Source organism: Oncorhynchus tshawytscha, linkage group LG07, assembly GCF_018296145.1.
Source record: "Oncorhynchus tshawytscha isolate Ot180627B linkage group LG07, Otsh_v2.0, whole genome shotgun sequence".
Classification (NCBI taxonomy): Eukaryota; Metazoa; Chordata; class Actinopteri; order Salmoniformes; family Salmonidae; genus Oncorhynchus; species Oncorhynchus tshawytscha.
The window spans coordinates 13262943-13407121 of record NC_056435.1 but is presented as its reverse complement, the minus strand read 5'-3'; the positions used below and the strand labels follow the sequence as shown (position 1 = coordinate 13407121).

Below are 144179 nucleotides of genomic sequence, written 5' to 3'. Positions count from 1 at the left end.
AAGATAAATATATCTCTTACATCAGTCACAGTCAATTCATTAATTCTAATTTACCTCATCAGTCTCATTCTGAATGTCACAAATTCTTGAATATCTGCACGAAACCTAGCATAATTGATGAATCAAAGATATACAAATTGGCTTAATAATGTATTTACTAACTAACAAAATAATCACACAGAAATACATAAGCACACACAGGATAGGTTACACATTGATTACTACATAATGCAATGAAAATTCCCTTGTGGACTAACCCGATATGACGGCTTGTTACACAATGAAAAAGGAGGGGCATTTAAGAAAGAGCAGGAGAAGAAGAGACAAAGGACTTCACCTATCGTACATACAGTTGATTAATATGCTCATCATAAATATGGACATTTAGCACCCCAACAACCACTCATTCGGATTTAGAAATACAATGTACATATTTACGATTGTATGACTTTGTCGTCTCGCTCTGTTGAAATCACTCGATGAGTCTGGAGAGTAATTCATCAGAATCAATCATTTCCTCATTTTTTAGCCATTTTAGATATAAAACTTCATTTGTTCATTGAAAATTCTGAAAAACTCACCACAGGTTAATGAGAAGGGTGTGCTTGAAAGTATGCACATAACTCTGCAATGTAGGGTTGTATTGGAGAGAGTCTCAGTCTTAAATCATTTTCCACACACAGTCTGTGCCTGTATTTAGTTTTCATGTTCGTGAGGGCCGAGAATCCACTCTCACATACTTGGTACGTGGTTGCAAAGGGCATCAGCGCGATTTGCCAAGGCAAGAAACTCTGAGCGCAGCCCTATCCAGAAATGGCTTCTGATTAAATTACATTTTCACAGAATCGCTTGTTGCAATTTCGATGAGTGTCACGACTTCCGCCGAAGTTGGCTCTCCTGCCTATTCGGGCGGTGCTCGGCGGTCGTCGTCACCGTCCTACTAGCCACTACCGATCCCTTTTTCGTTTGTCTGTTGGTTTTGTCTTATTAGTTTCACCTGTGTGTATTTTAGTTTAATTAACGTCCTTATATGTAGTGGGTTGTCCCGCCCTTGTTTTGTGCGGGATTGTTTTTGTATTCATGTCATTTGGTGTAGTACTTGTGTTTTATTCTCCGGTCTATTTTGATCCTGTGTTGGATTATTCACCCTGTGTGTTGGGTTGACCGTGTTTTTGTGCGCCGGAGAATAAACTGTTCAATCACTGAAACCTGCTCTCTGCGCCTGATTCCACCCACCTTGATAAAACGTGACAGAATCCCGCACCCTCATGGAATCAGCAGGAGCAGCCGAGTCTCCTCTCCCATCAATGGAAGAGAGGGTCCTCCATCACACCAGCGTGCTTCACTGGATTGGTTCTGCCATGGACCAAATGATGGAGAGGATGGATCGATGGGAGAGGAGTGGCCTTCCCACCTCATCTCTAGCACTCCCTTCTCCAGCACCTCCTGTTCCTGCGACCACATCTGGCTCCGGGGCTCTTCGGCTGACACTCCCACGGGAGTATGACGGAACGGCGGCTGGGTGCCAGGGTTTCCTCCTTCAACTGGAACTATACCTGGCTACCGTGCGTCCTGCTCCCTCCGGAGAGGAGAGCGTGAGCGCCCTCGTCTCCTGCTTGACTGGGCGAGCCCTTGAGTGGGCCAACGCAGTGTGGAAATGGTCCGGACTCGGCGAGGATAATTACCCAGAGTTCACCCGCCGATTCCGAGCTGTTTTTGACCATCCACCAGAGGGTCGGGCGGCGGGTGAACGGCTGTTCCACCTGCGTCAGGAGACGAGGAGCGTACAGGACTTTGCTCTGGAGTTCAGGACCTTGGCCGCAGGAGCAGGATGGAACAACAGGGCCTTGATCGATCATTTCAGATGCAGTCTCAGGGAGGACATCCGCAGGGAGCTGGCATGTCGGGACACCACATTCACACTGGATGAACTCATTGACTTGGCTATCCGTCTCGACAACCTGCTGGCTGCCCGCGGGTGTTCGGATCAGGCCCTGTCGTTTCCACTTCCCAGCCCTCCTGCCCCTATCCCTATGGAATTAGGAGGGGCGGCTTCGAGGGGGACCGGAGGACAAGTGTCCTCCAGCACCAGTTGTGGTCGACGAGGGCACAAGTCCGACCGGTGCTGGAGAAACTCGTCTGGGAGTCGGGAGGGAACTCGGAGCACTGCTCGATCACCCCAGGTGAGTAAGCACCAGACTCACCCAGAGCTTCCTGTCGGTCATGTGTATGTGTTGACTTCTTTCCCTGGGTTTTTCCCCTCTCTACAGCATAAGGCGCTAGTCGATTCAGGCGCAGCTGGGAATTTCATGGATCATGGGCTTGCGTTAAGGCTTGCGTTAAGGGATTCCCCTGATGCCGTTAGACCTACCTTTCCCCGTGCACTCCTTAGATAGCCGACCATTAGGGTCAGGAGTAATTAGGGAGGCTACGGTGCCGCTGGACATGGTAACGCAGGGGGATCATAAGGAGCAGATTAGTCTGTTCCTTATAGATTCACCTGCGTTTCCAGTGGTGTTGGGGGTTCCCTGGTTAGCTCAACACAACCCGGTGATTTCCTGGCGACAGGGGGCTCTTAAGGGGTGGTCAGAGGAGTGTTCAGGTAGGTGTATAGGAGTTGCCGTTGGTGCGACTACGGTGGAGAGTCCAGACCAAGTTTCCACCGTGCGCATTCCCTCTGAATATGCCGATTTGGCTGTCGCCTTCAGTAAAAAGAGGGCGACCCAATTACCACCTCATCATCGAGAGGACTGCGCGATAAACCTTCTGGAGAACGCTGCACTTCCTAGGAGTCACGTGTATCCATTGTCCCAGGAGGAGACGGTAGCGATCCGCATCACCCGTCTCCTCGAGCTTCTTTTTTGTGAAGAAGAAGGATGGAGGTCTGCGTCCGTGCATTGATTATAGAGGTCTAAATTCCATCACAGTGGGGTTTAGTTACCCACTACCTCTCATCGCTACGGCGGTGGAATCATTTCACGGGGCGCGCTTCTTCACAAAGCTGGACCTGAGGAGCGCGTATAATCTGGTGCGTATCCGGGGAGGAGATGAGTGGAAAACCGCATTTAGTACTACATCTGGTCATTATGAGTACCGCGTCATGCCATACGGGTTGAAGAATGCTCCAGCCGTCTTCCAATCCTTCGTAGATGAGATTCTCCGAGACCTGCTCGGGCAGGGAGTGGTAGTGTACATCGATGACATCTTGATCTATTCTCCCACACGCGCGGCGCATGTGTCTCTGGTGCGTAAGGTACTTGGGCGACTGCTGGAGCATGACCTGTATTGCAAGGCGGAGAAATGTGAGTTTTTCAAACAGTCCGTTTCCTTCCTGGGGTATCGTATTTCCACCTCCAGGGTGGTGATGGAGGATGACTGCGTTACAGCCGTGCGTAATTGGCCGACTCCGACCACGGTGAAAGAAGTGCAGCGGTTTTTAGGGTTTCCCAATTACTACCGGAGGTTTATCCGGGGTTCTGGTCAGGTGGCTGCTCCCATCACCTCACTGCTGAAGGAAGGACTGGTGCGCTTGCACTGGTCAGCAGAGGCGGGCAGAGCCTTCAGTCGTTTGAAGGAGCTGTTCACCAATGCGCCCGTGTTGGCGCATCCGGACCCCTCTTTAGCGTTCATAGTGGAGGTGGATGCGTCCGAGGCTGGGGTCAGAGCCGTGCTGTCCCAACGATCGGGCGTGCCACCCAAGCTCCGCCAGTGTGCTTTCTTTTCGAGCAAGTTCAGCCCAGCGGAGCGAAACTATGATGTGGGGGACCGGGAGTTGTTAGCTGTAGTCAAGGCTCTGAAGGTGTGGAGACATTGGCTTGAGGGGGCTAAACACCCTTTTCTCATCTGGACTGACCATCGTAATCTCGAGTATATCCGGGCAGCGAAGAGACTAAATCCACATCAGGTTAGATGGGCCATGTTTTTTACCAGGTTCCGGTTTACCCTCTCATACCGGCCAGGCTCCCAAAACACCAAAGCCGACGCGCTGTCCCGCTTCTATGATACCGAGGAGCGGTCCGTTGAGCCAACTCCCATCATTCCACCGTCATGTCTCGTGGCACCGGTGGTATGGGAGGTGGACGCGGAGATAGAGGAGGCCTCGCGGTCAGAGCTGGCCCCCTAACTGTCCAGTGGGGACTCAGTATGTGCCGAGGGGGTCCGGGACAAGCTGATCCGGTGGGCTCATACTCTCCCCTCCTCGGGTCATCCTGGCATCGAGAGGACAGTGCGGAGTCTGAGAGGGAGATACTGGTGGCCCACGCTGGCTAAAGACGTGAGATTTTATGTCTCACTTTATGTTTCACAGAAAAAAATAATACAATGATGGAAAGACCTGTGTGCTGTCCTTGTTAGTGCAGACAGAGTAGAGCTCCAACTTCTTAATCATAGCCTTAATTTTGTCCCGCACATTGAATATAGTTGAGGGAGTCCCTGTGATCCTAGATGCAGATCATTCAGGCGAGAAAAAAACATCACCCAGATCGGCCTGTCGTGTAGGAAATTCACCTTGCAAGCAGTCAGACAAGTGAAAATTATGATCAGTAAAGAAAACTTTAAGCTCGTCTCTCAATTCAAAACAATGTGTCAATACTTTGCCCCTTGAAAACCAGCACACTTCTGTATGTTGTAAAATGGTTGTTACATGGTCGCTGCCTGTCACGGTCATCATAAAGCGGAGACCAAGGCGCAGCGTGGTAAGCGAACATAACTCATTAATTAAAAAGAGAACACTGAACAGAACTAAACAAAACGAACCGTGATGCACTATGGCTAGTGCAGAACAGGCAACTAAACATAGTTTGTGGGTTGTTATTCTATCCAAGGAATATGGCTACCTAAATATGGTCCCCAATCAGAGACAACGATAAACAGCTGCCTCTGATTGAGAACCAATCTAGGCAACCATAGACATATAAACACCTAGACTAGAGAAACCCCATAAACATACCGAAAATCACTAGACAATACAAAAACTACACAAACCACCCTTGTCACACTCTGACCTAACCAAATAATAAAGAAAACAAAGATAACTAAGGTCAGGGTGGGACACTGCCCATATCATTGCATAGTGCAGAAAATACGAGAGTTCAGGGACCTTGCTTTAACAAAGTTAACCATTTTCACTGTAGTGTCCAAAACGTCTTTCAAGCTGTTAGGCATTCCTTTTAATCAAGTCCTCCACAATAGTATGGGGCCTGCCTGTCCTAGCCACTTGGTAGCTCACAATATAAGACTCTTCTAGCCCCTTCTTATTTAATGGTATCTGTTGCTTTTATACGTCTTACTACTTGAAAGTCACCTTAATTCTCGCAAAAAAACCTCCTGTGGCTTATTTTTCAAATTGGCATGTTTTATTTCTAAATGTTTGCACGTGTGTTAAGGTTTCATTGAGTTGTGAGACAGTACTTTTGCACATATAACACACTGTGGCTGAGGAAAGGCACTACTCCCAATATAAGTGAACCCCCAAATCAATGTAGTTCTCATCATATTTGCACCTCTTCGATGGTCCCTGTCTGGTGTCCGGTGATTTCCTGGGTAAGGGGGCAGTAGCTCTTCAGCTGCATCAGATTCACAACTGTCAGTGTAGAATTGCTGATGCTGGCATTGGATGTGCTCGTGGAAGCAGAACGACTTGTGTCATCAACAGGTGCTGGTAGTAGCAATACTACCAGTAGAGCTGATCAGTGTCTCTAAGGACGCGGGCCGTACTTTTTAAAAAGCATTTATCCATTTTCGAGTTAATGTGATTGGATGTTCATTATTCGACTAGGCTACCTGCATTTGCCATTGTGTTGTTATTTCGCTGAACACTAGATGGTTTCATTTTATTTTTGGCAGTGAAACGAGGCTACTCAGGTGAGACAAATACCTCACCCAAACGTTGGAAAATATAAATGGACTGTTTGAAAATGTGAACAGGTATTCCTAGTTTGGGAATACCTGTTTTAGGGGAAGTGTTTGTTAGAGTGGTTCTTTCAAAATACCACCCGGTGGTTCTCTGTCGAGTTTACTAGACTAAAGTACTTAAACAGCTGCAGACTGAATGTTTCAGAGTTTCTAACCATTTTGTCCCTTTCAGCTTTGTGCATGACACAAGTAATTTTTCCAACAATTGTTTACAGACAGATTATTTCTGATCTTAAGACATCAGTCAGGAAAAGCCGTAAGACGTTTAAGCTTGGTTGCAAATGGGCAATGACTCCAAGCATACTTCCAAAGTTGTGGCAAAATGGCTTAAGGACAACAAAGTCAAGGCATTGGAGTGGCCATCACAAAGCCCTGACCTCAATCCCAAAGAAAAGTTGTGGGCAGAACTGAAAAAGCGTGTGCGAGCAAGGAGGCCTACAAACCTGACTCAGTTACACCAGCTCTGTCAGGAGGAATGGGCCAAAATTCACTTAACTTATTGTGGGAAGCTTGTGGAAGGCAACCCAAAACATTTGACCCAAGTTAAACAATTTAAAGGCAATGCTACCAAATACTAATTGAGTGTTTGTAAACTTCTGACCCACTGGGAATGTGATGAAAGAAATAAAAGCTGAAAGAAATAATTCTCTACTATTACTCTGACAATTCATATTCTTAAAATAAAGTGGTGTTCCGAACTGACCTTTAACAATACATTTTTACTCTGATTAAATGTCAGGAATTATGAAAGACTCCGTTTAAATGTATTTGGCTAAGGTGTATGTAAACTTCTGATTTCAACTGTACTGTTCAATCTGTAAGGTCTCAGTCGAGCAGTGAATTTCCAAAACAGATTCAAGCACAAAGACCAGGGAAGTTTTCCAATGTTTCACAAAGGGCACCTATTGGTAGATGGGTAAAAAAAAAAGACGGAATATATTTAAGCATGGTGAAGTCATTAATTACACTTTGGATGTTGTATCAATACACCCAGTCACGACAAAGATACAGGCGTCCTTCCTAACTCAGTTGCCGGAGAGGAAGGAAACCACTAAGGGATTTCACCATACTAACCTAATTGACAGAGTGGTCTAAGGCACTGCATCTCAGTGCTAGAGGTGTCACTTGTGAGAACAGAAATGACAAGATTATGTTATAATACTGTGATTGCATCGAAATAGGGGGGTTTTAGAACACTCATCTGAGTGTGGACTGAAAGTGTACCTGGGAGGTTTAACACTGACAGTAGATTTACGATGGATTGGTGATAAAACAGCATTCCATTCCATGATTAATGTCTGTCTGTTGGTAACAGGGAGAACCAATCTCCAGTTTCTTGAAAGAAATGATTTAGTATTCTAGGATGCATTAGTATTTTTGTACAAGCAAGCAGTAAATGAACTCGAGACAGATATTTGGCACCATGTAAATCTTGATGTCTGTTGCATGAGAGCAAAAAGTACCTTTTGTATAAATTCTCTCATCTGTGATTTGTCATGAACATCCAGGAGGATGGACTGTGCTATAAAATGCTGTGGCTTTTAATCCTGCTGGTTGGGCTCTCAACGAATCACCTACGGGAGGGTGGTTGACAAACTCCATTATTTCAGTAATTACATAATAAAGTTAACTTGTTTTTAAGAAATGTAATTCAATTTTGATTCAAATAATTTCATGACAATTTTGGCGACGATGAATGAACTTCATTTATCTGATTTTTCCCAGTGAAATGCAGGTTAACCGTGCACGGGGAGTTGCATTAGATGCAGCTGGGGAAAGCCATACTCCACTATTCGGAGCAGATCGGATCCCCACCTGCCTGGGAGCGTCAGCTGAATGGATACATCATTTAGAACAGAATTGGATTAAGGGTGAGACTGGTTTCTTACAATGTTTGAACTTGAAAGTGCACAGAATTGATAGTACTAATTAGACATTAATTGAACATTGATGTCGGAGTGGACAATCTGTCAATAAGCGATGATAAGATAAGAAAAAATAAAGATAAGAAAAAGATAAAAGCTCCCGTTGAGGGTATGCTCAGAGCAAGGTCTTCCTTAAGAGGGCCACAGCTGGGGCAACTGAGTTGAGTTGATAAGAGTGTCCTTAAGTGAGGTATCCTTGGACATGATTGTTAATCAGCCAGTTGCGGGCAACCAAAAGTCCAGATCCGTGGTTCTGGGTTTGATCACAGTTGGACTGGTGAGGTAACTTATTGAACGAGGAACTAGAGTGCAGGAAACTCCTTGCGAGGGCATCTGGCTTGGTGAAGTTAAAATTATAACTATAATTATAATGAAATGTTTATATTTGGGTAATATTTTGATAATGTTATGGGTTTCCCTGTTCATATAGACAGGGTTTGAAATCCTGTGTGGGTAATCTTTGTAAAAGCATTCTGTGTGGGCGTGGTAGGTTGACTCTGTGAGGGTGATCTTTCAATGATGTTCTGTGTGGACATCTGACCAAGTCTGTGTGAGTGGTCTGACCATTCCTGTGTGGATGGTTATTTAGTCATGTTTTGTGTGAGCATTTGATCAATCCTGTGCGGGTGATCATTAAGGTTCTGTGCGAGCCTGAGAGAAATAATAATTAGTAGATAAGTTAATGATATGCAATGGTTTCAAATAGTTAGGCACATATGTGAAAGCTATAAACCAAATCCACCTATTGAAGTAAGAAAATATTCCTGCAGGTGATAAAAATTGATTAAGTGAAATAATGTATAGACATTTGCATAATAAGATGATTGACATTTGCATAATAAGTATTGATATAATGTTATCGTGGGGTTCCGTCCATCACTGGGCATCATAGAATATCTCGGGGGGGTATTGAGAGCGGGATGTTAGCAGCAAGTCTATAGTTTCTGGGAGGCTGGACTTTTCCGTGGTTTCTGGGAGGACAGAGCCATTTAGGATCCCATGACAGGGCAGGGCAGTGTCTGGGAAAGTTCCGTTTTTTTCCCCGGCTGGGAGAATGTTTGTGAACATGGATGGGTGGCTGTGAGTACCTAAGAATTTCTAACGTTCTATATGGATTCTGTGAAGACATGAACATCTGATAAATTGTATGTGTGTATAATAGATTACTAGAGATTTGATAAAAGTAATACTGGGAATATAATGAGATGCAACTTAAACAACCCATACATACAGTAGACATACTTTAGTTTCAGAGTTGGTCCCTTTGATAAAGATGGTTTACGCATGATTAAACTCTACAAAGTCTGGCCAATTGTTTCAGAAACGGATTGGAGTGTGTCCAGGCACAGCGCAAGGATTTTCTCTCTCCCGGGGCTAAGGGAGGGTTTGACCAATACGTGCGTGCGGGTGCTAAGAAGATAGTCGATTTTCATGACTTTAGAGCTATAAGGAAGTTCTCGCTTTTTTCAATAAAAGCAGATATGGCACACAGCACATTAGATGTAAATGTGGTTTTTAATTGAATTTGACCAAATATTAAACAAAATAGCTATACGCCTAATACAGGTGACCACAATGCAATGACAAAAACGTCAGAAATGAATAATATCCAATGTGCAGCCACAACGAGAAGTGCAATGCATTTAACCCATGCCTGTTAACTGTGCACACACTTGTAAAACGAACTGGCTATCATCACAATCTTAGTGATTATATTTCTATTGCAAAAATCATTGTAGGCCAACAATATGCTGCGTCTTCTTGTTCCATCCAGATCAGCGCGATTGAATCATGTTCCCACCACCGGACATGCGCACTCTGTCAATAAATGAAAGGCCTTTCAGTTACTCACCAAGTGTGACAGCCATGTTGTTTTCTACGTCTCCTCTCTGTGAAAGTACCTGGTATGCAGTGCAACGCAATGACTCCACACCTCCTCTCATATACTCTCTGTTCTCTCTAGTTTCGAATGTCCATCACTTAGAGCATTGCATATTTATGCTCTACACTAGAGTTGTGTCTTGAATAAACTTGTGGCCTTCTTCCAGTTCTGGTAGCCATCAAGGGTAAATGCCGCCTTCTCTCCACCATGGTTTCCTGGACGTTGAAAGTGGAGGCATGCAATGATCAATTTTTCCATTGATCATCCTTGAGACGTTTCTACAACTTGATTGGGGTCCACCTGTGGCAAACTCAATTGATTGGGCATGATTAGGAAAGGAAAACACCTGTCTGTATAAGGTCCCACAGTTGACAGTGCATGCCAGAGCAAAAACCAAGCTATAAGGTTGAAGGAATTGTCTGTAGAGTTCCAAGACAGGATTGTGTCGAGGCACAGATCTGGGGAAGGGTTCCAAAAGATGTCTGAAGCATTGAAGGTCCCTAAGAACACAGTGGCCATCATTCTTAAATTAAAAGAAGTTTGGAACCACCAAGACTCTTCCAAGTGAACTGAGCAATTGGGGGAGAAGTGCATTGGTTAGGGAGGTGACCAAGAACCCCATGGTCACTCTGACAGAGTGAGCCCGGACTTGAACCCGATTAAACATCTCTGAAAAGACCAGAAAATAGCTGTGCAGCAACGCTCCCCATCCAATTTGACAGCTTGAGAATATCTGCAGAGAAGAATGGGAGAAACACTCCAAATACCAGTGTGCTAAGCTTGTAGTGTCATACCCAAGAAGACTTGAGGCTGCAATCACTGCCAATGGTACAAAGTACTGAGTAAAGGGTATGAATACTTATGTAAATGTGATATTTCAGTCTTTTATATTTAATACATTTGCAAGCAATACAAAATAAGATGTTGCTTTGTCATTGTGGGTTATTGTGTAGATTGAGGGGGAAAAAAGAATTTAATAAATTTTAGAATAAGTCTAACGTAACAAAATGTGGAAAAAGTCAAGGGGTCTGAATATTTTCCGAATGCACTGTAAATCCGATTTTTATAGACTTGCTAAAGTGCAATTTCCACAAAAATGTTTTACTGCTGTGACTCCTAGGAAGATTTTAACCCACTTATCTCCAACATTTCTCCCGAGTTTTCACCATATTTTTTTTTTTACAAAGTTGCACTACCCAAAAGGTAGGCTATTTAATTGGTGGAACGACCCAACTAATACCCAGTGCGCGTGTGTAATGTATTTACACTCAGAATGTAAATGTCAGAGCGAGAAGGATTACAAGCTGTCATGACTTCCGCTGAAGTCGGTCCCTCTCCTTGTTCGGGCGGCGTTCGGCGGTCGACGTCACCGGTCTTCTAGCCATCGCCGCTCCACCTTTCATTTTCCATTTGTTTTGTCTTGTTTTTCCCCACACACCTGGTTCACATTCCCTTATCAGACTAAATGTACATTACCCTCTGTTTCCCCCATGTCTGTGTGTGGAATTGTTCTTTGTGTAGGGTGTTACGCTACAGGCTGGCTTGCGCTAGGTTTCAAACCTAGGTTTGTTTGTTTTGTTTAATCCGGTTCTTGTTACCGTGGTTGTGCTTTGTGCTGCCTCGCCTGTGCCTTTGGGCCAGGGTGTATATTAAAGTTCTCCTGTTATCACCCATCTCTGCTCTCCTGCGCCTGACTTCCCGGCAAACAGTCAGTCACCCCGTTACACAAGCATGGCGAAAGGAAAGCAAGTTTGCATTCCTTCTATCAAGAAAAATAAATGGATACATACTGTACATACACAGCTGACTATCAAAACCATCTTATTGACCACATTGGGAAAATGCAAAACAGGGAGATTCCACTAATGACGAGTGGATGGTGTGGCTGGGAAGAGAATAATCTGGGCTTTTGTGATGGGCTTCACTTCTCATGCACACACAAATGGTATACTCACTTCTCCTCAATAGGGTCTGGCGCCAACAGATACACTAGATGGCATCGAACATCTCATTCCAAAATCATGAGCATTAATATGGAGTTGGTACCCCCCTTTGCTGAAATAACAGCATCCACTTTTCTGGGAAGGCTTTCCACTAGATATTTTAACATTGCTACATCGACTGCAAGCCACGAGCATTAATGAGGTCGGGCACTGATGTTGGGCGATTAGGCCTGGCTCGCAGTCGACATTCCAATTCATCCCAAAGGTGTTCGATGGGGTTGAAGTCAGAGATCTGTGGAGGCCAGTCAAGTTCTTCCACACCGATCTCGACAAACCATTTCTGTATGGACCTCGCTTTGTGCACAGGGGAATTGTCATGAGGAAACAGGGAAGGGCCTTCCCCAACAAAGTTGGAAGCACAGAATTGTCTAGAATGTTATTATATGCTGTAGCGTTAATATTTCCCATCATTGGAACTAAGGGGCCCAGCCCAAACCATGAAAAGTAGTCCCAGACCATTATTTCTCCTCCATCAAACTTTACAGTTGACACTATACATTGGGGCAGGTAGTGTTCTCCTGGCATCCTCCAAGCACAGATTTGTCCAGACTGCCAGATGGTGGTGCATCACTCCAGAGAAGGCGTTTCCAGAGTCCAATGGCGGTGAGCTTTACACCACTCCAGCTGATGCTTGGCTTTGTGCATAGTTATTTTGCCTGTGCTTAGCTTTATTATGTTTATTTTCATCCTACAAAACTCCCTAGTCCTTGCCGATGACAAGCATACCCATAACATGGTTCAGCCACCACCATGCTTGAAAATGTGAAGAGTGGTACTCAGTGATGTGTTGGATTTGCCCAAACATAACACTTGTTTCTGTTTTTTATTTTGTGTTTCATTTTTTTATTTTGAATACATTTGCTAAATAAAAAAATAAAAACGTTTTTGTTTTGTCATTTTTGGGTATTGTGTGTATATTGATGAGGGGGAAAAAACGAATGAATACATTTTAGAATAACGTAACAAAATGTGAAGAAAGGGAAGGGGTCTGAATACTTTCTGAATGCACTGTATTGAATCTTCCACGTGGTCTACATTAAACAACACTTATTTAATATAACAGGCTTTTAAAATGTCAATATTTAAATTTAAAAATGTAAATATTGGTACACAATTTCTACTTAAAATACCAAAACGGTACAGAAAAGGCACTCTTCATGTAGCGACCCAGTTATAGCTCATTGCTCTCAAAAGTATTCAGACATTCAATATTCAGACATTTAAGTGGCAGACATTCTTTTTGTGACTTTATTTAGTTGTTTTTTTTGTTCATTGAAGAGCTACGGGTACAATATCAAAATGTTATATTCCGTTAAGATCATATTTCAGACTCATTATTTCACACATGTACAGTATATTCCTGTTGTACCTGTGCCACAAAACATTTTAAAAAAGGTACATAACTACAATTGATCATTTTTATCCTATTACAGATGAAGTAATAATACAATTCAGTATGTACAGGAAAAGAAAACACAAAAATAAGTGGGCCTCCACCCCCTCTGCAACTGGATCCTGGACTTCCTGAGGGGCCGCCCCCAGGTGGTAAGGGTAGGTAACAACACATCTGCCACGCTGATCCTCAAAACAGGGGCCCCTCAGGGTGCATGCTTAGTCCCTGTTCACTCATGACTGCATGGCAAAGCACGACTCCAACACCATTAAATATGCCGATGACACAACAGTGGTAAGCCTGATCACCGACAACAATGAGACAGTCTATAGGGAGGAGGTCAGAGACTGGCCGTGTGGTGCCAGGATAACAACCTTTCCCTCAATGTGATCAAGACAAAGGAGACGATTGTGGACTACAGGAAAAGGAGGACTGAGCCCGCCCCCATTCTCATCATCGGGGCTGTAGTGGAACAGGTTGAGAGCTTCAAGTTCCTTGGTATCTACATCAACAAACTGTCCTGGTCCAAACACACCAAGACAGTTGTGAAGAGGGCACGACATCGCCTATTCCCCCTCAATATATATATATATTTAGATATATATTTATAGATTTGAATTGAAGTGTTGTGTACTCACCTTTGGTCTAATCATTTTCCCATTATCTCAAAACTGTTCCCATCCCAATTGCTACCATGGTTATGCATATAATTTGCTGGTTCATTTCAATCCAAATCTAGTCGCTGAGGCGTTACAGATTGCGCCACAGAAATGTAAAAGGTAATTTACGATTGGGCCGGTTATGCAGCGTTTACCGGGAACGTAGTCTCCGCTAATGTGGAAATATTGCCTTTAACTTTCAATCACGCTGTAACATTGAACACGGATCGGATTGAATAGAGCCCCAAGTGTCAAGAAACCATCTCGTTTGGCTTTTCTTGTCAGGCGGCAATGGAAACAGTTCTACATTTAAGCATTGATGCTTTCTTGCATCAATTTTCCCTTCATCGTCGTGGCGTGGCCTGCTTGTGCTCTGTCTTACATGCTCTGTCTGCTAGCATTCTCTTTTTTGCCTTTCAAAGTTTGCATCTTTAAATGACCATATAAAATACTGGAAACAGAGGGTATGATGCTGATGAGTTTCTGTACATAACTTTTTGAATGTCAAATATCTGTAACAAAAATAGAAAATACATTTAAAAAAAATATATATATATATATTATGTGTTTCAAAACATGTGCAGGAGCTCGTGTGAAATTAACCTTTTAAAGACATTTATGTATGTATGTATGTATGTATGTATGTATGTATGTATGTATGTATGTATGTATGTATGTATGTATGTATGTATGTATGTATGTATGTATGTATGTATGTATGTATGTATGTATGTATGTATGTATGTATGTATGTATGTATGTATGCTATCAGAAAGAAATGAGGTGCGTAGCTAGGTAAGTGTGTCATTGTAGCAAAGTAATTATAAGCAACAAATCAGAACTCTTAAATGTTTTGTTCTTTTATCTATACAATAGGCAATCATTGATCTTGACATATTACATCTTTCACGGAGTCTTCCGTTTTGATATGGTTATTTTGCCTAAAAACCTTTGGGCCTGCCAATAGAAAAAAACAACTTTGCACTCCTGCCCACTGTCCTGAAGGCATAGCTGCAGGAAGATGTTTGGGGGTGCTGCTTTGAGAGAAAACAAAAGTATCCCTGTGCTGCAGTCCTAATATAGGAGTAGTAAAGGCCCAGTGCACTACTTTTGTGAAATAAATCACAATATAAAAATGTATTTGTATTATTATTGTTTGTATTGTTTTTTTTTTCTCACAAAGTAGTGCACTGTGCCTTTACCACTCCTGTATTTGTTTTTTCAGAGGGCGCTGCAGTACCCTCAGCGCCCCTATGTCCCGTGGCTATGCCCAAAGTGTGTTCAGCATCCCCAGTGGCTCTACAAGTGCATAGATAGAGGGTATACTCCACTGCTCGCCTGCTCTCTAGGTACCATCTCATGAGGAGGCTGAAGCCACAGACTCTGGCCAAACTTGTGTTTTCTAAAGTGAATTCCAAGGCATTTAATAAGGAATTTTTCATTTCAGTTGTATTTAATTATAAGTAAGTCACAGCCTATATGCGCAATTTATAGACTCAAATGATTTAATACAACAAAATGTTGTTTAAATGCTGGGCGCTTAATGTTCCTGCCAGTCTAGAGTGTTGGACTTGCAAATGCTTCATCATTTATTTATTTGTAGACTATAGCCTTGAAATAAAAGGCTAATAAAATAGCCTAAATTATTCATTTTTGTTCCTTCCACTCAACTCGCTCATATACTCTGATCTTGGCACTCCTCCACCATTCTAAAAAATATTTTGGAAGCTATCAAAAGATGTATTAATATACCACTTATTATATTACATAGCCTTTATGCCTCTATTTAGGAAGATACTGACTTTACGGTCAAAATTAATCTACTTGCGCTTTTTAGTCAATTCTGGTACTGGAAAAAAGGTTTCTGATTAATATCGATGTCACATACGCCGAGAGAAGTCAGTTCCCGAGTTCAGTTCTGCTTTAATGTTTCCCAACAATACCTCTGTAACCCACTCTACCTGTTTTTAAAGTTTCCCATCAATACCTCTGTAACCCACTCTACCTGTTTTTAAAGTTTCCCATCAATACCTCTGTAACCCACTCTACCTGTTTTTAAAGTTTCCCATCAATACCTCTGTAACCCACTCTACCTGTTTTTAAAGTTTCCCATCAATACCTCTGTAACCCACTCTGTTTTTAAAGTTTCCCATCAATACCTCTGTAACCCACTCTGTTTTTAAAGTTTCCCATCAATACCTCTGTAACCCACTCTACCTGTTTTTAAAGTTTCCCATCAATACCTCTGTAACCCACTCTACCTGTTTTTAAAGTTTCCCATCAATACCTCTGTAACCCACTCTACCTGTTTTTAAAGTTTCCCAACAATACCTCTGTAACCCACTCTGTTTTTAAAGTTTCCCATCAATACCTCTGTAACCCACTCTACCTGTTTTTAAAGTTTCCCATCAATACCTCTGTAACCCACTCTGTTTTTAAAGTTTCCCATCAATACCTCTGTAACCCACTCTACCTGTTTTTAAAGTTTCCCATCAATACCTCTGTAACCCACTCTGTTTTTAAAGTTTCCCATCAATACCTCTGTAACCCACTCTACCTGTTTTTAAAGTTTCCCAACAATACCTCTGTAACCCACTCTGTTTTTAAAGTTTCCCATCAATACCTCTGTAACCCACTCTACCTGTTTTTAAAGTTTCCCATCAATACCTCTGTAACCCACTCTGTTTTTAAAGTTTCCCATCAATACCTCTGTAACCCACTCTACCTGTTTTTAAAGTTTCCCATCAATACCTCTGTAACCCACTCTACCTGTTTTTAAAGTTTCCCATCAATACCTCTGTAACCCACTCTACCTGTTTTTAAAGTTTCCCATCAATACCTCTGTAACCCACTCTGTTTTTAAAGTTTCCCATCAATACCTCTGTAACCCACTCTACCTGTTTTTAAAGTTTCCCATCAATACCTCTGTAACCCACTCTGTTTTTAAAGTTTCCCATCAATACCTCTGTAACCCACTCTGTTTTTAAAGTTTCCCATCAATACCTCTGTAACCCACTCTACCTGTTTTTAAAGTTTCCCAACAATACCTCTGTAACCCACTCTACCTGTTTTTAAAGTTTTCCATCAATACCTCTGTAACCCACTACCTGTTTTTAAAGTTTCCCATCAATATCTCTTTTCCAACCTTATAGAATCCTAGAAACATTCTACAAACGTCCTCATCGGAAGTGTCAAATGGCACTAGATGCATCTCAGTATTCTTAAATGGATCTTACACTGTCTGTGCTGATCTGAACATAGAGGATAAGGGAAGCCAAATGTCAGAATACATTAAAATATTATTTTGGGTAAAGGAAAGTATGCAATTTTAGACCATTCATAAGGATAATTTATCTATGAAAGGAATTCTCAATTTAAGGTAGCGAGACAGATAAGCACATCATGATATACACACAATGCCAGATGTCTCACGTCCTTGATCTAAAGCATTGCAGCTTTGGGTCCTGCAGTAGAGACCACATTGTCCACATCTCTGTGGGATTCAGTTTGTGCACCACCATGAGCTCCCTGTAAATGCAGGGGTTGAAGTGTGTCACCCCCTGTTTGAGCCCAAAGGTCTTGAAGCCAGAGTGGTGCGTCAGCGTGATGTTCATCTTCTGTAGGCACAAGCCCACAAAGACATCATCAATGGGGAACAGGTCAATGCTGGACGCTGCCACTTCCAGACTCAGCACAGTCTGATTTGACATCAGGTAGCCCCCACCCCCAGCGTATAGAGGATATGGCTTGTTGGGGTACATCTCCCCTGGTATGAAATATTTACTTTGTTTGTCCTGGACTGGATAGCCAGACATGATGTTCCCAGCATACAGTTGCTCGGAGGGCTTGTTGTCCTTAACATATTCCACCAGATTGCTGGTGTGAACAAAAACATCATCGTCCCCTTTGAACACATAGTGTGCCCAGCGGCACTCCAGGCGGAACCATTTGAGGAAGTGGATCTCCTTTAGGGTCAGGTTGAAAAAACTGTCGTCAAAATCCCACTGCAGGATGTCCCCAAACTGTCTGCTCTCCCACTCCAGTACCTGCTGCAGCGGGTAACCCTGTATTGTGTCTGAAGACTTACCTACTAGGAACAATAGTTTCAACTTCTTACCCTGAACATATCCCTTCTTCCCCCATGTGTTCCGAAGTGCAGACCTGCGATCAACCTGGATGGCTGTGGACTTAACGGCCAGCAGGAGAAAGAGGTCATTCTGACAGGGTGTCGGAGACAGCAGGCGGGAGAATGTCCTGCAGTGTTTGTACACGAGGAAGTTGCGGTGGGTAGGTGGAATAGAGGATGAAATGTTGTTCATGGTGTCATTCCGGGAGCACTTGAAGACATCCACAGCGGACTGTGACTGTGGTGGTATGGCGGAGGGAGAAGTGTTCCGGCGCCCATCTGTGTGGTTCACGTGCACTAGTCTGAGGACGCCAATCAACAACGCAGTGCCAATGACAAGGGACCATCTACTGTGGCTCTGGACTCTGAAGAGGATCCTCATGGTTCTGAAAATGAATTGCAAGCACACCACTTTTTAGCCACAAGGAGACAGAATTGGAACTGGTATAGTGGGGAGAACAAGTATTTGATACACTGACTATTTTGCAGGTTTTCCTACTTACAAAGCATGTAGAGGTCTGTAATTTTTTATCATAGGTACACTTAAACTGTGAGAGACGGAATCTAAAACAAAAATCCAGAAAATCACATTGTATGATTTTTAAGTAATTCATTTGCATTTTATTGCATGACATAAGATTTTGATACATCAGAAAAGCAGAACTCAATATTTGGTACAGAAACCTGTGTTTTCAATTACAGAGATCATACGTTTCTTGTAATTCTTGACCAGGTTTGCACACACTGCAGCAGGGATTTTGGCCCACTCCTCCATACAGACCTTCTCCAGATCCTTCAGGTTTTGGGGCTGTCGCTGGGCAATACGGACGTTCAGCTCCCTCCAAAGATTTTCTATTGGGTTCAGGTCTGGACACTGGCTAGGCCACTTCAGGACCTTGAGATGCTCTTACGGAGCCACTCCTTAGTTGCCCTGGCTGTGTGTTTCGGGTCGTTGTCATGCTGGAAGACCCAGCCACGACCATCTTCAATGCTCTTACTGAGGGAAGGAGGTTGTTGGCCAAGATCTTGCAATACATGGCCCCATCCATCCTCCCCTCAATATGGTGCAGTCGTCCTGTCCCCTTTGCAGAAAAGCATCCCAAAGAATGATGTTTCCACCTCCATGCTTCACGGTTGGGATGGTGTTCTTGGGGTTGTACTCATCCTTCTTCCTCCAAACACGGCGAGTGGAGTTTAGACCAAAAAGCTCTATTTTTGTCTCATCAGACCACATGACCTTCTCCCATTCCTCCTCTGGATCATCCAGATGGTCATTGTCAAACTTCAGACGGGCCTGGACATGTGCTGGCTTGAGCAGGGGAACCTTGCGTGCGCTGCAGGATTTTAATCCATCACGGCGTAGTGTGTTACTAATGGTTTTCTTTGAGAGACTGTGGTCCCAGCTCTCTTCAGGTCATTGACCAGGTCCTGCCGTGTAGTTCTGGGCTGATCCCTCACCTTCCTCATGATCATTGATGCCCCACGAGGTGAGATCTTGCATGGAGCCCCAGACCGAGGGTGATTGACCGTCATCTTGAACTTCTTCCATTTTCTAATAATTGCGCCAACAGTTGCCTTCTCACCAAGCTGCTTGCCTATTGTCCTGTAGCCCATCCCAGCCTTGTGCAGGTCTACAATTGTATCCTTGATGTCCTTACACAGATGTCTGCTCTTTGCCATTGTGGAGAGGTTGGAGTCTGTTTGATTGAGTGTATGATTAGGTGTCTTTTATACAGGTAACAAGTTCAAACAGGTGCAGTTAATACAGGTAATGAGTGGAGAACAGGAGGGCTTCTTAAAGAAAAACTAACAGGTTTGTGAGAGCCGGAATTCTTACTGGTTGGTAGGTGATCAAATACTTATGTCATGCAATAAAATGCAAATAAATTACTTAAAAATCATACAATGTGATTTTCTGGATTTTTGTTTTAGATTCCATCTTACGCAGTGTACCTATGATAAAAATTACAGTGTACCTATGATAAAAATTACAGACCTCTACATGCTTTGTAAGTAGGAAAACCTGCAAAATCGTCAGTGTATCAAATATTTGTTCTCCCCACTGTACAGTGCCTTGCGAAAGTATTCGGCCCCCTTGAACTTTGCGACCTTTTGCCACATTTCAGGCTTCAAACATAAAGATATAAAACTGTATCTTTTTGTGAAGAATCAACAACAAGTGGGACACAATCATGAAGTGGAACGACATTTATTGGATATTTCAAAAAAATTTAACAAATCAAAAACTGAAAAATTGGGCGTGCAAAATTATTCAGCCCCCTTAAGTTAATACTTTGTAGCGCCACCTTTTGCTGCGATTACAGCTGTAAGTCGCTTGGGGTATGTCTATCAGTTTTGCACATCGAGAGACTGAAATTTTTTCCCCTTCCTCCTTGCAAAACAGCTCGAGCTCAGTGAGGTTGGATGGAGAGCATTTGTGAACAGCAGTTTTCAGTTCTTTCCACAGATTCTCAATTGGATTCAGGTCTGGACTTTGACTTTAACACCTGGATATGTTTATTTTTGAACCATTCCATTGTAGATTTTGTTTAGAGGTTGCAGTGGAGGTTGTAGAGTAGTGAGCCCTCGACTCCCCTGTTCCATAGATGGTGTCCAGACAATTGGGTAATCTGGTGTGTGTGTGTGTGTGTGTGTGTGTGTGTGTGTGTGTGTGCCAATCAGATTGCAGATTTCTCTGAACCTGTTTGAAAAAATGAATTGTTGAAATTATGTGTTAATTATTAATATGTAATTGGTCTAAGCCTGTGTGTGGGTTGTGTGTTCATGATGTGTGTGCCAATAAGGTTACAGATTTCGCCAAACCTGTTTCAATAAAGAATTGTTGAAATTATAAAAATGTGTTAATTGTTTAGATTTAATTGTGTAATCCTGCGTGGTGTGTGTGTGTGTGTGTACATCTTCTAAATAAAATGTTAAATATATTTAGTTTTATTCATGCATCCTTATGAGAAAGTTAAGAAAACCATCTATGGGAACATTTATCGAATTCCTTTCTTTGTAATCTTCAGAGAACATTCCCAGAATGTTACAAACTCAGTAACCTTCAGAGAGTGTTTCTAACTTTGTAACATTCCACGAACGTTCCCCACTACCTTGAATACAGCCAAAGGAGAACGTTCAAAGAATGTTAAGAAAGCCATCCATTTGAACCTTCAGGAAAGATTGGTGCAATGATCAGGGAACATTCCCACAACCTCCAGAACAAAACTTTTACTGTATAGAGCAAGTTTTCAAGGTGTTTGTGGAGGCTGGGCGTTGTGGTAATTCGGCCATTCTACGGCTCTGGTGGAATTTTCTATACAACATGCTGAGTGCGGGTGCGATCACGGATCTGGTGGCATTTCAGAGAAGCCCCAGATCCATGCATTCTTTGGATGGGTGAATTGTGGATTTTTGTCAATGGGAAAGTTACAACAACAAAAAATGCTTAGGATCGCTAGCTAATTTGTCCTGGGATTAGAAACATTAAGTTGTTATTTTACCTGAAATGCACAACTTTCATAAATTAGGTGCATTACCGCCACCGACCTCGTTCATCTTTCAGTCACCCACGTGGGTATAACCAATGAGGAGATGGCACTTGGGTACCTGCTTCTATAAACCAATGAGGAGATGGGAGAGGCTGGACTTGCAACGCGATCTGCATCACAAATAGAACTGACTTCTATTTTAGAGATTGGAAGCGCAGACGCTCGTTGGTGCGCACGAGCAGTGTGGATGCAATAATTGAATAACTTAGATTTCTAAATTTATTTTGCAACGCTCGCACATGCGATGCCAGCGGTGTAGTCAGGGTATTAGCCTATTTTCTGGCAATTGTGCTGTTATTATGTGCCAGATGTTAAGACTACAATTTGTTATAAATGGCCCATTTGGGAGATCGACTTGTCATTTCAATAGGCATAGACTACAAATTAAAATCTGAGTTTATGATTGTAATTGAATTTTGCCATGGTTTGCTTAGATAAAGGCAGTTAGCCTATAGCCCCTGATAGGTTTACACCTAATTTCAGATTACAGTAGCCTAGACAAGATGTAGGCTAGATGTAAACTGAATGATTTAGCAGCTTTCTTAGTTCAAATTGATAGACTAATTTATTCAACATGAATAGCGAGATGATTTCTGTGTTAAACATCCACTGAAGTAACTAGCAAGTTTGAAAGCTACAGTAGTGGTAACCAAGTAAACAGACTTGCTATTTGCTAACCAGACCATCAGTCCTAGCTTCAGTTTGCTATTATGAAAATCGAGTTTCAACAATATTAATACTGTTTTAATTTCGACTTTTGGTTTCAAAAGCAGCTCAAATAAAACCTGTAAAATGAACTATAGTCATTGAACTATACCATGCAAATATACCATGAGTAATAAGGAAATAAAAAAAGCTGTGGTAGGCTCTATCAGACATACCACAGGTATCACAAAACATTTATTCTTACTGTTCTAATTACGTTAGTAACCAGTTTATGATAGCAACAAGGCACCTCTGGAGTTTGTGGTACATGTCCAATATCTACCATGGTTAAGGGTTGTATTCAGGCACTCAGCATTGCATCAGCAACGTCTGCTTCCAACTTACTCCCAAACACGTAGATCCACTGAACGCAGCTCACTCTCCAGACCCCAATCACCTGTTCACAAACCTGTATGTCATTATCACACACTATTTAGTTCACCTCTTTGCACCCCATCATTGTGAGGTATTGTTTGTTTTGTGACACTTCTATTCAGGGTTTTCCCGTAATTTACTCCTCCCGTGTATGATCGTTTTTGCCCGCCTCTAGCCGTTTCCCCACCTGTACTGTTGCCTTTTTGGACCACCTTATGCCTGCCCCTGGACCCATCTACCGACCTCCTCCTGTGTTCCTTTCCAATGAACACCTGCTGCGCCCTGCGCTTGAAACCAGCTCTCCAGTCTTCCATCGCGTTCATTACAGCATCGTGCATAAGAACGGCCCTTGACCAATATACTGTACAATGACTATATGCCACACCACCTCGTGCCTTATTGCTTAAATATACAGCACCAACTACATACATATCTATTAGGGTCCATTATCTGCTAACTGGACAACAACTACAAAAAGTATTCTTAACCAGTTACATTTTTTAAAAATTATAATCAAAACAACATGGTTATTCACTTACTTGTTATTAAAAAAAGACGCAGTTGGACAATCAAAACGTTTGTGCGAATTGAAGTGTGTGTCAAACATCCACAGCCCAGTCCAAGAGGATGCGCAAGCAATGTTAGTACATCTGTCGCTAAAACGCTCATTTGCTTGATACCGTTATGTATGCTAGTCCTGAACTATACCCGCGTTTTTAAGGAAGTTATGCTATTCGTCTAGAGAATCGTTTGGAATTGACTTAACTATACTATATTCAATGGTTTCCAAGTTCCAGTTGCCTACAAGCCCGAAAGGGAAGGTGCATTTATAGTCACCTTTAGCAGACCAGAAGGGCGTGCCTTTCTGCTTTGCCATTAATGTGCTTGCTGTGCAATCATTAATGTGCTTGCTGAAAGCAAGGCCACTAGCACCCTTACATAATCTTTTTAGTGTGCTTGCTGAAGACAAGACACTAGATGTCTTACATTCTTATTAGTGTGCTTGCAGAAGGAAAAAAAACGATACATTTCTTACATACTGTACTCATTGTTTTTACTTATTTTCTTTGGCTCACTTTAAGATACTAACACAAAACCAACTTTCATAATTTTTTTAATTGATGTTTCAGATTATTTTGTGCCAAGTAGAAATTAATGGTTTGCTTTGCTTTATCTTGGTCAGGTCGCAGTTGTAAATGAGAACTTGTTCTCAACTGGCCTACATGGTTAAATAAATGTGAAAAAAAGGTATACAAATGTAGTTTGTAAATAATCTACTTTGAGAAACAGATGCCTCACAAGTCCTCAACCGGCAGCTTCATTAAATAGTACCTGCAAAACACCAGTCTCAACGTCAACAGCGAAGAGGCGACTCTGGGATGCTGGCCTTCTAGGCAGAGTTGAAAAGAAAAAGCTATATCTCAGACTGGCCAATAAAAGCAAAAGATTAAGATGGGCAAAAGAACACAGACATTGGACAAAGGAACTCTGCCTAGAAGGCCAGCATCCTGGAGTCGCCTCTTCACTGTTGACGTTGAGATTGGTGTTTTGCGGGTACTATTTAATGAGGCTGCCAGTTGAGGACTTGTGAGGCGTCTAATAACCTTGTCCTCTTGCTCACTCCTCTTTCTATTCTGGTTGGAGCTAATTTGCGCTGTTCTGTGAAGGGAGTAGTACACAGTGTTGCACGAGATCTTCAGTTTCTTGACAATTTCTCGCTTGGAATAGCCTTAATTTCTCAGAACAAGAATAGACTGACGAGTTTCAGAAGAAAGACAATTTGATTGGCTGGTTGAGGACTTGTGAGGCTTCTGTTTCTCAAACTAGGCACTCTAATGTACTTGTCCTCTTGCTCAGTTGTGCACTGGGGCCTCCCACTCCTCTTTCTATTCTGATTAGAGACAATTTGTGCTGTTCTATGAAGGGAGTAGTACACAGCTTTGTACGAGATCTTCAGTTTCTTGGCAATTTCTCGCATGGAATAGCCTTAATGTCTCAGAACAAGAATAGACTGACGAGTTTCAGAAGAAAGTGCTTTGTTTGAGCCTGTAATCGAACCCACAAATGCTGATGCTCCATATACTCAACTAGTCTAAAGAAGGCCAGTTTTATTGCTTCTTTAATCAGAACAACAGTTTTCAGCTGTGCTAACATAATTGCAAAATAGTTTTCTAATGATCAATTAGGCTTTTAAAATGATAAACATGGATTAGCTAACACAATGTGCCATTGGAACACAGGAGTGATGGTTGCTGATAATGGGCCTCTGTAAGCCTATGTAGAGATTCCATTAAAAAAATCTGCCGTTTCCATCTACTTTGTGCATGACACAAGTAACTTTTCCAACAATTGTTTACAGACAGATTATTTCATTTAGAATTCACTGTATCACAATTCCAGTGCGTCAGAAGTTTACATACACTAAGTTGACAGTGCCTTTAAACAGCTTGGAAAATTCCAAAAACAATGCCATGGCTTTAGAAGCTTTTGATAGGCTAATTTGCAACATTTGATTCAATTGGAGGTGTACCTGTGGATGTATTTCAAGGCCTACCTTCAAACTCAGTGCCTCTTTGCTTGACATCATGGGAAAATCAAAAGAAATCAGCCAAGACCTCAGAAAAGAAATTGTAGACCTCCACAAGTCTGGTTCATCCTTGGGAGCAATTTCCAAACGCCTGAAGGTACCACGTTTATCTGTACAAACAATAGTACGCAAGTATAAACACCATGGGACCACGCAGCCGTCATAGCGCTCAGGAAGAGAAGACGCGTTCTGTCTCCTAGAGATGAATGTACTTTGGTGCGAAAAGTGCAAATCAATCCCTGAATAACAGCAAAGGACCTTGTGAAGATGCTGGGGGAAACAGGTACAAAATGATCTATATCCACAATAAAACTAGTCCTATATCAACATAACCTGAAAGGCCACTCAGCAAGGAAGAAGCCGCTGCTCCAAAACCGCCATAAAAAAGCCAGATTACGGTTTGCAACTGCACATGGGGACAAATGTCCTTCTTTTTGGAGAAATGTCCTCTGGTCTGATGAATCAAAAACAGAACTGTTTGGCCATAATGACCATCATTATGTTTGGAGGAAAAAGGGGAAGGCTTGCAAGCCGAAGAACACCATCCCAATCGTGAAGCACGGGGGTGGCAGCATCATGTTGTGGGGGTGCTTTGCTGCAGGAGGGGCTGGGGCACTTCACAAAATAGATGGCATCATGAGGTAGGAAAATGATGTGGATATATTGAAGCAACATCTCAAGACATGAGTCAGGAAGTTTAAGCTTGGTCGCAAATGGGTCTTGGTCCAAATGGACAATGACTCTAAGCATACTTCCAAAGTTGTGACAAAATGGCTTCAGGACAACAAAGTCAAGGTATTGGAGTGGCCATCACAAAGCCCTGACCTCAATCCCATAGAACATTTGTGAGGACCTGAGCCCTAGGACCATGCCTCAGGACTACCTGGCATGATGACTCCTTGCTGTCCCCAGTCCACCTGGCTGTACTGCTGCTCCAGTTTCAACTGTTCTGCCTGCGACTATGGAACACTGACCTGTTCACCTGAAGTGCGACCTATCCCAGACCTGCTGTTTTCAAGTCTCTAGAGACAGCAGGAGTGGTAGAGATACTCTGAATGATCGGCTATGAAAAGCCAACTGACATTTACCCCTGAGGTGCTGACTTGTTGCACCCTCAACAACTACTGTGATTATTATTATTTGACCATGCTGGTCATTTATGAACATTTGAACATCTTGGCCATGTTCTGTTACAATCTCCAACTAGCACAGCCAGAAGAGGACTGGCCACCCCTCGTAGCCTGGTTCCTCTCTAGGTTTCTTCCTAGGTTTTGGCCTTTCTAGGGAGTTTTTCCTAGCCACTGTGCTTCTACACCTGCATTGCTTGCTGTTTGGGGTTTTATTCTGGGTTTCTGTACAGCACTTTGAGATATCAGCTGATAAATACATTTGATTTGGGTTTGATGATCGTGGACTTCAGGAAACAGCAGAGGGAGCACCCCCCTATCCACATCGACCGGACATTAGTGGAGAGGGTAGTAAGTTTTAAGTTCCTCGGCGTACACATCACGGACAAACTGAATTGGTGCACCCACACAGACAGCGTGGTGAAGAAGGCGCAGCAGCGCCTCCTCAACCTCACAAACGTTTACAGATGCACAATCGAAAGCATGCTGTTGGGCTGTATCACCGCCTGGTACGGCAACTTCTCCGCCTACAACTGTAAGGCTGTCCAGAGGGTAGTGAGGTCTGCACAATGCATCACCGGGGGCAAACTACCTGCCCTCCAGGACACCTACACCACCCGATGTCGCAGGAAGGCAATAAAGATCATCAAGGACAACAACCACCCGAGCCACTGCCTGTTCACCCCGCTAACATCCAGAAGGCGAGGTCAGTACAGGTGCATCAAAGCAGGGACCGAGAGACTGAAAAACAGCTTCTATTTCAAGGCCATCAGACAGTTAAACAGCCACCACTAACATTGAGTGGCTGCTGCCAACATACTGACTCAACTCCAGCCACTTTAATAATGGAAAAATGTATATAAAAAATGTATCACTAGCCACTTTAAACAATGCCACTTAATATAATGTTTACATAACCTACATTACTCACCTCATATGTATATACTGTACTCTATACCATCTACTGAATCTTGCGATCTTTATGTAATACATGTATCACTAGCCACTTTAAACAATGCCACTTTTATATGTTTACATACCCTACCTTTACTCATCTCATATGTATATACTGTACTCGATACCATCTACTGCATCTTGCCTATGCCGTTCTGTACAATCACTCATTCATATATCTTTATGTACATATTCTTCATCCCTTTACACTTGTGTATATAAGGTAGTTGTTGTGAAATTGTTACGTTAGATTACTCGTTGGTTATTACTGCATTGTCGGAATTAGAAGCACAAGCATTTCACTACACTCCCATTAACATCTGCTAACCATGTGTATGTGACAAATAAAATTTGATTTGATTTAGTTCGTAAGCAAAGTTATACAACACCCACTGCCTCTGTGTGAAAAAGTATTTGCCTCCATTCACTCAATAACTGGTTGTGCCACCTTTAGCTGCAATGACTCCAACCAAACACTTCCTGTAGTTGTTGATCAGTAACATCGCCGTGAGGGATTTTTGGCACACTCTTCAACACTGAACTGCTTTAACTCAGTGACATTTGTAGGTTTTTGAGCATGAATTGCTCTCTTTAGGTATTCCCATAACATCTCAAATCGGGTTTAGGTCTGGACTTTGACTCGGCCATTCCACAACTTTACATTTGTTGCTTTTCAGCCATTCTGATGTAGACTTGTGTGTTTTGGGTCATTGTCTTGCTGCATGAACCAGCTATGCTTCAGGTCACAGACGGATGGACTGGAATTCTCCTGTAGAAATCTGTGCCGAAAGTAGACGGATGGCCTGGAATTCTCCCGTAGAAATCTGTGCCGAAAGTAGACGGATGGCCTGGAATTCTCCTGTAGAAATCTGTGCCGAAAGTAGACGGATGGCCTGGAATTCTCCCGTAGAAATCTGTGCCGAAAGTAGACGGATGGCCTGGAATTCTCCCGTAGAAATCTGTGCCGAAAGTAGACGGATGGCCTGGAATTCTCCCGTAGAAATCTGTGCCGAAAGTAGACGGATGGCCTGGAATTCTCCTGTAGAAACCTGTGCCGAAAGTAGACGGATGGCCTGGAATTCTCCTGTAGAAATCTGTGCCGAAAGTAGACGGACGGCCTGGAATTCTCCTGTAGAAATCTGTGCCGAAAGTAGACGGATGGCCTGGAATTCTCCCGTAGAAATCTGTGCCGAAAGTAGACGGATGGCCTGGAATTCTCCCGTAGAAATCTGTGCCGAAAGTAGACGGATGGCCTGGAATTCTCCCGTAGAAATCTGTGACGAAAGTAGACGGATGGCCTGGAATTCTCCTGTAGAAATCTGTGACGAAAGTAGACGGATGGCCTGGAATTCTCCTGTAGAAATCTGTGACGAAAGTAGACGGATGGCCTGGAATTCTCCTGTAGAAATCTGTGACGAAAGTAGACGGATGGCCTGGAATTCTCCTGTAGAAATCTGTGCCGAACTGATGACCTTGAATAAAATAAAATGTTTAAGAACAGGTCATTGTCTCCTCTAGTTCATATGGCTTTTATAATGTTAGCAAAATACCAACAAGTGACTGAATGTTTGAAAATTATATATGACATTAGAATTATGCATTAATCAATTGACTTGTAGGATCATCTTCTCACATAAGCTTTTATCAACAGATTAGTGGTTTAAAATATACATCTTTATGATTCTGGTGGTCAATTTCCTTATGTCAAAATATTGTGGCTGCGCAACATTGCAATGTTGACCCATGGTTCATTTTCAGAAATTACGAACCTATAAGCAATAATTATTCAAATTGACACAAACATGAAACTATGTCTAATAGTACATTTGTTTAAAGTAACAAGCATTACAAACCAGAAACATGAAGATAAGACAGATATTGTGCACTTCTCACCAGCTGTTACTTCAATCCCAAGGCTGTGTTATTCCCATCCCGCTGGCAGGTACAAAAGTAACGTTGTGGTAGTTCTGTTCTCGGTATATTTAATAGAAATGAAATTACAGTTGTTAAATGGTAGAAGACATATGCAAGTTGTTTGCCATAACATATGGTGTCTCTAGCGATCTGAGTAATTAATAAAATAATTTTTTCTAAACTTTCTGCCCGGTTAAATATAAGTCTGCTTACACAAAATATATTTCTGTATACATGAGTTTTCATAGTAACAATATACACTGCTCAAAAAAATAAAGGGAACACTTAAACATCACAATGTAACTCCAAGTCAATCACACTTCTGTCTAATCAAACTGTCCACTTAGGAAGCAACACTGATTGACAATAAATTTCACATGCTGTTGTGCAAATGGAATAGACAACAGGTGGAAATTATAGGCAATTAGCAAGACACCCCCAATAAAGGAGTGGTTCTGCAGGTGGTGACCACAGACCACTTCTCAGTTCCTATGCTTCCTGGCTGATGTTTTGGTCACTTTTGAATGCTGGCGGTGCTTTCACTCTAGTGGTAGCATGAGACGGAGTCTATAACCCACACAAATGGCTCAGGTAATGCAGCTCATCCAGGATGGCACATCAATGCAAGAAGGTCTGTCAGCTGTGTCTGTCAGCGTAGTGTCCAGAGCATGGAGGCGCTACCAGGAGACAGGCCAGTACATCAGGAGACGTGGAGGAGGCCGTAGGAGGGCAACAACCCAGCAGCAGGACCGCTAGTTCCGCCTTTGTGCAAGGAGGAGCACTGCCAGAGCCCTGCAAAATGACCTCCAGCAGGCCACAAATGTGCATGTGTCTGCTCAAACGGTCAGAAACAGACTCCATGAGAGTGGTATGAGGGCCCGACGTCCACAGGTGGGGGTTGTGCTTACAGCCCAACACCGTGCAGGACGTTTGGCATTTGCCAGAGAACACCAAGATTGGCAAATTCGCCACTGGCGCTCTGTGCTCTTCACAGATGAAAGCAGGTTCACACTGAGCACGTGACAGACGTTACAGAGTCTGGAGACGCCGTGGAGAACGTTCTGCTGCCTGCAACATCCTCCAGCATGACCGGTTTGGCGGTGGGTCAGTCATGGTGTGGGGTGGCATTTCTTTGGGGAGCCGCACAGCCCTCCATGTGCTCGCCAGAGGTAGCCTGACTGCCATTAGGTACCGAGATGATAACCTTAGACCCCTTGTGAGACCATATGCTGGTGCGGTTGGCCCTGGGTTCCTCCTAATGCAAGACAATGCTAGACCTCATGTGGCTGGAGTGTGTCAGCAGTTCCTGCAAGAGGAAGGCATTGATGCTATGGACTGGCCCGCCCGTTCCCCAGACCTCAATCCAATTGAGCACATCTGGGACATCATGTCTCGCTCCATCCACCAACGCCACGTTGCACCACAGACTGTCCAGGAGTTGGCGGATGCTTTAGTCCAGGTCTGGGAGGAGATCCCTCAGGAGACCATCCGCCACCTCATCAGGAGCATGCCCAGGCGTTGTAGGGAGGTCATACAGGCACGTGGAGGCCACACACACTACTGAGCCTCATTTTGACTTGTTTGAAGGACATTACATCAAAGTTGGATCAGCCTGTAGTGTGGTTTTCCACTTTAATTTTGAGTGTGACTCCAAATGCAGACCTCCATGGGTTGATACATTTAATTTCCATTGATAATTTGTGTGTGATTTTGTTGTCAGCACATTCAACTATGTAAAGAAAAAAGTATTTAATAAGAATATTTCATTCATTCAGATCTAGGGTGTGTTATTTTAGTGTTCCCTTTATTTTTTTGAGCAGTGTATGTTATATTGTAACAGATACCGAGTTTTTTCATCAAAGAAAAAACTGTGTGCTCATGACGGTTGTTATAGACTGTTTGCAAAGACAAAAGATAAAGATATTGCGATATACCTTCCTCATCAAATGATATTGGTTCCTACTACAAGCTGCACAGTAATACAAACAAATGTGTCAGATTACAGTACTGTTCTTACTTGATTATCACAACGTTTTACACCAGTATAATGGATCTATTGTAAAAATTGTGAAAGTGGTTATGCGACCTCTATACCTAGACTAGAATGTTCCCTTGCCTGGAGCTGTGAAACTGGTGATGTGACATTTTACATGGTCTAGAATGTTCTCTTGCCTGGAACTGTGAGACTAGTCATATGCAATCTCCATAATTGTTCTAGATAGTTTTCTTGAGGTGAAAGAAACACACCTATTTAGGCTTGAAAAATTGTAAATAGAGCCGCACACTCTAGGAGCTCAGATGCAATAATTGAATAACCTAATATCCAACTTTCCGACAGACAAGCGGTCTTCATCAGGGTATAATGACAAACACTGCAACGTGACTGGTTTATATCGTGTCAAAGGACACACAGGTGTCTGTAATCATCAGTGTTGCCAACTAATTTTCAGGTTAAGAGGCAGGTTGATGTGTTGCTAAAAGTTGCGAAATGACGTCATGTCATTGCGTGAGACAACAATGATTTGCAAGTTGCTGATATTGCTGCTGACGTCACTCACAATGCACTTTTGCAGCCAGGCATATGTATTGTGACTGAGTGTGTGACAGAGAAAACCATTTGTGTCTTTTAGAGGGAAAATGCATACATTTGAGCATTTGGGTCACTTTTCAAAAGTTGCTAAAAGTTCCAAATCATTTTTTAAGTAGCTAAATTTGTTGCTAGGTGCTGTTTGAAAACAAAGTTGCCAGGGTAGTCTGAAAAGTGGCTAAATCTAGCAACAAAATTGCTAAATTGTCATCACTGGTAATCATGGCCGGGCGTGTCCTGATATCATTGGTTAAATCTTAGATATAAAACTTGTGTGGGTCAAACAAAGCACGAATTAAAAGTACGAATCTCGGAGCATCGTAGCACCATTAGGTACAAAAACTCAACTTATCCGGTTGCGGCCCACTTTTTGGACGCAAACAACTCGATTTTGTCCCTACATTACGTCGGCTTTGAACATGTCACCCTCCCAAGGAGAACGGGTGACCTCAACAATTTATTGTTAAAACGAGAGGCTGCCTGGATCTTTAATTTAAAAGACCCTTGCACCCTTCGGTCTCAATGTAGATTTTGATCTGAAGCCATTATTGTGATTTTGCTATTGTAAATGTTTGTAGGCCTTTGTAGCCAAATTGTATCTATGATCGTATGCTATCCATTCATGTTTTTGGTATGTTATTTTTTACATCTGAGAATTAACCAATGATCAGGCCACACCCGGCCATGATTACAGACACCTGTGTGTCCTTTGACACTATATAAACTAGTCACCCTGCAGTGTTTGTCATTATACCCTGATGAAGACCACTTGTCTGTCGAAACGTTGGATATTAGGTTATTCAATTATTGCATCTGAGCTCCTAGAGTGTGCGGTTCTCCTTACATTTTTTCTAGATGGTGTTCTTACTTGGAGCAGGTAAGGTGAAATTGTCATGTCAGAACTATACCTATCATGTAGTGAGAAGGCACTGCAAAATGGAAAAAGCAACATTTGTTTTTGTCCATACAATCTACCTCAGCTGCTCAAACAATTCTGTATCCAGAGTATCCAACTAAGCGTCATAGCATGAGTTTTTTTTTCTACCTCCAAAAACCTTCAAAACACACTAGCAAAGCGTTGTATTCCCACCAACAGACCCAAACTACCAATGCCCATACACACCTCCATGTTGGATCCTCCACTGTTCTTGAACCATTTATGCTACAAACCCCAAATCAACGTTGACATGCAGACGGACAGCCATTCATTTCAATGGCGGAAGAACTGCCACAGAACTGTCAGAATGTTCAAACTAAAGCTATTAACACAAAACCAACTTCCAAATGTACAGACTGACCCAATGGCCGGAGAAAATGTTTTTGAAAGCATGTGTACTTTTTGTACTACAACAATATTAAATGAGCTCCCAATACATTAATGGTAAAATAATACTAATAATTCTAAACCCATCTCCTCTTTCACCATTTAAGCTATCAACACCAAACCAACGCTGAGACGTTCAGACTGACCCAACTTAGATGGTTTACATTCCGATTTTGTATCACATTTATACTTTTTTGAATAATACCCATTTTTAAATAAATGAACATGGATTTGAACCACAAGGTTTGAATGAGAACCCCAGGAATACAGTGGCAGTTATTTCAAATGGTCCTGCTCCTTGGTCAATTAAGCAACAGGACAAACTTTAGAACTTTAAGTAAACTATAAATGATAAATACAATAAAATAAAAATCACCCTAGGTTCCTCGATATTTGGGAGTTTTTGCTGGCCACTGTGCCTTCGCTTCTGCTGCATTGGTTTCTCTTTGGGGTCTAGACCGTGTAACACTTGAAGCAAATTGCTGATGTAAAAAGGGCTTCATGAAATGCATTTATTTACTTGTGCTTTAGTGAGGGGACAAAAAGTTACTGTATCTTGTGCATTCTGAAATGTATTTTTTTCTGTTCCTCGTATCTATTGATCTGCAACATGCATGTTGTGGCACAGGGATCATCAACTACATTCAGCGGCGGGACAATTTTTTTCCTGAGCGAATGGTCAGGGGGCTGGAACATAATTACAAATCATTTGTAGACTGCAAATTGACCACAAGAAACCCAAACAGATATAATATTTGACGAAAACAGTCATTTCAAACCTTATATGTGTGGGGATACTTTGGAACATATTTCCAAATTGTAAATCACTTGGAGCTGATTTGTGTCATTTTTATAGTCTTATGTCCAACAATAAAACATAAATAAAATGTTTTACTTAGAAAAAGTTGGGCCACATAATATCAGCTGCGGGCCAAATTCGGCCCATGGACCGTCAGTTGCGGAACCCTGTTGTAGCATGTCTGTCATTCACCACATCCATAAGCGCATTATTCATTTTTACATTTTGGCCATTAGCATACACATTTCCAGAGCGACATACAGTCTGGGCATTCAACTAAGGTAAGTAAGACAAGCGCATATCACAGTCATTATTCACATAAATAAGGTCATTTCAACAAACATCCTTTCCATTTTTTCTTTATTTCAATAGATTTTACACTATCTTGCTGGAACCAAAACATTTGACTATAGTAACATAAAATAGCACAAACTATACGCACAAAGAAAACTGAAAAATGGTTACATCAAAACTAAAAATCCAATGAGGGTCTTTTACTCTCTATATATATATTTTTGCAAAGTAGATGGGATACTGCATTTCTGATGGCAAAGCAGTCAATTGATTACCTGGGTAATATTCAATAGTGCACACTGTAGCGAAACGTTTTGCAATGTTAAACGAAAACAAGCGTTTCTTATTGGACAAGTTCAGTTAGTCCCTTCTGTTTCGGCACGTTTGCTTCCTAGTGAATACGACCCTGGCGGCAGTCCTTTTAGGGACCATTCAGCATCGCATGTTGGCCACAGCCCTCATCATCAAGCTCTCTACAAGGACATAATAGGGCCCTGTTCCAATACTTTAACAAATGCATCGTTCCTTCCTCCTTCCTTCCTTGAAGAAATACCTAATCTGACATGGCCGGATTGGGGAAAGCTATGTGATAGAACTGTTGCTTACACCTACCAAATAATGTTAGATCCGAAAGTAAGTAAGGAAGGGTGTGTTAAAGTATTCGAACGGGGCTTAGAACACAAGACAGCTTTCTGTACAGCAGTCAATCCTTTTGGCCTCACCTTTAAAAAATGCAAAAAAGTAAAAACTTCTAACAATTTAATTTATGTATATAAATAAAAATAGTTTTAAGTTTACATTTTAGCATTATATATATAAACAAAAAAAGTCTGTTCAGCAGAGACCAGTTTACAGCCTTTAAAAGTTTATTTTTAACAGCGCTGGAACATAAAACCTTAAGCATTGATGGACTAACGACAAGGCAAAGTGTTTGGATAAGCTGTGTCTGCTCAGCTGACCCAAGTGCTTATATATTTAACTCTTATCATCAGTCAGTCAATGTCAACACATTTCATTTAAATAAATTACATTTCTCAGCACAATTCCATTCTCTTGGGCACAACCATGACCCCATTTGATGACAATTTGAATTTTTGTCTCATGTGCAGACTATTTTTTGTGTTTTTCGGTATAACTAGAAACATTCAGTACGTTATCGTTTATTAATAAAAACTTGTCTTTTTTTTTCTCATGCAAGATGTTCAAAGGTTATTTCTGTGATACGAACTGGTAGTGACTATTATACAGAATTACTGTATTACTGGTGTATAGTAACTTTGCCATACCTAATAAAATTTTCCATCGGTAATAATGAAATGTTTTATTTTACCAAAAGAAGTGCAATCCTTAACTGATGATAAACAATTTAAACTACATTCATAAATATTTTCCCATTGGTGTGCATGAAACCAGTGGTCCTTTCTCAGGGGAAAAGTTGTACATCTTAACTATTCAATTAATAGATCATTTTTTATAATTTCATCCTAAATATCATTGGTAACTTTGTCTATTACATCTTAAGTGTTAAAGTTACACCTTTATAGAGGCTGCTAAGGAAAATTGTCATAATCACGACAAATAAGAAATGTTGAAATCTGCTTTACAATCTAGTGATGTGTGCAGTGTTCTAGAAAAAAAGTAAACTTAACGATTAGATAATTTACAAAAATACAGAACTTTAGTAATTGCAACTTTATGTTGCCACAGCAACAACTTAATATTGTTATGAAATACTAGAGTGAAAAGTACATATTTTTAAAATTATTTTTTGGGTAAAATGTCACCTATACAATTAACATTCTTTTTTTCTTTTCTATTTTTTTTTGTTGAACAATATAAGCAATTCTAAAGCTTTGCTCATTACTGTAATGCGATGAACTGTGTTGATGACAAGGCAAGGGAGATCCAGTAGCATTCTATTGGTGGCTTCTTAAGACTCCACCCCCTTGCTCCTGATCTGCATCTCATTGGCTGACTAAAGAGACCAGACCCTGTTGGGACGCACAGCTCAATAAATTACATTCATTTCAAAATAGAATAGGTTACATCATTCTGACTCATTTGACAAAACAATAAAATACGATAAATTACCAAAAAATATCTTCGATCACCTTCCACACCAAAAATTACATTAAAACTGTAACTTTATAGAAGAAAATCTCAGTGAACAAAAAGAAAGAAAAAAAAATCATTCTAAGACCAGTGCCATATTATTTTTTTAACCAAAGGTGTCTCGTTGTGGATTGTCTGTGTTGATCAAGCGCCATGAAAATATGTCATGATTCTGATCTTTTTTGTTGAACACACATACAAGGTAAATAATTGGTTGTGTAGGATCAAGAAATGTGATTTAGAGTCTAAATACATACATCTCATAAAACATATTAGGTAATAACGTGGAGGTTGGTTTAAAACAATGCTAGTACACTATTAACTATATCATGGCATAAAATAACAGATTGTTCTGGTGACACACATACCTTGATGCTTAACATCATAAAACATAAACATGAATACATTGCTGCTACAACCATGAATATAAACTCTCAAAGTATGAGACACGTTACATACATTACACACACACATCACAATTTCCTGTATTCTCAATCACTTTTTCCAATGTAAACTACTAAAAACCTATGGTAAGAACAAAATATTACATCATGAAATATTTATCAAACATTCTACCAAGCTATCTTGGTTAGTTTATATACTTTCTTTTCAGAAAGTTACTTTTTGTCGTGTTAAATATATGTTTACAATAACACTAGGGTACTGCTTTAACCATGGCATCTGCATGAAAAGTGAATAGTCTTTTCTCTAAATAGGTCAACATACTTTTGGGAACTTTGCTTGAACCATCCTTTTGTATATTCCTATTTTTTCTTTGACAAAGTATGTTTCTCCAGATGCTTGTTGTTTTAAAGTTAAAGGATTTTTAGGCACTTCTACAGTTTTTCTCAAATAGAAACAGGATTCTCGGCGATAGCAGGGTGACGACTGACAGTCACAGATAGCCCTCCAGTCAAAAACTTCAAGTCATCTCACGACGATGACTAGCATCTTCGAATGCACCTTTTTTTTTCTCTTTTTTTTTTTTTTTGAGTCGTAGCACTTGTTTCACCCCTAGCCGATCTCACCCTTATCCCTCCTTCTAGCCCCACCCCTAACTCCCCCAAAGGCCTTGTCCTTGTGGTCTTGACTTTGGGGCCGCTGGTGGACTTACTCTGCCTGTTCCAGTCTGCTGGCAGATGTCTATGGCTTGGCCCATCAGGCTGAGGCTCCCTCCCGCCACATGCTCTCAGCCACCCGCAAGCTTTCGTTAAGCCCTTGGCACACAAACCGGAGCCATATAGGCTAGTAGCACTCCCTGATGCCAGTATAACTCTCCCCAACACGGACCCCTCTGAGGCTCCCACCCAACCAACCACATACACACAAATACACCCACAAGCCAATGTCAGCACCCATCCAAAAGTTAAAACTGAAAATTTAACAAAATGAGAAGAAATTGAAATTCTAGGTTATTTCCCCCCCCAGGATGTGCACAAAAACGAGGCCCGACTGCACGTTTTGGCCACAAAGCTGTTCCACGTCTGTCCCCTTGCAGATCGACTCCGATCGCTTCTGTCCGTCAAATCGGTCAGTCGCGATGACTTTCGTTTGGCAAGCCGTTGGTTTTCCAGAGATTAAATGTTGGCAAGTGGTTCATATGGAGCGCATACCACACCGTTTTAAAGGGGTGGTGGTGATGGGGGGTGGGGGAGCACATTCAAATCATTGTTAAGAGGACAGTCATTGAGTAAACATAAGCCTATAGTCTGCCCTAACATTTGTCTTTAAAAAAAGAATTAAAACAAACAAAAAGTTAAACAATCCCTTCTAGCTTGGTCTGGAGCGCCAGTTGCAACCAAGGGCTTCTCTGTGACTCTCCTGTTTAAAACAATGAAGCACTTTTGACAATAAGCACTAGTTCTCTTATAGTGCAAATAAGGTGTTTTCAAAGGGTGAACATTTGTGCAGATCGAAGTTCCGTTTTGAAAACAAAATATAAAGGACCCATATTACTTTAACAGAGAAAACAATAGTTAAAATGAACTCGTCACCATCTCTCCACTAAGTGTTTGTAGTTCAGTACATATAATTTTTTTGTCATAATTTTCATGGCAATAGTTTCCTAGCAATACATATACATCTTTTTGTTGTGTGTATCTTCTTACACCAGCACTCAAGTCTTATGGTTAATTGGTAGTATTACACTCTTAGCATGCAGGTTGCTGTAGTGGGAGGGGAAGGTAGTATGTACAGAAGGGCTGTTTTGGGCTTTGTAGTGCAGCTTCTTGACACTCCATTTCTTTCCTGACAGTTACTTCAGGATAATCTGCGGGAGAGGTGAAGAAAAATAAAAATGGAAAACAAAAACGTCAGTTCATTGTCTATACCTTTTCAAATGATTGGCTCCATCTCGTTTAATCTTTCCGTGATTCCTCACATCTGATCCCCTCGCCTTCTTCTCAACCATATTGGAGGAGAAGATCCAAGTTCCCTCTGACCTTCTCCAATGCCTTTTGAGAAGGAGGCGAGAAGAGAGGATGCAAGGAGTCCAGGAAAAGATTGCACAAGAGCCAGATTGTCGTTGTAGGGTGGCTAAAAAGCTAATCCCTAACATACTTTGTCATCTAGTGTATGTGGACACCTGCTAGTCGAACATCTCATTCCAAAAACATGGGCATTAATATGGAGTTGGTCCCTCCCTTTGACGTCAGGTCTGCGTGCAGGCCAGTCAAGTTCTTCCACACCAATCGACAAACCATTTCTGTATGGACCTCACTTTGTGCACGGGGGCATTGTCATGCTGAAACAGGACAGAGCCTTCCCCAAACTGTCACCACAAAGTTGGAAGCACAGAATCGTCTAGAATGTCATTGTATGTTGTAGCGTTAAGATCTCCCTTCACTGGAACTAAGGGGCCTAGCCCGAACCATGAAAAACAGACCCAGACCATTATTCCTCATCCTCACCAAACTTTACAGTTGGCACTATGCATTCGGAAGGTAGCATTCTCCAGGCATCCACCAAACCCAGATTCCTCCGTCAGACTGCCAGATGGTGAAGCGTGATTCATTACTCCAGAGAACGTGTTTCCTCTTCTCCACAGTCCAAATGGCGGCGAGCGTTACACCACTCCAGCTGACACTTCGCATTGTGCATGATGATCTTAGGCATGTGTGCGGCTGCTCGGCCATGGAAACCCATTTCATGAAGCTCCAGACTAACAGTTCTTGTGCTGACATTGCTTCCAGAGGCAGTTTGGAACTTGGTAGTGACGGTTGCAACCGAGGAGAGACGATTTTTACAAGCTACATGCTTGAGCACTCGGCAATGCCGTTCTGTGAGCTTGTGAAGCCAACCACCTCACGGCTGAGCCGTTGTTGCTCCAAGATGTTCCACTTCACAATAACAGCACTTACAGTTGATCGGGGCAACTCTAGCAGGGCAGAAATTTGACAAACTGACTTGTTGGAAAGGTGGCATCCTATGAAAGTCACTGAGCTCTTCAGTAAGGCCATTCTAATTCCAATGTTTGTCTATGGAGATTACATTGCTATGTGCTCGATGTTATACACTTGTCAGCAACGGGTGTGGCGGAAGTAGCCAAATCCACACATTTGAAGGGGTGTGCCCATACTTTTGTATATATAGTGTATGTGTATGCAATGTCGATCCTGCAAGCTCATAATAAGTCATTTTAATGACGCGAGTGGAGTCATTTGACTTATGAGCAAAAAAATGTATAAAACAAAACAAAAAGCTGAATGTTATATTGATGTTGTGTGAGGTCCCGTTGGCTCCTAGTCACTTACTGCTGGTTACCCAGACAGAGGCCCTATCCAAGCCCCTTGCCACTACCCCCCTAGGCACTTCCGTAGATCCAAGAATACTAGATGGGTGTAAGTAACATCAGAGAAAAAGGTTGAGCTACAACCTATCCAATTCTTAAAAATATACAAAATAGATCCACTGTTTAGGTGGTAGGGTCTAGGGGTCGTTTTTGGACAGGACCACAGAGAGCAAATTATTGGCTTATCATGGCTGTGAAAGGCCTCAGTTAGAAAGCAGACAGACAGTAGATGAGCTGGCGGATGCATAGAGGACCACAATGATGCGCTGTACCAGCTACGGAATTGAAATAACAGGAAGAAAGAAAATGACAGGTCAGGGGTGGATGCCTGGCCCACCATAAAAGAAAAGCCAACACCAGATGATGTTGTGTGTGACACTTGATTGTTTTTTGTGCCTATGATGGCACAGAACTCCTTATTGCAGACAGCAGCCCCAAAGGGGATATTGTACAATCGTCCTGCAAATTTGTGAACCAATGTCTACGCTAATTACTTTTTCTAACCAATGTGACAAAACCCACAACTGTATCTTGGTGTATTTCCCAATTCAGCCAGAAGAGGGAGCCCCCACGTCCGTGTCAGGGCAGTGAGAGGTTTGACCTGCAGGTACTTATGATCAAGACTACTGTCTGTGGGGCTGACGCCAATTAGTCGACATGTCGATTGTTTGGTAGTTAGGCTGTTGGTCGACCCAGATTGTTTTAGTCGAGCAGTAACAAATTATATATATATATATATATATATATACATACACAAACACACACACACATTTGTGCCCCCTCTGAACTATTCCATTGTGGAGGCCTAGACTTTAAAACAATTTATGCTTGATCCGAAAATGTGGTCGAAGGCTTCATATGGAGAGTGTGACGCAACTGCGGAGCCTCCAGATGCATCCAGAGGCCAAACTGGATCGCAATGCGCCTCCCAAATGTTGTAACAATGCGGGAGGGCTCTGCATAGCTCCGCATTGACATGATTGGTTGACGGTAGGTGGGGGCGGTACATCCTGCAGAAAACAAAACTCACTTCCTTGACAACAGCTCTGCACTGCTCCGTGAAGCGCAAGAAGTATGAATGCCCTGACTTCTGCTGAGGCTGTATCCACGTAAATGCTGCATGGCCAAGGCCAATGCAGATGTCGGTTTGACCATGCGCCCAGATGCACAATGCATTTCTCTCTCCAGAATGTGGACTCTCCCGCCAATTTGTGCACATTCATTATTTCATAACTTGATTGTGTGAATTGTTTGCATATGATTATTAGTGTATAACAATTCTCCATTACATACAGTACCAGTCAAAAAGTTTGGACACACCTAATTCAAGGGCTTTTCTTTATTTTGACTATTTTCTACATTGTAGAAAATTCTACATCATGTAGTAACCAAAAAAAAAGTGTTTAACAAATCAAAATATATTTTATATTTGAGATTCTTGAAAGTAGCCACCCTTTGCTTTGATTACAGCTTTGCACGCTCTTGGCATTCTCTCAACCAGGTTCATGAGGTAGTCATTCACCTGTAATGCATTTCAATTAACAGGTGTACCTTGTTAAGTCAATTTGTGGAATGTCTTTCCTTCTAAATGCTTTTGAGCCAATCAGTTGTTTTGTGACAAGGTAGGGGTGGTATACAGAAGATATCCCTATTTGGTAAAAGACCAAGTCCATACTTTGGCAAAAACAGCTCAAATAAGCAAAGAGAAACAACAGTACATCATAGCGCTTGAAGGTCAATCAATGCAGAAAATTTCAAGATCTTTGAAAGTTTCTTCAAGCGCTATGATGAAACTGGCTCCCATGAGGACCGCCAAAGGAGAGGAAGACTCAGAGTTTACCTCTGCTACAGAGGACAAGTTCATTAAAAGTTACCAGCCTCAGAAATTGCAGTTCAAATAAATGCTTTACAGAATTCAAGAAACAGACACATTTCAACATCAACTGTTCAGAGGAGACCGTGAATCAGGCCTTCGTGGTGAAATTGTTGCAAAGAAACCACTACTAAAGGACACCAATAAGTAGAAATGACTTGCTTTGGCCAAGAAATCTGTCCTTTGGTCTGATGAGTCCAAATGTGAGATTTTTGGTTCCAACTGCCATGTTTTGTGAAATGCTGAGTAGGTGAATGGATGATTTTGCATGTATGGTTCCCACCGTGAAGCACAGGGGGAGAGGTGTGATGGTGTGCAGGTGCTTTACTGGTGACACTGTCTGTGGTTTACTTTGAATTCAAGCACACTTCATGGATACCACAGCATTCTGCAGCGATACGCCATCCCATCTGGTTTGCACTTAGTAGGACTATCATTCCTTTTCAACAGGACAATGACCCAACACACCTCCAGGCTGTGTGATGGAGTGCTGCATCAGATGACCTGGCCTCCACAATCACCCGACCTCAACCCAATTGAGCTGGTTTGAGATGAGTTGGCCCGCAGAGTGGAGGAAAAGCAGTCAACAAGTGCTCAGCATATGTGGGAACTCTTTCAAGACTGTTGGAAAAGCTTTCCAGGTGAAGCTGGTTGAGAAAATGGCAAGAGTGTGCAAAGCTTTGATATGTTTAACACTTTTTTTCACTTTCATATGTGTTATTTATATAGTTTTGATAACTTCACTATTATTCGACAATATAGAAAATAGTACAAATAAAGAAAAGCCCTTGCATGAGTAGGTGTGTCCAAACTTTTGACTGGTACTGTATATCACCAGTAGTACATTTACCATTAATTCCTATAATTTCTTATCTACAAAGTTTGTTACTTTGGTTATGGTAATTTCTGTTAATGCATTCAAAATCATTATTCCAGTCTTTCCGTTTTCATTGTCAGAGTGGACACATTGTTTGCAGAGTGCACAACCTATGCTACACTTGTAAGAAACAAGTTTTGGTTTATTTGATTCCATTTACCAGTTTTTTTTCTCCAATTGAATTATTGTCTTTTGTTTGGACCGCTCCTGTGACAGAGACAGATGCACTCCGCTCAGATCTACACAAGTGCATTGGGGCTAGGGGATGATTTGTGATTCAGGTTAGTCCCCCATATGGAACACTTTTCCCAGTATAGTGCACTACATCACTGATCAGGGCCCAAACGGCTTTATGTGCACTGTAGGGAATAGGGTGCCATTTGGAATGCCCTATGGAGAGGCTACAAAATGGCGATGGGTGTGTGCTTCTAAGGTAATCATTAAAAATCCTTAAGGGCAAAGTCATATTTCTCCCTGGTCATGGTCCAAAAACAGAACAATATCAAGGAAATTGCTAGTCATGAATGATAAATAGCAAGTGAGGCTGCTTATTGAGTTTTGAGGAAAAGGGTGGAGAGACCTATCCGTAATAGTAGACCTACAATAATAAAACATCATAGGCAGCAATAATAAGTCATGTGCCAGTAATAGTATTAGCGTGGTTGGTCATACAGACTAGATGCTGGGAGGAGAATCAGTATAGAGAGAATATTTTTTAGAATATCAATTGAAATTCTAGAGTCTTGATTAAAGGCGTCTAACATGTTAAAGTTTCAGAGCCTTCAGAAAGCATTTACACCCCTGGACTTTTTCCACATTTTGTGATCACAACCTAAATTTAAAATGTATTAAATTGTGATTTTTGGTCACTGGCCTACACACAGTACACTATAATGTCAATGTGGAATTGTGTTTTTCTGTATTTTTTAAAATAAAAAATGAAACGATGAAATGTCTTGAGTCAGTAAGTATTCAACCCCTTTGTTATGGCATGCCTAAATAAGTTCAGGAGTAAAGCATGTGCCTAACAAGTCACATAATAAGTTGCACTCTGTGTGCAATAAGTGTTTAACATGATTTTTTTTATGACTTCCTTCAGTCCTTGAGTGGCCCGCCAAAGCCCAGACTTGAAGATTGCTGTTCAATGTCACTCCCCAACTAACTTAAGAGACCTTGAAAAAAATCTGCACGGAAGAATGGGAGAAAACCTCCAAATCCAGATGTGCAAGATGGGTACATACCCAAGATGACTCAAAGCTGTAATCGCCGCCAAAGGTGCTTCTACAAAGTACTGACGCAGGGGTGTGAATACTTATGTAAAGGAGATATTGGTATTACATTTTCAAAAAGCAAAAAACAAATATAAAACATTTTCATCCATTTTGAATTCAGGAATAAGTCAAGGGGTATAAAAACTTTCTGATGGCAATATATGATGTGTAAGTACATTTTCTGGTTCATTTTTTGACCAAATAAAGCCTGGGATTGAATGTATAATGATGTGAAACCAACAGAAAACAAACCATCACTTTCTATACTGAGAGTCTCTCAATATAAACCAATTTGAGGGAACAGTGTGAAATGATGAAGATTCACCGGCAACCGGAAGTCTTGATGATCATGGATCGACGTCATCCGTCCAATACATTTCTGGGAAAGCTCACTGACCACTGAGATGTAAATCAAATCTCATCAAGCCTGTAACGTGGCCACCGCTCAAGGCCTTGCTAAGTGGGGTTAATGGGAGATTGTTTGCTGCGGGCACTCCACCTGGCAGTGCACTGTAATTGTCAGGTTTAAACGGGGTTGTGTGTGTGTGTGCGTCACCCGACTTACGCACCCAATTGCAACTTCCCGGCCCCTGCTGACACAGAGCCATGCGTCTAGCTAGTAACTGTGCTTATCTGGAGCCATTTTAGGCCGGAGACATCGTCCTGTCTCCTGCAACACTAATATATAGCAGAGATGGCCACCCTGGATCGACAGTTTCCTCAAGGCTTTCGTCCTCACCCATCGCCGAAGAGGGAGTCAACATGGTGGAGCCAACATGGTGGATGGAGATGGAGTGGCTAGGCTTTTTTTAGGTGGAAAAAAAAGTGTATGTGCGTGCGTCACGAAACATACAGGTGATGTTTCTAACGCAGGTGAAGAGGGAAACTTGACATCAAAGTGGATGAAAAACAACATCCATGCAAAACAAAAACTAGGATCTAATGCAACACAAGACAACTATTATTTGCAAATGTGAGAGCTCTGAATAAGTGCTTCACTGGGTCATTGTGTGACACAGCCAATAAATGATTAAATATATACTTGTACAAAACGTACAGCAGTCCTCTGAAATAAAAGCCAACACATTCTGACACCTGTGGCAGACATTGAAATATACCACAGTAGCAGACTAGACTAGAGCAGGAATGAGTTTCCCTGTTGGGACAATAAAGTTTGAATTTAATTGAAGGATGTTGAGGTTGGGCTCAGCCATAGAGTTGGATAGAGGGCACACTTGGCCCAAAACCTGTTTTAACATAGGCAGCGCCAGTGAGGGCTTTCGCCATTTTGAAGTAGTCAACTCTTCTGCAGTCATAGAAGTAAAATAAGAAATTGACTACTTGAATTGAAATGATAGTAGATCAGCTCTATGGACTACGGTTGTCAAGCACTTATTTAGAGCTCTGGGACTGTATGAAAGAAAGCTTTAAACTGAGCAAACCTGATTGGCTGGCGCTGCTGCTGCGTAGGGGACACTTGTGGCAGGAGTTGTTGTTGCAGAGATAGTAGCAGGCGCAGCACTGTACATCATGGGTACTTTTTCAGGAAGGGGGGACCATGGAAGCAATGAACAGGTTGGCAGTGGAGGCAGTGTGGTAACCATGGCAACGCGTGTTGATTTTTTTGGGGTCGTTGTTGTTTTTGGGCATGACGCATATTACAGAGAGGGGCGAGCCATAGTTAGGTTAGCCCAGCGGAAGGCGTGCACATCACAATGCAAAAGCGAGAGAAAGCATGGGAGAAAAAAAAAAGAAGAGAAAAACCTGAATTACAATCAAGGAAATTTGTCCCGACAATTAGTTGTTCCCAGAGGACTGAGTGAGATATGATGAGTGATATTATAAGATTGAGATTAACTAGAAAACAATTAGAGCCCCATCAAGATCGAGAGCTTTACTACCAATTGTGTTCACCCTCTTTCTATTTTTCTCTGGGATCAACACAGCACAGTAAACAATACAATATCTACTTTTCAACAAACAATTCATTTGGAATGCATTTTTTTCCATATATACTAATAATGTTAAGAATAACACTTCACATTTCATAATTAGGGTATAAGACAGTAAGTAGCTATCATCTCTTACCGGGGAGCTCAAATTGCCATGTAGGACTTTGCAGCACTTTGTGGCGCTTTTCAGTAAAATCAATCAATCATGCACTCTAGCCCAATGTTCTACAACCGTGCCACTCACTGTGTCACAACATCCACAAACTTTGTGTCACCTGTAAGTGCTTACATCTCCCAGCCTGTTCCCACTCTCCCCCCAATTTAAAGGGGCTCCATGGTGAAGTTTCCCCTAGGTACAGATCTAGGATCAGCTTCTCCTCCCCCAATCCCAACCTTAAACATTAGTGGGGACCCAAGATCAAAGTCTAGGGGCAAATTCACGCTAAACCTTTAAATTAATATGTGAGAGAATGAAAAGGGGAAAGGAAGGAACCTACCAAGGCTGCTAGCAGGAGTCATGCACAAGACTGACCCTGTGTGATCATGCAGTGGAAAAGAGTGAACAGAGGGTTAATAAGGGAAGGAGAAAAACATGTTAGAGAAGAAAGACAGAGATTTTGGTGGTAGCCTGGTCCCAAATCGGTTTGTACCGTATGGCATGCCATTGACCATAGGAGCCGGCAAGAGAGCACAAGCAGATCTGGGACCAGGCTGGAGATTTTGGTAGTTGCTATATAAACAACATGCCTTTAAACAAATTTCACAAGCCTGCAATTGGTATAACTGGACTGTGCAGTTTGACTCCATTTGTAGTCTTATGCCATACTTTATGCTACACATCCAGGCTGTATCACATCCGGCCGTGATTGGGCGGCGCACAATTGGCCGTCATTTTAATTATGAATTTGTTCTTAAATGACTTGCCTAGTTAAATAAAGGTTACATTAAAAATAATGTCTGGTCTGCAAATAAATCATAAAAAAATATGTTCTGGAGGGGGTGGGAAGGTAAGGTCACACGTGTCAGAGGTTAATTAGCCTCAGATAGCAGATGTGTGTGCCATCTTGCCAACTCCTATGGTCTCTGTCACAGCAGACACATGGCGTGACAATGGCAATAGGAGCTGGCAAGACAGCACACACATTTCTGGGATCAGGCTAGGGAAGGTTAAGGGCTGGATGCTTGGACCATGCAGTGAGAACGAATCAGACCTGAGTTCAAATAGTAAGTCTTCTTTCAAATGACTTTATGCATTGGATCTGGAGTGCCAGATGGGCAGGGTTTGCACTTTTGGTTCAATAAAGCACAGCTAGAGTTTTCATAGAGAAACCGATATTAATTGAACTCATGTGTGGTGTGTACACAGCATTCTGAACAAGCTTCCTACACTAGGAAAGGAAGGGTATAAAAGCCATGGAGGATAAAAACACTTTAACCATATCTACATGTACATACTACCTCAATCAGCCTGACTAACCGGTGTCTGTATATAGCCTCGCTACTGTTATTCACTGTCTTTTTACTGTTGTTTTTATTTCTTTACTCACCTATTCACCTAATACCTTTTTTTGCACTATTGGTTAGAGCCTGTAAGTAAGCATTTCACTGTAAGGTCTACACCTGTTGTATTCGGCACACGTGACAAATACACTTTGATTTGGACACTAAAGAAAGGAGTAGTTAGGGAGGGATAGAGGGTTAGGGAAGGTAGTCTCATCCACAAGAGGCTTAGGATTTTGGCAATGAATACCTTTATCTACTTCTCCAGAGTCAGATGAACTCGTGGATACCATGTGTATGACTCTGCATCCAGTATGAAGGAAGATAGGAGGTAGTTTTGAGAGCCAATTGCAACTGGCATTAGCGCAAGCTTAGTGCAAAGACTGGAAGTCTGACGTTTTATAAGTAGGCCTTAAAATGCCTAGTGTACTTAATATAATCATACAGCAATGTATCCCATCATCAGCCACAAAAGAGTTTTACCGCTGTGATCAAAGGATATCCATGCCTTTACCTTGTCCTGGCACCTGGCTGCAATTACACATTTATATGAGACGCGAGCATACCGTGGCTGCATTCCGAATGGCATCCTATCCCCTATATAGTGCACTGCATTATTTTGAACAGGGCCCATAGCAACTTGATTTCCACTTGAGGAAAAGCGCTTGATCACTCTGTTGGTTTAAAGAGAGACTGGCCTCAAACTTTTGGAGAAAATATGGGGAATATCTTATTTCCTCACAAGCTCACCTGGTGAAACCTTTTAAGGGTTATATACTTGAATTTTGCCCTTTGATGCTTTTAATGGGGAAAAGGAAAGTTGGGGAAGCTCTATCCAGTGTGTGTCTACATGCTACATGGGTGTGTATCTGTGTACAAGAGTGTGTACAAACGTGTGTGTGTGTACATAAATTGTGTATAGGTGTGTGTGCCTACATACTAATGTGTGTGTCTGTGTGCATGAACATGTGTTGCGGGCGGGTGTACCCCCTACCTGTGGGAAAGCCACAGAAAGCCGTCTGCTGCTGCAGCTGTGCGTTGGCCAAGGCCTGCTGGTAGTGCAACATACTGGGGTGAAAGAGCGAGCTGGCCCCGTTGCTCTTCTCAAGCGCTGGTCTCTTTGGTAGGGGCTGCAGGCAGCCGTGGGGGAACGCCTGTACGGGAGGGACGAGGAGACGTGAGATACAACGAGGCGGAGGCCTCAAAAATGACTACATTCACATGACTATTCTCTACACTATAACACGAGAAATCACCCTGCTGCTCGGGGTCTTTTGTGGCGACTAGCTACAAAACAGCACAAAGTTACAACAGAGAAGTCACAATGGCAACTTAGGTTTAAATAACCACATGGGGACAATGAAGGAACTACACACAATATCTAGCAAGGCAATTATAAAACAATGATTTACAGTACAGTAACAAACAAATTGATACTTGGGAATTAACATTCTCATTGTTGTTATACGATCAATCAATGTAAAGCATACTAAAATAATAACTACACGAATCATATTGGTGGATATTAATTGCATAATACAAATACTTGGGCATTTAAAACAGCAAAAAGCCAAATTAAAATTATTGTGAGTTGCTACAGTACATTAAAGAAGCTACATGCAAAGCAAAAGGTGAAAGGTCAAAGTACCAGTTCTACAGTTGCCTCGAGGGGTCGCTTCATTGCTTTGGCAGTCGACTGAGTCTTTAAATAGCAGGCAGCGAGCACATGATGGCAGTGGGCCAATGGGAGTCAAGCGTATTAACATACAGGTAACAGCAAGCAGAGGTGCGTCATGGGGGACAGCATTGCATTGTGGATAGGTGAGAAGGAAAAACAAAACAAAATAATCTGAATGCAGTATACCACGTACAAAACAATAGGCATGCACATAAACAAAAAATTGTTTGTTTGTTTAAAGAAACGTATCGCTAAAGTTCTGAATTAGTACGAAAGCAAAAAAAGCATCTACTATACCTTTGGTTAAAAAGTTTAAGAAATACAAAGATTTACAAATGTACTTATGAAGTAAACAAATTATTTGGATAGCAGTTATTAGTTCTGTAAAGCTAGCTACTTCTTTTACAAGTAAATCAGCTATCTAATCAATCAATGTATCAAAATATCTTGGGGGGTATTATTGATATAAACACAATCGACATTCAGTTGGGCCAAATCCTAACTTGAGATCTGTGCGCATAAGTAAATATTTTTCACAAACCTCCCTTTGACATCGTGATTTACGTGAAAGTTTGAGTTATGTTCGCAGATCTAAAAAGGTAGGATTCGGCCTCTTCTGTAAACACACTATCTGCTGTATGGAATATTGTTGGCTCTGTTTTTGGTGCTTTGGTGTGACTGGCCACCATGACAGAATAGGATGTGAGCACAACATACATTTTTCACCGAAAAACCAGAGTCTTTGCTCTAGCCCTTACAATTGTGTTCATAGAGCTGAAAGGACTGGATAGGTGAAAGCAAACATATTAGAGGGCTAGGATGGAACCATCACCGTCGCTTCAACCTATCCTGTCCTTTTAGATCTGGGAAAACAAAAACAAGATAAGGGGCTAAGGGAATGGGCTACTAGGGACTAGATGTTCTCAGCAAGTGAGAGTTTTCAGCTCAATGGACAATGGAGAATCAAAAGTATTGTTGATTGGACAATGAAGGACCACATGTCTTGTCGATTGGAATTATTTGCTTTTACAATAAAAGCAGTTCAATTTGGAACCAATGCACATTTTATGGAGGCCATTATGACCAATGGTTTGATAGAAGATGCCCTATGGCAGACAATGGTAGAAAGGACAATGTTTTGGCAGCTGGTCGGTCACATCCATTTCAGTCACGGGGTAGAAAAATGCTGATTTAGGTGGTAAAAGCAAAACTATTATTTTTTTTCCATAACTGCACTAATACATGAGTGAACCCAAATGTGTAACTTGTTAGTGTGTGGTTAATGGGCAACTTTGGAGAGGTGAAAGTCAAAATGTGAATTGTAACAATATCGGTTATTAGGAAAGTCATCACAGAATGTGGAGCTCTGTTTATTCTACATTCCTCTTGGTTTCTACAGTAAAAGAAAAATAGATATTTGCTCAATGCAATAACATTTAAAGAAGATTTTAAAAAATGGCGTTTGTTTGCAAGCCTTCTGAATGAAACCAAATCGATGACATTGCACAAAGGAAACAGCAAACATCGATGGGACAACCAAGGCACTTATGATAACGAGACCATGCACAAGCCTTTCCTTTACGTGTAGGATAAAACTATGATTTTTTGTTAACACTTTACATTACAGTACCTTTTATAAAGGGTATTAGGTATTTTATAAAGTGTTACCATCATTCCAAATGAATACACCTCAGATTCGGTGTTAGATTCAGACTGAAATGTTATGGTTAATGGAAGCAAACGGAGGAGGGGGTAGAAATGTTCTGTTTTAATTAAGGGGGAGCAAAGATGGCAGCATTCAACTTGGGACACGACAGGCTATGAAGACAAAATGGAGCAAAATGAAATCAAATGACACCTCAGTGTAACTGCATAGCGTAAAACTCAACCACCTCGACCTGTTGTTTATAATCTTATGTACTATAAACTTGGTTCTGTCTGGGGCATATTTCCAGATGACCAAATCCTTGGGGAATGTACGCTCATGATACATGTATTGTTGGTACAGCTCCGGGCACTAGAAAATTACACAATGCATGAGCAACATGGCACTCTGACTCCTTTTGATAGTTTGTCACAACAAACTGTACTATGGTACAACTTTTCAGTGCCTGTAACTGTATCTAACTTAGGACAAGAGTCTGGTCAAGAGGTTAATCCTCTCGCTTCTGGAACCATATGCTTCCCCCTTCAGCAGGGATTCCGTTTTTGCTCCTGCTCCTATCCTGTCATAGAATTGATAAATATACATAAGTTCTCCTTTGTAAAAAACTAAAACAGAATGTAACTTACTGTACCTTGTGTCAATACATTGTAATGGCTTTATAGTACATGATACATTTATTGAGATAATTGCAGTGGGGGAAATGCTCCCATAGAGCTGACTAAAAAGCTCTCTGTCCTCCGGTAAACCATAAGCCCTGTCGCCCCAATATTTTATCTCAGGTCACGCCAGCTTAAGGAAACAGAGCGCGAGTTGTCAAACTCATAATCATGGCTTCAGCACTGGATGACTTGTGTTTTCCTATTGTTTAGGTCCTTTTTCTTTTCAACCATAACTGTGCTCGGGTCATCTTTTCACCCAGTATCAGTGGAGGTGTGGTTGTGTTTTTAGAGCAAGCAGCGATGGACGAGCAAGCTGATGAGACGAAAAGCATGCTGGACGATGCCATGGAATCAGACAGCAGCGCGAGAGCAGTGACAGCACAGTGTGAGTGACAGCGGGCAAGACAGAGCCATGTTCACCCATTCAACAGCCACTGACTCGGACCAATATGGACACGAAGTAGAGTGAGAGGGGAGGGAGGGTCACAGCCAAGTGAAAGTCCTATTGCCAAAACCTGCTCCTGCCTGCCTCTGCCTGCCTTAGTGAAGGGGGAGGGTCCAATAATGAGGGAGTGGAACAATGGCCTCGCATTCTCATCCATCTCTCTTGATTCAATTTGTACTAATCTGCAGAGCTCTACACTTATCATTGAGAGGAGGGTGGGCATCGTCTTTGTATGGATGATCAAGGGTGGGAAAAAAAGCTCCTAGCCTGAAGCTATACTATGGGAAAGACTATGTCCCAAATGACACTCTAATCCCTTATAGTGCACTACTTTTGAACAGAGGGCTCTGGTCAAAAGTAGTGCAGTATATAGGGAATAGAAACCATTTGGGATGGGCCCTGGTCAAAATTAGTGCACTATATAGGGAATAGAATCCATTTGGGATGGGCCCTGGTCAAAATTAGTGCACTATATAGGGAATAGGGTACCATTTGGGACGCAAGCATAGACTGTTGTGGTCGTGTTATACATTCACTTTACCTTCTCTAAAGCCTGATAACTATAAAGCCTATACAATGACCTGAGTGTGGGTTGAGTGGTCACATTTCCGTGAATTGTATAAAAGTGTCCATAATTGTATACTAGGAAGATGGTATATCAACTGTATGGAAAAATAAAGCAGTGCTCCACATTTCATGTACTTGTGTTCTTTTGTAGATGTGTAAAGTAGAATTTTGAAGATTTAAGTTTGTGTACTTTACCAAACTAATCGTCTATAGTTGATTACATATTATAAACATTAGAAATTATATTTCTTGATCTGGCCCTTTGTCAGGTGTGCTGTCTGACATTGCTGGGGCTACAAAAGTCTTGTAATTTTCCCAAAAGTCCCAGGTTTTCCAGAAATTACGGTTCAAGGATTCCCTCCTGATTTCAGGAATATTTCAACCAGGATTTCGACAAACCAGGGAATTTGGAAATGTTAGCAGATTTTTTGCCACCCTACTCTAGTGTGTGTGCTGTGAGGTGCACACTACTCTACACTACAGGCTGTGAGGGGGGTCTTACCATGGCGGCGGCTTGTGCGGCCACGGCTGTCTGGTTGGCCTGATGCTGCGCAGCCTTGATCTTGGCCTGCAGATGGGCCGGCGGGTGGAAGTACTTGCACTTCTCCCGGGAGCAGCGTGACTTGATGTAGTCCATGCACACGGTCACCGTGTTGTCGCTGGTGTCAATCATAGGGCTGTCGCTGGGGTGAGCGAAGCGGCAGTCCGTCTCGCCACGCGCGCAGTTGCCCCGCTGGAACTCCCGGCACACCTGGGAAGGAGGGTGGGGTGCACACGGACAAACACACACACACACAGACAGACACACACAAATATTGGTTTAATATATCATACAATATAATACACATGCCAATAACATAACAACTTATCATTGGGTTTATAACTATAGACTGAATAATGAACAGATTGATGTGTTTATCTATTCAGAGCCTGGGCGTAGTCAATCACAGGGGGCTTCACTCACAGCCTGGGATGTAAAACAACACCGCACACTCACTAAGTGTGGGGAGAACACGCACACACATGTACACGCAAACACACAATCAAATCCACACACACGCAAAGACACACAAAGAACACACACAGCCCCTCTACAAACACCGCAGAAGGAGGTAAACAGTCTCACTTAGCGTGGGGAGTGTCCCCATTCCTCAGTGGAACACGGCCTCTCATTAGCAACCACATGGCTCTGTTGCTAAGTGACGGCACTTTGAGATAAACACACAATACACCTACACTCCGAGGCCCGTCTTTGCTTGCCATCCTTCCAAGGCTATTCTTTGTTTTCATTACGACACAATGGCCTGGGTGCTTAGTTGTTGTATGAACAAAAACCACCCCCATTGAAATAACCTCATCTATCTTAAGTAGATTTAAACAATGGTGAGGTCTGTTGGCCAGCGCTCAAGTTCTTAAAGTCCTCTATTCTTTCAACGTCAAGGTGTGTGGAAAGGGAGAATGTAAAATATAAAATGTTCTCTCTGATGGGTGAGGTTAGGACTAGGTAAAAATAAGACAAGGGTTAAAAGGGGTAACTTCTACCTCAACCTAGGTGGGTAAGGATGATGTCGTGAGATAATAATTATGGAGAGGCTTTCCCAACACCTCGTAGGGCAAACTCTCTTGATTCCTTGTATTGTGACCGCCCAGAGGCCGGTTCTCCTAACTCCTGGTATTGTTATTGGTTAGTTGGTGATGTCTCCTAACTGCTAATATACTAGGACATCTAGTATTGTTATTGGTTAGTGGTGGTGTACCTCCAGCTTGTCCGTGCGTAGCAGCTTCTGGTTGGAAGAGGAGCTCTGCATGGAGCAGGGAGGGCTGCCGGGAACGATGATACTCTGGGTGCTGGGCTGGAGCATCTCGGTGGGCATCATGCCCATGCTGTGGGTCATGTGGGTCAGGTAGGGAGCATAGCTCAGACCCGGGCTGGAGCCCAGGCCCTGGTTAATAGGAAACGACTGCTACCGAGGAATATGGGGTGAGGTGGGGGGGAAGAGGGGAGACAGAGAGGGACAGAAATGTTAGAGGTGAGAGAGGTAGAGACATAAACAAGTAGTCCATTACTCACCATGGTAGGCTGCATGGTCGTGCCAGGGAACATGAAAGGCATCTGTTGAGCCAACATGGCTGCTGCCGTCTTCTGTTGTATGAGGTTGTTGCGGCCGTTGATCTCCAGCTGAGTCTTGAGGTGGGCCGGGGGTGGAGGTATTTGCAGTTCTCTCGCGTGCATCGGCCCTGAAAAAAATACAATAAAAAATACATTAACACAAGTTAAAGAAAGACCTTGTTAAAGACCGAGATTATGAATAAACCCTAAAGACAGGTCAGAGGTTAGGCATATGCAGACAGACTTCAATACATTGAATACAGAGGGGCAACATTGATATTCACAGCTGATGCTTTTGCAGCGGCTAATGGGGATCCTAATATCAAACATTGCGGGAGTTGTGTGTATTGGCCTCAGCAACCCGACGGGGCTGCGCGTAGCTAGCTCAGAGGTTTGAGCTCTTTAGCTAGCTAGCTAGCTGCTTCAATAAAGGATCTTTAAAACCTTACAATGTGTAACTTTGGCTTCAACGTGTGTTAGCAAGATAATGACGCCAAAGATAGAACAAGGCACCAGATATTTCACTGGATGTATAAATCTGAAGCATCCGGTATCTATCTTCTGCTGTTGAAATGCCTCACCTCCACACCACCAGGCAGTAAGGGGAGAGCAGTGACCTAATTAGCTGAGCACCAGCTCCCCAGTCATGGGTTCATGCTGAAATAGGACAACCTCCCTACCAGTCCACTGACAAACCAGCATACAGCCAGCCACTCTCCATGCACACACTGCCTAGCTAGCTCTGACCTAGAGCTGCATTTACTACTGCAGATTGGCACGTGCTCCCTCAGATTGGTCCTGTTTTAATTGCTAAACTTAATTTAAGCACACATTGTTTCATAATTTTTTATACAAATATCTATCAGCGGTATTATGAGGAAGGTGACCACTGACTGGACAAGGCAAAGAGTACCCCCCCCACACCCCATTTTCCCTAGTACTGTAAGTGGTTACTTCCAAGGTGCATGGAGTAAAAGGATGCCTTGGCAGGACGCTAGACACTCAATGGAGAAAGAGAAAGGGTGTAGGGTGTAGAGTGACACACACACACACACACAGCGTTTGTCCATTCATTCCTTTGTAAATAAAACACAAAATGTTCTGTTGTAATACTAGCCACCAAGCAATTTTATGAAGTTGGCTTTAGCTAGCTAGATATGTTCCCCAATCTCCCAACTTCATAACTAGCTACCAAGCCATTTCAAGCTATCAATCAAGTTAGAAAAGCTACTCTAACAATCTTAGCTGGCATGTCTGCTGGAAAGGTTGCTAGACCTTAGAAATGCAAGCAACTACTAAATGTACAGAATAAGACGAACATTCCTTTTAATCTTTTACCGAAATTGTAGTTTCTAAATAACCACCAGTCACGAGGATACAGACAGCCCAACAGGTATGCTTACATAACCTATACAGAAAAATATACATCTTTTTTTTATTTTTTTTTACATAGAATTAGGCATAATGATTATGGCTCTAGAATGCGGCAAAAAGCTGTTTCAGATGTTTGAAAAATTCGAAATGATCCTACTTCTGAAAGGAGTACCACCCCCCTCCATCCTCGCATACTTTCGTGCCCCTTATAAAATAATGGGAACATGATGCCTCTGCTTTTAGCCAAGGCAACATGTCAGAGAAGATGAAGTGGACCGTATTTTTGATGACCAAATATTTTTCTTCACATCACATGTCAACATCAATTCTATAAGGGTGGTTGTAAATCTGAACCACGCTTTACGGTTCCCCCGTTTCAAAATCCGGCTTATTGTTCTGGTCACGAACGTGAGCAGACCTTTAATCAAGGAGGGGTTATCAGACACCGGGGAGTTCTCAGAGCAAATAACGTGTAATCACGCTGGTCAGCCGGGTGTTGTCAGCCCGATACAAAATTAGAAACCTGATGGAAAGTGCCTGTTTTTTACCCCACTGTGATAAAAAAGCACCAGTGGGAGCATCAAACTGAGAGCTGGCATTCACACGGATGTGATTTGGGATATGAAGTTGAGCTGAGCCCAACAAAGCTATATGTGTGAAGGTAGGCCTTATTTATGTAAGAAACTAGCTGTAGCTAGATATAATATGATTAAGTACTAAACCCATCATACAATCATCTCTAAGACAAGTCTGGGGCAAAGTAGGCTACACTGTTAACAACAAACACTGTTAGTTATCTATCATGATGAGACTAATACAGAGTTTATAGGCCTGATATAAAAGGAATGCAATCATGCACCATCCTTCAAAGAACTCCTATATTTCAGGATATGATCACCATTTTCCCTAGTGGAGGGGCACAGAGGTCTTGGTTTAGTGTGGGGAAAGTCAAATCGCCAGTCAGATGGGGTGCCACAGGGCTGCACTCTACACCCCCTTCAGTTTCTACAGCTAGTTTGTGCCAGTACTGTACTGTACTCCCGCTCAGTTTCTCCACTGGCGCATAATAGTGCTATCGATATCCCTCCTCCGCTTTACTCCATCCACAGCCAAAGAGTAATGTTATCGCTGCGCCTCGTAGCTAAGAGCCTGAGAGGTGTGAAAACCAATCAAAGCCTCTCTCACTGACGCCGCTCTGGGCAGACCGACTCCATGGCGACTGCTGGGAGGGGAAGAGTGATGAGGGATGCGGTGCTGCTGAGGCTGAGCTTTGGATGCCTTCCCTGTTACTGTGAGGATGGCCTGAAGGGCATTAGATTGTCAAGGGTCAAAGCACTATCGCATGAGTAGGGCCGTGACCACCTGGACCAAATCCCAGAACCTAGTTATAGCCTATTTTCTGTGGTCAGGAAAAACTCTGAAAATCATGGTTAGAAACAAGCCACATTACAGCAATGCTTTCTTTATGACATTTTGCTGCCAGTGTCATGATTGATTCAATGCATTTGGTGCCAGTTTTGAGCATCGTTACTCACCATTTGAGGGAGGAGTTAAGCAGCCATAAAACACACTTTGGTAGAGCCTTTCATTTGACACATTAGGAACGTATCAAATGTCGGGGGTTATATTCATAAGTGTGGGGCACAGCGGTCCATATGCTCTCCTCCTAAACCACTTTACTTCTGCTTATTAGCATTGAAGGAGCGGTGTAAATTGTAATAAGCGTTATTAAATGATAATCACAGTGTCCTTTTCAGTCACGTACGTAATTAACTTCGAGCCCACCGGCTCTCGAAGTCACAGCGATGCTGGCTAGAACACTTGCAGTAGGTACACGTGAGATGACGCAAGCAGGGTCGGTCTGTTCAGAGGGAGTCGCGCCACTGACTCTGCAGATAGAGGAGCGTTTCTGTCTGGCTCCCCGAGCAGAACTGCCGGAGAGTGCTCCGGAGCATTCCTCATGTAACAATGACAGTGCTAAAAAGCTGCCTGTCTCAGATGATGAAACACTGAGCGAGAGACCGTCATTAGAGCTCGAGTCAGATGTTATCTTGCCAGGGGGGGGTTAAGAGAGGCCCAGTTGTCTTAACCACCCACACACGGAGCAAGAATCTATTCATCCTCACCATCGCCTCAGAGCACGCATTTATGAAAAGGGGCTTTTCAAACCTGAGGCACATGATTACCCTGTTAAATAAGCCTGTTTCAGACGCTACATCGTTCGGATGTAATGACACAGTGGATCCCTTCTGCTAGCTGGGTCTGTTTCAAAATGTCAGCACAAAGTCAAGGATCTGTGCATCTAGCTAATTTGTGATACCAGGCCTAATAATATAAGAGGGTTAAGAAGATAATTGTCTCTTAGGGGTTTGAAAAGCGATGACAATGAGGCAGGCAGTATAATACTATTAAATGCTTTATTTGGGTGAGGTTGACTCGCCTGAGAAGCCTCATTTCACTGCCAAAAATAAAAATTAAACCATGTAGAGTTCAGCGAAATAACAACACAATGTCAAATACAAGTAGCCTAGTCAAATAACTAACATCCAATCACATTAACCGTTACTCTCTCACGGGAATTCCACTAACGGTCTGTATGTAGCCAAACGTAACTGCAGCTCATTCCGTTTGCTCGAAAATGGATAAATGCTTAAAAGAAGTAAGGCCAGCATCCATAGATACACATACCAGCAGTACTACACCTGCACCTGTCCACGACACAAGCTGTTCTGCTTCCACGAGCACATCCAATACTAGCATCAGTAATTCTACATTTGTTGTTAGCACAGCTAGCATGAACACTGACAGTTGTGAATCTGATGCAGCTGAAGAGCTACTGCCCCCTTACCCGGGAAAGCACCTAACCATAAACATCAATACCTTTCTTAAAATCAATACACAAGTATATATTTTTAAACCTGCATATTTAATATTGCCTGCTAACATAAATTAATTTTACCTTAGGAAATTGTGTCACTTCTCTTGCAACAGAGTTAGGGTATATGCAGCAGTTTGGGCCGCCTGGCTCGTTGCGAACTGTGTGGAGACTATTTCCTCCTAACAAAGACAGCCAACTTAACCAACCGGGGGATGATTTAACAATGATTTAACAATCGTTGCACGACTGTACCTAACCATGAACATCAATGCCTTTCTTAAAATCAGTACACAGAAGTATATATTTTTAAACCTGCACATTTAGCTAAAAGAAATCCAGGTTAGCAGGCAATTATTAACCAGGTGAAATTGTGTCACTTCTCTCGCGTTCATTGCACGCAGAGTCAGGGTATATGCAACAGTTTGTACCGCCTGGCTCGTTGCGAACTAATTTGCCAGAAATGTACGTAATTATGACATAACATTGAAGGTTGTGCAATGTAACAGGAATATTTAGACTTATGGATGCCACCCGTTAGATAAAATACGGAACGGTTCCGTATTTCACTAAAAGAATAAACGTTTTGTTTTCGAGATGATAGTTTACGGATTCGACCATATTAATGACCTAAGGCTCGTATTTCTGTGTGTTATTATGTTATAATTAAGTCTATGATTTGATAGAGCAGTCTGACTGAGCGATGGTAGGCACCAGCAGGCTTGTAAGCATTCATTCAAACAGCACTTTCGTGCATTTTGCCAGCAGCTCTTCGCAATGCTTCAAGCATTGCGCTGTTTATGACTTCAAGCCTATCAACTCCCGAGATTAGGCTGGTGTAACCGATGTGAAATGGCTAGCTAGTTAGCGGGGTGCGCACTAATAGCGTTTCAAACTTGACTCGCTCTGAGACTTGGAGTAGTTGTTCCCCTTGCAGGCTTCTGTGGAGTGATGGGTAACGATGCTTCGAGGGTGGCTGTTGTCGATGTGTTCCTGGTTCGAGCCCAGGTAGGAGCGAGGAGAGGGACGGAAGCTATACTGTTACACTGGCAATACTAAAGTGCCTATAAGAACATCCAATAGTCAAAGGTACATGAAATACAAATCGTATAGAGAGAAATAGTCCTATAATAACTACAACCTAAAACGTCTTACCTTGGAATATTGAAGACTCATGTTAAAAGGAACCACCAGCTTTCATATTATCTCATATTCTGAGCAAGGAACTTAAACGTTAGCTTTCTTACATGGCACATATTGTACTTTTAATTTCTTCGCCAACACTTTGTTTTTGCATTATTTAAACCAAATTGAACATGTTTCATTATTTATTTGAGGCTAAATAGATTTTATTGATGTGTTAAAATAAGTGTTGATTCAGTATTGTTGTAATTGTCATTATTACAAATACATTTAAAAAATCATCTGATTAATCGGTATCGGCTTTTTTGGTCCTCCAATAATCAGTATCGGTATTGAAAAATCATAATCGGTCAACCTCTAGTCTCAACAGCACGATTTGCCAAGGCAGGATACTCGGAGCGCAGCCTAATCCAGAAATCTGGCAGTGGCTTCTGATTAAATAACATTTTCACAGAACCGCTTGTTGCAATTTCGATGAGGATCTCTTGTTCAGATATCGGTAAGTGGACTGGAGGCAGGGCTTGAAAGGGATAACGAATCTAGTTGTTTGTGTCAAACGTTTCAGGAAAGTACCTGCGTAATTGCGCACCCAACTCACTCAGGAACTTCGCTATATGACATTTGACATTGTCCATAAGCTTAAATGAATTTGCAGACAAAAAAAATCATACAATGATGGAAAGACCTGTGTGTTGTCCTTGTTAGTGCAGACAGAGAAGAGCTCCAACTTCTTAATCATAGCCTCAATTTTGTCCTGAACATTGAATATAGTTGAGGAGAGTCCCTGTAATCCTAGATGCAGATCATTCAGGCGAGAAAAAACATCACCCAGATAGGCCAGTCGTGTGAGAAACTCATCATGCAAGCAGTCAGACAAGTGAAAATGATGGTCAGTAAAGAAAACTTTAAGCTCGTCTCTCAATTTTAAAAAACACGTCAATACTTTGCCCCTTGATAACCAGCGCACTCATGTATGTTGTAAAAGCGTTACATGGTCGCGGCCCACATCATTGCATAGTACAGAAAATACACGAGAGTTCAGGGGCCTTGCATTAACAAAGTTAACCATTTTCACTGTAGTGTCCAAAACATCTATTAAGCTGTCAGGCATTCCCTTGGCAGCAAGAGCCTCTCGGTGGATGCTGCAATATACCCAAGTGGCGTCGGGAGCAACTGCTTGCATGCTCATTACCACTGCACTGTGTCTCCATGTCATGGCTTTTGCACCATCAGTACAGGTACCAGCACATCTTAACCACCAAAGTCCATTTGATGTCACAAAGCTGTCCAGTACTTTAAAAATATCCTCTCCTGTTGTACTGGTTTCCAGAAGAGGATGCCTTCCTTAATTGACCTCCCATAAACGTAACGGACATATCCCAGGAGCTGTGCCAGGCCCGCCACGTCTGTTGACTCGTCCAGCTGTAACGCATAGAATTCCCTGGCTTGTATGCGAAGCAGTAATGGTTTCAAAACATCTCCTGCCATGTCACTGATGCGTCGTGAAAGTGTTTTGTGAAGACATTGTCTGTATAGATTTTTTTGGCCTTTTCCCCCAGCATTGTCCCAGCCATATCCACGGCAGCAGGAAGAATGAAGTCCTCCACAATAGTATGGGGCTTACCTGTCCTAGCCACTCGGTAGCTCACCATATAAGGCACTTCTAGCCCCTTCTTATTAATGGTATCCGTTGCTTTTATACATGTCTTACTACTCGAAAGTCGTCTTAATTCTCGCTCAAAAAACTCTCGTGGCTTATTGTTCAAATTGGCATGTTCTGTTTCTAAATGTCTGCGCAAGAGTGAACATTTCATCGAGTTGTGAGATAGTACTTTTGCACATATAACACAATGCCTATAACACACTATGGCTGAGGAGACTACTCCCAATATAAGTAAACCACAAATCATCCTATTTGCGCCTCTTCGATGGTCCAACGTCCCTGTCTGTTGTTCGGTGCTTTCCTGGGTAAGGGGGCAGTAGCTCTTCGGTTGCATCAGATTCACAACTGTCAGTGTCCATGCTAGCTGGGCTAACAACAAATTTAGAATTACTGATGCTGTTAACGTGATTGGACTAGGCTACCTGTATTTGACATTGTGTTATTATTTTGCTGAACACTACATGGTTAAATTTTATTTTTGGCAGTGAAACGAGGCTACTCAGGTGAGAAAAAAACCTCACCCAAATGATTGCCAGAATAATCCCAGGAGGACAGAGATGAACGGCTGTTATTTCATGAACAGATTAGGATTATGCTCACTTAATCCATTTAGGCGTGTCCCCTTGGAGGCTAACTAATTACACCTAATAATTGCCCATGCATACCACCTTGCATCCCACTGCTGGCTTGCCTCTGAAGCTAAGCAGGGTTGGTCCTGGTCGGTCCCTAGATGGGAGACGAGATGCTGCTGGAAGTGGTGTTGGAGTGCCAGTAAGGAGGCACTCTTTCCTCAGGTCAAAATAAATATCTCAATGCCACAGGGCAGTGATTGGGGACGCTGCCCTGTGTAGGGTACTGTCTTTCGGGTTGGGATATTAAACGGGTGTCCTGACTCTCTGTGGTCACTAATCGTAAGAGTAGGGGTGTTAACCCTGGTGTCCTGTCTAAATTCCCAAGCTGTCCCTCATACCATCACGGTCACCTAATCATCACCAGCTTACAATTGGCTCATTCGTCCCCCTCCTCTCCCCTGTAACTATTCCCCAGGTCATTGCTGTAAATGAAAATGTGTTCCCAGTCAACTTACCTGGTTAAAATAAATGTGAATCCAAAGTCTTTAACACTGAGAAATCGGGTTTTTGCATGTTGTGATCGAATCATGGCACTTTTCCCTTGTCGTCATATCGGGGTAGTCAAATGGAGCCAAAGTTGTTTCCCTCAAGAATCTCAATAATAAGCTAGCCTAGTTAGTCTCTTCACACAGCTGCTGTGAGTTCGGGGCAAGCAAGACTACTACTATACTGCTGTTGCTTAAGCATTGTGCTACATTACCAGAAACAGAATGACACTGCTGTCCTCGACGAGGCCTTCGTGAGGAAGGAAAAACATGTACCTTTAAGGCAACACTGTGGCTGCCTGCTGCTGTATTGGCATGCCCCCCCCCAGCCCCCATCACTGCCTAGAAGAAAAAAAAACTCAGACCCTCCCACCTTCTCAATCAGCTGTGCCCTGAATCGAGACAGAGATGACTGCGTGTCTGTGGGTGGCACAGCACAGAGGGCCACTTTACCAGGGGCAGCAGAATGGCGCTTCAGTTGAGGCCTCCGCTAACTACTGGCCATTTGCATTTTCCTCTCAATGGGGCTCTATTCTGCCTCGCCCGAGACAGAGGTTCACCGTCTCTCCAGCCGACAGAGGTGCAAAAAATATAAGGCTGGGTGGCCTTCCTTGTGTCACTATATGTTTTATTACATTTTGTATCTTGTATTCAACTCTGCATGGTTGGAAAATGACCTATAAGTAAGCATTTCACTTTTAGTCTACACTTGTTGTCTTAGAAGCATGTGACAAATTAAATGAAATGACATTGCATCTATATGGCTTCGGGGGAGAGAGACGATGTTGGTGAATGAGAGGGGGCTTTAGTTATGGAGGGAAGTGGTGGGGTTCTGTCGCTCTCTCTGTGTGACTAGGGTCAGACACAAGCTACTCATTCACCCTCAAGAGAAAGGTGCTGCACAGGGTTCGCATAGCTGAAACCCACATGACATTATCACCATCCTGACAGCCAGGATCGATGGCCATTGGGAGAAGAGTGACAGAAGGCCATTAAGACCGAATGCCATTTCAATCAAGGAAGAAGAGTGACAGAGAAAAAAAATAAATGAGGCACTGGTGAGACATAGTGGAACGCCACGGGCTAGGAATCTCTCTGTACGTTAGTTATTGTGCTAAACATTATTTATTCATGCCTTTACGTTTCTAGAGACATCCACCACAACACCTGAGATGACTGCACCTCCGGAGAAGCTCTGACAACACAAAGTCCTTCCCCTTTATCCTTTAGTTCTTCTCCCCGGCGACGAGGGGAGGGCTTTGATCGCTGTGAGAACTGACACTAATTTCTATGACAAGAAGCCAGGAATATCTGTAATCCCCTTACACCATATCAGAGGGGCTCATGTCTCCACTGCCCTGACCGGGTGGCCTCTTCTCTTCCTCAGTTTCTCCCTCTGTCCGTCTTCCTCTCCCTAGGTCTCGCTCTCCATCTCTCGTTCTCTCTCTGGGCATTAATGGCTGCTGGCATGTCAACCTTATTCCCAGTCAAGTGTGACATTTTAGCGAAACCTTCTGCAATGAGAGAGAACCCAACAGGATGGGCACTTACAGAACACGTTAAGGCCCAGAAAAAGCAGGTCCCGACACCGCTCTGGAAGAAAGCGGAATGGTTCTCGTTGCTGGATGCACACAGACAGGAGGTCCCTTCATCCTCCTTAGGGGTAGTAGTATCCCTTTCCGGTGCCCTATTCCACTTAGGCCCACTGTAACAGGTTCACCTCAGCCATGAATACTACTCGAGGTGCCATGACATCCGTAAGCAGTGCTGGCCACCCTAGCTCAAGTTGAGGCATTCAACTCCATGCACACAGGTCTTCTAAAAGAAAATAGGCACTAGTTGAAATGCTGTACTTCCATACTGAAATCATATCCTATGGCTTTTAATCTTGACATTTGAGAAGATGAACTATACCCATTAGCGTTTCCTTTAACTTCAGAGTTTCTTACACCATAGAAATAGTGAAAAGTACAATCGAAGAAAGAACGGTAGATATATCTGTAGCAAACCTTGCCCATTTTGTGTCGGCCTACATGTCTGGCGAGTCTCATCATAAGGCTATTATGCGTCAACACAAATGAGAGTCACCATTAAGAAAAATAAATTAGGGAACAGAGGACTTTGTTCTTGCTTTTTGTCTCTCTCACACACACACACACACGCACACACGCGCACGTCTCCCGATGCATTTAGCCGCTGCCTACTAGATTCCAGTGTTGGCTCGACGGTAATTACATATGCCTTTGTTTCAACACCCGTAATCCTAGAGATGGGTAAGCGGTGCTACCGCTGACACGCCTGAGATTACCACAGGAGTGTGGCAAAGAGCCTCCTAAGCCTCCTGGCTTTCCACTGCAGAGGAGAGAAGAGCGAGAAAGAAGGAGGGAGAGTGAGTGAGAAAGATAGGTGGTGATAATTCCTCCCTCCTGTTTTCTCAGACGCAGGACACACACACTGTCATCTGTGTAGGGACGCTCCTCAGCAGGGGTCCCTCTACCACAGGCCCACACACAACACACACACACTCCCAAAAACACATCTCCATCTGGGGAGAGGGCGTTGTAGACAAATGTGGCAGGCAGTACTGTGTGTGCATCAGAAATAGAACACAAACTCATTCTAATTCTTTGACTGTAACATCAATGAGAGTGTATTCAGAGTGAGGTGCTGCCTGGAACATTGAGCACGCACACGGTTTCTGTGAAAGACGTGGAAAGAAAACAGCTTGAAAATAGCAGGGTGGCTCTTAATACAATGATGATCCTTGAGATACAGCAGAAATATACACACTTAGTCTTTCGGACAAAAAGCAAGTCTAACTTCTGCGCTTGTTGACAGAGGACTGTCTGACATATTGTTGTGGACCAGTTATGAGGGAGCGTCCTGACCTAAGAGTGAGGGCAAGTTTTTTGTGTGCATGTATGTTACAGAATTGTGTGTGTGTTCTGCTTGCCAGTCAACATAGAGAGAGTTAGGATGTGTGTGTGTGTGTGTGTGTGTGTCTTCACTGCTCTTACTGCAGGTGCCTCCCAGGTCTATGCTGTAGCCCAGTAGGCTGGGCTGGTAATCCAGTGAGCCGTGCCTGCTCCAGTTAATCTGATCATCTGTGACCTGCTGAGACATGAAACCCACCCTGTTGAGCTGCACTAATCCGACGACACACATACACACAGGCGTGCATACACGTACCATCCCAACCTCTGTGTTGACAGGCCGAGGTTCAGGACCGAGGCAATATTCCTTACAACGAAGCCTAACTGTCATGAGCACTCAGTCCATTTCAGACACTTGCATACCAGTTGTAAGATTGGCTTATTCGTCACTGACACCTTCTATGAGGAAAAGGATTGTAGAATAAGTACTGGACAACGTCAAACTGCAATTAGAGAAAAAAATTGCCATTTCAAGAGAGAAAATAAACAACAATTGCTAGCCAATCTAAAATGAATATATAATGCAGCCGGAAAGCATTTAGACCCCTTGACTTATTCCACATTTTCTTACGTTACAGCCTTATTCTAAAATTAATCTACACACAACAACCCATAATGTCAAAGCAAAAACACGTTTTTAGACAAAAAAAATCTAATAAATGAAAACCTACATTTACATAAGTATTCAGACCCTTTACTCAGTACTTTATTGAAGCACCTTTAGCAGCGATTACAAGCCTCGAGTCTTCTTGGGTATGACGCTACAAGCTTGGCACACCTGTATTTGGGGAGTTTCTCCCATTCTTCTCTGCAGTTCCTCTCAAGCTCTGCCAGGTTGGATGGGGAGACGTCGCTGCATAGCTATCTTCAGATCTCTACAGAGATGTTCGATCGGGTTCAAGTCCGGGCTCTTGCTGGGCCACTCAAGGACATTTAAAGAGACTTGTCCCGAAGCCACTCCTTCGTGGTCTTGGCTGTGTGCTTAGGGTCATTGTCCTGTTGGAAGGTGAACAAACCTGCACCACAGTCTGAGGTCCTGAGCGCCCTGGAGCAGGTTATCAAGGATCTCTGTACTTTGCTCTGTTCATCTTTCCCTCGATCCTGACTAGTCCCCCAGTGCCCCCACAGAGGAACTCTGGAGCTCTGTCAGAGTGACCATCAGGTTCTTGGTCACCTCCCTGACCAAGGCCCTTCTTCCCCGATTGCTCAGTTTTGACAGCTGGCCAGCTCTAAGAGTGTTGTTGTTCCAAATTTCCTTCATTTAAAAACGGAGGCCACTGTGTTCTTGGGGACCTTCAATGCTGCAGACATTTTTTGGTACTCTTCCCCAGAACTGCGCCTCGACACAATCCTGTCTCGGAGCTCTACGGACAATTGCTTCGACCTCATGGCTTGGTTTTTACTCTGACATGCACTGTCTGTCAACTGTGGGACCTTATACAGACAGGTGTGTGCCTTTCCAAATCATGTCCAATCAATTGAATTTACCATAGGTGGACTCCAATCAAGTTGTAGAAACATCTCAAGGATGATCAATGGAAACAGGATGCACCGGAGCTCAATTTCGAGTCTCATAGCAAAGGGATGGAATACATATATAAATAAGGTATTACTGTTTATGTTTAAAAAATAAACATTTCTAAAAACCTGTCATTATGGGGTATTGTGTAGATTAAATAAATGTTTTGCTCATCAATTTTAGAATAAGGCTGTAACATACATGTGGGAAAAGTCAAGGGATCTGAATAGTTTCTGAATGAAACACAAACACCCCACTCCCCATGGGATTCAGTTCCGATCTGTTAGCTAGATGCTAGTTATTTCTTTATGTTTAAATTTTTTTTTGACTGAAAATGGTATGGAAAACATGGGTATGAGTGTTTCCTGGCATATACCTAGCACCTCTGGGACTGAGCAGCTCCACAGAGACGTCCTCTTTAAAGGCATCCTGAAGGACCTGGCCAAGGAGGGCTGCACACGACCTCCTGTATGCCTTAGTCTCCAACCTGGATTGTACAATATTTGCACATTATTCTTTTTTAAATTCAAGCTCTGTCAAGTTGATTGTTGATCATTGCTAGACAGCCATTTTCAAGTCTTCCCATAGATTTTTAGGCATATTTAGGTCAAAATTTTAACTAGGCCACTCAGGAACATTCAATGTCGTCTTGGTGAGCAAGTCGACATTGAATGTCGTGAGGTTATTGCCCTTCTGAAAGGTGTATTCATCTCCCAGTGTTTGTTGAAAAGAAGACTGAACCAGAATTTAGTCTAGGATTTTGCTGGTGCTCTATTCTGTTTCTTATTATCCCAAAAAACTCCCGAGTCCTTGCCGATGACAAGCATACCCTTAACGGAATGCAGCAACCACCATTCTTGAAAACATGAAGAGTGGTACTCAGTGATGTGTTGTCTTGGATTTGCCCCAAACTTAACGCGTTGTATTCAGGACATAAAGTACATTTCTTTGCTACATTTTTTGTCATTTTACTTTATTACAAACAGGGTGCATGTTTTGGAATATTTGTATTCTGTACAGGCTACCTTCTATTCACTCATTTAGGTTGGCATTGTGGAGTAAATACAATGTTGTTGATCCATCCTAAGTTTCCTCCTATCACAGCCATTAAATTCTGTAACTGTTTTAAAGTCACCATTGGCCTAATGGTGAAATCCCTGAGCGGTTTCCTTCCTCTCCGGGAACTGAGTTAGGAAGGACTCCTGTATCTTTCTAGTGACTGGGTGTATTGATACACCATCCAAAGTGTAATTAATAACTTCACCATGCTCAAAGGTATATTCAATGTCTGATTTAAAAAAGATTAACCAATCTACCAATGGGTACCCTTCTTTGCGAGGCATTGGCCTTTGTGGTTGATATTTGTGTTTGAAATTCACTGCTCAACCGAGGGACCTGACAGATAATTGTGTGTGTGTGTGGGGTTCAGAGATGAGGTAGTCATTCAAAAAGCATGTTAAAAACTATTATTATAGTCCATGGAATTTATGTGACTTGTTCAGCAAATTCTCTCCTGAACTTATTTAAGCTTGCCATAACAAAGGGGTTGAATACTTATAGAATCAAGAGATTTTAGCTTTTAATTAATTTGTAAAATAAAAAATGTTTTAATCTAATTCCACTTTGACATTATGGGGAATTGTGTGTAGGCCAGTGACACAAAATCTCAATTTAATCAATTCAGGCTTCAACACAAAATGTGGAAAAAGTCAAGTGGTATGAATACTTTCTGAAGGCACTGCAACAATCACGTTAGATGCCTTTAATCAAGACTCTAGAATTTCAATTGATATTCTAGAAAACGCCAGTCACACAAAAGGGAGCCTCAGCAGGTGCTCCTCACACTCAAACCATAAAAACCACTAACTTTCCACTGACACTTTTTTTTTCATTCTTTCGAATATGGATATATATATTTTTTTAAGTATTTATTTTTGTACTCTGCCTTTGTTTGGCCTTTTTATGTTTTGAGTACATGCTTAACTCCATAGCCAGGTTATTTTTTTCATCTTACGCACCGGCCACCATTTACCCGAGCCCTCGCATTCCTTTTCAAGATTCATACATAAAACGCTACATCTTCTTTTCTCCAATCCTCTGAGGCTATTGATAGTTTGTCGGGTGTCGAGTGTTTCACAGTGATGTAAATCCATAGCCCAGACCAAGGGGGATAATGAGATGGAGGGGGTAGAGGGAGGGATGAGGTGGAGGGAGAGCAGGAGCCGATCTAGTCATCAAAGCCCCTTTCCAACACACTCAGCAAATGGATGAGCATAGATGTGTCCCAAATGGCATATCATTCCCTATTTAGTGTACTACTTACCCATAGGGCTCCGGTCAATAGTAGTGCCATAGGGTGCCATTTGGGACACAGACCAGGAAATCTGTAATATGGGAGACATGGCTGACACAGGCCAGTGTGTCCAAGGTTACTGTGTTGGGTTGTGTTATGGGCCTTTTCTATTCATTCACAATTCATTGAAGGAGAATGCTGTATTAGTGAATCACTCTCAGACTACGAAGTGGCGCTTATAAACAAGACATCAGTCATCCGTATGCGTTGAAATGGCACCATATTCCAGCCTCAGGTCAAAAGTAGTGCAGGTAGGGAATAGGGTGCCATTTGGACACAGACACCCTGATGAAGGACGTCATCCGGTAGCGTAAAGAAATATGCATTTTTCCCCCCATCAATGTCAACTGCCCTTCAAGAGTGGCTTAGTATATTCTCGCACGTTGGTTAGGCACATTTTCCTCTACCCTGTGCATTTCCGTCATCTTTCTATAATATGCCACTTTTTAGCCAAAGTGACTTGTGGTCCCTACGGAAACTGAACACACAACCTTGGCATTGCTATCATCACACTTTTACCAACTGAGCCACACAGGAGTAAGAGAGCGATTAGGGAGACACCTTGTGCAAGCATGACAACCAAGCGAGGACAGAATGTATACAAAATGTTTTCTGGTTGGGATAGCGTTTCCCCTGGTGACAGATTTCCCCCTGTACGGCTGAACTCAAAAGCCTCTGAGGGCTTAGAGACGCAGTGGCAGCTCCTCGCCAGAGCTGTGTTCATAAGGCAGCAAAAAACATGACAGACTGAAACAGGGAGGGACTACCTGGACTTGTACAATGAGACATGCTCATTTTTGTTTTCCTTTGCAAAGCATTTTAAAATGATGCATGCCCTAATGAACATGACCCAGGGGTAGGTAGCTTGCTAGGTAGGTACTCTATGTAGGCTCTCTGGTGATATGGGCCTTCTGGCTCTAAATATAAGCCCAAGGTTGCCTCGCGCTACAGGAAGTGAATTAGAGCCCAAGAGTGATGACTCACACAAGCCGCTCAAGTGAAGCTAGCTACCTTAAGCGTACACACACGCCAGAATCACCAAGCAAAACACTCCTGTATCGGGAATAGAGGGAGAGTAGGGCAGAGCAAGAGAGAGAGAGCACCACACCCTCTGTAGAACAACATAGGGGTGAATAGAGGGAGTATGGGGCAGACAGAGAGAGTTTGTGTTTCTATGAGTATTCATAAAGCCTGTCAAACAACAGAGACAATACATTTGTCTCATCTCATCATTTGTTAATGAATGTAAACGTTGAATTGCATTGGTCTTCATTAAACAATGACAAATGGAAGTACTTTAGAATCCCTGCGTCACCGGAAGAACACTCCATCCCTCCACCCTCTCACTCCTACACCTCCCTCGCTCTCACCTACTTTTTTCCTCCCGCCCTTGATCCCACATACCTCTCCCTGACTTCCTCCCTCACTCCTTACGTCTACCTCTCCCTCCCTCCTAGGATAGTTATAATGGACTATAATGGACTGCAACAATATATGCGCTGCCAATTTGTGTGTCCCCCACAACCACCAGTACTCCCATCTATCTTTCCCTCCCTCTGTACACCCCTCTCTCCCTCCATGGGGTCATCTGAGTCTGGGGAAGTGTGTAGGCGTCCCAAATGGTAACCTATTCACTATATAGAGCACTACTTTTGACTAGGATCCATGGTGCTCTGGTCAAAAGTAGTGCACTATAAAAGGAATAGGATGCCTTTGGGATACAGTCAGTTTGTAGGCTCTGGCCCTGTGTGCGCTGCCAATTAGTGTCCCCCACCTGTCGCCACGGGTCAGTGGCACAGGCATCTGCTGGGTGTGAAATTGCCCATCTCCATTTCATCCCTGAACTCTGCATGCCCCCCACACCACCCGTAGGATCTCTAGACCTTTACCACATGACAATACACTGGAGGGGGAGGGGGGCATGCTGCTAGAGTATTTGGTGCACTGGGTCATATCATTAGTACAAACCAGTGCAACATTTTGCAATGAAAACAAGTGTTTCTTATTGGACAGGTTCAGGTAGTCCCTCCCCATTTGAGTCTGTTTGGTTTTCTAGTAAATACAACCCTGGAGTGTGTAGAGCACTGGAGAACATGGAAAACACTGATGTTGACTGAAAGACTTCTCAACCTCGCATGTTGAACCAAATCACTATAATAACGACTGCTCTAATCTAGTATTTCTACTTGGCAGTTATGTAATTACGAGGTACTTTGTTCATGTCAAATCATTAGGCACCCTTTGTGCAGTTGTAATGGTAATCAATCTGGCCTCTGTAATCATTGGATCATTTTCCACAATTGAAACACATGTGCACAGTGCAGACTTTGACAGATGAACTTTATGTGACAGGATAGCAAGGCAACAGTAAACATGTCGTTCCCCACGAATGATGCAGCACCACCCCCCCTTTGGGCCAATTGAGATATCGCCTGTGACCAACACATTTCAGTTAATTACTATAGCTCCCGCCTTGGGCCAGTCAGTGTAATTTGCAAGACGCATCATTCACCCAAGTTTTGTCAAAATTGGGCCAGTGCCTTTTGAGATATTGAGTGTGACGAACGTACGGATGAAGACAGATCCTCTCCCCGATTTCATCGTGGGGGATTATGAAATGTGACCTAACGGTTTACATGTTCAGCGATTGGAACCATTATAAAGCATTCCCGGACCGATACATTTGTGTCCCCCAAAATGGCACCCTATTCCCTAAATATTGCGCACTACTTCCTATGGGTCGTGGTCAAAGGTAATGCACTACTCTGGTCAAAAGTAATGGATTACACAGGGAATAGGGTGTCATTTGGGACACATACATCGTGTGGATTATATAGGGAATAGGGTGACATTTGGGACACAGCCATTGCATGGTATGGTCGTTTGCACGTCGAGGGAGTTTAAGATAAGACTTAATGAAAAGAAAGAAAAACACCAGCACATTACTACAGAGGCCCTATTTTGGTGGCCCCCCGCTTTGTTCATAAATCTCTGGTGCACTGCAGACAAACACGATAACTGAACAGCGCATAGGGTGCCCACCACTGCAACCCATGGTCAGTATGATAACAGTAAACTGGGGTGTATTCATTAGCTCTGCAACGTAAAACATGCTTCTTATTGGACAAATTTGGGTAGGTCCCACCCCAGTTGCTTCCGTTTGATTCCAAGTGAATACACCCCTGGTCAGTCACCTTAAGGGGAAATTCATATCTATGCATTCGATAGGATATAGGCTCTGAATTGCATTCCAATTAATTTAAAAGTATAGTCAAGTTAAGCCTACAGGCTGTATGGACCTTAGAAATTGCTCCGTTGGACCTTTCAATCTCAAAATCCGTTCAGGGTAACGATTAAGTATCTCACGATGATTGTTTTCAATTAAAATGGTCAAAAAGAAACAGAAATGCTGTAGCATCTTAGCAAAGAGCAATTTCTCAAGAAATACATTTGCTAGGACTGTCGGAGAGGAAATCTGAAAACTAGCCAATATTAGCAGAGGTTTGGAACTCTTTCTTATTGGTCTATTGACTAATTTACCGCTTGGTAATGTCACTGGGTTATGGAAAGCTGTTTGGGTCTTTGCGTGTCGAAAAAATATACACGTCAAATAACACTGTTTAATTGTAGAATGTTGTGTTTGACCGCAACATGGGGTAGCTAGCTAGCTTTATCTTGGTACCTAGCTAGCACCAATACAACCAACATGAAAACAATGACCAGAAGAAACTGAAGTCATTTTCATTATTCTTAGCAATGATTTAGGATTCCTTGTGAGTAAGTATTAGCTAGGTAGCCACTTGTTGTTCACCTATTGAAATTGAACTTCAGTTCTTGAAAATAAATAGCTAGCCAGCTACTAAACCCTATTGCCCAAAGCTAACGTTATAAGCAGCCAGCTAGCTTCATGAGGCTTGACTGGACCGGGTTGTGTTGTGAAGCTAGCCACAATAAGGATTAAGCACAATCTTTTTTAGAACTAGCGGTTTGCCTTCAAAATAAATGTACCACGTTGAAAATGATGCAGGCCTTATTTAGACTAGATAATGTTAAACAAGGTTGGAATGTGAAGCAATGAAATGGGGTATCCGTCTACTCAATACCAAAGATATTTTACGCAAATATTAGCATTGTAGCTCTTATCGCGGGACTGTGAAATCGCCTCCCCAGTCAGCCATTTGTGTGTATTGACATTCATATTGCACTGTACAGCTTTACCTAAGGATTGGGGATCAATGAAATGGGGTATCAGTCTACTCAATACCAAATATCTTTTTTTCCCCAATGTCCCCCTCAGAGTTATCAGACTCCAAAACATACACGCAGTATTTTTTTCCTCTGGAATAGTGTTCAATACACATGGGTTGACAACAAATGTGTCTCAATTCAGTTGTTTCAGAGTCCCACAATAAGAGCTACGACCCTAATGTTCTCTGGGTGTCACTGAGTAGACTGATACCCCATGTCATTGATCCACAATCCACAGGTAAGGCGGAACAGTGAAATAAGCTCCCAATGCAATTCTAAAGTCTAATACATCAAGTGTGATTTCAACAGATTTTTGTCAAATTAACAAATGATTGCCTTTTGTTGATTTTATATAAACATGCCAACCTCGTTTAGCACAATCTATTCAATGATGGCATAATTCTACTATTTGTATTCATTTGCATCACTGTCAATGACAGACCTCTATTTTGAAGGCTAACTGCAAAGTCCACTACTGTGGGTAATCCTTATTGTGGCTAACTTCACATAGATGGGTCTGACCATTAATCAAATCAGAACTGTTTTATACATTAGGGTTATTTTAGATGATGACACCTAGCTAGCTACTGAAACAGATGTCGTTTTGCTATGTTTTTGGGGAAGAACATTGTCGGCATCCATGAGCTAGCTAGCTTTTTTTTATGACCAGCACAGTAGGTGGGCGAGACAAGTTTACCAGCATCATAGCATACGTATCGATGAATCGTTGTGACATATGAAATACGAGTGATTGATTACACTATGTGTAATAACTACGTAAAAGAAATGGAACAGGTTACCTTATAATGTGACGTGCAGTCATATTCAGGTCCCGACTGGTCAACAAGCTTATTTGACACGACAAATAGTGTTATTTGACATGTATATTTTTTGAGAAGCAAAGACCCAAAAGGCGTTCCAAACTGGTCAGGCCAAAACTGCATCCCACCAAAACAGGCTGAAATTTCAGGTGGTCTTTTCAAACAGCTCTTACATTAAAAGGGCATTATCATAATTTGCACAGTATTATTCCAAACTCAGAGTGTGGAAATACAGTGTATAAAACCCAGGGAAATCCATTTATTGACTGCACTGGGACTTTGAGGCTACCCCACTAAAACAAAAGAGTGCTTCACTTCAAGGCTTAAATCACTCCAAGATGACCGCCTCACTTCCCCCCCGACATTCCCAGAAAGTGAAAGAAGAAATCATTCAGTCTCTTATCCATACAGACAAGTCATTCACTGGGCTAGTGATAAGTACTCTACTTAGGTCTCTTCCCCATCTGTATCATATTAGGCTGTCTGTCAGCACAGCTTTAGTCTGCATTCCAAATAGCTGGGTTTTTCAACTCCACTATATGCACAGTTCCTTCAGAAAGTATTCACACCCCTTGACCTTTTATACATTTTTTTATACATTGTGTTACAAGGTGGGATTAAAATGTATTAATTGTATTTTTTTGTCAACGAATTACACAAAATACTATAATGTTAAAGTGGAAGAAAAATTGACATATGTAAAAAGAAATATATAGAAAATAACACTAATATATCTTCATTACGTAAATTCTCAACCCCCTGAGTAAATAAATGTTACAATCACCTTTGGCAGTGATTACAGCTGTGAGTCTTTCTGGGTAAGTCTCTAAAAGCTTTCCACACCTGGATTGTAAAATATTTGTCAATTTTTGTTATTCTTCAAGTTCATCATCGCTAGACAGCCATTTTCAAGGATTGCCATAGATTTTCAAGATGCTTTAAGTCAAAACTGTAACTAGGCCACTCAGGAACATTCAATGTCGTCTTGGTAAGCAACTCCAGTGTATATTTGGCCTTGTGTTTGAGGTGATTGTCCTATTGAAATAGTGAATTTGTCTCCCAGTGTGTTGGAAAGCAGACTGAACCAGGATTTCCTCTAGGATTTTCCCTGTGCTTAGCTCTATTCGGTTTCTTTTTATCCTAAACATCCTAGTCCTTGTTGATGACAAGTATACCCATAACATGATATAGCCACCACTATGCTTGAAAATATGGAGAGTGGTACTCAGTGATGTTTTTGCCTCAAACATAATGCATCGTATTCAGGACAAAGTGAAATTCTTTGCCAAATATTTTGTTGTTTTACTTTAGCGCCTTATTGCAAAAAGGATGCATGTTTTGGAATATTTATATTCTATACAGGAGTCATTCTTTTCACTCTCTCATTTAGGTTACGTCACCATTCCCAAAGGGATATTCAATGTCTGCTTTTACATTTTTTTTTACCCATCTAGCAATAGGTGCCCTTATTTATAAGGCATTGGAAAACCTCCCTGGTCTATGTGTTTGGATCGGTGTTTGAAAGTCCCTGCTCGACTGAGGGAACTTACAGATAATTGTATGTGTGGGGTACGGAGACGAGAGTAATTCAAAAATAACTTGAAACACTAGTATTGCACAGAGTCCATGCAACTTATGTAACTTGTTAAGCAAACATTTTTAATTCATTTGTAAAACACTCTAAAAACATAATTCCACTTTGACATTATGGGATATTGTGTGTAGGCCAGTGACACAAAAATCTAAATGTAATCCATTTTAAACTCTGGCTGTAAAACAACATTTGGAAAAAAGTCAAGGGGTGTGAATACTTTCTGCAAACACTGTACATCTCAGTGGAGTTGGGTTGCGACGACTGGGCGGAATGTACCTCCGACTACATCAAGTTCCTGTCAGTCGATACGAGGAAACAGTCAGTGGTTGTATTTGACGAAAGTTTTATTTAAAGTATGCATTTCAGCAAACAAAGAAAGGCACGCAGCAACAGAGGACAAACAGGTACAGAGTAAGGGTTTAAGAATTTACATTTTTACTTGTGTCGACAGACAGCGACTCGATGTAGTCAGAGGTTCAGTCTGCCCACAGTAGTCTCCGCTCAACTCCATTGATGTGATGTACATCGTAGAGTTGAGAAAAACTTGGCTACTTCCCAAATGGTCAAAAGTAATACACAAAATAGAGAATAGGGTACCAATTGGGATGCAACCCTAGTCTCTTTTGGTAAACCTCAAAGACCTCATAGCAGCTCTTATATCAAATGGGCTTTCAGTTGATAGCTTGGCTCCTAAAGATGAGTCATACTGGTACGTCCACTAAGTCTACATTCGTACACTAAGTCACTCAAGGACTCTTGGGATACAAGCCTGCTATATAAAGCCTGCTATATAAAGCCATGATTGAACATAGTGTTTTGTCTAGATCAAAAAGAGGCTTCGGTGGTGGGCGTGGCAGGGGGTGAGGCAATGGGTGCGGTCGACTTGTCAGCGTGGCTGAATTGTCAAGAAAATTCTACACATGAAAGAACATGTTGCCGTTTTAAAGAAATTCCTGCAATTCTATGTATTTCGCCATGGCTAATGCTGTGTTATTTTGCTCAAACATAATAAAATCCATAGTGCTAAATTAATTGTTTTTGAATAAATGAATAAATAAATAAATAAATAAATAAATAAATATATAAAATATATATATATATATATATATATATATATGTATGTGTGTGTGTGCGTCCATGACCTTTTCTACATACTTTATGTATTTAGTTTACACTAAAAGCGTTTCTCCCCCCGGGAAAGTTGTATTTTTTAAACCGAAAAAGGTGGTGAAAAATTGTGTTCTATTAGGACAGTACACATATTTTCCATTTTTGGTGGGTGACCATTAGTTAAGCACAGCTAGTTAAGCAGGAAAATTATGCTTTTGCAGCCTGAACGGAGGATACTTTACGTATGAGCCGGGCTACGGGACACACAAGTGTTTTACATCAATCCGAGACAATAGTGCAGATCTAGCGGCCACTATTGGCTGCCAAGGCTAGCTCCATCCCAATTGGCACCCATTCTGCATTGCCCTAAAGCTTACCAGTCAAATTAGTTGGTGGTGGTTGTGCCTCACATTACATTTTTTAAGGCCAATTAAAAGGAGGCCTGTGGCTCATTAAAGGGACTCGTCCCCTCTGAAGACAGCTGTGGCTGCCTGTCTCCTAGCTGCTCCCAGAGTGGTTACATTCTGTATCACCAGATCCCAAGGCTCACAAAACACAACGAGGAAAACAAAGTACCTAGGTGGAGTGTAGGTCCTTGTACAAATAAAATACTATTTATTTCACCTAATTTTAAAGTTGTGTAATAAAGAGCACATATTCAACTTCATAACTAATATGTTTTCACATCAAGAGGTTAAATAAATAAAATACTATAAAAGTGACTATAAAAAGGGACAGGGTTGACGATTATCTTAAAATCAGCCAATACTCCCCTTGTGACAGGGGGGATGGAAGCTTGTTGTGTGAAACATCAAGGGGAAATTGAATGCAAGCTTAAAGATGCACTCTCAAACTTTTGCCTAATTTCAGCCAGTAGTTTTGAAAGTGGTGCTTACGAGCCAAGTGGTCCACATTTTTTGTGTACTAAAAAAAAAAAAAAAAAGTTCCTTGGTCACGTACAAAGATTTGCAGATGATCTCACAGGTGCAGCAAAAAGCTTGTTTCTGTCCCGAAGCCACTCCCTGCGTTGTCTTGGCTGTGTGCTAAGGGTTGTTGTCCTGTTGGAAGGTGAACCTTCCTTTTCATCAAGGATCTCTCTGTACTTTGCTCCGTTCATCTTTCCCGCGATCCTGGCTAGTCTCCCAGTCCCTGCCTCAAAAAAAAAAAAAAAAAACCACCACCTTCACCGTAGGCATGGTGCTAAGGTTCCTCCAGACGTGACACTTGACGTGACACTTGACGTTCCTCCAGACGTGACACTTGACGTTCCTCCAGACGTGACACTTGACGTTCCTCCAGACGTGACACTTGACGTTCCTCCAGACGTGACACTTGACGTTCCTCCAGACGTGACACTTGACGTTCCTCCAGACGTGACACTTGACGTTCCTCCAGACGTGACACTTGACGTTCCTCCAGACGTGACACTTGACGTTCCTCCAGACGTGACACTTGACGTTCCTCCAGACGTGACACTTGACGTTCCTCCAGACGTGACACTTGACGTTCCTCCAGACGTGACACTTGACGTTCAGGCCAAAGAGTTGAATCTTGATTTCATCAGACCAGAGAATCTTCCAAGCAGGCTGTCATGTGCCCTTTACTGAAGAGTGGCTTCCATCTGGCCACTCTACCATAAAGGGCTGATTGGTGGAATGCTGCAGAGTTGGGCGAACCTTCCAGAAGGACAACCATCTCCACAGAGGAACTCTGGAGCTTTGTCTGAGCGACTATCGGGTTCTTGGTCACCTCCCTGACCAAAACCCTTCTCGCCAGCTCTAGGAGGTTCCAAACTTCTTCCATTTAAGAATGATGGAGTCCACTGTGTTCTTGGGGACCTTCAATGCTGCAGACATTCTTTGGTACCCGTCCCCAGATCTGTGCCTCGACACAATTCTGTCTCAGAGCTCTACGGACAATTGCTTCGACCTCATGGCTTTTATTTTACTCTGACATCCACTGTTAACTGTGGGACCTTACATAGACAGGTATGTGCTTTTCCAAATCATGTCCAATCTATTGAATTTACCACAGGTGGATTCCCAGGACCGGTCCTGGGAGCCATCATTAAGCACACATGACATCAATCATTACATGCACACCATTATGAGTCACCTGGACTCCATTACCTTCCTGATTGACTCCCTTTGGTTCTTTCCTCAGTCAGTATTGTTCCTGTGTTTATGCGTAGACACCACTATTATGTCTTGTTTCATGTTTGTTGTTTTATTAAACATCACACCTGCTTCTCGACTCTGTCTCTCCGTTACATATAGCTTGTGACTCTGGATGACAACATAGATTACAACATTAGGGCTATTTTCCAAAATAAGTTAAATACGCTTCGTGTTTTGTTTCAAAATCCCGTTAGCCATTGTCATTTCCCCCTTTTTCTATGTCCCAAATGGCACCCTGTTACCTATATAGTGCTTTACTTCCGACCAAAATCCAATGAGCCCTGGTCAAATGTAGTTTACTCCATAGGGAATAGGGTGCCACGTAGGAAGCGGACAATGGCACAAAGGCCAAGCGTGTAGCTAGCTTCCGGCCTGCCTGCCTGCCTTGCACTCACTGGATCTCCCCTTGGTCTGCTGCAGTGCCTGCTTACCACAGCGGATGGATGGTGCAATTAACAAGTGTGAGAGATACTGTAGAGGGATACATTCTGCAGAAGAAATTATTCAAGGAGAAAGCATTTCTCAGAGAGCATCTTGTTTAATTGAGAGAGCAAGAGAGAGAATGATTTAGAGCCAGTGAGGGAGGACTTGGTGAAGCCTCTGTCCTACAGACAGATTTTTTTTAATGCTCTCAGTCTCCCATTATTGGCTTGCTTGTAATACTGGGTCACTAACACCCTGTGCTGAATCTTTGGATGAGATCATGTGGGGGAAGAAATCAATACAAAATGGCTACGCTTCAGTTCCCAATAACAGAGTAAAGCAGCCAATGCTTCAACGGCCTAGACCAGTTCTGCAGAGGTCAGAGCTGGGGCTGTGCTATGCCAGTGGTCTGACCTATTCTCACAGCGTAATTTATGTTTAGGAAGTCCATTCCAGGACTGTGGTTTCCAGCCCACAGAGACTGTCACTGGTCCCGCACTGCGCTATACTGCACTGTGGAGACCAGCAGGCCATAGCAGGCAGGCGCAGGCGCACACGCACACACACACACATGGGTCAGAGCAGTGGCCCATTTAAGAGGGAAACACTGGCCTCCTATCCGCTGCAGCAACCATCTGCGACAGCTAGACCTTCGCCTCGTCCTATCAACTGTCTGACTGTCGGTCTGGGGTCACAAGATGGTAGCAGGAAAGAGTGACGTCACAGGGACCAAATTAAGTCTGGAGTGTTTACGGAGTGGAGGGGGAGCAGAGAGGCCGCTTTTAAGAGGGGGCTGCTGCCTGCTGGGATCATCAAAGCCTGGCCTCGTCCCTACCGGTATCGCTAGCCCTGCCGTTAAAGCTCAGGTCAGCAGCCAGCGCTTCTTTGTTGCTGTGAATGACCCCGGGGGGATCACTAGCTTTACTATGCTTTGCTGCCTGCTGCGCGGCACACATTCCCCGGTCCATGCGTGTTTGCTCTGGCGAGGGTGTGGCCCAGTTTAGGGAATTACCCTGAGGAATGCAAGTCCCCCCAACCCCCCACTCCCTAAAAAGTTTGCAAGCTTATATCCACCTGAGAAGTCAAGGTGAAGACTAAGTGAAGCATTCCTTCCTCGGACACAAACATAGCAAATAGGCGAGGTAGGATTTTGAGCTAAATTCAAGATCTAAGATCTAATTTCAAAAACGAGATTCAAAAAGTGTGTTAAGCTATATCCATGTTTCCTCTGCCCAGATCATGTACTGAAGCATGAGGGAGCCGCTGCTGCACAGAGCTCAAAGATGTCCGGGGAAGTTTTTGGTTGAATTTTAGTCAAAATCTTTGACAATTGGTTTAAATCCAGCACCAGGCTTCCTGCCTGACTATACACGCTGTGTGCACCGTAGACCTTCCAGCCAGTGCACTCTCATACCTCTTCCCTGCAAATCCATTTGTTTACAAACACTACCATTTTCACATTTCATAATGTCCTTACAGAGGAGAGAAAACAAGGGGATGTTCACACCAAGGGACTATGTCTGTGTCCCAAATGGCACCCTATATAGTGCACTATGTAGTCAATAGGGTGCCATTTGAGACTCAATCAGTGTTTATTTGACAAGAGGAAAACCCAAAACATGAAACAACAATTACTACTAGTGTAGCTAACCGTTTCTGTTTGAAAACTCTGAAATCTGATAGGCTGAGGCAGCGTTGAAAAACAGGTTGGTTGTAAACACTCAAGTCAGGCGTGGTGGTGGTCACCGAGAAGTAGCGCTGATGGTGAAGATAACAGGCATGGAGGCGAGGGAGGAATAATCCAACACCTCACAACAGCATTCTGCTGGCGCTGTAAGAATCAAGCGCAGTTTTGACCGTTAAATCCCAATGAATAAGGTTATATGGATAGGGGGGGGAGCTGATCCTAGATCAGCACCCCTACTGTGAGACACTTATTCAATTTGTCCCCTCGTTTTCATTCTGAGGAATCCCTTCTTGGTATTCATACCCCTTGACTTATTCCACATTTTGTTGTGTTACAGCCTGAATTCAAATTGGATTAAACCCCAAATTCTCACCCATCTATATACAATATCCCATAATGACAAAGTGAAAACATGGTTTTTAGAAATGTTAGCAAATGTATTGAAAATGACATACAGAAATCTAATTTACATAAGTTCACACCACTGAGTCAATACTTTGTAGAAGCATCTTTGGCAGCGATTACAACAGTCTTTCTGGGTAAGTCTTGAAGAGCTGGATTGTACAACATTGCTATGCCTACGTTGTGTTGTGTGCCTTGAGTAAATCTGAGCTGAAAAAAAAACATTTCTGCCTATTCTATTACAACAACTAGAGCCGTTGTAATCAAAATTCTTATCTTAATTGGCGCATTTCAAACTGTCCTTTTATTTTGCACAGCTGGGAACTAGTTCTGTATGATGGAGAGTGGTGGGGTCGATAAAGCAGGAGGATTCCATTAATGTTTGAATCTCCAGTTTGGGAACATTTTGGCTCTCCAGTAGATTACAACGGCGATGGATTAAAAAAAATAGTATATTGCCACTGCTCAACGAGAATGACCTACGCAGCTGCCAAAACCTCAAACATGTTGACACATTTACACTGAAATCACCCCAGTATTCCTACCACCGGAGCAAGACGGAAACTCCCACAAAAACACCACAACTTCGTTTCCACCCTGCATTCAAGCAGTGGATTCTGACCGGGACAAAGAAGTTATGAGTGTTAGGTATGTTTATAGCCACGGATAAGCACCCATTCTCTGTGGTTGAGAAGAATAGGGAATTTCAGCACCTCGTAAAAGTGCTCAAGCCACCTTACGAACTTCGCCCTCTCGCATCCATTTCAGTAAAAAGGTAGTAGCCTACCCACCACTATAAGGAAGCTAAAGCCAAAGTTGTCAATGAATTGGCCAATGCACCCTGTATTGAGCTTACTACAGATGGATGGACCTCCAGGTCTTAACAGTGAAAGTCCATCACATTACCCCAGAGTGGGAAATGTAAATTACTGCGCTTTATGAGTCACAAAAGCGCATATTATAGCATAGGCCTATACAATGTCTGAGCCATGTTAACATATTGATTTCACACACATATTGCACTTTATATTCGTGTTGTTGAGTAATCGTGTGTTTTCATTTAAGAATATCCAAAGTGTTGGTATTCCTGACGGTGCTCCCATCAGGCATTATATGACTCATGATCATAAATGGAATCAGGAATAGCAACACTTTGTATTTTCTTAAATAAACTTCTTAAATTAACTACAGTAACGGTTGGCATTTCATTTTCCCGCTGTACCGAAACATGACCCCAAAACCAAAACTGCAATATTTACCGAAAAGGTGGGTTTGGTAAACTGTTAGAGGTGGCACTCAACAACAGGCTATTCACTCACAGCCATTACGACACAATCACATGACTCTGGTGTTTATGTTGTTTTCATAGATACCTTCTGTCCTTTGAAGAGGTCGACCGATTAATCGGAATGGGCGATTAATTAAGGCCATTTCAAGTTTTCATAATCGGAAAATCGGTATTTTTGGACACCAATTTGGCCGATAAAAAAAAATAAAAAATGTAATCTTTATTTAACTGGGCAAGTCAGTTAAGAACACATTCTTATTTTCCATGACGGCCTTTGAACGGTGGGTTAACTGCCTTGTTCAGGGGCAGAACGACAGATTTTTACCTTGTCAGCTCGGGGATTCAATCTTGCAACCTTACAGTTAACTAGTCCAACGCTCTAACCACCTGCCTCTCATTGCACTCCACGAGGAGCCTGCCTGTTACGCGAATGCAGTAAGCCAAGGTAAGTTGCTAGCTAGCATTAAACTTATCTTATAAAAGTCAATCAATCATAATCACCAGTTAACTACACATGATTGATGATATTACTAGTTTATCTAGCGTGTGCTGCATTGCATATAAATCGATGCGGAGCGTATTCGCGAAAAAGGACTGTCCTTGGTCCAATGTGTACCTAACCATCATTGCCTTTCTAAAAATCAAATACACAGTACACAGAAGTATATATTTTTAAACCTGCATATTTAGCTAAAATAAATCCAGGTTAGCAGGCAATATTAAACAGGTGAAATTGTGTCACTTCTCTTGCGTTCATTGCACGCAGAGTCAGGGTATATGCAATAGTTTGGGCCGCCTAATTTGCTAGAATTTTACGTAATTATGACATAACATTGAAGGTTGTGCAATGTACAGTGAGGCAAAAAAGTATTTAGTCAGCTGCCATTTGTGCAAGTTCTCCCACTTAAAAAGATGAGGTCTGTAATTTTCATCATAGGTACACTTCAACTATGACAGACAAAATGAGGGGAAAAAAATCCAGAAAATCACATTGTAGGATTTATAATGAATTTATTTGCAAATTATGGTGGAACATAAGTATTTGGTCACCTACAAACAAGCAAGATTTCTGGCTCTCACAGACCTGTAACTTCTTCTGTAAGAGGCTCCTCTGTCCTCCACTCGTTACCTGTATTAATGGCACCTGTTTGAACTTGTTATCAGTATAAAAGGCTGTCATAGTTGAAGTGTACCTATGATGAAAATTACAGGCCTCTCATCTTTTTAAGTGGGAGAACTTGCACAATTGGTGGCTGACTAAATACTTTTTTGCTCACTGTAACAGGAATATTTAGACTTATGGATGCCACCCGTTTATATAAAATATGGAACGGTTCCGTATTTCACTGAAAGAATAAACGTCTTCTTTTCGAGATGATAGTTTCCGGATTTGACCATATTAATGACCTTAGACTCGTATTTCTGTGTGTTATTATGTTATAATAAGTCACATAATAAGTAATAATAAGTAACAAGTCATAGACTTATTATAATAATAATAAGTCTATGATTTGATAGAGCAGTCTGACTGAGCGATGGTAGGCATCAGCAGGCATTCATTCAAACAGCACTTTCATGCGTTTTGCCAGCAGCTCTTTGCTGTGCTTCAAGGATTGAGCGGTTTATGACTTCAAGTCCATCAATTCCCGAGATTAGGCCGATGTGAAATGGCTAGCTAGTTAGCTGGATGCGCGCTAATAGTGTTTCAAACGTCACTCGCTCTGAGACTTGGAGTAGTTGCTCTGCTTCGAGGGTGGCTGTTGTCGATGTGTTCCTGGTTCAAGCCCAGGTAGGGGCGAGGAGAGGGACGGAAGCAATACGGTTACACTGGCAATACTAAAGTGCCTATAAGAACATCAATAGTCAAAGGTATTTGAAATACAATTGGTATAGAGAGAAATAGTCCTATAATAACTAACTACAACCAAAAACTTCTTACCTGGGAATATTGAAGGCTCATGGTTAAAGGAACCACCAACTTTCATATTCTGAGCAAGGAACTTAAACGTTAGCTTTCTTACATGGCACATATTGCACTTTGTTTTTGCATTATTTAAACCAAATTGAACATATTTCATTATTTATTTGAGGCTAAATTGATTTTGATGTATTATATGAAGTTAAAATAAGTGTTCATTCAGTATTGTTGTAATTGTCATTATTACAAATAAATAAAACTTTTTAATTACCGTTTATATATATATATATATATATATATATTTTTCCTCAACTTTTTCACTCCGGACGCTCTATCTGGACACGATTCGTCAGGATCTCCAACATCCGAAGCTAAGTAGTAACATTAACATGTTGCCTTCTAATTGCAGTCGCTGTACTCGTCTTACGGCGAGGATAGCTGTGCTGCAAGCCCAGCTTCAGACGCAATCTTTAGGCAAGGGTAATTTCAGTGTAGGAAAGGATGAAACAGCGTCTGTGCCACCAGTAAGTACAGATAGTAGTATAAATCCCCTGGCACAGTCCCCGCAGCCGGACAACTTTCTCACGGTTTCTGGAAGGAAATGCTGTAGGAACGCTCAACCGGTGTCGCTCATTCAGCCGACAGAAACTTTCAACCGGTTTTCCCCAACAAGCAGCGAGTCGGAGTCTGAGGCCGAGTCTTCTCTGGTCTCTACTCCTCTCGTTACGGGGTCTGAGACGCCGAAGCTTCCCACAATTAGCTCTGACAAATTGAAAACTCTAGTCTTTGGCGACTCCATTACCTGCAGTATTAGACTTAAAACGAATCATCCGGCGATCATACACTGTTTACCCGGGGGCAGGGCTACCGACGTTAAGGCTAATCTGAAGATGGTGCTGGCTAAAGCTAAAACTGGCGAGTGTAGAGAGTATAGAGATATTGTTATCCACGTCGGCACCAACGATGTTAGGATGAAACAGTCAGAGATCACCAAGCGCAACATAGCTTCTGCGTGTAAATCAGCTAGAAAGATGTGTCGGCATCGAGTAATTGTCTCTGGCCCCCTCCCAGTTAGGGGAGTGATGAGCTCTACAGCAGAGTCTCACAACTCAATCGCTGGTTGAAAACTGTTTTCTGCCCCTCCCAAAAGATAGAATTTGTAGATAATTGGCCCTCTTTCTGGGACTCACCCACAAACAGGACCAAGCCTGACCTGCTGAGGAGTGACGGACTCCATCCTAGCTGGAGGGGTGCTCTCATCTTATCTACCAACATAGACAGGGCTCTAACTCCTCTAGCTCCACAATGAAATAGGGTGCAGGCCTTGCAGCAGGCTGTTAGCCAGCCTGCCAGCATAGTGGAGTCTGCCACTAGCACAGTCAGTGTAGTCAGCTCAGCTATCACCATTGAGACCGTGTCTGTGCCTCGACCTAGGTTGGGCAAAACTAAACATGGCGGTGTTCGCCTTAGCAATCTCACTAGGATAAAGACCACCTCCATTCCTGTCATTATTGAAAGAGATCATGATACCTCACATCTCAAAATAGGGCTACTTAATGTTAGATCCCTTACTTCAAAGGCAATTATAGTCAATGAACTAATCACTGATCATAATCTTGATGTGATTGGCCTGACTGAAACATGGCTTAAGCCTGATGAATTTACTGTGTTAAATGAGGCCTCACCTCCTGGCTACACTAGTGACCATATCCCCCGTGCATCCCGCAAAGGCGGAGGTGTTGCTAACATTTACGATAGCAAATTTCAATTTACCCCAAAAAAAAAAGACGTTTTCGTCTTTTGAGCTTCTAGTCATGAAAACTATGCAGCCTACTCAATCAATTTTTATAGCTACTGTTTACAGGCCTCCTGGGCCATATACAGCGTTCCTCACTGAGTTCCCTGAATTCCTATCAGACCTTGTAGTCATAGCAGATAATATTCTAATCTTTGGTGACTTTAATATTCACATGGAAAAGTCCACAGACCCACTCCAGAAGGCTTTCGGAGCAATCATCGACTCAGTGGGTTTTGTCCAACATGTCTCTGGACCCACTCACTGTCACAGTCATACGCTGGACCTAGTTTTGTCCCATGGAATAAATGTTGTGGATCTTAATGTTTTTCCTCATAATCCTGGACTATCGGACCACTATTTTATTACATTTGCAATTGCAACAAATAATCTGCTTAGACCCCAACCAAGGAACATCAAAAGTCATGCTATAAATTCACAGACAACACAAAGATTCCTTGATGTCCTTCCAGATTCCCTCTGTCTACCCAAGGACGCCAGAGGACAAAAATCAGTTAACCACCTAACTGAGGAACTCAATTTAACCTTGCGCAATACCCTAGATGCAGTTGCATCCCTAAAAACTAAAAACATTTCTCATAAGAAACTAGCTCCCTGGTACACAGAAAATACCCGAGCTCTGAAGCAAGCTTCCAGAAAATTGGAACGGAAATGGCGCCACACCAAACAGGAAGTCTTCCGACTAGCTTGGAAAGACAGTACCGTGCAGTACCGTAGAGCCCTTTACTGCTGCTCGATCATCCTATTTTTCTAACTAAATTGAGGAAAATAAGAACAATCCAAAATTCCTTTTTGATACTGTCGCAAAGCTAACTAAAAAGCAGCATTCACCAAGAGAGGATGACTTTCACTTTAGCAGTGATAAATTCATGAACTTCTTTGAGGAAAAGATTATGATGATTAGAAAGCAAATTACGGACTCCTCTTTAAATCTGCGTATTCCTTCAAAGCTCAGTTGTCCTGAGTCTGCACAACTCTCCCAGGACTTAGGATCAAAGGAGACACTCAAGTGTTTTAGTACTATATCTCTTGACACAATGATGAGAATAATCATGGCCTCTAAACCTTCAAGCTGCATACTGGACCCTATTCCAACTAAACTACTGAAAGAGCTGCTTCCTGTGCATGGCCCTCCTATGTTGAACATAATAAACGACTCTCTATCCACCGGATGTGTACCAAACACACTAAAAGTGGCAGTAATAAAGCCTCTCTTGAAAAAGCCAAACCTTGACCCAGAAAATATAAAAAACTATTGGCCTATATCAAATCTTCCATTCCTCTCAAATTTTTGAAAAGGCTGTTGCGCAGCAACTTACTGCCTTCCTGAAGACAAACAATGTATACGAAATGCTTCAGTCTGGTTTTAGACCCCATCATAGCACTGAGACGGCACTTGTGAAGGTGGTAAATGACATTTTAATGGCATCGGACCGAGGCTCTGCATCTGTCCTCGTGCTCCTAGACCTTAGTGCTGCTTTTGATACCATCGATCACCACATTCTTTTGGAGAGATTGGAAACCCAAATTGGTCTACACGGACAAGTTCTGGCCTGGTTTAGATCTTATCTGTCGGAAAGATATCAGTTTGTCTCTGTGAATGGTTTGTCCTCTGACAAATCAACTGTACATTTCGGTGTTCCTCAAGGTTCCGTTTTGGGACCACTATTGTTTTCACTATATATTTTACCTCTTGGGGATGTTATTCGAAAACATAATGTTAACTTTCACTGCTATGCGGATGACACACAGCTGTACATTTCAATGAAACATGGTGAAGCCCCAAAATTGCCCTTGCTAGAAGCATGTGTTTCAGACATAAGGAAGTGGATGGCTGCAAACTTTCTACTTTTAAACTCGGACAAAACAGAGATGCTTGTTCTAGGTCCCAAGAAACAAAAGAGATCCTCTGTTGAATCTGACAAATAATCTTAATGGTTGTACAGTCGTCTCAAATAAAACTGTGAAGGACCTCGGCGTTACTCTGGACCCTGATCTCTTTTGAAGAACATATCAAGACCATTTCAAGGACAGCTTTTTTCAATCTACGTAACATTGCAAAAATCAGAAACTTTCTGTCCAAAAATTATGCAGAAAAATTAATCCATGCTTTTGTCACTTCTAGGTTAGACTACTGCAATGCTCTACTTTCTGGCTACCCGGATAAAGCACTAAATAAACTTCAGTTGGTGCTAAATACGGCTGCTAGAATCCTGACTAGAACGAAAAAATGTGATCATATTACTCCAGTGCTAGCCTCTCTACACTGGCTTCCTGTCAAAGCAAGGGCTGATTTCAAGGTTTTACTGCTAACCTACAAAGCATTACATGGGCTTGCTCCTACCTATCTCTCTGATTTGGTCCTGCCGTACATACCTACACGTACGCTACGGTCACAAGACGCAGGCCTCCTAATTGTCCCTAGAATTTCTAAGCAAACAGCTGGAGGCAGGGCTTTCTCCTATAGAGCTCCATTTTTATGAAACGGTCTGCCTACCCATATCAGAGACGCAAACTCGGTCTCAACCTTTAAGTCTTTACTGAAGACTTATCTCTTCAGTGGGTCATATGATTGAGTGTAGTCTGGCCCAGGAGTGGGAAGGTGAACGGAAAGGCTCTGGAGCAACGAACCGCCCTTGCTGTCTCTGTCTGGCCAGTTCCCCTCTTTCCACTGGGATTCTCTGCCTCTAACCCTATTACAGGGGCTGAGTCACTGGCTTACTGGGGCGCTCTCATGCCGTCCCTGGAGGGGGTGCGTCACCTAAGTGGGTTGATTCAAGTGGGGGCTGTGCTTTGGCAGAGTGGGTGGGGTTATATCCTTCCTCTTTGGCCCTGTCCGGGGGTGTCCTCGGATGGGGCCACAGTGTCTCCTGACCCCTCCTGTCTCAGCCTCCAGTATTTATGCTGCGGTAGTTTGTGTGTCGGGGGCTAGGGTCAGTTTGTTATATCTGGAGTACCTCTCCTGTCCTATTCGGTGTCCTGTGTGAATCTAGGTGGGCGTTCTCTAATTCGCTCTTTCTCTCGGAGGATCTGAGCCCTAGGACCATGCCCCAGGACTACCTGACATGATGACTCCTTGCTGTCCCCAGTCCACCTGGCCGTGCTGCTGTTCCAGTTTCAACTGTTCTGCCTTATTATTATACGACCATGCTGGTCATTTATGAACATTTGAACATCTTGGCCATGTTCTGTTATAATCTCCACCCGGCACAGCCAGAAGAGGACTGGCCACCCCACATAGCCTGGTTCCTCTCTAGGTTTCTTCCTAGGTTTTGGCCTTTCTAGGGAGTTTTTCCTAGCCACTGTGCTTCTACACCTGCATTGCTTGCTGTTTGGGGTTTTAGGCTGGATTTCTGTACAGCACTTTGAGATATCAGCTGATGTACGAAGGGCTATATAAAATAAATTTGATTTGATAAAAATACATTTAAATTTTTTTATTTAAAAATCTGCCAATTAATTGGTATCGGCTTTTTATGGTCCTCCAATAAATCTGTATCGACTTTGAAAATTAATAAATCAGTCGACCTATAGTCCTTTGTTGCGGTCACCCAACCCCTCCTCCTTCACGGTCATGGTTCCCTTGGTTAGCATCTTAGACAGTAGTCTAACTGTTGTCAGGTTAGTTCAAAGCAAAGCAGTAGCCTGTCACAAAGTGTGATAAAAGAGTAAGTCAGCCAGCTTAGGCCAATTCTGAAGTCAAAACCAGATAACCGTTGTCATGAAGGTGGCTCACCTTTTAGCCAGGTAAATTGCTATGGCAACACATCCTTCAGCTCTAACCTTCTCTGGGGCAGGTTTACTCCAATTTATCCTGAATGTGTCTGTTAGCTCAAACCAAACCTAGTTTTAAAACCCACAGTGTCCATGCAACACAGAACTTCTGTCCATCGGGAGAGAAAAGCACCTGAAAGGACGCACGCAATCCACAAGACAGTACGAAATGCTGAAAACAGTAAGACAAAGTCATGGCGGAACAGTGAATGTAACAAACGATGCCTGTGACAGAATTAATTCATCTTGCACTTCTTGTTAATGCAAAGCACAAAGAGGGAGAATGCAAAGCCTGCTGTTCAACCTGCCTCTGCAGGTCAAACCTGCCAGTGTTTATCTGGACTCTGCTCCCAGTGGCCTGACTGGCCTCTGTCTCACTGCTCTGTCCCCGCACCATGGACCCTCTTGGTCGGGTGACTGCTGTACCTCCAGGGGCTCTGCGAGGAGGCCCGACTGTTCTGTTAAGCAGCATGGTGCCTCTACCTCACCTCTCTCTGAGGTTGCGCCTTTGAATGGATCCCTTCAGATCTCCCCGTGTCACGCCTCGCACTACAGACAGGCTAGATAACCTTGTCACAGATGGGGTGGCTGAGGAGGATCCAGGCAGGCATATATTCCAGATATAATAGGAGAGAGCTCGGACTCTTGACATTGGCCTGGCGGTGATGTCTCAAATGGCTCCCGAGGCACGTGAGGATATGCCTCGGAGGGACAGGTCAACAGAACCGGGCTCCCCAGATAACCACCAGAATAACACTGAGCTTACGAGGGTTAGGAGGACACACCATTTCAGAGCGTAGCCTTGCAGTTTGTTTCTTCATATCTGACTCTGTGGCATCTCAGTATCTGTTTTACACTTCATATGAACAATAACACCACATTTAAAATGTCAGTGACAAATCAAACGTTTCAATGTTGCTTGCATCTCGATAGAACGTAGGCGAACACCCGGAGAACGGACGTCAGGTCCTTACGCGGCACGATTACAAATCGTTCCCAATTGAAGTCAGCTGTACACCCATTAAGCTGTTGCAGGGTTTGACGGAGCCGGGCAGCTGTAATAGACCACCAGTCAATTGGCCGATTGCTCTGCAATAACTCAAAGGGGCTTTACAAATACCAAGGGGGTTGCCAAGAAAACAGCTGATGGCCCCATAAATGCAACGCCATTTTCAACAGCGAGTTGCCTCAAATGATGTAGAGCTGCCAAGACTCATGTAGTTATAGAGTGGTTACTGGGTTTGGTTCTGAACTGAAGCAGGCAGAATTCCTTACATGCCAAGGAGGTGATGATCATTACAGATGATGACATTCACAATTTGCAAATTAATCATTTATAGTATTTTGGCCCTAAATCTTGCTGGACAGATGTTGTATCATGTAGAATGCGCATTGATCGTAACTCACACTTTTATAGGGTCAGCGACAGTGGGAACAACACCAGAAAAATAGCAGACCCCCAGTGAATTCTCAGTATTGGTATCATGTAAAAAGCACATCTCACTCTTGTGTGAAACTCAAACCTTTGCCTTGGACCCAAAGCATGACCTTGAAGACCATGTTATAAACACTGCATAACCTTCTGGTTGAGGTCCCTTTAAAATTGCTGCAATAGCTCACACTTTCATCTAAAAAGCTAAGGCATTGTGACGTATGACTATTGTTCGGCAAGATACCTGCTCCAGTTTCTCTGGTCATTCATCATTGTCACTGGGTAGGTTTCCAAGGTTTAATCGCAGCTACTGCTACCACTGTCTTAAATATAAGGGAGCCTGCACTCCCCCATCCCCACTGCAGTAGTTCGCTGTGTAATGTTATGTAAGGGGACCTGCCTTTAATACGAGGGTCTTAGCAGGTTTTTGTCCGGTTCTTTCATCTTGAAAGTTCAGGGTTTTATCTGCATTTTATTTTTTTATTGATTCACTGTTGAATTACGAGGCAGCATGATTCCAGTATCGGCCTAGGTCTTTTCAATGACTGAAACAAAATGTTTACACAGTGCAGAAAAAAAAACCTGGATAAATAAATATAAAAGGATAAATCCTTGAATGTGCCGGGTAACACTATCTGGATAGTCCCAAGTAGATGTTCAATGAGTAGCAACAACATTTCAACTAACTATCCACCAACCCTAACCCTTATCCTAAACCTAACCCTTATCCTAAACCTAACCCTTATCCTAAACCTAACCCTTATCCTAAACCTAACCCTTATCCTAAACCTAACCCTTTCGTAACCGTTGCAAGCATTTGCTTATCTACAGATAGTGTGTTTATCATATGACTATCTGTACATCATCTATATGGGACTATCCAAATAAAAGTGGGACCATGCACCATACTCTTGTAGGTTTTATGCTATTGCAACAACTGCTTGCATAAGCCAAATAAAGAAAAACATTCACCTTATTCAACATGTCGTTTTATGTGTCACAGCTGACACAGTCTAGAAATAGAACCATCGGACACCTCTACACCGGTCAGACGTTGGGTCACTAGTATAAAAGGATGGACGTGGAATGGTAACAGAGCTAAACGTATTAAAAACCCACCCCACAACTGGCGGCAGAGATCACGACAGAAGACCTTTTGCTCAATAGGTCAAGCTCGTCTTGACTCTCGCATTGCGTGGAGAACTGACACACACTCTAATTCGTGTGCCTCCTACCATCGGAACGGCAAAATGTTAAAAATTCATGTGTACTTACATGATACTGTGGTATGAATGATCTACGGCGCAATGCAGTTTACACATAACCTGCTCCAGAGTCCACTCATATTACAAAATTGTTATGTAATAGGCCAAGCTAATTTTCTGCGATATGCTACCTTACCTGGCTCTGAGCCTTCTTCAACAGGCTCTTTTAAACTTATTATAACTAGGGAGTTATTTAACAATGATTAGGCCTACAGCAAGACATATCTATTCAAACCAGGGCAAAAGTGAAGCCATTATGAAACAAAACCTGGTTGTATAGCAAACTTAAAGCGTCTTCACTCTGTAGTGCCCAATTTAAATATATAGTAAATCTGTCCCAATTTAATGAGCAAAGGATTTGGAGAGCGATATCACAGAAGCCCTTAGAATAGTAGGGTCAAACTCAATCACCGTAAGGGCCATATTGAAAAAACAACAAATTCGTAGGCCAGACATAGCCCGTTTGTATTTAGATTTTTTTTGGCCATTCTTTTACTTGAAGAAGTATGCACCTTTATATAATGTCCATTAAAAACGTACATAGGATGCTGTATTGAGCGTTTCAACATTAAACAAAAGATAAATCATATTTGTCCAGCCTTTGCTGCTATGCTTGCAGAGGTGCATAATATGCTACAACCCTAAAAGTATTTCAAAACGGCAAATAACAAAAACGTACCTAGGTTGTACATTTTTCGCGCTGCATGGATCACAGGAAGTTGAAAGCAGCTGTATGTTGCTGTAATAGGCCTACATGTTTATCCTTTGCATGGTGTTTTGTTGCAGGTTTAGTTTTTTTTGTTTATTCATTGTCAAGCTTTAAAAACTGAAGCCAGACTGCAACATTTTAGTAGCCTAGGACTGTGGCATGTGTCCATGCACTTTCCCTCCCCTGCGCACATTGGGAGCGTATCAAACTGTTGACTCATCATACTCACTTGTGTCATAATTTATACTCACGTGAATCCTTTATCTAATAACTTTTTGACAACCAGTATGACATTGTCTGTGGTACAACAATGACCCAGTTCCTACAACGCGCTTAAAATCAGTCAGTGCCCTTAAGGAGAACAGTTGGGGATGCTGCAAATGTTTAGTGATGATATGATACAGCACACTGGCGGGCTCATGGTTGGGTGTGTGTGTGTGGGTCTCTGGGAGGAGGTGTGTGTGTGTGTGGGTCTCTGGGAGGAGGTGTGTGTGGCAATGTACTGCCTTCGGTGCACAGAATGGGCCGGATAGAAATGTGTCACGGGCCGGATCCTGCCGGCGGGCCTTGTTTGACACATGTGCCTGAGAATAAATACTTCGCCTTTATCTCTGCTCTGCATTCCTTACCTTTAGTGAGTCAAAGCAGGCAATCACCCTTCCGTTCTCCACCTGGCAGCTTTTGGGTGGGTGCGCAAATTTGCATTCCTCATCACTCCGCGAACATGTCCCCCTCTGGAACTGCCGGCACACCTCCAGCGTCAGCCATTTTGTGTCTCGCATCGAAGCAATATTTAAAGCCATAGCAATGCCGGGTGGGGTAAAGCTAGCCACTTGTTTAAGGAGAGGCTATACTCTAATGGCTCTTCAGTGTGCTAGAAAAACAACTAAAAGTGTAGCAAAAAAAAAAGGTGTGTGGATCAATGAAAGTCGTTTGCCCTTGCGGACTTCAGAGCAGCAGAGCTGGTGGATTTGCAACCCAGATGTGGTCCCTGCTTGGGAGATGGCAGCTATCAGAGAAGCTGTCAATCAAGAGACGTCGCTCGTCAATCAGTTAGTCCCAGGTGCAGGCCACTGACAGGGCAACGGGGGCATGCTCAGAGGCAGGCTGGACTGATGGACCGTCTGAATGTGGTGGTAGTGGGAAGGAAGGGGTAGCGGGGGAAGAGAATTGAAACTGGTGCTATTTCGAGGGTGATGGCACTGCTTGGGCGAGAATATTAAGTGGGTGTAGACGTTGGGTTGGGTATTGACTAAACTTGCCCGAATGAGTCAGTCAGCACTCTGTGTTTTGGCAGAGTGGCCAGACAGTTCCCCCAACCTCTGCAGTTAAATCGGTCTGCTTGGGTTTCTCTAGTGCAGCGACGGAGCCTGAAAAAGATGAGTTGGTAGGGCAGGGGCTGATGTTGATCTATCTTCTGTCACAGCGAAGGGAGGGAATGTTGCAGGCTCGGTGGAGGAGACGTGCAGGCAGGCAGCTCAAGTAAGAATGTCGAAGGCACTTTCTGTCGACGATCTGTGTGTGTGAGAGAGAGAGAGAGGTTATTTTCAGAGAGAGTAGCTACACAACTGCCTGAAGCATTAATGCAACAGTCTTTTTTTATTTAAAGCTAAAACGCTTCATAAAATAAACTGGAAACGTATTGCTGGGGACAGCATTATTTCCCCAAAAATCCTTTCAAGAAGAGTGAACAATCAATTAGAAAACTCTAGAAAAATAAATAAAATAGCAATAAATCCACTGTTTACAAGATGAAGCTGTGAATGTGCTTTAACAATACATACCCATTGGCAAAATAATTCAGAGATTTTTCTGCCATTGTGATACTTGGGTGGGCCGCTAAACAATGTTTTATTTCATGACATTTTTGGGATGGAAAAACACTGTCAGTGTAAACTTGAACGACTAAACCATACAAAGTAGGCTATGTAGAAATTAGAAAAAAATTCAATAAATTTAGCAATATTATACATTTTGTTAGTAGACGCAAGCAAAATAACACAGCATTAGCCATGGTAAAATGCATAGAATTGCAGGAAACTACCTTTAAAAATCATCTGAACTGCAGAAAATTTGCTTAAAAAAGCCAACATTACTATACACGCCAAGATGAGGAACTTCTTGGCAGACAGGCCGATCACGCTCATTCCCACGCCCCCTGACATGCCCACCACCTAAGCCCCTTTTTGAGCTATAAAAAAACCCTGGTATTGATGCAATAACAAGATTATAATCACTTTTGTTTCCGTGGAAAAAGTACCCAATTGTGATACTTGAGTAAAAGTTACCTTGTAGAAAATGACTCAAGTAAAAGTCACCCAGAAAAATACTGCTTGAGTAAAAGTCTTAAAGTATTTGGTTTTAAATATACTTACGTATCAAAAGTAAAGCTAATTGCAAAAATATCACTAAGTATCAAAAGTTAAAACATGCAGACATAATTTATTTAGTGAGTGAATTGGAACCCTTTCCTGTCCTGCGAAGCATAAGTACTTTTGGGTGTCAGGGAAAATGTTCTCTTTAGAAATGTAGTAAAGATAAAGAAAAAGTAGTAAAAAATAGTAAAGTAAAGCAGATACCTAAAAAAAAATATATATATACTTAAGTAGTAGTTTATACCACTGGACTTTACCCCCCAAACTGAAGTTTGTGCCCTAGAAATGTAGGGCCTATGCCAAACATTGAGAAATGGGATAGCAGTGTTTAGCCACATAATAACCAGGAGAATAATATGACTGTCAAAAACGCAACGATATAGAGACGTCTGGCGCCCTGTTTTTAGTGGCATGTGTGTGTGTATGTGTGTGTGCGCGCGCCCTTGTTTGTGTGTGGGGCTAGGTAAGAGGAGGCTGGCTTGAAGTGTCGTGTAAGCCAACAGAGGGCGGTTGCGAGGTTATTCAGCTGCCACTTGGTCTGAGTTCCCAATCATTACTTTACGTCATTGTGTGCCAACTCGCCGGGCGCAGCCCCCAAGCGTGTTGAATACAAAGCAGAGCAGAGAATGGCAACGACCCCTGTGCAATGAGACAGCAAGAGTGCAGTAAACTAAGCCAGTGCGGGACAGGAGGGTTAAAGCCCCCGGGGTCCATCCACCCTGTCGAGTAATGCCGTGACGAGAGCCGCCAGCTAATAGAAAACAGCATTATTCCGGGAAGCCATCCAACAGGCAGAGCGAGAGAGACCAAGACAGATGCATGTGCCAGACACGATTACGCCACCGCCCGGGTACCTAGAGCGCCTCAACACCCACCAGACAGGACCAGTCAAATTAGACGGCGGATCATCGATGTGACCAGTGGATTTTCAATTCATAGAGAGAGAATATATGTCTCACGGCTCTCGCTCTGCATCTGTTTTCAGGCACTGTCCTCCGTCTACTGGGGTTGTGGGGGGGGATGACTCGCTAGATCAACAGAAAAAATGGACATAGTCTATCCTTTAGCTTGCTTTTTGAACCCATTACAAACCAACTACCGCGCAGGGAGCCTGTTACCCCCATCTGGAAATATTTTCTGGTGATAACTAGGAGAGGGGGGTGGGGGTAGGGCAGGCGAACGAGGGAGGGTTGTAAAAACCTGCAGCTGCTGTTTAAAATTCCCTTCACTGTTTCATATACCACAGATCCCTCCATTCAAAAGACATCGGGCAAAATAAGTACAATACTAGCATAGTGAGCATACTGCACTCCACAATGAACAAGAGACATTGGTCAGACTCCATACAAACAAATAGACCTATGAGCAAATCATAGTCAAAACTTTGGGGAAGTAGCTTTAGTGGTCATGAAAGAAAGCAAGTCCACACAGTAAAAGCCATGGCAGCAGCCTACCGTAAGATAGGCGCTCTATCTTTGATCGCTTGGTTCAATATCATGGGCAGTTGTCACATTCAGGTCTGCTTCAATATAAAGTTAGAATAAAAACAATTAAGAAAAAACATCGCATTTCCATATCTATGACTATAACCATGCAACAAGCTGCTGGTGCCAAGTTAAAGTAGGCCTAACCCATCATCAGCCATGATGCTCCATTTCTGGACCTGAAAACCAAAATATAGGCATACTTTACAGGCTAATTTACAATATTATAGTCACATTTCTCATGAAATAATATTTACAAATTAATGGCAAATGATGTAGTGTGTCATTTTGGAGTCACTTTTATTGAAACAAAAATAGAATGTTTCTAAACACTTCTACATGAATGTGGATGCTACCATGATTACAGATAATCATTATTCACGATTCAGTCAGGATTAAGTCAGACACAAATATCGCACCCCCACAAAAAATGCATGGGGTATGATATTTGTGCATCTGTTACTTTCTCATCTAGTTTAGAAACATTCTATTCTTACTTACACTAAAGGTGACTCCAATATTTACCATTCATTTCTATTAGACAGAAAATAAATCTATAACAACCAAAACAAACAGCAAACGCATCCAACCAATTGGTAGAGTCACACGCTTGATGCAGTCATTGCGTGCTAGGAACATGGGGCCAAATACTACACTTTTACTACTTTAAAAAACACACAGATTAATTTATCCCAATACTTTTAAATCACCTTAAAAATGGGGAGATAATATACAAAAAGTGCTGTAATTACTAAACTTTTCACTCGATATGGATGAAAATTACATGCTGACCACACAAGCATTGCAAAACTAATTGACACATACATGTTATTCAATCATTGCACCCGCCAACCAACGTCAACGAGCGCCAACGCTTCCAATCGATAAAATAGAAAAGTCAGTTCTATTTGTGACACTGAATGGGTCCCAGTCCTGCCTCTCCCATCTCCTCATTGGTTTATAGAAGCAGATACCCACGTGCCAACTCCTCGTTGGTCATACCCACATGGGTGATTGAAAGATGAACTAAGGTCGGTAGTGGTAATTCACCTTATTTTGAAAGTTAGTTGCCAATCGCTATATAAAGAAGAAAAATCCTGGAAGGAGGAGAGATGACTAGAAACTATTTTGTTGTGTGTGGATTAATTGTCGGAGTTGAGGACCTTGTGCATTTCAGGTAAAATAACAACTCAACGTTTAGAGCTCCATTTGAATGGAATGGTCTGCCTACCCATGTGAGAGAGACAGACTCGGTCTCAACCTTTAAGTCTTTATTGAAGGCTCATTTCTTCAGTAGGTCCTATGATTGAGTGTAGTCTGACTCAGGAGTGTGAAGGTGAACGGAAAGGCACTGGAGCAACGAACCACCCTTGCTGTCTCTGCCTGGCCGGTTCCCCTTTCTCCACTGGGATTCTCTGCCTCTAACCCCATTACAGGGGCTGAGTCACTGGCTTACTGGAGCTCTTCCATGCCGTCCCTAGAAGGGGTGCGTCACTTGAGTGGGTTGAGTCACTGACGTGATCTTCCTGTCCGGGTTGGCGCCCCCCCTGGGTTCTGCCGTAGCAGAGATCTTTGTGGGCTATACGCGGCCTTGTCTCAGGATGGTAAGTTGGTGGTTGAAGATATCCCTCTAGTGGTGTGGGGGCTGTGCTTTGGCAAAGTGGGTGGAGTTATATCCTGCCTATTTGGCCCTGTCCGGGGGTAACATCAGATGGGGCCACAGTGTCTCTTGACCTCTCCCGTCTCATCCTCCAGTATTTACGCTGCAGCAGTTTGTGTCGGGGGGACTAGGGTCAGTTTGTTATATCTGGAGTATTTCTCCTGTCTTATCCGGTGTCCTGTGTGAATTTAAGTATGTACTCTCTAATTCTCTCTCTCGGAGGACCTGAGCCCTAGGACCATCTGGCCTGATGACTTCTTGCTGTCCCCAGTCCACCTGGCCGTGCTGCTGCTCCAGTTTCAACTGTTCTGCCTGCAGCTATGGAACATTGACCTGTTCACCGGACGTGCTACCTGTCCCAGACCTGCTGTTTTCAAGTCTCTAGAGACAGCAGGAGCGGTAGAGATACTCTGAATGATCGGCTATGAAAAGCCAACTGACACCTGAGGTGCTGACCTGTTGCACCCTCGACAACCACTGTGATTATTATTTGACCCTGCTGGTCATCTATGAACATCTTGGCCACGTTCTGTTATAATCTCCACCCGGCACAGCCAGAAGAGGACTGGCCACCCCGCATAGCCTGGTTCCTCTCTAGGTTTCTTCCTAGGTTTTGGCCTTTCCAGGGAGTTTTTCCTAGCCACCGTGCTTCTACACCTGCAATTGCTTGCTTTTTGTGGTTTTAGGCTGGATTTCTATACAGCACTTTGTGACATCAGCTGATGTAAGAAGGGCTTTATAAATACATTTGATTGGTTGATTATATCCCAGGACAAATTAGCTAGCAACAGCAAGCTAGATAAATAGGACAAATTAGCTAGAAACTGCAAGCTAGCTAGCTAAATTTCCATAAATGTTTAATGCTTTAACCGGTCTCCAAATAATATAATTGGTTGAGTTTGTTTTGATATTTCAACCTGATAAATTTAGGGCAGCAGTAGCAACATATTTGCAGTTCTATATCGCTAAAGTTATAGCTTTAGAAAAAAACTCATTTTATAGGCAAGATGCTACACCGCAGAACAATCTGAAACTCATCTCATCTCTCGGCCCACTCTTCACAGTCAATCATGGCTAGCGGGAAGGTTCCTGACTTTTTCTTTGGCCAAACCAATCAGGCTCTTAATTTAAAAACGTTATTCGTATTTACAGATGGCATAAAAATTTGTTATTAAAGGCGCATGAAAGTTCACATGTTCCGGGAAGGCATATACGGCCAAAAAACACGTTTCGATAAAAAAAAAAATGTTTTTATGTTCAAATGGCTCCCCTGTGAAGTCGTGACTTGAGACATATGCCTAGTTTCGTGAATCGGGTTACATATCGGCCCAACCCTAGTGTGTGTGGTAAAACACTATCCTGTTATCTCTGAAATTGGCCCACTTTAGAACCACACTGCAAATATGAAATGAGATGCATTCGCTCTCTGACACCAAGCCTGCAGTCTCAAAGGCAGGATTTAATTCCACAGCATCTCCCCAGGGACAAGTGAGTTGCTATGAAAGAACCAGGTAAGAGCCATGTCAGATGTGACCTTTCACTATTAATACCTTTTTATTTTTAGAATCATCGGCCGAACCCCCCCCAAAAAAAAAAAAACCCAGATGGTCTCATTTTATTAGGGGTGCAAGACAGTTAAAGGATACGGTTCCTGGCAGCGAAATGACTTAGCCTCACTTGGGTTTGTTTTACTGGTTGGTACAGAGCCAAATGTATGTGTTACATTGTAATATACTATACTAGGCCACCGTATAATTCAAAATTAAATAGGCCTAGAAGGGAAATTCAGGCAATGGAGCCCTTTATCTACTTCCCAAGAGTAAGATGTACTTGCGGATACCATTTGTATGTCTCTGCAGTTTGAAGGAAGTTGCTAACTAGTCTATGGTATCTGCTAGAATGCTAGTAGATACAGTACCATACATTATGCTAACACTAGTTAGCATTGGCCCATGAAATTACCTTTAAATTCCTTCCTACTGGATGTAGAGACATTTTCTTGTGTTTTTAATTCACGCATAGCCATGGGCACACTCAGATACCATTTACAAAACGAAGCATCTGTGTTTAGTGAGTCAGCTACAGCAGAGGCAGTAGGGATGACCAGGGATGTTCTCTTGATAAGTGGATGAAATTGACAATTTCCTGTCCTGCTAAGGAGCATTCAAAATGTGATGAGTACTTTTGGTAGTCAGGGAAAATGTATGGAGTAAAAAGTACATTATTTTCTTTAGGAATTAAGTAAAAGTTGTCAAAAATATAAATAGTAAAGTGCAGAAACCCACATGTAATACGGTGCAGGGTGAATTTGCCCCATGATGCTGATCTTGGGTCAGTTTAGCATTTTCCTGACTAATGCTTAAAAAGTTGGGATTGTGTAATGCAGTACTGCATTTAATCACCAATTGTTTATATATTTTTTTCTACATTTAATTGGCTCAGAAAACATTTTTTTGCTCCTAAATCATGACAGGCTGAATCATCATCATCGTTCAGAAGCAAAGTATTTCTCAATTTCCCGGCATCAGCAATCCCCACAAATCGATGTGTTATTTGAATAACTGTCTGAGTTACAGCATAAGCTGGGCCAAAGTTGCAAAATGCTCTCAAGCTTTTATTGTAATGGAATTTTGCTAAAACATTCAAACAAAATTGCAACACAGTGTCTTCTTTCAATTGTGTTATGACCCCATATCAGGGTGAGATAGATAAGAAAAGCAGAAAGGCATTTATAATATCAGATTACCAGTGTAACATTTTATTGGCCTACTCTAACACTCTTCCTTCCTGGTTCAGAAAATACAAAAGAACACAGCTAAGATACCTGGTAGCCTACATATCATGAAGAATGGCCTGAAAAATCAGGTTACTTGAGCGCGAGAGAGCTCATACAGCCATACGATATAGCTTAGCCCTAGCATATTACTGAACCCGTGTTTGTACTGTAGCCTGGCCTAAGCTAGCCCATGTACAGTATATACGCTACATATTCAGTGCTTTCAGAAAATTCACAGTCCTAGACTTTTTCAGCCTGAATTTAAAAAAGATTAACATTTTGACACACACACCCCATAATGTCTAACTGGAATTTGTTTTTTCAAAATGTTTACGAATGAATTCAAATGAAAAGTTGAAATGTCTTGAGTCAATATGTTATGGAAAGCTTAAATAAGTTCAGGAGTAAACATTAGCTTAACATTGCATGGACTCACTGTCTGCAATAATAGAGTTTACAATTATTTTTTTATGAATACCTCATCTCTGTACCCCACACATACAATTATCTGTAAGGTCACTCAGTTGGGCAGTGCATTTCAAACAGATTCAACCACAAAGACCCAGGTTTTCGAATGACTTGCAAATGTAACCTTCATTTAACTAGGCAAGTCAGTTAAGACCAAATTCTTATTTACAATAACGGCCTACCCCGGCCAAACCATGACGACGCTGGGCCAAATGTGCGCCGCCCTATGGGACTCCCAATCCCGGCTGGATGTGATAAAGCCTGCAAAGAAGAACACCCATTGGCAGATGTGTAAAGAAAAAAAATGTAAAAGCAGACATTGAATATCCCTTTTGAGCATGGTGAAGTTATTCATTATAATTTGATGGTGTATCAATACACCCAGTCACTACAAAGATAGAGGCGTCCTTCCTAACTCAGTGGCCAGAGAGGAAGGAAACCGCTCAGGATTTAAATCATGAGGCTAATGTAATGGTGACTTTAAAACAGAGTTTAATGGCTGTGATAGGAGGAAAATGAGGATGGAGCAACAACATTTTAGCTACTCCACAAAACTAACCTAAATGGCAGGGTGAAAAGAAGGAATAACAACAACCTGTTTGCAACAAGGCACTAAAGTAATGCTGTAATTAGATATTTATGTATTTAATTTTCAATAAATGTGCAAACATTTCTAAAAACATGTTTTTACTGTCATTATGGGGTGAAAGACAAAAACAAATATTGAATCAATTTTGAATTCAGGCTAACAACAAAATGTGGAATAATTCAAGGGGTATGAATACATTGAGGCTAGCCTAGCAGACACACCTCCAGGAAAGAGTGCTGATGAGGACGAGTGGAGGGACAGATGGTGTGCAGATAGGTAGGGCCATGCGACACCCTTGTTGTGACCTGCACAGATTAGTCCTGTATGCCCCCGCCCAGCTCTCTCTTGGTGCTTTCAGGACAGATTGATGTGCGCAGTGCTCAACAGTCAAGCTTTTTTTTGGCTTTCCACTACAAAATCAAAAATGACAAATGCAACAAAACAAAAAAATATCCCACTTGGTACACTGAAATGACAGGCAACCTTTAAAAACTGTAGTTAATCACTCTGTTGCCTGAATAGAGGCAGGCAAAGCCATGCCATCCAGTAAAAATGCAATGTTTTACCAAAGAGCAGCTAGCCTAACCAGCCAGGAAAGGAGACCTAAGAGCAGGCCAAAGATTTGTGGGGACTGGGGAACGCTCCATGTTACGACAAGACCTTGATGGATTACAGTTACTAAGGCCAGCTGGCCAAGCATTATCTTGGTCATCTCCGAATTTGAATGAGAGCAGGCCAGTGCAGGGTTCTCTCAAGCGAAAGTCATTAGCTTGACCTCTGAATACCACCCATGTATCCTATCAGCTGTGTTGGTCTCCCCTGGATGTTGTCAACCTGAGAGGAAGGCCAAGTATACACTTAACATCGTTTTCCAGAATACAGACGATCTTATTAAAGCACCAGCTAGGTGTTAAACAGCAGGTCTATAACAACCAAGCAAATGAATACCTGCTCTTTTGAATTGATTACAATGCAGACATGGCAATCCACCATATATTTGCATATGGCCAAGAGGAACACAAGTAGGCCACATTTTCCACGGCAGCAAAGAGTGCGAGTGTGCTTCAGTGTAATGAAAGTAAAAATGTCCATCGATTGGTTGTGGAAAAACAAGAGTAATAGTGCTGTTTTTTTCTGATCAGGCTAGTTAAAAAAACGATCCTAATAATAATGGTTCTAAATTTCCATATGGTCAACTGCCGTATCGTGCAATCCATTTGCTGAAAATTCCAACATAAAAATATACCCTAGGCTCTTTTTTTTGTTCTGCAGATTTCTCTTAAAAAGATCTCGTTAAACTCACAAATTAAAAGTGCATTCACATCACAAGGGAACGTATTTAAATAAGCTTAACTTGTATACCACAATTTCCTGCAAGTCTACACAAATGTCTAACCAATGCATATTTTCAAAGCTCAACTCATAGGCCTGCTATTCAAATATTAGGCTAGGATAAAATGGGTGGAAATTAAAGTATGCCATCCTGCAAATTGATATTGGCATTAGCGACAGCTCCTGGAGCTTCAAATTATCAAATGTTATTAGCGTAAGGGGAAATGAGTGACACCTAGCTCAGCACAGGTTAGCGGACTAAGCTAAGCAGGGAACTGGGAAGAGGCAAAGCAGAGAACATTTAACAAAGTCAGCACAAATGTGCGCCTCATATCCTAATTGCCTTAACTAAAACTCGGTGACCGCAATGGTCATCTCATGCCACTGACACAGGCAACTGGCCTATAGGATATTTAACCAATCCCCTGCACTGATTAGGCCATCTACAGCTCAGTATAGATCGGATAGCCAATGAGAGGGCTGGATTTGAAGTGTATGTAGCCTGTAACAGACAGGAGACCTATTTGATGTGACGGTCATGAACTTTCCTGACTCGAGTACTAAAAGATGTAGGTACAACTGTACATTCACACAAATGTTACTCAGGAAGAAATCTTGTGAAACTATTATATCATCCAACTTCAGATAATCCTCTAATAACCTGTCTGTATTTTAAAATTGAGCATTTAGCTAGCATTTAGACTTTTCGGTAGTTCTGGAAGAGAAAACAACTCAACTGTCAAGCTATGACTCATGACCAACTAGCAGGCTAATTCTCAAATTACTTCCAATGTGGCCTGTTCATTTTAAAGCAGATGTATCCTTTCACTGAAAAGCCATGCTAACGTGAGGGCCAAATGATTCAGCGTTCTTTTCACAGCACACACACAAAACCAGTGCTTGGACATTAAGAGATCATTTTCAAGGTAACGTAGATTGTTGTTTATGTTTAAAAAGGTCTGGAGGAATATTTTTAGCTGAAAGCTAAAAAATTCCCTAAAAGCTCCCAAACCTTTAAAATGGCATGGCTAATTACCTTTCTGTGTCAGCAGCGACAACTCACGTGTGAATCAATTTAGGGAGGGAGTTGCTTGGGCTTGCAGCTCTGGCCTTCTAATGAAGAGCCATTGCAAGTCTGTGACGTTACTGTTTTTTGTTGTTCATTTTTCTAACAGGAAGGGCTGAACGGTCTTCCATTTCAGAAAACACCCACTTCCTCCTCCACTGCCCCCCTGTGACTGCCAACTGTTAGACACCGTTCTAGTGTTTTCCTGCTTGTTTCCAGGCCGCACCGGTCAACATGTACAGCTCCCTCCCATACTAGCACACTACAGAGCAGTGGATAAAGAGCTTACTGTGGAGTGTGGCTGTGGACCTCCTATGTGATAATAAAATACGTGGGACCTTCTTAAAATAGTAAGAAGCCCAAGCAAGGCAAATTAGGGAGCCAGCCCTCAGCTCTGTTTCAGGTCCACCTCCAGTACAAGAGAAAGATATTTTAGCTACACCTATGAACTAACTGCATTGAAAGTGAAACTCTTTTTACATGGCAAACAATATCCTGGCATAAAAGTACAGTTTGAAACAGCCTATGAAGCAGACTACAAATAAATTGGGCAATTCTTTCTCTCTCTAGGAGGTCCACGTGCTCTGAACTTCATGGAGAGAGAAGACTGCATAATTTGTCTGCATCATGAAGGGAAGGGAGAGGCACTGTCGGTCTGTGGTAGTTCCCCTCGTCATCAACAAGTCCCAATACAAGCATGAGAAACTCAAGCGGCAGTAACCCGCAAAGTGCTTGTTAGACCATATCAGTGAGTTCCCCTCACTCTCACACATTTGTGCTCCCCCTCTTTCCCTCTCTGTAGTTCCCTCTCCCACACAGACACTCTTTCTTTCTTTCCTCCCTACCCACCCAGGATGGTATGCACGATACTGCAGCAAACTACTTTTTTTTTTAAATGATCAGAGAGACGTTCTTCCCACCTCGTTTTTTGCTGAGTCCCGAATAGCTCTGTCGTGCCTCTCTCTTTAAGCCACAGCATAGATAGACACACCAGGTGCAGCTGCTATGCCTCGGAGTAGTTCCCCTGCTTCAGCGTCTGGAGCTAATGACCACGTGAACTGTTGTCATTCCCTGCGAGGAGCTGCCGAGTGCTGCAGCAGCCAGAGTCCCATGCCGAGACAGGGATTTTTTTTTCTCTTTCTCTCTCAGCCACGGAGGGGAGCGGAGCAGGCAGACAGGAAGCAGAGCAGTGTCTGCTCAACTATCTGGCTGAAACACTTCCAGCCATCCCCCACAGCCAGCCCCTTCCTGCCTGCCTGCCCAACCGCCTCCAGCCAGGTCCGCCCACTCAGGGCTCAGCCCAATAGGAAAAGGGATATCAGGGTATAGCGCTTTTCTGGTTGGCTCGTAGGGTACTGACTGGCAGGCAGGCAGAACTCAGAACAACCCAATGACACAGACACTGCTGGATCTTAAAGGTATTTCCCCAATTTCATGGCCAGCTCAACTGTTGCAAGCCATCCATCCCCCTTTTGGGCATTCCACGAAGGACACATCTGGCTACAAGGCAACCGACATGAAAAGAGCAAATCCTCCTCTGTATCACTATAAGCAAAACAAAAACACAAAGTTGATATAATAAAGCTAAATACCTGTATGTAACCTATTTATAAAGTAGTAGTCTATTTTAAAAAGAGAGACAGGGCGTATTGTTTTTTGTTTTACACCCGTCTGATGTGAAAGGATCTGATGTAGAGCATAAGCTCTCCCCACCTGCACTGTAACATGACATAAGCTTTGCAGCATCCCCTCAGGAAAGAGAACATTGTCTCTCCTCTTCTCCCCACCCCACCCTGGTGACGACACACACAGCAGCCTATTTAGTATCACGTGAGACCTGGTGGATGGAGCGGCAGCAGCACAGAACTGATGAGTCAGAGCCCCGGCCAGCTTCATGATTTTTCGATTCCAATACAACGCAACAGCTGTATTCTCTCCCTTTCTCTATCCAACTCTCACTCTTTTTATCTCACTCACCCTCTCTGCGTTGAGCTCCCACTCCCATACATGGACTGAAGATTATGTGGTAGCCTGAGTGCTTTATCAACAACATCGATGAGGCTAGACATGCTCTTTCCAGTCCACCGCCAAATAAACTCGATAACCCTCAAGGCTAGCTCGGACAATAACACCTAGTGCTCTAAAAAAAGAGGAACATATGTTTTTTTTGTTTTTTCCCCACCAGCCAAATCGGTGGTGTGGTGTTAATCTATCCTCCTAAACAAAGTGAATTGTGTATCCTACCACAGCAGTTGACAGACTAAAAACAATTATATTAGCACCATCCACCAACATCATCGTTGCATGCGACCCACCCAAAGACCGTAATAGGGGACCCAACTTACAGGGTCATATTCATTAGTGCGCATCGTAGCAAAAGGTTTTGCAAACAGAAATGTAAACAAGCGTTTCTTATTGGACATATTCAGGTACGTCCCTCCAGTTTCAGCCTGTTTGTTTCTGTTTGGTTTGAGCGAATAGTGATATAGAATCAGTTGGTGCTCTACTCTCATCCCTATGCTGAGAGAAGGGGGGGGCTGGAAGTGACAGTTTGCAAACTGTCACGATACAGCTATGCTTGACAACACTAGAAAGTGCTTCAGACAGAGGTGGAGAGGAGATGACTGCAGGAAAACATAGCCTAGGACCCTACTGGGGAGCAAGTGGTCCTAAACGAAGTCCAATATTCTACCTAATCCAAATCACTTTGTAATGATGGAATACAAGCCTTAAAGAAGGTAATGTTGCAGAAATAAATTTCCAACAGTAACACAAAGGCCTTGCGGACAAACAAGTCAGGCTACTTCCTTCCCACCACGGTATCCCCTCCCTAACCTCTGTCCTGGTTCACCCTTGTGCCCAACTGTGATATTAAATAACAGGCTATTAACGCCACAAGTGCCTTTCCAATGAGTAGGCTAAAGAAACAAAAACAACCAACACAAGAGATATACATAGATATTTTTTTGATAAAACGTTTTTTTAAATTGGAGGAAGGTTTAGAATTTGAGGGAACATTTTTTGCCCTTGTTTTAAAGACATTTCCAAGAGAATTTCATGAACTTTATAGTGCATTTTAGCAAGGAAACATTGTTAGGCTAAATTCTTACCCTGTTTTCATATAGTAATAGTATATATTTTTTAATTGCACTGTTGTGGAAGCTTGCAAGCATTTAATTTCACCATTTACACTGCATCCTGTGCATATGACAAACATTGATTTGAATTGGATTTTTATAGCCTATGGCTAAAAGAGGCAAGCAGACCAATCGTTCAGATAAAATAAAGGGTGTGGCATCTCTCTATTTCCAAGATTTGAATAAAGAAAATAATGGAAACCAGTGAAAGCTCAATGATGAGATGCTGCCTTCCTGTTGTTGGCTGTAATTAAATAGCAAGAGGCAGAGTTGTGTTTCACTTTGAACCTCCTGGATGAAGGACTTTCTGAAGACCAATGAATACATGACTGAATAAAATGTACAGAACACTATAGAATAGAGTGAAATGAGATAGGTTTACACTACATCCGAATACAGCTATGTAACATCGTTCAGATGACTGACAATACAAAGAGGCTCCATCTTGTTGAATTGTTCATTTGCCCCTGCTATGTTGCAGAGCTTCAAGTCTCAATCAGCAGTGGGTTTCCATGGATACCTAAGATGGACAAAACAGATCCACGGATAGACCTATATATCCTCTGCGAATCTCATCAACAGTTCTTTGCAATGCATATTCATTTCAGGATCTCTTTTTGTAAGACACACAACCTGTTATTTGAAGGCTAGGCTATACCATTAATTGCAGATTTCTAAAGTCCATTGCCTAGCAATTCTCCAGGACACTGAGCAAAATAACCCAATTAAAAAATAAATTGAAAAATGTTTTTTTGTAATATCGGGTCTCGGTTATTGCATTAGTTTGACATCTGAAATCTGTATTCTGCCCTGCAAACATGAACATCAGAACAAGGAATAAAACAATTATGAGTCACACATGCATAGCCTAACTGTTTATTGAGCCTTACTAAATAAATCATCCTCGATCAGCATCAAATCATCTTTGGCACATTAACACACAAGCATAGCCTATTGACCTTCACTCACACTGTACAAGAAAACTGGGTGAGTGAGTGAGTTTTTGTATGTCTAAGTCATAACATATATGTTATATGTCAAAGTTATATAACCTACATTATGTTTACTTAACCTACAAAATTATGTATGTACTGTTACTGAGGCTGATTATATCTGCAACGCACTGTCATTTTGCACCTGAAAGAGCCATCTAGGAGATGCTCAACCTATCCTAGTAATGAATAGATTATTTTTCTCTTTAAATTGGACCAAGATGTGGCCATGGAATTTAAATTAGGTAACTAGCTAGTTTGCATCGGCTTTGGTATGGCAACATTGGCTTGCCAAAGCCAACTATCTAGTCAACAACAACATAAATAACATTAGTGAAACTGACAGCCACCTGAAGCTTTGACAGCTCAATAACATGTTCGCGTGCCGTGAACTTTGGAAACCGTTCAAGCCAATAGTTGGAAGCTACCTCGTAGGGGCAATTTAGTGCTAGCTGACAACATTGGCTAACTGAAGTAATATATATATGTGTGTTTTTTTAAATCTGTCAACTCACTTTGAAAGCCTATGAGATGCTAGCTAGCTAATGTTAGCTAGCATTCTTGTTGGAGTAGCTGCGGAAAAACGAACTAACGTTAGCTCGCGCCGACAATAACATAGCTAGCAATCTATCTAACTATGTTGGCAACCACAGTCACAAGCAAGCCAAGCACACGGTGACGAGGTAAACAAACTGGCTAGTTAACAGGTAACTAAACAAAATCGTAACGACCCAAGTAAGAATTTAGCTATTCTATGCTAGCTGGCTACCTGCTCACCTGTCGCATCCAGCTGTACTGGTCACCGCGCGCAGTCAAGAGACGTTCATCGGCCCACGCGGAACAACTCCCAGGAAAGGTAAAATAATATTGTATATCAAGTTGCAAACATTCTAGTCGGAAAATAAAAATAGAAACTCGGTAAAGGCAGAAATGATTTTTTCTCACCACTAACTACTTTACAGTAAGGCTATCGTGTTGCACAAGCAACAAGCTCTTTTGCAGTTCAGTCACAGACAAGAAGGGGTAACCCAGACTCGTCACAGGGGCTATAAAGCTGAAGCATCCGTTTAGAACGTTTCTCTCCACCAAATATGGTAGTGAGAGGTCAGTAGGAGCGGATGGAACTAGCTGAAATTGGTCTGACGTTCTCCTAATTTTCTCATCGATTAAATATCTGATCTCAATGTATTTTTCTGTTTCCAAAACTATATTCTGTTACGAACACAGTGCACTAAGTTTTATAGACTTGACGCTTTTTCAACGTTTTACATTGCGTTGTTTAGGAGTGCAAGGTCGAATCGAGTTTCTGCACACGCGCACTTTACAGAGGAGGCGTTCCCTAACGGAAATATGCAAATACATGCTACAACGCCAGCTCGTGCTTGGATTTTCCCACCTCCTTGCTTGTTCTGCCCCCTATGCTTCATTTTCTCCCGCTGTAAACGACACAGATGAACTATCTTAGGTTAGTTATAAATATCTTTGGTTCAGGGATGGCCAAAGAATGGTAAAGAAGGATGCACTTGACTACAGCGGGGTAGTGGTATTATTATGTATTGCATGTATTAGCACTACATTTTGCAGTAATTCTAATTTTCACAGTTATTACTGTCAATTCAATTTGTTGTCCAACAAATTGAAATAGATTATGTTTAGATAAATATCACCATCATCCTACCAATAGCTGTACTTGGTATGGTCCAAAATGAACGTCAGCAGCACAGGGAAGGGCAAGGGGTCCGCTTGTTGCCTAGGAAACAACGGTGAATCTCCCGGGACAAAATATGAAGCTAGCTACTGTGGCTACAGATTTTAATAAACAGGAAACTCTTCCAGTGCCACTGGGATTGATTATTCAGGATTTTTGCAAGTCATTTAATATTCATCATTTCGTAATGTAGTGTGGTTAATCGACACTGAGCTCAACATTGATAAATCAAAAAATGAAAATCACTGCCCATCTTCTCTGCAAAACTATAGGTGTTGATTAGTTATTAAAAATATATTGGTTATCAGAGCACTTTTAATTTCACCATTTACACTGCATCCTGTGCATATGACAAACATTGATTTGAATTGGATTTTTATAGCCTATGGCTAAAAGAGGCAAGCAGACCAATTTGTTCATAATTGTTTTAGTTTCTGTACAGTTTCTTGACTGAGATTCTATTTCTCTGCATTGAGTATGTTTATTTTACACACACAGCCTACACACAAACACAATCACACACAATCACACACACACACACACACACACACACACACACACACACAATCACACACAATCACACACACACACAGCTATTAAGTAATACATACATTGGAATTTTTTTGTTGGAGCTCTCTCGCATATAGGACAGTACGTACTAATTCAGTAAAAATATCATAAAAAGAACATCAATTTAAAAAGTGTGAAGTGGTAAGATCATTAAAAACTGTCCAGTCATGTGCTAAAGTGCTACAAATAGGATGAAAACAGCTCAGGTTGTTTGGTTTAACCACATAATTAGGAATTAGAATACTAGAATGGGAAAGAACCTTGTTATGATGGTAATAAAAGTCAGCCATTTTTGTCAGGGGGTTGGCCAACCAAGGTTTGCCAATGCTGTGATAAGATATTGAGTAAAATAATGAATTTTAAGGATTTATCTGCATTGTATGGTTGTTAGCTAGCTAGCCAGCCAGTTTAAGAGGAATTATTTCATAAATGTTTCAAATTAACTTCCATTATGCCAAAATTCCATACAAACAATGCAGTCAATCCACAGCCAAACACTGGCTGAACTCAGTTGATGATAGGATTTAAACAAGTTGTAAATGCAACAAGAAAACAATAATGTAGATATTTATGGTCTGTTTACATATATTTTAGAGGCTATTTATACAGAAAATCTGTATTAAACACGTATAAACTGTATGTATAATGTTATTGCAATATTTTAGGTTGATAAATATTCTATTACACAATTTCTGATCTATCACATAGCTTACTTTTATTTTCCTACTAAGTCAAATCAGGATTATGCCTATACTGTCATTCATTCAGACTGGTTTGGATTTCTCTCTGACCAATATTGCTGCCATTTTAACTGCATTCTGATACTGCGTTCTGGGGTTTATGACATAGCCCCTAAGCTCTCTATGGGTTTAACACAAACACACACACACACACACACACACACACACACACACACACACACACACACACACAGCTATGTGTGTGTTCTTGTAGTCACAGTAAGGTTTTGACCCGTAAGGCCTCACTAAAAATGGACACCTCTGTCACCTTCATAGAGTAGCTCCTCTTCCCTTAAGTCAGCGTATTCCTCATGCTCAAATGCTTTGCAGAGCACCCACTTGTTATGATATTTTGTAACATTGCCAAAGCTGGATTTAGCATCCATCTGCTACACAAACACTTCTGCCCTCAGCAAGTAGCACAAGTCAGGGAGGACCATGTCAAAAATATTAATGGAATGAGCAGGGCATGGATTTGGCTCCTCTGAGTATTGCCCACGCCATGCCTAGCCTATTGAGTGAATGAACAATGAGCCAGCTAGCGCTAGCATGCACTGTGCTCAAGGCCAAAGGGCCACCATAGTGAAATGTGTGTGAATTCTAGCCTAGCACAGATGAAGGGGGAAGATTGACTCATCTTTAGGGATTGTCAAGGTCATTCTGTACAATTGTATAGTAAAGGCATGCTTTTTATGGTTAAGTAAGTAGAATGAATTATATGGGCAAAACACTGAATATTCATCAATTTAAGTAGGTTATGGAATTGTAGCCGACGGCGACAGTATAATGTCCCATATGCGGGTCTCGAACCCAGGTCTGATAGAAAACTTACTAACTGTTCCAATAGGGTTAACCCACTTGAGGGAGATCACAACTATCTAACCTAGATAAGGATTGCTACATTATCCCCTCCATTCAGGAGAACATGTCCCTACATTTCCCTATAGCATGTCCTCCATATACAAGCCCCTCTGATGGCCACACGGCCACCAAATCCTACTTCTGACACCAATGTAGCACATGTTGCCAGTGTAATGCCATTGAAACTATGTGAGGGTCCCATGACGATATTTTAAGTCTTACACAATGTCTGCTCTTAATTTGTTGTGTAAACAAAATTAGAAAAATCTTTTTGAGAAAGAGTCATAAGCTGCTTATCAGGCCTGCGCTATTGTTTGGCAGACATCTTGTATTGTCCTGAGCATCTTGTCAAAGTTATCTTTATTATGTTGTTGTCAGTTTGGATTAATTGGCGATACATTGCTATTCGGTTATCAAGCATATCTTAGATAATTAGGCACCACAGCAAGTAAGTAAGCCTAATTCACAAATGGGACCTCGTTATTTATCAGCTTCTCATTGGAATTTCCTTAGCGAACAGAGCAAGTCAGCGGCTGTGTCCCAAATGGCACCATATTGCCTTTATAGTGCAATACTTTTGCATGGCACCCTATGGGCCCTGGTCAAACGTAGTGCACTACAAAGGGAAAAGGGTGCCATTTGGGACGTACACAGTACACAAAGTCTTTTACAGTAGTGCTAGCGTTTGAGGGTACTGGAGTAAGATGAAGTTTGATTCTGCTGACTTTGACCTCTCCCTTACATACCCTTACATACACAGCCTGTTACTTCTAAGTGTGCACTCTTAGGAAAAAGGGTTCCAAAGGGGTTCTTCAGCTGTCCCCATAGGATAACCCTTTTTCGTTCCAGATGGAACCTTTTGGGTTCTTTGTAAGAGCCCGATATGGAAAGGGTTCATCTACCTGGAACCAAAAAGGTTTATTCAAAGGGTTCTCCTATGGGGACAGCCAAATAACCCTTTTAGGTTCTAGATAACACCTTTCTTTCTAAGAGTGTGCGTGTATTCAGTGTGTGTGCGTACGTGTGTGCGTACCTGTGTGTGTACGTGTGTGCGTACGTGTGTGCATACCCGTGTGTGTACGTGTATGCGTGCGTGTGTGCGTACCTGTGTGTCACAAGTTAAAAGGTTTCACAAATAATGTGCATAGAAACCTTGTCAGTTAAGGATTTCATGGCAGTGGAAAAATTACTTTGACACAATGTGCTGAATTCGCCTCTAAAAAACTCAAAATGGGGCTTTTACTTAAGTGGAAAGTGAAGAATGTCCGACAATGGAAACTAACAAATACAATCCTGACCTTTAACCCCAGATATTTATGTTAGCACTTAAATGGTTGAATATTTGATATATATATGTTATTGCATGTCAGGTATGCAACTGCAAAGGATCAGCCTATGAGCATGGATAACAACACAACAAAATCATATGTTTGTGTTCATGAATCCCATCTATTCTGTACTTTTCTATTGTGTGTTACAAGAAATAGGTATATGAATGGCCTCATGGTATTATAGCAGGGAGTTATTGTAAATACTTTGTTAAATTAATTTGAAGGTAGGTTTAAGGGTATCCTCTTCATCTCAGAAAGCCCCCTAGTGACAACTAGACCACCTACTAGGCTACCAGCTAGTGAGAGGAATCCTTTATACTGGAAGATATACAGTAGACTCATCACAACACCTTCAATATCCATATGTTTGACATTGAAATGAAATTTTGATCTGCAAATATTATAATGAATATAAACACAACATGTAAAGAGTTGTGTTTCATGAGCTGAAATAAAATATCCCAGAAATGTTCCATATGCACAAAAAGCTTTTTTCTTTAAAATGTTGTGCACAAATGTATTTACATCCCTGTTAGTGAGCATTTCTCCTTTGCCAAGATAATCCATCCACCTGACAGGTGTGGCATATCAAGAAGCTGATTAAACAGCATGATCATGACACAGGTGCACTTTGTGCTGGGGACACTCTAAAACGTGCAGTTTTGTCACACAACACATTGCCACAGATGTCTCAAGTTTTGAGGGAGTGTGCAATTAGCATGCTGACTGTAGGAATGTCCACCAGAGCTGTTGCAAGAAAATTGAATGTTAATTTCTCTACCAACGTCATTTTAGAGAATTTGGCAGTACGTCCAACCGGCCTCACAACCACAGACCATGTGTAACCACGCCAACCCAGGACCTCCACATCCGACTTCTTCACCTGCGGGATCGCCTGAGACCAGCCATCAAGACAGCTGATGAAACTGAGAAGTATTTATATCTGTGATAAAGCCTTTTTGGGGGGGAAAAACTCATTCTGTTTGTCTGGGCCTGGCACCCCCATTGGGTGGGCCTAAGCCCTCCCAGACCCACCTATGGCTGTGCCACTGTCCAGTCATGTGAAATCCATAGATTAGGGCATAATTTATTTATTTAAATTGAATGATTTCCTTATATTATGAACTTTAACTCAGTAAACTCATTGAAATTGTAGCATGTTGCGCGAATATTTTTTGTTCCGTATATATTCTACTACAGTACACTCCAAAAATGTTATTTGATTGTCCCCATATGAGAACCATTTTTGGTTCCAGGTAGAACCATTTTTTATTCCAGGTAGAACCTTCTGTGGAAAGGCTTCTACAGTGGGGCAAAAAAGTATTTAGTCAGCCACCAATTGTGCAAGTTCTCCCACTTAAAAAGATGAGAGAGGCCTGTAATTTTCATCATAGGTACACTTCAACTATGACAGACAAAATTAGAAAAATAAATCCAGAAAATCACATTGTAGGATTTTTTATGAATTTATTTGCAAATTATGGTGGAAAATAAGTATTTGGTCACCTACAAACAAGCAAGATTTCTGGCTCACATAGACCTGTAACTTCTTCTTTAAGAGGTTCCTCTGTCCTCACTCGTTACCTGTATTAATGGCACCTGTTTGAACTTGTTATCAGTATAAAAGACACCTGTCCACAACCTCAAACAGTCACACTCCAAACTCCACTATGGCCAAGACCAAAGAGCTGTCAAAGGACACCAGAAACAAAATTGTAGACCTGCACCAGGCTGGGAAGACTGAATCTGCAATAGGTAAACAGCTTGGTTTGAAGAAATCAACTGTGGGAGCAATGATTAGGAAATGGAAGACATACAAGACCACTGATAATCTCCCTCGATCTGGGGCTCCACGCAAGATCTCACCCCGTGGGGTCAAAATTATCACAAGAACGGTGAGCAAAAATCCCAGAACCACACGGGGGGACCTAGTGAATGACCTGCAGAGAGCTGGGACCAAAGTAACAAAGCCTACCATCAGTAACACACTACGCCGCCAGAGACTCAAATCCTGCAGTGCCAGACGTGTCCCCCTGCTTAAGCCAGTACATGTCCAGGCCCATCTGAAGTTTGCTAGAGAGCATTTGGATGATCCAGAAGAAGACTGTGAGAATGTCATATGATCAGATGAAACCAAAATATAACTTTTTGGTAAAAACTCAACTCGTCGTGTTTGGAGGACAAAGAATGCTGAGTTGCATCCAAAGAACACCATACCTACTGTGAAGCATGGGGGTGGAAACATCATGCTTTGGGGCTGTTTTTCTGCAAAGGGACCAGGACAACTGATCCGTGTAAAGGAAAGAATGAATGGGGCCATGTATCGTGAGATTTTGAGTGAAAACCTCCTTCCATCAGCAAGGGCATTGAAGATGAAACGTGGAATCAAAAAGGTCTTCTCAAAGGGGGACAGCCAAATAACCCTTTTAGGTTCTAGATAGCACCTTTCTTTCTAAGAGTGTACTACACAGCATATGAGAATGTAAAAAAGACTCAAAACACATTGATGAGAGACAAAAACCTCAGGAGTAGTTTTATACTGACAGTGGCAAGACTGTAATAATGATGACGAAAAACTGCCTATGCCTGAGTCACGCTCATCCCTAAGGGTCTCCCGATCGATTTCACTGCAGAGGAGACTTTACCCTAGTTTTGCATAAACCCCTCTGCACAGCTATAGGTTTTCAGGTGATGAATTGTAATTGTATGGGTATGGATAGACCGTATAATTAAAAAGAACCCAGAACAGGAACATAGACCATATAATTAAAAAGAACACAGAACAGGAACATAATGTACAGTATCTAAATATCAAAATGAACATTATATGGTTCTCCATAACTGAAATACAGCACCCGTGAATGATGGTATCACCGCTCCCATATGACATCCTGACATATAAGCCTGGACTACACCGGCTCCGAAGCCATAAGACTCCTGAACAGCTAGTCAAATGGCTACCCAGACTATTTGCTTTGTTCCCCCCCACCCCAATTTTTACGCTGTTGGTAATCTCTGTTTATTATCTAAGCATAGTCACTTTACCTCTACCTACATGTACATATTACCTTAATTACCTCAACTAACCGGTGCTCCTGCACATTTACTCTGTTCCGGTACCCACTGTATATAGTCTCGATATTCTTATTTTACTGCTGCTCTTTAATTATTTGTTACTTTTATTTGTTATTTTTATATATTTTTCTTAAAACTGCATTGTTGGTTAAGGGCTTGTAAGCATTTCACTGTAAGGTCTACACTTGTTGTATTCGGCGCATGTGACAAATAAAATTTGATTTGATTTGGAGCCACCTTGATCAGTTAACTCAGACCCACCTACATCGCCATTCTTCTGCCCCTCAACAGAATGTTTCCTGTGTAAATTGTAGGCCCTAATCGATACCGTCCTTGTTTCCATGAGGTAAGCAATGGCGTGGCAACAACGCTGAGTCAACCAGTGCGAGCCCAGTGGGTAGGAAGGAAGGTTGTATTTCTGCACTATTCAAACAGGGCCTAACATCAGACAGGAGGATACAGCATTATATTCTCAAGCTCTAGAACCATAATCAAATCTCCTGAACCATAATCCAATCTCTAGAACCATAATCCAATCTCCTGAACCATAATCCAATCTCTAGAACCATAATCCAATCTCTAGAACCATAAAAAGAAGAAGATGCCAGGCTGATGATTTTTGATGATCCGAGTTTTGTACTAAGAGTTGTAAAACACAAACACAAACTTGTGAAAATAGTACCGAAGCGATATTTACCGGAAAGAGTTTAAGGGGGTCATACAGGGCAGAAGTGAGAGGTGTGTGTGTGTGTGTGAGTGTGTTTGCATGTGTTATGTGCATTTGTCTGTGCATGCATGCTTGTTTGCATCTGTGTTTGTGTGCATGCGTTTTTGTGCATGCGTATATGCGTTTGAGTGTATATTTGTGTGTGTGTGTGTGTGTGTGTGTGTGTGTGTGTGTGTGTGTGTGTGTGTGTGTGTGTGTGTGTGTGTGTGTGTGTGTGTGTGTGTGTGTGTGTGTGTGTGTGTGTGTTGTGGGCATCTATCCTCTGTCAGTCACTTTGATTGATTGAGCCTAGCTCACTGGGTATTCCACATCCTAGTTTTGCTATTCATGTACATTCCCCTAATCACAATGTCTAAGTAATGATGGATTTGCGATTTCCCCATAGTCATTCCTTATACTCGAACGATAGCTGATGTGCTGAGTGTTGAATTCTTGTCAAATGGCACCCTATTCTCTATATATTGCACTACTTTTGACAACGGCCCATAGGTTAAAAAAAATATATATATATATTAAAGGGAGAAAGAAAATGAGCATTTCTTATTAGACATTTCTAGGTTGTCCTTCCCTGCTTCAACACATTTTCTTCCATCTACTGCGTGCTGACATGACCCTGGTGAATGAATTCAAGAACATAGTGTCACAGCAGACGAGTTTCAAGTATGGCTGCCTTCCTCCAGGCTGTTCTTCATACTTTTTCTAAGACCTCCTCTTCTATGCAGTGCGCGTGTGTGTGTGTGTGTGTGTGTGTGTGTGTGTGTGTGTGTGTGTGTGTGTGTGTGTGTGTGTGTGTGTGTGTGTGTGTGTGTGTGTGTGTGTGTGTGTGTGTGTGTGTGTGTGTGTGTGTGTGTGTTTGTGCCTGTGTGCATTTGTGCCTGTGTGCGTGTGTAATGAGTACTGACATTTACAAGATGCTAGCTGGGCAATTAGACTGGTGTAATTGGAGGAAGACACTCTCTCTCCCCCAAAATGTTAGTGAAAAAGGACGCATGCTAATGTCAATAAAGGGAAGTCTGTATTGTTTTTGTCGCAGGGTCGTTAGTGGAGCGAAATGCCTGGTCTCAGTATGGCACCCCTAATGCTGCATGACCACCAAGAAATGTCACAACACACAGCTCAGAATCAGGGCCTACAGTATATTACCGTGAATTCATTTGATTGGGTAATCACTTTGAGCTCAGAAAAAACTACTTTTAATTCCAAGAAACAGGCCATATGTGTACTTGTCACCATTATCAGTGCCCACTTCTGATAGAACTCAATAGTAAGCTGTACAAGACACAAAGAAATCTATGGCCGTTGTTGAGTTCCCCTCTCTTTCCCAAAGAGGTTCCATCCACACTTTACAGTAAACCTCTTTATATTATGGTTCAAGGTTCCATTAATCGTTGAGAGCCTGGAAGTAAGAGAATTGGGCTAATTACAATCTGTCGACGTCACGCTCACTCTGCTCAGCCAAACAGCACACTATGATGTAGTACAGTTAGACAGCAAATGCTGACTGGCGAGTGGCTGAGGTTATGCATAATGTGTGTGTGTGTGTGTGTGTTTGAGTGCACATGTGTGCGTGTGTGTGTGTGTGTGTGTGTGTTTGTGCTTGAGTAGATGACTACTTACATGCCATGCACAGTCTGAGATACAACAATATACAGTTGAAGTCAGATGTTTACATACACTTAGGTTGGAGTTGTTAAAACAAATTTTTCAACCACTCCACAAACTTCTTGTTAACAAACTATAGTTTTGGCAAGTCGGTTAGGATATCTCATTTGTGCTAGACCCAAGTAATTTTTCCGACCATTGTTTACAGACAGATTATTTCACTGTATCACAATTCCAGTGGGTCAGACGTTTACATACACTAAGTTGACTGTGCCTTTAAACAGCTTCGAAAATTCCAGAAAATTATGTCGTGGCGTCAGAAGCTACTGATGGGCTAAATTTGAGTCAATTGTTGGTGTACCTGTGGATGTATTTCAAGGCCTACCTTCAACCTTGCTTGACATCATGGGGAAATCAAAGGAAATCCGCCAAGACCTCAGAAAAATAATTGTAAACCTCCACAAGACTGGTTCATCCTTGGGAGTAATTTCCAAATGCCTGAAGGTACCACGTTCATCTGTACAAACAATAGTATGCAAGTATAAACACCATGGGACCATGCAGCCATCATACCGCTCAGGAAGGAGATGTGTTCTGTCTCCTAGAGATTAACGTACTTTGGTGCGAAAGTGCAAATCAATCCCAGAACAGCAGCAAAGGACCTTGTGAAGATGCTGGAGGAAACAGGTACAAACTTATCTATATCCACAGTAAAACGAGTCCTATATCGACATAACCTGAAAGGCCACTCAACAAGGAGGAAGCCACTGCTCCAAAACCGCCATAAAAAAGCCAGACTACGGTTTACAACTGCACATGGAGACAAAGATCGTACTTTTTGGGGCAATGTCCTCTGGTCTGATGAAACAAAAATAGAACTGCTTGGCCATAATGACCATCGTTATGTTTGGAGGAAAAAGGGGGATGCTTGCAATCCGAAGAACACCATCCCAACCGTGCACAGGGGTGGCAGCATCATGTTGTGGGGGTGCTTTGCTGCAGGAGGGACTGGTGCGCTTCATAAAATAGATGGCATCAGGGGAAGGAAAATGATGTGGATATTTTGAAGCAACATCTCAAGACATCAGTCAGGAAGTTAGAGCTTGGTCACAAATGGGTCTTCCAAATGTACAATGACCCCAAGCATACTTCCAAAGTTGTGGCAAAATGGCTTCAGGACAACAATGTCAAGGTATTGGAGTGGCCATCGCAAAGCCCTGACCTCAATCCTATAGAAAATGTGTGGGCAGAACTGAAAAAGTGTGTGCGAGTAAGGAGGCCTACAAACTTGACTCAGTTACACCAGCTCTGTCAGGAGGAATGGGCCAAAATTCACCCACCTTTTTGTAGGAGGCTTGTGGAAGGCTACACAAAACGTTTGACCCAAGTTAAACAATTTAAAGGCAATGCTACCATATACTAATTGAGTGTAGGTAAACTTCTGACCCACTGGGAATATGATGAAAGAAATAAAACCTGAAATAAATCATTCTCTCTCCTATTATTCTGACATTTCACATTCTTAAAATAAAGTGGTGATCCTAACTGACCTAAGACAGGGACTTTTTACTAGGATTAAATTTCAGGAACTGTGAAAACGGAGTTGAAATGTATTTGGCTAAGGTGTGTGTAAACGTCCGACTTCAACTGTACCTGTCTCAAGGCGCTCCATCAGTTTGAAATATTAATGGCGCTGCGGCTGCAAAGCTGCTGCGATAGGTTACATGGACAGTTACTATGACTAAGGGAATGAGAGAGGCAGCACCAAAGACTATGTGGGATGGACGATGTGCAAGAAATAGACTAGTGACATGAAATATTACAGTAGAGTGACCTTCATCCCTTTAACAAAAGAAGAAAAAGTCTCCAATCGATCTCTAATGTAAGAGAATAGCTCAGTGAATAGAACCAACACAAAAAAGAAATTGTGGCTTTAAGTACGAAAATAAAATATGTTCTCACAATCTAGCTCTCTATTCACATTACTGTAATGATTGATGGAGCTGTGCATTTCATTGCTCAGTGAATACAATAAACATGAATGAAATTAAAATAAGGTATGTTCTCTCACATAACTGCATCGATGTCGCTGCGCATTTAAAAGGTCAGTGAATGGAAAAATACAAACATTTTCAGTCATTAGTGTGTACTAGTCATCCATCAAGACATCATTAAAGTCCAGCAACTACTGTAGTGTATTACTGTTACTATGGTAATATGTAACAGGTGATGTGGACCAATAAAATGTCTATATTTGATTTAAAGATAAATGTACACCCTTGCGGCCACATAATTCTCTAGTTTTTCAATAGACATAATATGGACACAGTATACAGAAGCTAACGGATACAGTATGTATGTAATGGATATAGTAGCAAGTGCTTGCAGTAGATAATGATGCATACAGAACCTTCAGAAAGTATTCACACCCCTTGACTTCTTACACATTTTGTTGTGTTAATTAAATTCAGATTTTGTGTGACTGGCCTACACTTGCCACATAATGTCAAAGTGGAATTATATATTTTTGATATGTTTACAAATTAATTCAACATTTAAAGCTGAAATGTCTACAAAACATGCATCCTGTTTGCAATAAGGCACTAAAGTAAAACAGGAAAAAAATGTGGCAAAGAAATTGACTTTATGTCTTGAATACAAAGCGTTATGTTTGGTGCAAATCTATCACAACACATCAATGAGAACCAGTCTTCATATTTCCAAGTGTGGTGGTTGCTGCATCATGTTATGGATATGCTTGTCATTGGAAAGGAGTAGGGATATTTTTAGGATAAAAAAAAAATGGAACAGAGCCAAGCACAGGCAAAATCCTACAGGAAAACCTGTTTAAGTCTGCTTTCCAACAGACACTGGGAGATGAATTCACCTTTCAGCAGGACAATAATCTAATACACAAGGCCAAAAAATACACTGGAGTAGCTTACCAAGACGTCATTGAAAGTTCCTGGTGAGGCCTAGTTACAGTTTTGACGTAAATCGCCTCAAAAATATATGGTAAGACTTGAAATTGGCTGTCTAGCAATGATCAACAAACAGAGTTTGAAGATCTAAAATAATAATATGCAAATATTAAAAACATACTTTAATTTTGTCAGTATGGGGAATTGTGTGTAGATGATTAAAAAAAAATATATATATAAAAATAATACAAATAATAATTAAATTAAATTTAAAAAATATATATATATATTGAATTCAGACTGTAACACAACTAATTGTGGAATAAGTCAAGGGGTATGAATACTTTCTGAAGGCACTGCATATACATTTAATCAATTGATGTGAAAAATAGAACAGATGCTATATGTTGATGTTGTTATTGTTGTCGTGTTTTCCATCTCTCTCTCTGGCCAGGCACAACACCAGTGAGGATGGGGTGGTGGGTGGCAGGTCAGTGGGAGAGAGGAGCCAGGAGCGAAACCGCCCACACACCTCCCACAAGCCCTGCCAGACCTGTCAGTCACACACACACACACACACACACACACACACACACACACACACACACACACACACACACACACACACACACACACACACACACACACACACACACACACACACACACACACACACACACACACACACACACACACACCACACCTACACACATTGAACTTATATGGTGCCAATGTTTCTGTTGATTTTAAAAAGACAATAGGAGGGGAGATGTAAAGGAAAATAATTAGGAAAAGAGAAGATGGTTTTTAGAGGTAATCAGGGGGGGGTGAGCAGAAAATAAAATGAGATGACCTTCCGACAAACAAAAACAATAAGAAACAAGATAGACTACAGTATTAATGCTATCATAAAATCTACATGCAAAGTTACCATTTTAGCCTGTGGTACCTGGTACATTAATGACAATGTGTTACTTGTGACATGTAGACCTATCACCACTGAAATTAGGCTTATCCACCTAGTGTTCTTCAAGTTAAGTGTTGTGGGATCAAATATTGAATTGTATCCAATAGTCAAATGTTGCTGTTTAAGTTTTGTAATTAGAGTCTATTTAAATATACTGTTTCAGATACACACAATAGTTTAATTCTACTATTGAAAGATGTTTGCAAAATGATACAAAGCTGCAGGAAGTTTCAGTGAACACTTCCATGTTGACTGTTCCCCATCTAGTGGGCAATTCTGGTACTTCTTGTATCATATTGCGAGCGCTCGTTCAGGTGTCCCCAATTACATTCAGACTTGCGATGATTTTTCCTTGAGGGTATGGTTCAGGGGGCCTGAACAGAGTGCAAATTGTACAGTGCAAATGGACTGCCTCTCTGGCTGCTGAGGGGAGGACGGCTCATAATAATGGCCGGAACGGAGCGAGTGGAATGGCATCTAACCCATGGAAACCAGGTGTTTGATGTTTTTGATACCATTCGACTTACTGTGCTCCAGCCTATTCCAAGAGCCCGTCCTCCCAAATTAAGGTGCCACCAACCTCCTGTGTTGGGAACAGATTTCCTAAATTAAAATCTATTTAAGCTAATTTCCTGGTGATTTTTACAGTCTTCTAGTCCAAGAACAAAATTACTCCAAGAACGAAAATGTTAATAATATATAATAAAAATGGCACCGGAGGGAGATGACTGCCATTTGAACCAATTGTGCCATTTTATGTGTTTTTTCACTTTGTAACTTATTTTGTACGTAATGTTTCTGCCACCGTCTCTTATGACCGAAAAGAGCTTCTGGATAACAGGACAGCGAATATTCACCTCGAACTGGACTAAGATCTTTTCTTTAACACGTCGGATGCGAAAGATTTACTCCAGATACCGGACCAGGCCCAAATGCCTGTCATTCACACGGAGAAAAGACGCCGACACAGGAGACGCAGGTCCGGGTCCCGAGTGAGAATTTGTTGGAGTGTGTGGGTAACACGCCTCTACCATCCGTCCTATTGGCCAACTTGCAATCAGTGGAGAATAAACTGGATCAATTTAAGACTATCCTACCAAAGGGACATTAAAAACTGTAATATCTTATGTTTCATCGAGTCGTGGCTGAACGACGACATGGATAACATACAGTTGGCTGGCTTTTCCATGTATCGGCAAGACAGAACAGCTGCCTCCGGTAAGACAAGGGGTGGCAGTCTGTGTGTATGTCAATAACAACTGGTGTGTGAAATCAAATATTAAGCAAGTCTTAAGGTTTTGCTCACCTGAGGTAGAATATCTCAAAATCAGATGTAGGCTACACTATTTACAAAAATAATTTTCATCTATATTTTTTGTAGCTAGACCATAATTCTATTCTCCTGAATCCTGCTTACAAGCAAAAACTAAAGCAGGAAGCGGTCAGATGACGCAGACGCTAAGTTACTGGCCTGTTTTGCTAGCACAGACTGGAACATCCGATGGCATTGAGGAGTATATCGCATCAGTCACCGACTCCATCAATAATTGCTTGATGGTTCATCGGAGGGCATTGCAGAATTTCTTATAAGCTTCCGTGTTAGAGTCCAGCTCCTTGAAAGCGTCAGCTCTACCCTTTAGCTCAGTGAGGATATTGCCTGTAATACATGGCTTCTGGTTGGGGTATGTATGTACTGTCACTGTAGGGACGACATCATCTATGCACTTATTGAGGAAGCCAGTGTACTCCTCAATGCCATCGGAGGAATCCCGGAACATATTACAGTCTGTGATAGCAAAACAGTCCTGTAGCTTAGCATCTGCTTCATCTGATCACTTTCTTATTGACCGAGTCACGGGTTATTCCTGCTTTATTTTTTTCTTGTAAGCTGGAATCAGGAGGATAGAATTATGGTCAGATTTGCCAAATGGAGTGTGAAGGAGAGCTTTGTGTGCGTCTCTGTGTGTGGAGTAAAGGGGGTGTCGAGTTTTTTCCCTCTAGTTGCACATTTAAGATGCTGATAGAAATGAGGTAAAACGGATTTAAGTTTTCATGCATTAAAGTCCCCGACCACTAGGAGCACCACCTCTGAATGAACGCTTTTCCTGTTTGTTTAAAGCCATCTACAGCTCGTTGAGTGTGGTCTTAGTACCAGCATTGGTTTGTGGTGGTAAATAGACAACTACAAAGAATATAGTTGAAAACTCTCTTGGTAAATAGTATGGTCTACAGCTTGTCATGACATACTCTACCTCAGGCAAGAAAAACCTTCCTTAGATTTGGTGCACCAGCTGTTTACAGATCTACATAGACCGCCACCCCTTGTCTTACCAGATGCTGCTGTTCTATCTTGACAAAAAAGCGTAAAACCCGCCAGCTGTATGTTATGTTGTCGTTCAGTCATGACTCGGGGAAACATAAGATATTACAGGTTTTAATGTCCCGTTGGTAGGATAATCTTGATCGTAGGTCATCGATTTTATTTTCAAATGATTGCATGTTGGCCAATAGAACGGAAGGCAGTGGGAGTTTTCTCGCTCGCTCACAAATTCTCAGAAGGCAGCCCGACCTCCACCCCCTTTTTCTTCATCTTTTCTTCACGCAAATGATGGGGATTTGGGCCTGTTCCCGAGAAAGCAGTAAATCCTTCGCGTCGGACTTGTTAAAGAAAAAAGCTTCTTCCAGTTCGAGGTGAGTCATTGCTGTTCTGATGTCCAGAAGTTTTTTTTTTGGTCATAAGAGATGGTAGTAGCAACATTATATACAAAATAAGATTTAAAAAAAAGTTATAACCAACGTTAAAAAAAATATAACAATGTCATAGTTGGTTAGGAGCACGTAAAACGTCAGCCATTTGTTATGCCTGAATTCGACCCAAAACCAACCAAGAAGTCCACTGCAGTGGTGATTGAAAGCAGTCATATGAAATCAATCAGTAAGCTATGTCAAGCAAAGCTCTTAACCGTGCTAACACGCTCTTCATTTCTGTACAGTTCAACGATGTCACGTTCATTGTACGGAGGAGACCAAGGCGCAGCGTAATGTGAATACATGATACTTTTAATAAAGATAAACACTAAACAAAACAACCATGACGCTATGACACAAAAGTGCAAACACAGGCAACTAGACATAAACAATAACCCACGAAATACCCAAAGAAGATGGCTGCCTAAATATGGTTCCCAATCAGAGACAACGATACACACCTGCCTCTAATTGAGAACAAATCTAGGCAACCATAGACATATATAAACACCTAGATAGTAAACAACCCCAAAAACCTACAAAACCCCTAGACAGTACAAAAACACATACATCACCCATGTCACACCCCGACCTAACCAAAACAATTTATGGCTCGTCTGGCGTGACAGACGAGCCATAAATTTGGCATCTGAACTGTGCATAAGATTACCTTTTTTATATCCATTCTCATGTATAGATATTTCACCTCATGATTGCTGTTTTTGTCTAACTTAACAAAGCAATCATAATTTTATTAACTGAAATACACATTCAAATGAAACCATTTCAAACGAAAAGAGGTGAACAAAATGCAAGAGCAGAGAACGCAGGAACACTGGTTGAATGACACATCTTTGGGTATTCTACAATGCAATGAATCTTCGTGTCTCCCCCCATCGCCTGCCCATCTATAGTGTCTATATTGATTCTATCACCTTGAAGAGACATATGATATCGGATTCTGTTCTTCATCTTTACTAAGGGGAGAATCCTATCTTCCACTTAGTCTCCCATTGACATCAATGCATGACTAAGTGAAAATGCAACTAAAAGTTAGGATTGCGCCCCTAATAAAAAATTGTAAAAAAAACAGGATAGGTGAAGCAATATGGAGGATCCCTACCTGGAAAGTGCTGTAACCTGTCCAATTTCTTTCCCATTACTGCAGATGAAGGAAAGTAGTGGAGGAGAGGAAGCCATATGGGGATGCACTCACGGTATGAATTTTGTTTTGAACACATAGTGCTTGAGCTGCAGGGGGCAACATTGCTCTTCTCTACAGATTTCACTGCACTATCATCCCACACAGTTCTTGAGCTGTGAGGGAACAGTCGAGGTAAATCTGCCTTCACTGTATGGGAGGGATACGTTTCTTCTAGGCTATACCTGGAACTGGAAGAAAGACTGATAACCACTCAAATACAACAACAGAAATACTCATTTAAATATAGTTGACCTTACTCACTCACGTAAAACAGAGAAACACACTTGACAGGTAATCAATTGTGTAGACGAAACACTAAGTGTACAAAACATGAAGAACACCTGCCCTTTCCATGACATAGACTGACCAGGTGAGTACAGGTGAAAGCTATGATCCCTTATTGATGTCATTTGTTAAATCCATTTCAACCAGTGTAGATGAAGGAGAGGACAATTGAAACAATTGAGGCATGGATTGTGCTCTGTCAAGGCAAAAAAAAATGTAAGAGCTGTCAAACAGGGTATGGTATTAGGTGCCAGGCGCACCGGTTTGTGTCAAGAACAGCAAAGCAGCTGGGTTTGTCACACTCAACAGTTTATTGTGTGTATTAAGAATGGTCCACCACCCAAAGGACATCCAGCCAACTTGACAAAACTGTGGGAAGCATTGTTTACATAGGCCAGGGGGGTGCAACTCAATGTAGACTGTTGGAGTGAAAACTGATTATTTAATTTGAATTAGAGCAATCCCCCTTCCGAGGGTGCTACAGGACGGTATATCACTGTGTTGTGTGCACATTTGTTTATTTTCTCTATGGAGCAGCGCTGTCTGGCTCTCACTCATCCTCACCGTTTCTCCCCCTCACCTGAGAGATCGACATGTCCTCCAGCTCGTGTCACCAGCCAATCGGACAATAGCCATGTGTCTCACTCCTGTGCACTCACTAGCCATGCAGTCTATCTAGGCATTGATTGGTTAGTAGCCTAACGCATTCTCTCCAAGGGAGTAAATATTCCCCATACCGAACGGTCTTTTTCCATTCTGTGAGTGTCGGTGGACTTGTATACATGTGATGCTTGAGAACATGTACATTTGTATCACTATTGTTATGCCTGTTGGACATGTTACTGGCGTGTTTACTACATATAGTGCCTCCAGAAAGTATTCATATCCCTTGACATATTCCACATTTTGTTGTGTTACAGCCTGAATTGAAAATATATTATAAAAAATGTTAAAATCTCATCCATCTACTCACTGATGAATGTTTGCACATTTATTGAAAATAAAATACAGAAATATCTCATTTACACCCCTGAGTCAATCATTTGGAGAAGCACCTTTCTGAGAAAGTCTCTAAGAGCTTTCCACACCTGGATTGTGCAACATTTGCCCATTCATTTTTCAAAAATGATTCAAGCTCTGTCAAATAGGTTGTTGATCATTGTTAGACAACCATTTTGAGGGCTTGCCATATATTTTCAAGCACATTTGAGTTCAAACTGTAACTTGGCCACTCAGGAACACTCATTTGCACATGCTGTATATAGATTTTTCTACTGTATTATTGATTGTATGTTTGTTTATTCCATGTGTAAATCTGTGTTGTTGTATGTGTCGAACTGCTTTGCTTTATCTTGGCCAGGTCGCAGTTGCAAATGAGAACTTATTCAATCAATCCTTATCCCAGTCTGCTGTTCCCACATGCTTCAAGAGGGCCACCATTGTTCCTGTTCCCAAGAAAGCTAAGGTAACTGAGCTAAACGACTACCGCCCCATAGCACTCACTTCCGTCATCATGAAGTGCTTTGAGAGATTAGTCAAGGACCATATCACCTCCACCCTACCTGACACCCTAGACACACTACAATTTGCTTACCGCCCCAATACGTCCACAGACGACACAATCGCACCCACACTGCACACTGCCCTAACCCATCTGGACAAGAGGAATACCTATGTGAGAATGCTGTTCATCGACAACAGCTCAGCATTTAACACCAGAGTACCCTCTAAACTCGTCATCAAGCTCAAGACCCTGGGTCTCGACCCCGCCCTGTGCAACTGGGTACTGGACTTCCCGACGGGCCGCCCCCAGGTGGTGAGGGTCTCAAATATCTCCACCCCGCTGATCCTCAACACTGGGGCCCCACAAGGGTGCGTTCTGAGCCCTCTCCTGTACTCCCTGTTCACCCACGACTGCGTGGCCATGCACGCTTCCAACTCAATCATCAAGTTTGCGGACGACACTACAGTGGTAGGCTTGATTACCAACAACGACGAGACGGCCTACAGGGAGGAGGTGATGGCCCTCGGAGTGTGGTGTCAGGAAAAAAAATTTCCGTTACACCCGCCGTCATACCGCTCAGGAAGGAGACGCGCTCTGTCTCGTTGAGATGAACATACCTTGGTGTGAGAAAAGTGCAAATCAATCCCAGAACAACAGCAAAGGACCTTGTGAAGATGCTGGAGGAAACAGGTACAAATGTATATCCACAGTAAAATGAGTCCTATATCGACATGACCTGAAAGGCTGCTCAGCAAGGAAGAAGCCACTGCTCCAAAACCACCATAAAAAAAGCCAGACTACGGTTTGCAACTGCACATGGGAACAAAGATCGTACCTTTTGGAGAAATGTCCTCTGGTCTGATGAAACAAAAATATAACTGTTTGTCCATAATGACCATCGTTATGTTTTGAGGAAAAAGGGGGAGGCTTGCAAGCCAAAGAACACCATCCCAACTGTCAGGCACGGGGTGGCAGCATCCTGTTGTGGGGTGCTTTGCTGCAGGAGGGACTGGTGCACTTCACAAAATAGATGGCATCATGAGGGAGGAAAATTATGTGGATATATTGAAGCAACATCTCAGGGCATCAGTCAGGAAGTTAAATCTGGGTCGCAAATGGTTCTTCCAAATGGACAATGACCCCAAGCATACTTCAAACGTTGTGGCAAAATGGCTTAAGGACAACAAAATCAAGGTTTTGCAACTTCAATCCTATAGAACATTTGTGGGCAGAACTGAAAAAGTGTGTGCGAGCAAGGACGCCTACAAACCTGACTCAGTTCCACCAGCTCTGCCAGGAGGAATGGGCCAAAATTCACTCAACTTATTGTGGGAAGCTTGTGGAAGGCTACCCAAAATGTTTGACCTAAGTTAAACAATTTAAAGGCAATGCTACCATACACTCAATTAGTATACAGTACGTAAACTTCTGACCCACTGGGAATGTGATGGCAGAAATAAAAGCTGAAATAAATCATTCTCTCTACTATTATTCTGACACTTCACATTCTTAAAATAAAGTGGTGATCCTAACTGACCTAAAACAGGACATTTTTACTCAAATTAAATGTCAGGGATTACGAAAAACTGGGTTTAAATGTATTTGGCTAAGGTTTATGTGAACTTCCGCCTTCGACTGTGTAAATGGCTGGAATATTTCAATTTTGGATAATCTCTTATACAGTGGGTTAAAGTTATTTATATAAAACATATTTAACCTTTATTTAACTAGGCAAGTCAGTTGAAGAACAAATTCTTATTTACAATGACGACCTAGGAACGGTGGGTTAACTGCCTTATTCAGGGTGTAGAAGGACTGAGTTTTACTTTGTTACTTTGGGGATTTGATATTGCAACCTTTCGGTTACTGGCACAACGCTCTAACCACTAGGCTACCTGCCGCCCCATAGTAAACCTAAGTGTGAAATAGTAAATAATGGCTACTTCTCATAAAGTATTAAACTGTCAAGAGAAGTAAAACAAGGTTGTCCACTATCGGTATATGTATTTATTATGGTCATCGAAATGTTAGCTATTAAAATCAGATCCAACAATAATATCAAGGGGCTAGAAATCCAGGGGATAAAAATAAAGGTGTCATTGCACGCTAATTATTCATCTTTTCTTTAAATCCATAATTTGGATCCCTCTACAGCCTCATAGAGGATCTAGATAATTTTTCAAACCTCTATGGATTTCAAACTATTGTGTAGTTTACCAATAAAAAGGTCTGACGGTGAAATGGACATGCTTGATATTCATATCCGAAAGTGATCTCACTAAAACACATTTTAATAGAAAGTTACCAAAAAATAGACAAGATCTTGCTACTGTGGAAAGGGAAATACCTGTCTATTTGTGGAAAAATTCCCCTAATTCAATCTTTAGTCACATCCCAGTATTTGCTCATATCCTTGCCTACACCTAGAGACTTGTTTTTTAAAATGATATTTCATTTTATTTGGAATGGTAAGCCAGACAAAATTAAAATGGCCTATTTATAGAATTAATATGAATTCGGAGGGCAGAAATTATGAAATATTAAAGCATTAGACCTCTCACGAAGGCTTCAGTCATACAAAAGTTATACTTAAATCCAAACTGGTTCTCTAGCAGATTAGTAAAAATGGCTCACCCCATGTCCAAGAATGGCATTCTTCACAAAACTATGAAATAACACATATGGAATCATGTAGTAACAAAAAAAGTGTTAAGCTTTATATATTTTATATTTGAGATTCTTCAAAGTAGCCACCCTTTGCCTTGATGACAGCTTTGATCACTCTTGGTGTTCACTCAACCAGCTTCATGAGGTACAGTAGTCACCTGGAATGCCTTTCAATTAACAGGTGTGCCTTGTTAAAAGTTAATTTGTGGAATTTCTTTCCTTCTTAATGCACTTGAGCCAATCAATTGAGTTGTGACAAGGTAGGGGTGGTATACAGAAGACAGCCCTATTTGGTAAAAGACTAAGTCCATATTATGGCAAGAACAGCTCAAATAAGCAAAGAGAAATTACATCATTATTTTAAGACATGAAGGTCAGTCAATTCGGGAAAAAAAGTTTATTCAAGTGCAGTTGCCAAAACCATCAAGCGCTATGATGAAACTGTCTCTCATGAGGACCGCCACAGGAAAGGAAGACCCAGAGTTACCTCTGCTGCAGAGGATAAGTTCATTGGAGTTAACTGCACTTCACATTGCAGCCCAAATAAATGCTTCACGGAGTTCAAGTAACAGACACATCTCAACATCACTGTTCAGAGACTGCGAATCAGGCCTTCATGGTCGAATTGCTACAAAGAAACCACTACGAAATGACAGCAATAAGAAGAAGAGACTTGTTTGGGCCAAGAAACATGAGCAATGGGCAAAAGACGGGTGGAAATCTGTTCTTTAATCTGATGAGTCCAAATTTGAGATTTTTGGTTCCAACCGCCATGTCTTTGTGAGACACAGAGTAGGTGAACGGATGATCTCCACATGTGTGGGTCCCACCGAGAAGCATGGAGGAGGAGGTGTGATAGTGCTTTGCTGGTGACAGTGATCTATTTAGAATTCAAGGCACACTTAACGAGCATGCCTACCACAGCGTTCTGCAGCGATACACCATCCCATCTGGTACTATCATTTGGTACTATCATCTGTTTTAAAACATGACAATGACCCAAAACACACCTCCAGGCTGTGTGAGGGCTAGTTGACCAAGAAGGAGAGTGATGGAGTGCTGCATCAGATGACCTGGCCTCCACAATTACCCGACCTCAACCCAATTGAGATGGTTTGGGATGAGTTGGACCGCATAGTGAAGGAAAAGCAGCCAACAAGTGCTCAGCATAAGTGGGAACTCATTCAAGACTGTTGGAAAACCATTATGAAGCTGGTTGAGAGAATGCCAAGAGTGTGCAAAGCTGTCATCAAGGCAAAGGGTGGTTACTTTGAAGAATCTCAAACACAAAATATGTTTTGATTTCTTTAACACTTCTTTTGTTACTACATGATTCCATATGTGTTAGTTCATAGTTTTGATGTCTTCACTATTATTATACAATGTAGAAAATAGTAAAAAATTAAGAAAAACCCTTTGAAGGAGTAGGTGTGTCCAAACTTTTGACTGGTGCTGTATATTTCCCCAACAAAAATATGTGGAGTGGAAATGATGCAGACAATTACATTGATTGAAGCCTATCTGTAATATTAAAGCTGCTCTACCCCCTACAAAAACACATTCAGGCTGTAACACAACAAAATGTGCGAAAAGTCAAGGGGTGTGAATACTTTCTGAAGGTAAATACTTTCTGAAGTCGAAATGAACTCTTTTTGCCCGTTGATGTTGCCTATTTGGGTGTAGCTTCACTGTCTCCATTGAATGTCATTAGGTAACCTGTGTATTGTTAGCATGAGTGCCGTTTGTGAATTTTGTTACTATGCAATACATGGTTATTAGATACAGTCCTTTGCTCAAGTTGTTCTATTCATTATCGTTCCTTCGCACATAACTTATCCCACTCTATACCTTCACGCATAACTTATCCCACTCTATTGCACTCTGCACATATCGATGCAGTGTATTTACATCCTGTGTATTATATTCATCATCTCTGTCTCTGTATGTTTGCAGAACAATCCCCATGTTCATCTTCCTCAGTGTGTTTAAATACAGTTCCTGTGTGTGTTAACTCTTAGGCTACTTGATTCCCCTCTCACGGGGGGGCGGTGTCAGTGGGTCACAAACCAGTAAAACACATAGAGCCAGGGCGCTCTCTTTGGGTCCAGGTCGGGATACTGTAAAGCAATTTGTGACAACTGCTGCTGTAAAAAGGATTTTATTATACACTGTATTGATTGATTGACAGATGGAAGTTGTGGTTGTTATGAAAAACAGATTGTTTTAGATGGTGTAACCAAGGAAAATCCAGTTTTCATACTTGGGTCCTTCAGCAAGGCTGTAGATTTATCAACTGGTGAAAGATATACCAGAAACACAGGAATGGGCATTTCACTAAAAGGTGACTTCTCTAACGTGTGACTAGACACACACACACACACACACACACACACACACACACACACACACACACACACACACACACACGCACACTCACGTGTACAAAAACTCGCACCAACTCACACGCACACACACACACACACACACGCACGCACGCACGCACGCACGCACGCACGCACGCACGCACGCACGCACGCACACACACACACACACACACACACACACACACACACACACACACACACACACACACACACACACACACACACACACACACACACACACACACACACACACACACACACACACACACACACACACACACACACACACACACACACAGAAATCCCTTGAGGCAATGAACCAGGAAGATAAAGAAAAACAGGATTCTATTTCTCTGTGTAGCAAAGGAAAACCAAAACAGAAGTGCTGACGGATCCCTTCACTCAAACCCGATGGGAGCGTTTATCACATTAGATAGAAATCACATCACAGCAGATGGAAATCTGCTTTATTTATTCAGGTTGATGGTTCATCCTCATTTAAATGATAAGGAATGCATTGTTATGCTGGTGTGATGCCGTTTCCTATACGCCAATCAGGATTTAAGGTCACACTCTATTAGACATGAACAATATTGGTATATTAGGATTCATAAACGATGAGCAATTGTACATTTTTTGCTACTCCATGGAGGAACACTCTTTAGTTCCCATCTCAAAACGGGGCTCAGAGATAGGTTTCCTATAATCTGCCCTCCTCCCATCTCCCCAATACACACTCGGTGTATGACTGCAAACACAGAAATACAGTACACGTTTTGTATACGTACACAGACGCGCACACACACATACACTACCGTTCAAAAGTTTGGGGTCACTTAAAAATGTCCTTGTTTTTGAAAGAAAAGCACATTTTTTTGTCCATTAAAATAACATCAAATTGATCAGAAATACAGTGTAGACATTGTTAATGTTGTAAATGACTATTGTACCTGGAAATGGCAGATTTTTTATGGATTATCTACATAGGAGTACAGAGGCCCATTATCAGCAGCCATCACTCCTGTGTTCCAATGGCACGTTGTGTTAGCTAATCCAAGTGTATCATTTTAAAAGGCCAATTAATCATTGGAAATCACATTTTCCAATTATGTTAGCACAGCTGAAAACTGTTGTTCTGATTAAAGAAGCAATATAACTGGCCTTCTTTAGACGAGTTGAGTATCTGGAGCATCAGTATTTGTGGGTTCGATGACAGGCTCAAAATGGCCAGAAACAAAGAACTGGCAGCTTCATTAAATAGTACCCGCAAAACACCAGTCTCAACGTCAAAACTGAAGAGGCAACTCCGAGATGCTGGCCTTCAAGGCAGAGTTGCGAAGAAAAAGCCATATCTCAGATTGACCATTAAAAATAAAAGATTAAGATGGGCAAAAGAACACAGACACTGGACAGAGGAACTCTGCTTGGAAGGCCAGCATCCCGGAGTCGCCTCTTCACTGTTGACGTTGAGACTGGTGTTTTGCAGGTACTATTGAATGAAGCTGCCAGTTGAGGACTTGTGAGGCGCCTGTTTCTAAAACTAGGCACTCTAATGTACTTGTCCTCTTGCTCAGTTGTGCACCGGGGCCTCCCACACCTCTTTCTATTCTGGTTAGAGACAGTTTGCGCGGTTCTGTGAAGGGAGTAGTCAAAACAATTCAAATGTTATTAGTCACATGCGCCGAATACAAAGCAAATAGTCTGGGTAGCCATTTGACTAGATGTTCAGGAATCTTATTGCTTGGGGGTAGAAGCTGTTTAGAAGCCTCTTGGACCTAGACTTGGCGCTCCGGTACTGCTTGCCGTGTGGTAGCAGAGAGAACAGTCTATGACTAGGGTGCCGGGAGTGTTTGACAATTTTTAGGGCCTTCCTCTGACACTACCAGGTATGGAGATCCTGGATGGCAGAAAGCTTGGCCCCAGTGATGTACTGGGCCATTCACCCTACCCTCTGTTGTGCCTTGCAGTCGGAGGCCAAGCATTTGCCATACCAGGGAGTGATGCAACCAGTGCTCTCTATGGTGCAGCTGTAGAACCTTTTGAGGATCTGAGGACCCATTCCAAATCTTTTCAGTCTCCTGAGGGGGAATAGGTTTTGTCGTGCCCTCTTCACAACTGACTAGTTGTGCTTGGACCATGTTAGTTTGTTGGTGATGTAGACACCAAGGAACTTGAAGCTCTCAACCTGCTCCACTGCAGCCCTGTCGATGAGAATGGGGCCGTACTCGCCCTCTCTTTCCTGTATTCCACAATCCTCTCCTTTGTCTTGATCACGTTGAGGGAGAGGTTGTTGTCCTGGCACCACACGGACAGGTCTCGGACCTCCTCCCTATAGGCTGTCTCATCGTTGTCGGTGATCAGGCCTTCCACTGTTGTGGCAAATTTAAGGATGGTGTTGGAATAGTGCCTGGCCGTGCAGTCATGAGTGAACAGAGGGGACTGAGCATGCACCCCTGAGGGGCCCCTGTTTTGAGGATCATCGTGGCGATGTGTTGCTACCTACCCTTACCACCTGGGGGCGGCCTGTCAGGAAGTCCAGGATCCAGTTGCAGAGGGAGGTGTTTAGTCCCAGGGTCCTTATGCGCTTTGAGGGCACTATGGTGTTGAACGCTGAGCTGTAGTCAATGAATAGCACTCTCATATAGGTGCTCCTTTTGTCCATGTGCGAAAGGGCATTGTGGCGTGCAATACAGATTGCATCATCTGTGGATCTGTTGGGGCGGTATGCAAATTGGAGTGGGTCTAGGGTTTCTGGTATGGTGTGTTCATGTGAAGCCATGACCAGCCATGACCAGCCTTTCAAAGCACTTCATGGCTACAAACGTGAGTGCTACGTGTCGGTAGTCATTTAGGCAGGTTACCTTAGTGTTCTTTGGCACAGGCACTATGGTGGTCTGCTTAAAACATATTGGTATTACAAACTCAGACAGGGAGAAGTTGAACATGTCAGTGAAGACACTTGCCAGTTGGTCAGAGCATGCTTGCAGTACATGGTCCTGGTAATTCGTCTGGTCCTGCAACCTTGTGAATGTTGACCTGTTTAAAGGTCTTACTCACATCGGCTGCGGAGAGCGTGAGCACACAGTCTTCCGGAACAGCTGGTGCTCTCATGTATGTTTCAGTGTTATTTGCCTCAAAGCGAGCATAAAAGTAGTTTAGCTCGTCTGGGAGGCTTGTGTTACTGGGTAGCTCCCGGCTGCGCTTCCCTTTGTAGTCTGTAATGGTTTGCAAGCCCTGTCACATCCGAAAAGTGTCAGAGCCGGTGTAGTACGATTCGATGTTAGTCCTGTATTGAAGCTTTGCTTGTTTGATAGTTCATCGGAGGACATAGCGGATTTCTTATATGCTCCCGGGTTAGAGTCCCGCTGCTTGAAAGCGTCAGCTCTACCCTTTAGCTCAGTGCGGATGCTGCCTATAATCCATGGCATCTGGTTGGGGTATGTATGTACGGTCACTGTGGGGACGACGTCATCGGTGCAGTTATTGATGAAGCCAATGCTAGCCAGTGCTAGCAAAATAGTCCTGTTGCTTGGCATCTGCTTCATCTGACCACTTTTTTATTGATCTAGTCACTGATGCTTCCTGCTTTAATTTTTGCTTATCAGCAGGAATCAGGAGGATAGAATGATGGTCAATTTGCCAAATGGAGGGCGAGGGAGAGATTTGTATGCGTCTCTGTGTGTGGAGAATGTGTGGAGTATAGGTGGTCCAGAGATCTTTTTCCTCTGGTTGCACATTTAACATACCGATAGAAATTTGGTGAAATGGATTTAAGTTTCCCTTCATTAAAGTCCCCGGCCACTAGGAGCGCCGCCTCTCGGCGTGGGTTTTCTTGTTTGCTTGTGGCGGAATACAGCTCATTCAATGCTGTCTTAGTGACAGCCTCTGTGGTGGTATGTGGTGGTATGTGGTGGTATGTAAACAGCTATGAAGAACACAGATGAAAACTCTCTCGGTAGGTAGTGTGGTCTACAACTTATCATGAGATACTCAACCTCAGGCGAGCAATAGCTCGAGACTTCCTTGGATATTGTGCAGCAGCAGTTATTTACAAAAATACATAGTCCGCTTTCCCTTGTCCTGCTTGTACATCGTATAACCAGACAGCTGTATTTTGATTTTGTCGTCGTTCAGCCATGTCTCAATGAAGCATAAGATGTTACAGTTTTTACTGTCCCGTTCGTAGTTTAATCCTCCCGTAACTCATCGATTTTATTCTCCAAGGACTGCACGTTTGCTAGCAGAATGGAGGGAAGTGGGGGTTATTCGATCGCCTACAAATTCTCAGACGGCAGCCCGCCCTTCAGCCCCTCTTTCTCCGCCTCCTCTTCACGCAGATCACGGGGATCGGGGCCTGTTCCCGAGGAAGCAGTATATCCTTCGCGTCGGGCTCGTCAGAGTCGTGAAAGAAAAGAAAGGATTCTGCTACTCCGTGGTGAGTAATCACAGTCCTGATGTCTAGAAGTTATTTTTGGTCATAAGACACGGTAGCGGCAACATTATGTACAAAATAAGTTACAAAGAACGCAGATAAACGAACAAAAAACACAATCGGCTGGGGGCACGTAAAATGTCTACCTTCTTACAAAAAAAGTAATACAGGGCGTTATACGAGATGTTCAGTTTTTTGGCAATTTCTCACATGGACTAGCCTTCATTTCTCATAACAAGAATAGACTGACGAGGTTCAGGACAAGCACATTAGAGTGTCTAGTTTTAGAAACAGACGCCTCACAAGTCCTCAACTGGCAGCTTCATTAAATAGTACCTGCAAAACACCAGTCTCACCGTCAACAGTGAAGAGGCGACTCCGGGATGCTGGCCTTCTAGGCAGACTTCCTCTGTCCAGTGTCTGTGTTCTTTTGCCAATCTTAATCTTTTATTTTTATTGGTCAGTCTGAGATATGGCTTTTTCTTCGCAACTCTGCCTTGAAGGCCAACATCTCAGAGTTGCCTCTTCACTTTTGACGTTGAGACTGGTGTTTTGCGGGTACTATTCAATGAAGCTGCCAGTTATTTGTTTCTGGCCATTTTGAACCTGAAATCTAACCCACAAGTGCTGATGCTCCAGATACTCAACTAGTCTAAAGAAGGCCAGTTTTATTGCCTCTTTAATCAGAACAACAGTTTTCAATTAGCCTTTTAAAATGATTAACTTGGATTAGCTAACACAACGTGCCATTGGAACACAGGAGTGATGTTTGCTGATAATGGGCCTCTGTACGCCTATGTAGATATTCCATAATAAATCAGCCGTTTCCAACTATAATAGTCATTTACAACGTTAACAATGTCTACACTGTATTTCTGATAAATTTGATGTTATTTTAATGGACAAAAAAATGTGCTTTTCTTTCAAAAACAAGGACATTTCTAAGTGACCCCAAACATTTGAGCGGTAGTGTACATATATGCACGCACACACACACACACACACACACACACCTGGGATCAAAAGAACATTTGCTACACTTCAATCCACCAAAGGAAAAACAATTGCAGACTTTATTGCCCAGTGTTTAATACCACATAAAACCACATTAAAAGTTAGACAAACAGTGCTTTTGGTAGAGGGTCTTCTCATAGCGGATGAAGGCAATGTGCCATGTTTGCTTTGGGATGGATTTCTGCTTTGTCAGAGGAGAAAACCATCTGCTCCACAGTAAGAGATATCTGTGTTAAGATCCCTGTTGCAAACAGTGCCTTGGGCCAACCATTTATTTGTATCGTGACGCTGGCTTCGAGGTGAGCGAGAGGCCTCCACCTCATGCTAGCACAGCTGATATGGGAAAATAGGGAATCATAGGAAAATAAGTCAAGAAAAAGGTTCTTCTGTCTTCAGCTGAAGTCTGTGATGATAGATTTACTGTCCAATTGAAACACAACGAACATATGCATGGCATGTCATCGATAGTCAGAGTAAATGGATAGGCTATTACTTTAACACTTCTCCAGGCATCGGGGGATCTGATCATATGTGCAGCCCAACTGCAATAAAGACTACCTGGAACATACCCAATAACAAAGATATAAGAAAACTAGCAAGGCTGTAAGCTATAATACTGAGGGAATATGCTACTGATGTAGGTTTTATTCACTAAGAGAGTACACTGTGACACGTTGCTCTGGGTTAGAGACTAGAGAGAGAGCAACCTCTGTCAAATGATCTCTTCCGACAATCTCCATCACAGCCCATAATGAACTCCGTTAATTAAGATCCTGGTCAAGGAAGAAAAAGAAAACGGGGTTGATAATGGAGGAAGATTATTTAATTAGCCTCCTCCGATCCAGACTCACAGGACATAATTAAGGATCTCTTATCCTGCCTTAATGGGCTTCAGGGAGCCAGAGCCCCTCATTCATTCGCTTATTTAGTCTTTGCTAACATGCTGATGACATGCTACCACTAACCTCTTTTAGAGCAACACAACACGGATCGAAATGTGTGTCAGAAGTTGTGGCTAAGTCTATCGGTAGAAAAATGAAAAGGTTAGAAAGAACGGTTTTGAATACATTGAAAATAGTTCTTCGTGGAGATCACTCTGCAACAATAGGTTCCCCTCAATCGGTCTTTACTGTAATTTCCATATTTTATTCGTAATCGTGGGTTGTTTTCATTTCTTCGTCTGGAGGAAATTGATATTACTGTCTCCAGAATGGAGGGTTTTGTGTGGAGTAAATAGAGGGGTGGCGAGCTATCCTGTCTCCGCATCTTCCAGTACATCTGTCTGATAATCAGTCTCCTGATGTTCCAGTCCCTTTCGTCCATCCATCTGTGTGTGTGTGCGTTCACGCGTATTTGCGTGGTGTGTACGTATGTGTGTGTATGTGTGTGCGTTCGTGTGTATTTGCGTGGTGTGTACGTATGTGTGTGTATGTGTGTGCGTTTGTGTGTGCTTAGGAAGAGAGAAAGGCTGCGGGACAACCTTCGCCTGCTATAAGGTCACTGTCCCTCCCAATGGAAGAAGGAGGGGTGACTGCCCTAAAGAACCACACCTCAAACCCCCCCACCGCCACTCACTCCAAAACGTCCCCAAAGGGAGCTGCAAGAATTCCTGTGATCTTTTTTGTTTGTTTTGTACCCTAGGGTCAATTGATGCTATTGTGAGATTTGTTTTCCCACTCATGTTCAAAGTCATCCATGACCACTTGGTGTTAACTATCCTTTGTTTGGGAGAAATCCTTCCTACTGACAGCAACTTGCAGATCCACTTCCTATGTCTCAACCACACTACGCCTCAGGACGACAACTAGGGCTAAAGTGTGGAGAGTAAACATCTCAGGAATCACATTGATATGATGTGCAGCATGACTGCAGTCAGAAGAAGACCTGTAATTACGACCGGTTATTCGGTTAATGGAATTGATTGGCTGGTGAACACATTTATTTAATTTATATGAATAGGTTCGATTTTAGAGAAAAGACCAGCATTTACAAGTCGACAACAAAAACGTAATATAAGGCTCTATTAACTCTATATTGATGAAGTATTACTGATTGCGTAATATACATTTTAAAGTCAGCGGTTTACCGTGAATGCAGTCTCCACTAAGGTGGGAACATTGCCTTTACGTTTCAACCAGGCTGAACTTCCGCTATCAGGGTTGAATACAGCCCATACACTTTTCCTTTGCAAAAGCACTTCCTACAGAACCATATTTTCACATTTGCCATGGCCATTACCAAACTAGCGCTGTCACAAGGTTAGCCTCGGCTAGCCTGGTTAATCTTAGAATAGACTGGCGAAGACTAATTCCGTTGTTTTTATTCGTGTACGACAATCTAGAGCTAGGATTCCTTTAGAAACCAAATAAACGACAGTCCAACAAGATGGGTCTTCCTTCTCGCGGTGGCCTTCTCACCGTACCAGCGGCGGTGAATTCATGAAACGTGGTGCTCATCATGAACTGTTGCTTACCAGCCTCGGAAGATGAATAGACATGATTAAAAAGACCATTGCTGTGAGCCTTTATTACAGTCATATGTAACGCCCCACCTTAATAGGGTGTTTGCTCCCATGTGCAGGCTTGGCGGCTGTGTGTGTGTGTGTGTGTGTGTGTGTGTGTGTGTGTGTGTGTGTGTGTGTGTGTGTGTGTGTGTGTGTGTGTGTGTGTGTGTGTGTGTGTGTTGCGTGCTTTGTGCCTGCCGGCTGGGTATTTGATTGGTGGGGTAGGGGCCTACAGAGGGCGCTATGGGGTAATGAAATACATGTTTAATAGAGTGTGGGCAGGCCACATGACAGCAGTTTCCCCACATGACAGCAGTTTCCCCACATGACAGCAGTTTCCCCCACATGGCAGAAGTTTCCCCACATGACGGCAGTTTCCCCACATGACGACAGTTTCCCCACATGACAGCAGTTTCCCCCACATGACAGCAGTTTCCCCCACATGACAGCAGTTTCCCCCACATGATGGCAGTTTCCCCACATGACAGCAGTTTCCCCACATGACAGCAGTTTCCCCACATGACGGCAGTTTCCCCACATGACAGCAGTTTCCCCCACATGATGGCAGTTTCCCCACATGACAGCAGTTTCCCCCACATGACAGCAGTTTCCCCACATGACAGCAGTTCCCCACATGACAGCAGTTTCCCCACATGATGGCAGTTCCCCACATGACAGCAGTTTCCCCCACATGATGGCAGTTTCCCCACATGACAGCAATTTCCCCCACATGACGGCAGTTTCCCCACATGACGGCAAGTCAAGTAAGTTTCACTGGAATGGGACAAAAGCAGGGCC

At 42.3% G+C, this 144179-nt stretch overlaps 2 protein-coding genes across 2 annotated transcripts; both read right to left on the bottom strand.

Moving 5' to 3' along the window:
- Window positions 1-14466: 14466 nt before the first annotated feature.
- Window positions 14467-18284, bottom strand: LOC112254009 (N-acetyllactosaminide beta-1,3-N-acetylglucosaminyltransferase 4-like). The gene has a single exon (XM_024426210.2). It carries the CDS (start codon window positions 18281-18283, stop codon window positions 17204-17206), a length of 1080 nt encoding a protein of 359 aa, XP_024281978.1. The 5' UTR covers window position 18284; the 3' UTR covers window positions 14467-17203.
- A 15883-nt stretch (window positions 18285-34167) lies between these two features.
- On the bottom strand, window positions 34168-111198 carry LOC112254008 (muscleblind-like protein 2a). Its single transcript, XM_042324131.1, is given in 11 exon segments — window positions 34168-38499; window positions 45484-45578; window positions 46491-46526; window positions 48488-48647; window positions 49142-49195; window positions 53011-53259; window positions 54266-54469; window positions 54580-54710; window positions 54713-54746; window positions 94889-95774; window positions 110916-111198. Coding segments are annotated over 10 exon segments (1152 nt in total). The 5' UTR covers window positions 95063-95774; window positions 110916-111198; the 3' UTR covers window positions 34168-38484.
- Between the last annotated feature and the right edge of the window lie 32981 nt (window positions 111199-144179).

What these genes read in the sequence shown, in the direction of transcription:
- LOC112254009 (XM_024426210.2), bottom strand. Translation starts at nt 18,283, where the DNA reads ATGAGGATCCTCTTCAGAGTCCAGAGCCACAGTAGATGGTCCCTTGTC.